The sequence below is a fragment of the Catharus ustulatus genome, chromosome 6 (genome assembly GCF_009819885.2).
Source record: "Catharus ustulatus isolate bCatUst1 chromosome 6, bCatUst1.pri.v2, whole genome shotgun sequence".
Classification (NCBI taxonomy): domain Eukaryota; kingdom Metazoa; phylum Chordata; class Aves; order Passeriformes; family Turdidae; genus Catharus; species Catharus ustulatus.
In genome coordinates, this window is record NC_046226.1 from 40,080,542 (window position 1) to 40,184,078 (window position 103,537).

Here is a 103,537-nt window from a genome sequence, read left to right on the forward strand (position 1 = left end):
CAGCTGCTGCAGCCTCTCACCTGGACAGGAGAGGTGAAGCTCGCTCTTCCCAGTACCAGACAGAAGGCTCCAGAACAAACAACCCCAGCCACTCTGTTAGCAAATAGTTTGTAACTAGCCCTTTCCCACCCTTCTTGTTACTACCTCCTCAACACCATAGTCTAAGGAAAAGTACTCTTACTAAAACCAGAGACCAAGCTGAACAGGACTAAAATGACCGTCCTCACTGCTACACCTCATAGTTACGTAAGAGGCTCAGTACTTTGATCTGATCCAAAGTTGGGCAACAAAATAAACCAGGGATCCAGTAAATTTCTTTACTTCTTTACCTGGGCCTTTTTGCTGATGATGTAGTTAGAAGCTAAAAAAATAATCTTTGATTTGATTTTTTTTTTCTCCCGCATTCATATTTGCTGGTTTAGAAGACAGTAAAAAGGACTAGATCATGGTAAAAGGCAAACCCTGCAAATACAGAGGACTCCACAGCACCATGGATTGGGAGCAGTGATCAGAACAAAAAACAGTCATGTCACATAATGTTCAGAAAAATAGCATTCCCCTTTTCTCTTTCACTTGGTGAGCTAAAGGTATGGGGCAAAGAAGGACAGGAGCACTGATGAGGGCAGCCCAGGAGTTCCTGTCATATCTTTTACAGCAGTGAGGTTAACCCTGTAAGAAGGCCTGTCTCCACTGGCTAGTAGATAGCAGTGGGTATGAGGGCACATTGAATTTTAATAGAGTGGAATCCAGAGATATTCAGAAAGCATCCTGGGCACAGCCATGTCCTGACCCCCTCCGCGTACCTCCTCCCCTCCCCACCAACCCAGACAAATAAGACAATCCTGCAGAGTTTACTCCAGGCAAAAGTGGCATCAGTGCCTCTTGCTGGCTTCTCTTTGCAGTCCCTGGGTCATCAATATGAACCATAACGATCCTAAGGAGGAAACAGAGACACCTTGCTACAACACCTTTGTGCAAAATCCAGAGACAGATAACAAGTAATTGGGGGGTTTGTATTTTAATGCAGTGTGCAGTTATTTAGAAAGGACACTGTACAAAGGCAGAAGGTAAAATGACCTTGACTTTAAAAATTCTGCCTGCAATTTGTGGGAAAAGGTGTATCTGACACAACAAGGTGTCCTGTGCAGCAAGAGGGAAAGGCTGGCCAAGTAGAGGTCCCTGGCCACCTGCAGTTGCTCACCTATTGTACTGCAGTCAACAGCAATAACAGACTGGTGTCTACCTGGAACTTTCCACATAATTTGAGAAGACAGTGATAATTGCAATGGAAGCCAGGTTGTGGTGAAAGCCCCTGAACATGACAACAGCCTTTCTGAAAGTGCCATAATGTAAACTCACCTGAAGGGAGTTCATCACCCCATTGGCCAGGACAGCCATCTTGCCGGCAACTGATTTCACTCCTTGTTTGAATTGAGCAATGTCAGCTGCAGGCAGGACATTTCCAATAGACACACCACCTACAAGAACCAGGAGGAGTTAGCCCAGAGTCTCTCAGCTCCAGAAAGCACCCTGATCCCCTCCAGTCTAGGTCTTCCAAAGCTGCCCCCTTCCTCAACCCAGAGTGCTAACAAACCTGAATGCACATTGTCAGCCTCTCCAAACAGGTCTGCAGAGCTGATGGCACTGCTTCCTGAGAGCTGCTGCAATCGGGATCTGGCTTCATACTGCACCAGAAAACAAAACAAAACGTTATACAGGAAGGGAACAAAGTAGGATCTGAGCAAAATGGAGGAGGTAAAGCCACAGCTGTACAAGTGTAAGCACTGCAGAATGCAACTACCTCAGCATCTGCCTCCCGCCCGAAAAACATATCTGAAGAGATAGCTTTAGCCCCTGCAAACTTCTGCCGAGCTTCATTGGATTCCACCATGGATGGCCTGTTCTCCATCTCTCGCCTACTGGTGGGTCTAAGGAAACAAGAGGAGACATCTCAGATTAAGCTCACCAACACAGCAAAGAATCAGACTTCTGTCTCAGACCTCATCTAATCAAAGAAAAGCAAGTCATCCTTAAGTATTACTTACATCGGGGCTCTCCTCTCCCCACCTCAGGACAGTCAGTACTCAATGACCACAGAGGCTGTATAAACTTATGGACATGACAGGCAAAGAAGTGTCCAAGGCCCCTTCACTAGAGGCCCTTTTTCTTGTCTGTGCCTATGCAAGTCATTTTTTGCAGCACAAGGCTCCTGCTGTAACACAGCAGCATTTATGCCACAGCTCCCTCACTTATCCTTTGTCCCCTACACAAGGGCACAAGGTACACTAGCAGTGGCAAACACTTTACCTCTCTGAAACTGGCCGAATGCTGGCAACGGTCACCTCTGGTTCCTCCTCTTTGTCCATACCCCATGAAGAGTCTGTTTCCCATCGTGAGCCAAATGCATCTTCGAATGAGAAGGGACTGTATTTGTACCTAGGTACCAAAAATAGGTAATTTACACCAGATAGAAAATTCAGGAATAAGCAAAGACTACACTGAAGGCAAGTCTTACTTGGGGGGCCCAGATGTGAAGCTTCCACCATCTTCAAACAAGTCCAATTGGGAGCGGGAAGATTTTGCTACCAGTGGCGTCTCCTGCTCAATTACTTGCATCTCAGACATCACCGAGTGTGAGACAGAACTGGCACAACAAAGAGGCAGAGTTAGGGCTGATGGGTCTGACAGCATCCAGTCCCTACAACCAGTCTACCTCAAAACTGAATGTAGCCTTCACAGGCAGGGCAGGTGACACAAGTTTTGAGGGCGAGTTCTGGGATGTCAGCCCCCTTCACCACTCATCTATGCTCCTTCAGAACTCCTGAGCTACCTTCTTAAAGGAAGGATTCTGCAGGGGGACACCTGTTAAGCAGCAGGGCTCTAGTGCTAGACACTGACAGACTGAAAGGCCACACAGATCTGTGGAAAAGCTCAAATGAGAACCAGAATCTTTGAACAGAGTGTCCCTATTCCTTCTGGGGCCCAAAGCATTTTCAGTCAGAGACCAGCATATGAGCACTTTAGCTCATCTCCTTATCTATTACAAGAGCAAACTACTGCCTTCAAGGAAGTTTTCCAGGGCAGGGTACTTCCAAGACACCTGTCCTATGCCATCCACAGCCAAGTACCTTCTGGACACCAATCCCATGCCCAGCCTCTCTGCCTGTTCACGTTTCTTCCCTTCAAGGTTCTGGAGTTTCTTCTCTTCCTTCTTCCGATCGAGCTGCAGCTCCTGATAAGCCAATCGCATTGAGGTGACTCTAAGGGAAAGAGCCATGGTGAGTGTCAGCTCCTTACCCTCTCTTGCTGCCCATATTGTAGAGGAACAAGTGGTTAAATAACCCTCACCACCCTTCAAATCAGCCACTTTCACAACAGCTCTGCCAAAAATGCTAGCACAGAAGTATTGCTTGTTTTGCCATCTCCTCCTCTGGGATTCAACTCTTCTTTGGCTAACCATGATTTCTTTACTGTAAGCATCACAGTGTCTATCTTCTCCCCACCCCTGCACCCAGAATGAACCATCCAGTTCAGCCTTTGGCTTTTTCAGTCCTGCCCAAAGGTGAACAGAAACACATGATACAGAAGTATCTGCTCCCCTACACTCTTCCAACATGCTAATTTGAGTAAAATACAGCAGTACAACTTATGCCTTGCTGCAAGGACCATATTGGCATATAGCTACTGCTCTTCCTCTCATGCAGTATGTTTTGTAGTCACATTTGGTGATCCTAGGGTGAACAGTATTAACCTCACACTACTTCTGCCTTAGGTATGCAAGGTAATCATCCCAAACAGCGCACTTACATGGACTCCTCAGCTTGTTTCCTAGACTCCACTGCCTGCTGCTCCCTCAGCTGTTCTGCCACCTGGGCTTGCCGCTCAATTTCAGTGAAGCTCTGGCTGCTCACTTTCTGGGCTCCAAGACCTTTTTTTGCACCCAGCTTGAAAAACAAAATCAAAATCCTGTGAATTCTTCATCCTAGACTGTTCATCATAGAAAAAAAACCTGAATCCTGCTTCTTGCTGCACCAATAAGGCCTTCAGTCTCCCCGTGTAGTCACAGACCCAAAAGAAAACCTTGCAAGACAGTATGGAAGAACACCCAAGAATTAACACACCAGTGGCCAAAACTTAGAGATCAACCACATATGCTTCAGACCACAACCAGTAATGATCCAGAACATAATTTTTTTGGCAGTAATATACAGGCTGCTTAAGGTCTCCTCTCCCCAAAACAGATCTCTATGGCTTTGTCACACAGCTTTGTCAAGCAGAAAGCAAGGATGAGGGAACGGACAGCAGAAACGCAAGACATGCTTTACCTCCCCTCCAAAAAGAGATCAGACATACCCCTTTCTTGGCAGCTCCTGGCTTCTTCTTTCCAATGAGGGAGGATTTAAGTTCTGCAAAAGGAGGGAAGCAGCAAATAAGCAGAAGGGAATTAATTTAAGAGGCCAAAATTAGACAGCAACCCACATGAACATCCACCACAGTCCAGCTGCAGTAGCGTCCAGAGCACACCATGCAGCTTCACATCAGAAGCCTGGGTGATTTCACTCAGGCAAGAAAGATGCACGTAGAAGCTCCACAACTGCAGGCTAGTGGCCTAAAGAAGCATGACCATTCTGGAGCAACTTATAATTGAATTAAGAACTGTGAATAACTCCTCTGAGTGTTATGCAGTAGGTGTCAGGGTAGTCAGAGAAAGACCAATAAAATGCAGCTTCAGAGGCATGTGAAGGTCAGAGCCTTATCAATGCCTTAGGGACAAAGCAGCAAGAACCCTAAAGTTGTGTTTACATGAATGTACAAAAATGAACCTAAAGTGCAGCAAGCTGTAAAAGCAACAGGTTCCCCAACACCTTGCACTTGTCACTCTTGAGGGCATGCCACACTTGTAAAACCAGACAATGGCCAGCCAAGCAGCAAATGTCTGGGGCAAAGTGTAAGAACAAAGCAGAGAGGGACTGCCCAAAACATTTTCCAGCTTCCCATAGGTAAGTCCAAAATCTTTTATTGCCCTTGTTGGGCTTCTCTTTTGTGTGTGTGTCTCCTGATTTTCTACAGCCATATGACTTTTGTTAGCCCATAAATTATTCTTGACTTGTTTTCTAATCTTTATGATAAGTCTTTTTAAATAAGGGGATTCAAAACATTCACACTATCTGAAACTGTTTTCCGCTCGTTGTTCCTAACACTTGATTTGAAGTTGTTTGGGTTTGTGTTTGGGGTTTTTTATGTTTCAGGACACATTTAACAGAAATGTTAATAAGGTCTCTTTACAGATATGCCATATCTGGTTTAGATCTCAATACAACAATATAAGCTTTGTCTTGTTCTCTCCCTCTAGGCACAGGAAGCTAAAGTTAGAAGTGAAGGCAGAATCTCAGGAGGGGCAAGCAGAGTTGTCTCAAGCAGCCAGCGCAGGCCAGCTGTTAGCCAGTTACCTCCAGCAGGAGCAGCCCCTTGTGTTGACAGATACATGGATATGTCTGAGGAAGAGACGTAAAACATGGGAAATGAACAGACACTTGAGGACACAGGCCTTCCACCCAGAATGAACCTACTGTGGGCTAGGAGCATGCTCTCAATAAGGAAAAAGCTCCAGTTAGATGTTCTGTGTACAGCCAGGACAGTAATGGCAGGGGAGAATCAGATACAAATCCCTATTAGTCTAAAAGCTAAAAATTCATTTGCCTCCAAAGGTTCTGTGGGGAAACAAACAAAAAAGCCAGCCATGTGGCCTTGATCATCCAAGTTCTAGATATGCAAGTGTCAAGTTTTGTCCAAAGCTCAAAACCAGGAAAACATGCTTTTGGGAAAGAAACAGCTTTGAACTCAATTATCAAAATGAGGAGGAAACCTCCAGAAAACTATGACTTGGTTTTGGGCTTCAGGAAGATCTTAAGTACTGGCTCAACATGGAGACAAGCTTATTTAGACATTCTGGAAACTGGCTCATTGCTTCCAGCTTCACTGACGTTACTACTAAGCAGTGGGTATAAGTCCAAGACTGATCTGAGAGTGGAGAGTGTTACCTAGAGGAGCTTTAGGAGATGTGCTCAACAAGTCAATTGATGGACCTTGGCTGGAATCTGTGGGCACAAAACCAGAAAAGAACATTCAGCAGATTGATTCTCAACCCTTTTCTTTCCAGTATGTTCACAGTTCCACTACATATCTCCTAGCTCCTTTGCCCCCACAAATAAATCCAGTTTCAGCTTGAAATATGCCAATTTCCCAAGGAAAAAAAACTTTGTCTTCATAGAGCAAATTATTCCATCTGCCGTGTTCTTAACACAGTAAAAGAAAGCAAACACTCTGCAGAGAAGTATACAAAGTTGTTTCAAATTACAGTTATGCACACAGGTTCTTGGTTTCCTTGTCCTTCACCCCTTCAGAAACAGAAAATTTTCTGTCCTATGCCATTTTCAGACCCATCAAATTCAAGGGGTAGAGAAGAGTGTTTTGACAAATAATTATGTCTGAAAGCAGGGAAATGGGTCAGCTAAGCCAAAACAGTTTTGTGTGCATTTCAGGAAAAGTGAAGAACTGAGCCCAAACGGAGCAGTGTTTTTAGAAGTCTCCACTAATTTAACTGAACTTCATAAGAGTGCACAGAACTTCCACTCTTTTGGGCCCAAACCAAAGGATAAGTTCAGCCCTTCCAACAGTGGTACAGAACTGTATTCTCCTGGAAATGAAGGCAAGTTCTTGGATATATTACTTAGTAAAGAACTCACTCAACACTTCGTTGCCTTCTGATGACTTTGCTGCTTTTTCTACCTCTGGAGAAGACTGTGCAGGATTCTGGCTGGCATCTGCTACATCCCAGGTACTGGAAGACTGCAAGGAGATACTCATTCCAGTTATTTGCAGAAGATGAATGAACCAAACAATCCTGAATTTACTAGAGGTTTAATGACCTGTATTCAATTTTAGGCCAAAGGAAACTTATTCCAAACTTTAGACTATGCCTTCCTTGAACATAACATGGACAAGTCTACATTCCCTTAGCAGGAACAAAAATTTAAAAACAAAACAAAAAAAAAAAAAAAGGAAGCTAAGCTGAATGTAAGCCCAGGAGGAATGACAGAATCATTTCACAAGCTGGCTAATGTGAAGACTTCCCAGATTAAAGGAAATGAGTTTAAATCTGGGAGAAAGTCTGAATGAGTTTTCCTGGAAACAATTATTCTCCACTTCCACTGTCTCTATTTGCCATACAGCCCATTCTTACATTACCTGAGAAAGTCTGCCTGGCATGGTGCAGTTGCCCAAATCCACTTTACCAGGGTCTATGCACTGAAAAGTTTGTTCTAAATCAGAAGTTCAAAGTAATAGCTAGTCCTTGCTTTAACTGAGCAAAGAAACTAAGCATTGACACAGCACACAAAACATCTTCCAGGGCATAGCTGGTAGCTTTGAGTACGTCTTGAATCTAAAGATGGTCTCAAAAACAAAGAACATGGATATTACAGGGACTGTTCAGATCTGTGACTGTGTCCCAGGCAGATGACTGAATCTGACTTCCTCCATGTTACTACTGATTAATTATACAATTTAGAGTCTTTCCAAGCTAAGTGGAACTGCTCCTGGCTGAAGAGCTGGCTATTGGAGAGCTATTAGGGCTGCCTGGTTTAGGCAGTTCTTCTCACCTGTGTGTGCTCCATGAAGAAATCAGCATCACTCTTGTCAGGGGAGTGCCCAGGGGCTCCACTCAGTCCATCTATAAGCAACTAAATAGAGGAGAGGCACAAAAGAAGGTATCCTACAAGACTCAGCATCCAGCAGTACCCATCTAGCACTCCAGAGCTCTCAGACTTACATCAGTGCCATACTTGGCCATGGCAGCGCTTGCCAGCTGCCGGATCTTCTCCCTGTACATCTGGGCAGCTCGACTGTTATATTTAGCATTGGCATCTGTGGTGGTACAGCCGTGCTGGCGGAAGAAAGCAGTCTGAAAAGAGAGGAATATTCAGTCTCCTGACTGCTAGATCATACTCAAGCAAGCACTAGACAAACTCAACAGAAAAACAAAACTTCCCAGAGACAGAGGATGACAAGCTGAGAACACAGCCTGAACCAACCATTCACTGATCAGCTTTCTACAAGAAGTCTCATTCCAGGGGCCCATGAAAATCATCTATCTTCTCTACAGAAGGATGATTCTGAGTCACAACACTGAGCACCACCTTTCAAACTGATCAGTGTTAGTAACTCCTTTAAGAAGTAAGAAGGCTTTGCTTCTCATTTAAATGAGGTGCAAAAAAATGAGAGATCTGCACATCAGAGAACAACACATGCAAAGATCACAGTCTGACTTCCAAGCACACTTGACAAATGCCCTGCTTCATTACATATTTCAAATGAGATTGGTACCAAGAAAGCCACATGAAGGAAAGGGACAAGAAACAGAGGATGTGGACTAGCAAGACGGAAAGCAAGCAAAATGCCTACAGAGGCTCCTCACCGCGTTGGCATTACTGCCCACTTGCATACACCTCAGCTGGAACCAGCTCCAGTTAGAATCCAACTCTGTGGACCTGTGTGAGAACCAATGATTTCTATTAATAAAGACCAGGCAAACCAAATGCAAAAACAAGCTCTGGCCTTGGTCAAATATTCCACTACTATTCCAAAGTGTAGGAGGCAAAGGTGGAAAGAACATCTTGGGAATTTCTTTGCTCCTGTAAAAAATTAAATTCAACTTTTAAAGTGAGGGAAAAGACCAGCTTTTATCCAAATTTTGAGGCTCTCTCCCTTGTACAGCTTGTTTGGAAGGCAGAGCTTGACCTAGGAAAGCACAGCCAAGAACTTTCTTTGTATATGTGATCTCCCCACAACATGAGAGACTCATATTCGGCCCATCCCACAGGTTAGGCCAAAACACGTGACAAAGCAACTGAGAATACATCCAAGTAAAGCTAAGGGATACAGAGTGTCTCATAGCAGTTACTCAATTTCTCTCCTAACAAGTAAAGGTCACAGTTCTGTTAACTTAAAATGCTAATTTTTACAAGTACTGAAAACAAGAACTAGGCTGAAAAGCCAACACCATCTTCCCCATTAGGTTGATACAAAAAGATTAAACAATATTCGTCTTTTTGCCTTGCTCAGCATTACGAAAATGTACATACAGCACACTGCTGCCTTACTGGCAAGATTCACACACCACACTCTCCTCTCTGCTCCTACAACGCCAAGTTCAAACAGCATTTCTGCAACGTTAGCGAAAGCTACATGTCATGACATTCCATTTGTAGTGCTTTGGAAACTCCATTTTGGAAGTGCTGAGTGACCCAGAACCTCCAGCGAGCACGCCACGTAAACACCGAGGTGATCGCTCCGTGATAAGGTTTCTCTCCCAGCCCCTGCGCGCTCCCACCCCAAGGGGGGATGGCTGCTCCAGGCCTGCCGGCGGCACCGCGGGCCGCGCTCCCCACGCACCTGATGAAGCTGAGGTGCACGCCCAGGGACCTGTGGACGCCGGAGCAGTCGATGCACAGGAAGACCCCGTAGGTGATACTGGCCCAGCTCGGGTTCTTGGCGCCGCAGTCGAAGCACGACTAAAGCGAAAGTAGAGGGACAGCCAGGTTGAAACGACGGCTCTGCCGCTCCGCCATCCCTTGCCACAGCTCGGCGGCCCCGGCCGCTCTGCCCAGGCTCTCCCCAAGGGCCCCTGCCCGGCTACCACAACAGCCGCCGCAGCGCGGCCCGGAGCCCACCGGGGCCCGGTCGGAGCGCAGGCTGCGGCCGCAGGGCAACAGCCCGGCACGGACAGTGCGGCGGACCCTGGCCACTCCCCGCTACCTTGTTGGCCGGCGCTGCCCGAAGCCGCTTGAACAGGGTCTGGATCTCCGTCTTGCTCGGCTCCGCCGCCATGATCTCTCCTTCCCAGACACCCCCGCAGGGACGGCAGCCGGCAGGGCCCAATCGGCGCCGCAGCCGCGGTAGAGCCGTGTTGGGCCGGCCCCCCCGCCGCGTCCCTGGGTCTGATCGGCGAGGAGGGAGCAAGGTGCCTCTTTCCCTGGGTCCCGGGATGTGGGGCAGCGTTAGCTCCGGGTCACCCCGGCCGCTGCGGGGTCACGGCATCGCCTTACACACACGGGGCGTTGCACGCCCCGAGACCCGTGAGCTCGGGGCACTGACGGCAGTCGCACAGCTCCCTGCTCGGCGCTGCTGGGGAGCCCTGTTAGCTGTGCCCCTCCTTTTGGGGCCGCTGCGAGCCCGGACCGAGAGAAGGGACCTTTAGAATAGCAGTGGGGCAGTGCCTGCTGTGGGTCATCTGCTACCGGGGAGAAAGCTCAGAGCAGGCATCCCCTGCTCCAGCAGCCGACCTCAGGGCACCGGGCCTGGTACACCGGCACAAACGAACGGTGATTGGGAAATGATTTACAGAACCACAGAATGTCCTCAGTTGAAAGGCACCCGCATAGATCATCGAGTCCAACTCCTTGCCCTGCACAGGATATCCCTAAGGGTCGCACCATGTGCCCGAGAGCATTGTCCTAACACTTCTTGAACTCTGTCAAGCTCTGTGCCCTGAGGAACCTGTTCCAGTGCCAAACACCCTCTGGTTGATGAACTCTTTTCTAATATCAAACCTAAATCTTCACTGACACAACTCTAGGCCATTCTCTCAGGTCCTGACACTGGTCATTAAAAAGAAGAGACCAGTATCTGCCTCTATGCTTCCCCTCATGAGGATATTGAAGACCAGGATGAGGGATGAAGTCCCCTCAGTTTCCTCCAGGCTAAAAGACCGAGTGACTTCATCCATGCCTGGTGGGCTTCCCCTTCAGACTTCTCTATCTTCAGAGCCCTGATTTAATCAGGGGAGACCTCTCAAGGAGCTATTCCTTGGCTATGCAGTAATCAAGGCATCATGAGGCAGTAATCAAGGTAGGGAAGTGGTTACTTCAGAGCAAAGATTATGTCAGCACCCTTAACTGCTGTATTACCTGCCTAGAAGCAGTAGGGTATTGGCTAGAAAGTCATTCAGTTATAGTGCAAGAAAAAGATGAAAAAATATGGTTGTGCTGTGAACTAAAAGTCAATTGCATGTAGTCCATTTCATGTTTTAATTAAAAAAAAAAAGTGAATGCAGAGCAATGAGAGGTTCAGGAGGATGAAAACAACAAAAGTTAATCAGTAGCATGGTATTACAGAGATGGAATGCACTGGAATTTCCTTACCTCTGAAAAGAGGTTGCTCTGTAGCACCAGTTTGTCACTAAAAGAAACTGTTAAATGTACTAATATCTGGACAAGACAACTTCAGTTTAAATTTAAAGGCTTTCTTCACTCATTTCCACATTATCCACAGATGTTAAGGTAGACAATAAAATTTCTTGCAATGGAAACCTAGGACTCATGGAAGGGTCATGTATCATCTTAGGAAGATACATAAAGTATTGGGACACAGACATGCAATCAGGAGCAATAGAGTTGTTGGAAACAAGGGGGGAAAAAGGAGGAAAAAAAAAAAAAGCCCTGCAGAAAAACCCTTGCAGGTTTAGCAGGGTCTTGTGTTCTGGAAATCAGCAAAGCTCTAACTGTATGATCACACTGAGATCTGATATGGTAGGCACATGCAGTAAGATGAGAGGCTTCTGGCTGTCACATCTCATTGAAGCTGCTCTGAGATGAGTTTCTCAGCTGGGTAGTGAAGCCTGATACAGCCTGACAGAGCTCATCCTTGGCAGCAGTCATGTCTTAAGTAGGCCCTGGTTTCTGTTGCTTTTATTCTACTACCTTAATGGTGCCTATATGCCATTTCTGGAATTACACATGCATGTGCTGGGGAAGCAATGCAGGTAAAAGTAACTGATAGCATTTTCCTCGCAGCTATTTTTAGACAAGTTGAGTTCCCTGATGCCATTCATGGTGCAGCTGTCCTGGCAGTCATACCAGGAGAGCTGATGTCAGGGTGCAGTAAGGGCTGGCTGCACACTAGGCCAAGGAGAGCTGTGAGGGGCTGTTCCTGAGGCCAGCAGCCAGGGCCCTCACTGGACATGGCTCATTCCCACAGCACCTGACCACAGAGAGCCTGGCAGGCCTGGCATAGTGTCTGGATTTGACCAAGAATTGAGATAGCTGGACAAGCTCATGGTGATGAGGTTGTTTGCAGTCAAACTGGGTCAGGATCAGGCCCAGTGATTGTCAGGTGTGTTTGTGGTGATAAGACAAGTCAGGCTGATAAACCAGCCTACAGGCTAAGATCAATAAACACAACCAGAGACTACTACTCCTATAATATAGCTCAGACATGGTCTGGAAACTCTGGGCTGAGCTCAAATGCAAACATACCCTCCTCAAACCCCATGGGCAGGGGCTTTGGGTAGAGCTGTAAGTGAGGCTGCTCTGGGCAATGAAGGCCTGTTAGTGAATTCAGGGCCCTGAGAGGTGAAGCTGCAGAAAGGCAGCAGCAGAGGGAGTCTCTGCTGCCGGGTTGTGTAAGCTGCATCCTGTGTAGAGGAGGAAGTTCAGATGATGAAGGTGCATTGAGAGTGTTTGTGTTCATGTTGGCTGGAGCTGCCTCAACCTGAGTTGCTTGCTCCTGCCCTGTCATCATCTGTTGTGTGGTGCTGCTTCCTTCCTCTGCTTGTTTCTTTCTTGTGTTTGGGAATGGGATGGGCAACAGTCAGCAGGTGGTGAGCAATTGTCTTGTGCATCAATTGTTTTTCTTGGGTTCAATTCATTTTTTCCAATTATTATTACTATTATATTTTACTTTATCTCAGTTATTAAGCTATTCTAATCTCCACCCACCAATTTTACCTTTTACCAATTCTCTTCCCCATCCCAGTGGGTGGGGTGGGCGGAGTGAGCTGTGTGATGCTTGGATGCAGGGTTAAATCATGACAGAGAGAAAAGGCATGTGCTCAGAAGGAGCTGAGGCAGCCTCAGAGGCCAGTTGGTCAGTGTCACACTTGTCTCTGCCAGTCTGTGCTAGGAGCCATGGGGAGATACAGTGCAAACTCCTCTCCTCCATGGAGGAGGCACAGTTTCTGTTCACTGCATTGTGTCCTCGAATGCTTGCTACAGCAGGGTTACTTCAGCTTCTCTACCTCAGCAGGGTCTCTTGCAGGCCTTCAAACCTATGCTGGTTGCTCCAGATCCTGGCAAGGCTGCTGATCCTGTCCATCAGTTTTGTATAAAAGCAGCAGGGAGAGCATGCTGCTGGTCTGAGAAATAATCAGTTTCTTTTTGTTGTCTTTGTCAGTACAGGAAAGACCTCCTGCTGCTGACTGTTCCCTGTGAATTAGTGCTGTCACTGCACTGTTCTTGCTATTTCCTGCATCTGTTTCTTTTGCATCTCATGTGCTTTAGTGCTGAATTTCTGAGCTCCAAATTGGCAGCCTCCTCTTTGGCTCTCAGCTTCCCTATCCATCTACATCTCATCTGACATCTACCTCTTTCCTCCTGACTGCTGTGACACCAGACCCTGAGCCTAATGTAGCCTTTTAATCAGAGGTCACCTTACTGTTATCCGCCTCTGCTGAAAAGAGATTGTTCCCAGCACTATCCAAAAGAACAAAGGAAAGCAAAGCATGATGACCAGGCATGATCTTGGAGTCTGCCATACCACCAGGGACAATTTTCAATATAGAAGTCTGGTTATCTGAGGCTCTGAGGTTACTGTGAAGGAGCTGGAGAGATTCAGGAGGGAAGTGCTGTGATGGGGATAAAACATGCTCTGCACTTTCAGGCTTGAGCCAAAGGTAAGAGAAAGTGCTTCTCTGTGAGTCTGTCCAAAAGCAGGATGGTAGAGGGAAAAAGGGACCTTGCTTTTTTCTCACTGCCCAGCAAACAACATGGGTGATAGGACTGTGTAGCGAGGGAGATGAGGTGGCTGAGTCCTCCTCTCCTATTCAGACCCATTGGCCTCTCAAACTTTTGCTGAATGAGAAGTTTTGGGAAAGGGGATGGCAAATTCAGTAAACTACCCAAAAAGTAACAGGAAGATATAGTTTCCCATGGATCACAATGTTGAGTGGTGGGGTACCAGAAATCTACAATGATGCCTTGGGCAAAGAAGCAATTCCTAACACAAATATTTTTAAAATTTTTTCCCCCTCCTTTCTTACTAAGCAGTTCACAGACACTAACTAATCCACATGATTTTCCTTGGGGATAGACAGTAACTCTGGGAGAAAGCCCTGCTCAGTATTTCAAGGCAGCCTGGCTATTTTCAGTAGTGGAAGGAGCAAACACAGCCATGAATAGAGAAGAGGAAAATTAAGTAGAAGGCATTCTCCTTCTCACCACAACAAGGGACAGGTTCTCAGCAGGTATGCTTCTTCCCAGCTGAAAGGGACAGTGTGTAAGAAGATGCTCCTAATTATCTGTGGTTTCAGGGATCATATGAAAAACTTTTCCTTAGGTTAGGTTATGTTTCTGTCAAGTCAGCAAACTGTCCTGCCATATATTCACTTGGATTGATGCAAGGAAAGCAGCTGGCTTAGGGTTGTGGCTGACCAGGCTGCCAGTGTGCTGAACTGAGTGTAATTAGTAGCTGCCTCCCTAGGAAAAAGTATAGCACCAAGGCAGGCAGTCATGTCACTCACTGGCTCCATGCAATGCTTCCAGCAAGATCTAAGATAAGGAGTTAATACAGTATGTGTAGAGTGAATAAAATTTGCAATTTTATTGCAGTCTTGCAAATGTTGTGGTTTGGAGAAAAGCCAGCAAAGGTTGAAGGAACACAAATTTAAGGTACACAACAGATGGGTAACTTGAGAGATATTGAGGAGTGTAGTCATGGATGGCTTGCTCTGATTCGGGGTTGTGTTGCAGCCAAAAGGCTGATCCTGCTGCACGAGCTGTCCCTTGCACCCACTCTGGGAAGTGGCAGCTGTGGGATGAGTTGTGTCCCAAGCTCTGCTCAAACAGCGATTGTCATTGCATTGCTGAGCTGATCTCCTGCTTGTGCAAGCGCTGAATAAGTAAGGCAAGGGCTAGGAAGTCTTGGAAGGGAGAAGAGAGGACTTTCCCTTTCAGCTGTGCCAGTGTTGCTGGGCTGCCAGGCAAAACTGCTGTGGTTTGATGGAAAGGGTGACAGGAGGGTAGGGCCAAGGCAGGAGTGATCTGCTACTGAGTCGTTGTTAAGTGAGTGTTTGTGTGTTTATACATGTGTATCTTCAGGGTTTTCTTTTGTTACTCCATTTCCAATATTACAATTAAATGTTGATTTGCAAATGTCTGGTACTATCACCTCTGGCCTGGCAGGTGCTTTGGACTTGGGAAGCTTTAGATATACCGCAAGTAGGGCTGTGCTGGCTGACGTGACCTGGGGTTTCCGGGGTCTGAGAACTAGTTTTAGATCTTGCTGTAACGGTCTGTTTGGAGATGTTACAGACATCCCTACTGGAAGGAAGCTGTTTGGCAGGGGACAATCATTCAAGTGATGGAAGACATACACATCACACCACATGGAAGCAAGGTGAAAAACTGGGAAATGAGCAGACCCTGAGCTCCGTTCTTTCAAAGGCGGTTGACAGCACAGGCACTAACTTGCCTGAGGTCAGAACCAGTAGGGCTGTCCACCCATCAGACATGACTCTTCCAGATTTTCCAGTAGGTGTGTAATCTCTCTTCCCTGCAGATCCACTCAGGAGTTTTCTAAATAAACTGAATCCCTCCAGTACAGGGACTAGTTGCCTGCAGCCCCTACAAGCATTGGGAGCATGCCTTAACCAGAAGACAGTGAGCCATGAAAGAAAGGCAGACAGAGCTGACCAGAAGGCAATAATAAGCAAGGCAAAATGAGAAAGCTCTTTTGAAAATAAAGGATTTTCAGAGTGGAATCACCACTGTCAAACAGGTCACTATGAAGGATTTGGGTGCAGGGGGAGTAGGTAGCAGAGCTTCCGCTCCATAGGTGGCTGCAATGTGTAGAGGGGATGCAGAGCCACTGGTGAAACAAACATCCATAGAATTATGGATGCAGCATTCCTTAGGAACTGTGTGGCACCTGTGGGGAAGCTCTGAAGAGAATTTGAGAAAGGGCTACTGTGGTTACAGCTGGGGGCAGTGACTGTTTTAGTGTCAGCCTCCTGCTGGAAGCAGGAACAATAGACTCAGGAAGGAGGTAGCAAAGTCAAAGGGGGAGAGTAGACGACCTGGAAGAAAACTTCCAGCTGCTTGGATAGAAAGGAAATGCAGGGAGGAAGGGACCACAGGACGTGTAACTAGAAGGACCCAGTAAAAGTGCTGAAACTGAAGAGGAGAGCTTTTGGACCCCCACACCAAGGGGGAAGAAGTGCTGAGCACCATTACACTGCCTTGAGATGTCTCAAGCTGCAGCTGTAATTGCCTTAAGCAGAGAGACAAACCAGAAACCTCTGCAAGCAGGGTTACTGAGTGATGAAAAACAGGAGGACATGGCCAGAAAATGGATATGCTGAAAGCAGCTGAGGTGATCCAGCCTGAAATTTAGTTTGGAAAAGTTCACTGGAGCCATGTTGCTTAGTAAAAATGTTCTAAAGTAACTAGCCAGTTTCTTCTAGTTACAGAAGCTACTCCACTGCCTCCTTCCCCTCCCTTTCAGCAAGGATTTGTTCATCATCCCATATTAATCCTCTTTGATCTGCTAAGAACCTAGGTAGCTTGGTAAAGTCTCACTCCCTTGCAGCCCAGTTTTCCAGCTCCTTGCAGCCTGGACCTGGGCAGTGGTTCAACATATGGTTGCAAGTTTTTTATGTTTATCCTTTTTCGGTTTTGGGTTGGTTTGGTGCAAGGTCCCTCTGAAGACACTTTGCCTTGTATCATGCTGCCTTACTTTTATTGTTTATTTTACACAACCTTCGCTGCCAGCCTGCAGTGGGTATTTTCCAACCACATTTCCATGGGTCAGGATGGGGTTTGTGGTACTGACTTTGTCTCACATTCAGCCCCATGATCTGTCAGCAGCTGGTCTCAGTGCATTTACCCTAGAAATGATCACCTACAGGTTTAAGTGGTGTTCAAATCCATTCTGGCTGCAACACCAGCTTTCTTCATAGAAGGGATTTTTGCAGCCTGCTGTCCCTAACCATAATGCTTGCAGCTCCATAAATGCAACCAAGGCAGCTCCAGTTCACACAGAGCCTGCTCTGCATTTGGGGGAACCTGTGGAAGACAACAGAGCTGAGCTACACAGGCTCACAGCTCTGGCCTTGGGCTGGACCTGCAAACAGAGCAGGAGCAGAGGCAGTGCAGGACAGTTTCTAACAACACTGACAGCTCTCTGTGCAGGATTGCCACATACTTGCACCTGCCTGGGTGCTTTGTGCCAAGCAAAACAGCCACAAGGACACAGGGGATGGGAAGTGGGATGGAAAGTAAACTGCAGCAGCAACGGCCCCAAGCTCCAGGCAGGGCTGTGGGAATGCCACCCAGAGCTGGAGGCTAACCACAACTCAGCTACCATCCCACAGCACAGCTGGCCTGTGGGCTTTGTGATCTTGATTTTGCCTACAGGGCAAAACCATTACTGGGTTGGGCAAGCTCAGCTGTGACTTTGGGGAAATAGCTGTGATCCGTCATAGAGAATCTTTAACTTCCTCTTCCTAGAAAATTCATCATCAACAGGAAATCCAAGCTTTGGATGTTAGTTCAAAATTCTTTTCCAGGAAGATGCCAGAACCAAATGAATTATCTGCTAACCAGAGGTGTATGAGCTTTCCACAAAGAATGGCTTTATTAAAAAATAAAATATGACTAGATAATTATTCACTGTGTTGCACATCAGGCACAGAGATGCATTTGTATTTTTTTTACAAAAACAGGCTTCACTGGCCTTCTGGAATTCAGGCTCAGCAATTAGTTTATGTGTACATGTCTCACACAAAACTTTTGGCGTGGCATGAAGTTTCAACTAGAACCTTTGTGGTTAACAAAACCTCATTTGCTTCTGTAGAAAACCAAGTATCCAGGCAAAGCTATTACTTTAATATAAGATCATTAGATGTGGGTTGGCTTGGGTTTTTCTTTTTTCTCCTTCCCTCCAGCCAGATATTTACTACACAGGTTCACTTTTACTAATCCAGATGGTTTTGGGTAGCCAGGACTAAGTGCCATGCCCATTTGTGAGGCATAGTCCAGCCAAGCAATTTTTCCTTCTCAATGTATTGTCTGCCGTCCATTACTTTAGCTCTTGGAAGGATTTTCTGATGTGCAAACATTCCTTAGGGAACTTATTCACGTAAGATGCAATATATCCCTATTTCTGGAAACCTTCAGGCAGCCCACTTTAATCAGGTGGTCATGTTTTCCTAGGACAAACAAGTCTGTTCAGACTTTGTCCTGTGGAATTTCAGGTTGTTTGTACTGTAATCAGAGGTCCTGTCCGCTGGACATTTCTGTCCTTTAGCATGTTATGGCCACACCTAGCTCCATCCCTAATTACAGAACTCAGAAGAGGAGTTAAAGTCAATTTTCCATGTCATCCTCTGTAGCTCCCTTCTATCATTTTTTAACCTTACATGAAAGTCTAGCGTTAGTGTTTGAAATATGCAGGTTAATCAGGGAAACTCCAGTATTGTTTATAGGACACCTCAGGTCATTTTAGCCCTGTTTTAGTCTCAGTTCTCTCAGAAGCCTGGCAGGCATGGCTCTCTTCACATTCATGTGTGCTAGGACAAAGGAGCAACAAATCATTCCACTGTGGGTTTGCAAGTGGAACACTTACAGCACAACAGTAATGATACAGTTACCTAGGACACAGAACTGAAAGCAGACTGGATCTTTAAATAAATCCAAGTGCTTATACACCAACACCTCTAATTACATGGCAGAAGTTTAGAGGCATCTTCAGATACTGAACCTAGAATACTAATTAAATTCATAGCTAAATCCAGGCATTTTTAATGTCTGTTGCTTAGATATTTAATTGCCTTTTGTAAATATTTTCTCTTTTATTGAGAGATTACTTAATAGACTCTGAGCAAAATGCTTTAGCCTTGTTCTTTTGGTTTGCACCTCTCTTCCCCAGTCATGGAGTACAGTGCTAGGGATATTTCAAGCAAAACCTTTCAACTGTAAGTTCCTGTGGCCTCACAAAAGCACTAGAAATAGCATTAGTCTCCCATCTCTTTATCCATGGCACTTTAAGACATCCATTATGCTGTAAAAGGTTAATTTCTGTTGTGAGCCAGGCAATGAGATGTTTGTGATACTTGAATCTTCATAAATTAAGTGTTTGAATATGTCCATCCCCTCCTCTGTTTCAGTCTACATTTTGGCTTATTAGCTGCTGTTAATTTAATCCTGACATTCACTCATGACTTCAGACTTACTTATGTGTAGCATTTCTTACAGCTTCTTTTTCTGAACAGCTCTGAAGCAGTTCACCCCAAGTGAGTATTGTGTGGCTCAACTGAGTATTGTGATTCTGTCTTAGCCAGGTCACTCACATTTGCTAGGCCAGAATAAGAATGTCACTACAGAAGGTTACTACAAACTCAAAATGCATTCCAGCAGCAGTTTCAAGCAGATGTACTAAGTAAGCCATTTTTAAGCAACTGCTTGTTTGCCTTTGTTTCTCCAACAATGGGAGCTTTTCCAGTTTCTTGTTCCCTCAAACTCATGGGCTTATCAGTCCCTATGCTGGAATATACAGTGCACTAGGATCAGGATGCCAGGTCTTCTCAGCAGCCTCACAAGATTTCAAAGGCAGAAGGACAGGTGAGATAAAGATGTTTGACACATCCTCCCTGTTGAATGGCACGTAATAACTGGGCATAAGTGCACTTGCAGCAATTCCGGACAAAAAGGGGAGTTACCCCTCTGTGGGTAATTAGTGTCAGCCAGCAGGCAGCTTCCACAGTGCAACCCTTATCACAGTGCAGGCAGGGGTCTTTGGCAAAGCAGGGAGTGCACTTTTAGCCCTTTGTAAGTCAAGAAGATATTGGAAAGGAAAAAGAGGGTCTCTGCTGTGCACTAAGTGCTCTTGAAGAGAGGTGCAGCCAAAATAATCTAGATGCATTAGAAACCCCAACATATACAATTGAATTTAGGAATCCTAAGCAGAACAGCCCTGGAACGTGGCTGTAATTTTATTAAAACCAGCCTTCAGCATGTGTCAAAGTCCATTTCAGCTCAAGAAGCATTCAGTCAATTCCAACTTGCTTCACAACAGGTCTATTCACAACTCATTAGCCTGAACAGCCACACCATGCAAGACAAGCTTCTTCCTCCTGTGCCACAGCTGTACTATCATTCATTCCTGGGGTTATCCCAATAAATAGGAGGGCAGTGAAAAGGGATGTTCAGGTCAAAGCTGTATCACTTATACCAGCTGCCTTACCAGGGAAGCCAACAAGCTTGCAGGTAAGGGATAGTGAAAACTTATAAAAGACATGGGAGAATAAAGAGCTTTCTGCCAGTCATCTTGATGGAGCTAAAAAGGGGAAGCAATGGTAGAAGTTCCCTATTACCCTGCATATCTGAAATTCCCTAAACAGGAAGCCTGGAGGAAGGGCAGACCTCAACACCCTATGGATGCATGTGTATTGAAATCAAGGAAGTATGCTTTCTCTCTTTTACAGAGCTCCATGAAAACACCTCCTTTCACTGAGTGTTAAGTCATAAGGATCAGTTTCTTTCTGCACTCCTACACTACTGTAGTGCTCAGAAAAGTCTTTATTCATCCTTGTTTATTTTTTAGAAAACCCCTACAGATCTAGATGTTTAAAATTAAGCATTAGTTACATGGAATATGTGCCTTTAAAGTCCAGAAGCTGCTGGATATACAGCAAAGGTGGGTTGGGGCCAGGAGTGACCCAGTGACCTCTGCAGGAGATGCTGGTATGGCTGTGAGGCACTGGCGGGGCAGCAGCAATCATGATCCAACCTTCTCAACGTAATTAGCAGGATAGAGTCCAACCTGACCAGTGAGAAGTCGGCCCTTGCACCAGCCCTGCTCATCTTCCTCACTAATCTTCATTAGTTCTTCACCTAGAAGTAAGAACAGTCATTAGGAAGCAGCTTTGAGAAAGGCAGCATGGCATTTTTATCCACCTGAAATGACTTGATAACAAACAAGACTATTGGTCTCCATCATCGCACTCTTCTCCCCTTATCAACACCCTTATCATAACTCAGTTTAATCAAAGCCAGAATCACTGATCTCTCCAGTATTTATACTCAGTACTATCACCTCAGCCAAGGAACTTAAACAGACCTTTGCTTCTTCTATTCAGCATCAGAAATCTTTTGTGCCCTATAGTTCTGCCTGCTTTTCTCTCTTCCGAGGAACATGCTTACTTACAAGCCAGAATGATCAGAGATCTGAGACAATTTTTTCTTGCTCTGACAGGCAAGTGGGAAGGAAATACAAGAAGCTGCTAAGCTCTGGCTGTTGGAACCCAAAATGCCTATTTTCCATGATGGAGTGTCCGGTTTGGCCAGAAAGGCATGAAATCAACTGATTTCTCAAACTGTCACCAGGAAACACTTTTAACACTCCTACATTTACAGTAGTTTCACGAATACAAGCCGCACGGATTATAAGCCGCACCCCCGGTGCCTCGACAATGTTGCTGTCTTTGTCAATAGATAAGCCGCACCCCGAATATTAGCCGCACTTTCGTTCGTAGCGAGAATCCGTGCGCAGCTTTCACAAATTGGCCAATTAGCAACAGGATCGCGGCATAGCGGGCTTTACTGGCTCGGGGCGGGGCCAGGCAGGCTCGGCCCGCTCATGGTTGCCGATAGGGGTGGATGGCCCGGCTCGGCGCTACGGCTTGGCTGGGCCGGCCGGGCGGTGTTGCTGCCGCCGCCGCCGCCAGGCTCCCTGCTCCCGTCTGCACTGCCACTGCTGCGTTTGCTTGCCCTGCGGGCGGTGCTGCCGCCGCCGCCGCCGCCAGGCTCCCTGGCTCCCCGCTCCCGTCTGCACCACCGCTGCCATGTTGGCTCGCCCTGGCCGGCACTGCTGGCCGCCGCACCGCCGGGCTCCCCCACGCTGCTAGCCCTGGTTCCCCTGGGCTCCCGTGCACTGCCAGCCCTGCTTCTAGGGGGCTTTTCCCCGCCGCCGGGCAGCCCTGCTCGCCGGGCTTCCTGCTTCAACTGTCCTCTCCTATGCAATGTGGCTCCCGTGCACTGCCAGCCCTGCTTCTAGGGGGCTTTTCCCTGCCGCCGGGCAGCCCCGCGCCGCCGGGCTTCCTGCTTCTACTATCCTATCCTATGCAATGTGGCTCCCGTGCACTGCCAGCCCTGCTTCTAGGGGGCTTTTCCCTGCCGCCGGGCAGCCCCGCACCGCCGGGCTTCCTGCTTCTACTATCCTATCCTATGCAACGTGGCTCCCGTGCACTGCCAGCCCTGCTTCTACGGGGCTTTTCCCTGCCGCCGGGCAGCCCCGCGCCGCCGGGCTTCCTGCTTCTACTATCCTATCCTATGCAATGTGGCTCCCGTGCACTGCCAGCCCTGCTTCTAGGGGGCTTTTCCCTGCCGCCGGGCAGCCCCGCGCCGCCGGGCTTCCTGCTTCTACTATCCTATCCTATGCAATGTGGCTCCTGTGCACTGCCAGTCCTGCTTCTAGGGGGCTTTTCCCCGCCGCCGGGCTTCCTGCTTCTGCTATCTTCCCCTATGCAGTCGGGCTCCCCTGCACTGCTAGCCCCAGTTCTCCCAGGCTCCCCCGCCCTGCTGGCCCGGGCTCTGCCGCCCTCCCTGCCCCGCCCTGCTGGCTCAGGCTCTGCCGCCCGCCCCCCACACTGCTGGCCCCGCCTCTGCCCAGCTTTCCCACCTCAGCCGGGGCCGGCCGGGCTCCAGCTTGGCTTGGGGCTGCCGCGGGCTCTCACTTCCGTGTTGGCAGCTTTTAGAATTTTGTTAATGTATTAGCCGCCCCGGAATATTGGCCGCACGTCCGGGTTTCCACCAAAATTTTGGTCAAATTGGTGCGGCTTGTATTCGTGAAATTACTGTACTTTGGGAAGGGGCAGAAAGATCCCCTCCTCCACCAGTAGAAGGTCATACTTTTGCCAGAGAGGGAGGTCTGACTGCATCAGTGGGCACATCCCACACTGGAAGAGTCCCAGAAAGTCACTTCTGTTAAGCTGAAGCCCTACTGGTATGTGTTGCTCAGAACAGATTCAAAAAGGAGATGACTACAGCTAACAAGTCATACCCCATTTCATCTGCTGAGTTGAAAGAAAGAACAAAGTCAAGTTCTTACAGCACTCATATTGCAGGATATTTTAAAGCAACAAGTTAGTGTTAGGAAGTTTACTAGTATGGTAACACTGCAGCACAGATACTGGCCTCAGGCACAAGGCCCTGCTACTGAAGGACTTCATTGACTTTAAATGGGTGTGTTTTGGAAAGGTACAGCACAGAGATACCATGTAAAACTCAAAACAAGCAATATCAGACACTCCCAAGGTCACCATGTCCACTTGAAAATGAGAGGAGGGCACATGCAAACTTAAATTTAACTAAAGGGAAGAAAAGGAGACAGGTCTGTTTGTTCCAGTGCTCAATCCTCTTCTGCAAGCCAGGATCTCCATTCTCGAGATACCCATTTTGAGCAACAGTTTGCACAGCTGTTTTGTGCCAGCTGACCTCTGCCTTCAATAGTACATGTCAGTAGGTGAGCTTCTCCCAAAATATCTATCTTCACATTATTTGAAAAGACAATCCAGAACACCCATGTAATTTTTATATCAATGGTGCAAGGGAGAAGCATTTAATAAAGGTTCAGGACATAATTCAGAATAAATGCTCTAAGAAGAGGCAGGGATCTGCTCTCCCTGCACTCTGACCAAGGCATAAACAGTTCCCCATGCAGCCCCACTACCTTCTGGTCTAGAAAAAACTGGATTTCCCACTGTGTCATCCTCCTCAAAGGAGCTGGCAGTGGTCAGATCAAGGGAAGAATAAATACCAGTTTTCAAGTGGACATCCAATTCTTACAGAGTGTTTCAATCATTCAGAGAGCCCAAGTGAGGACAGTAAGAGATTAGTGCTTCTGTACCTGCTTTAAAGCTCAGCTCATCAGCCTCCTGTCCTGTGTAATCATAGAGTGCTCGTACCCGTACACCTGGTACCTTTAGGTCTTCCTCGTGCCCATTGGCATCCAGGCACTTCTTGGGAGTGTCCTCATCTGACCACTCTGAAATGTCTTCCTTCCCTCCGCTGTGTGTGTGGAAGGCAAGAGGGGACAAGATGGTTGTTAGTAGATTGATCTTTCACCCACCTCCTCCTGAATCATGCACCACCCTGAGTCCCCCTGAGACTGCTCTGCTATAGGACAGGATGCAAAGAGGCCCAAAAGTCAAGCAAGGGCAAACAGGAAAAAGAGATCCCAGGAGATACTAGATTTTGTTGAAAGTACCCCAGCATTAGAACCCTGAGGGCCAGGAGGATAACTCACTCCCAAAGTATTTTCACACACACACTCTTCATGACCTCCTCCTAGTCTAGCAGACTCTCTCACACAAGGAAAGCCACTCCTAACTGGAGAGCCCAGCTGCATCCAGAGTTATTCCAGCCAAGAATAAGACAGAAAGGAAAAGCTGTGTTTTGCATCCCAAAGAGATGTCTGGAATTATGTTTTCCAAGTCAGGGACAAGAGCAGAGGGGAAGAGCAGCAGAGGACAGACACCTGAAAGCCAAAAAACCCTGCAGAGGCTATGTTCCATACTAACTTCACATGGGTTGATGCCTTCAGGGTGTCATAGAAGAGGCTGTTCTGCTCCTCTTGATAGGAAAACCTGTAGATTGGCAAATAGGGCCCCTGAATCCAATTAACTGTGAAATATAGTAGCGGCCTTGAAAAATCTCTATATCCCCATTCTTCTCTGCTCACTTTGGCCACAATCTCCCTTTCAAAGCAGGACAGCTAGTGGAACAGTAGGATGAGTTTGTTCTGCCTCTCCCTACTCTCCAGACTTGCTTGCTTCCTGGCAAGGGAAGCAAAGCAGCTATATCCAAACTTGTCAGGGAAACATACACAAACATACCAGGGAAAAACAGTAAGAATTTGTTGCCTTCATTTAGGAAACCACACAACTCTTCTCACCTTGTCTGGGTGGAAGAACTGGGGAAATGCCTGCCAGAATCAGACAGCACTAGTCAGACTGGGCTAAATCTTGTCACTAGAAGGATCTTTACCAGGAAGGCACTTTGTGGGACAGAATATGCTAGACAAAAAAGCAAAAAAACCCAACAAAACAAACCCAAAATCAAACAGCTACCCTAAACTGCATTTTCTACATGGCCTTTTCCAGAATGCCACAGGTAAGGGCATGGACAAGAAACAGGAAATTGAGGAAGAGATTACTCCCATAAATCCAGCTCATTCATGACCCTAGGCAGGACTGTACTTTTCCTAACCTGATGTAGCGCAGAATTCAGCCTTTACCTTGTCTGCAGAGGGGTCTGTGAGACAACACCATCTCGTGTAGGCAAAATGCTGGTCAGTGTGACATCATCAGCCATCTTGCCACTCTTCTCCTTCTTAGTGATTTGCCTCTGTGTTTCAAGGGACCATTCCTGTCCAAGGAAAACCAGTAAGACCATCAAGCCACTCAGGTACAAAAGCTCTGTATCTTTTCTGCCCAATACAGAACAACAGAAGACTAGGCTGTACTTCAGTAGCAGCTGAACTGGTCAGCTCAATAGCCTTGCTGGTATAGCAGGCTCATTTCTGTTGAATCCCAGGATGCAACAAGAGAGGCTTGAGAGAAAATCATGACAGAAAGCTGTCCCACAGCCCTGAGCACCACCTCCTGTTCTCTGACCTTGCAGATGGATGGCTGGAATATAGCTTGGCAGCCTACGTGTGCCCCTTTGGGCAGCAGACAGCTTGCAACACAACAATTTCAGAAGAGCCCAACATCCCGAGCCTGCTGAGCGAAGACATGGTCTTTCCAACACAAGACTAGTGATCGCCGATTTCAGATAAGCAGATAATTGTTTGGAAATAGCATTAACACACTCTAGAATGCTCCCCACCTCAAACTGAGGCCAATTCATCGCCATGCCCGGTCCGTGAGTGTTGCGCCACCACTTCAGGTCCTCCTGGTTGTCTGCAGCCATGATGACTTGGTGGAGATCCCGATACAACGCATGAAAGCTACAACCAGAACAGACAGAACCACCAGTAATCACATCCCTCAGCAGTTTCCCAAAAGCCAGCTAGGAAGGAAGAGATTAACCTCATGCACAATTATATAGTATCCTCAATCCCACAGGATTAAGGATGCTAGAGCAGCACCTATTCAGTCCCAGGAAAACACAGCCTCCCTTACTGGAGAGTCAGCCTGGCAAACAGGACAGTCTTGTTTGGTGTGGCAGTGCCTAACAAGTGCCAGCTCTCAGCACAGCTCATTAAGTGAGCACTGAAATAACTCAGTGCATTCTTGCACATGGACAGGGAGGTGGCTCAGATTTGTTGACTCTACCATAAAAGGGGCACAGAAGATTTTTGGCTGCGCCTGTTACCCCTGTGTAACCTCTACTTAGGGCAACTTTTGGGCTTACAGACATTACTTCACAAAAAGTCTTTCTAGTAAGGGCAAAATGGGTGGAATAACCATCAATAACAGGCAACAGAGCTACATTCCTTAGCCTGGGATTACATATAACATGGAGGCATTTCACAGGATAGAAGTACACACACAGGACAGTACTGGACAGCAGTGAAAAAGGAAGGGTTCGAAGGCAGAAAATCCTCTCTGGAGAGCCTGGCACTGTCAGCAGTCACAGACTCCAGCACTGGTCACTCTAAAGAGACCAAATGGCTGTTCTAAGATACACTTGGAAGGGGAAAGAATGAAATGTGGCTGATGCAAGCAAGCAGCTTCCAGAGACACCAGGATTGGCACCCCTCACCAGAGCCTAAGTACTCCAGGCTGGCAGAATTCCCCTCTGCATCAGGGCCAGTACCTTTCACTAGTGGAGAGGTTGAGATGCTGGTGCAGATTCAGAAGCATCTCCTTAAAGAAGCACAACCGCTTGCGCTCTGCCTCCTGACAGCCCTCAAACACTTGCTCCATGTCCTCCATGTAGCGGGGATTGTAACGATTCAATTCTTCCAGCATCTTCTCATACTGATCCTTGCACTGTAGCAGGAGCACAGCAAAGGTGAGCAAGATGTGTTGCCCTGCTGGCAAACAAGTAACAACCCTCCCTACTCAGGCTGGGGACTGGCATATTTTTTCCCCACTGCACTGTTGAACAAATATACCAAAAAATAAGAAGAAATCCCAGAGCTGAAATTCCAGTCCATTGCTCTCCCAATATTCTTGCAAGTTTCCTGTTCTTCCTAACTACTCTCTTCCATACAGGACCTTCCACACTTTCCCTCTTGTGGACAGACAACTCAGTTATTTTTGATAGCCAAGTCTTCAGCTCTACAGGTTCCGTCCCCTGAAACAAATCCCCTACACTTTTTTCCTTTTTTATTTTAAATGTGTTTATAAATTAGATCTTGCCTAACTTCAAAGACCGAGACCTTAGTTACTGAAGTCTGAGTCTAGCTCACTAAAACCTCAGATGATGGTATTTCACATCTTACAGGGTTCAGCTGAGTCATTTCACTGCGGGACATTATCACCAATGCTTTTTCCTTGAAAGGAGTATCCTTGTGACCCCTGTCTATACAACACAAACACACCTTCTCAGCCTCCTGAGTGCACTTCTCTACACGCTCTTGCAACTTGCGCATCTGCTCCTGTGAGACAGACGAATCTGCCTTGGCATGGTTCTCCCTTGTATGGGCTGTTTTCTCCTCCTTCCGGGCTGCATGATAGTTTTTCTTAGAAGTCTCCACCTGTAGGAAGAGGGATGGGATGCAGAAAAAGCCATGATCCTGCCCACAATCTTCCCATATAGGAAGGAAGTTATAAAACATATTAAAAAAACATATAAAATATAGACCCTTGAGACATCCATCCCTCTCTGGAATTCTCTGCTACTCTGGCTAACCCAGTTTGCTTGCCCAGTGGCTCTTGAAATCAGGCAGCCAGCTCAACTACCCTTATCTCTCTTTCCCCATTCGCACTTTACTTACATCTTTCATCTTCTTCACCCAGGGTTTCTGGGCCTTTCGGAAGCCATCCTCTGCATCCTTTGTTTCCTTGAAGCCTCCAATCATCTGCTTGTGGTAGGCCTCTTTCTGCCAGGCCTTGATCTTATCTGAATCTTCACCAGCCAGGTGGTTCCGTACAGCCAAGTGAATTTCACTCAGTTTGTCTGCAGCTGTCAGGAAGGCATGCCAGGCCTTTTCCAGAGTACCATACTGCGGACCTGCAGGAACAAGCACCAGAGGGGCTCTTATACCTACTGCCCACAGAAGGGAATGCAGATTCTTTCTCTCCTACATACATCTACCAGTATGGATTCACTTCCCTAACTCTGCCCCATCAAACAAGTCAGCACTGACTGGTCTCCACAGTCACACCAGGCAGCATCTAGACCGGCTGTTAGAGCTGAATGAAATGGGCATTTCTTTGGGCAGCCTCAACTGTCCCAGATGCTGCCTGCCAGGAGAAGGTTTCTGTAGAAAATTCTTTTCCCAAATCTGGCCGGAGCTTCAGGGCAGATAGCAACATTAGTTCATGACTGAGGCTAGGCTTCTGCTCCACAGACCAGCAGGTCCTTTGGGACATCTATCCCATTGTTTCCTGCTACTTTGTGAGACTCTGAGTTTGAGCACACTGCCACTAAATCACAGCATTAGTAGTTATTCTCAGACTGGAGAAAACAGCTAAGCCATCCTTAAAAGGGGGGTACATCCAACTTGATTTAAGACATGGACTGCCCAAGGACTTGCCAAACTAAGCATGCAGATTTATTTTTTTTAATAACCAAACACATGACAAGAGAACACCACTCCAAGTGGATCAGAGGATTGACTGAAAAAACAGGCAAACATACAAGAAAGTCACCCTCTTCCTGAGGAAGGGAAGCCTGTCTCTCAAGGAAACAGCATCACCTCAGTAAGAGACAGCACTCAAAGAGGGGAGTGCAATGACTGCTTCCTGTTTCCAGTCTAACATGCCAACTTTACCTCTCTCCACATTGGTCCTCCACTTACGGGACCACTCTGTTAGCTGCTGGGCATAGTTCTTCTCTATCTTGGCTCGCTCCTGGAAGCAGGAGATAAGGTCATTGCAGAGTCGGTACCCGTCATCCACACGTTTCACTGTCCGCTTGTAGTTTCCAGCCTGAAATGTCACAACATTGTCATTTAGACAAACTGACTCAATGTTCCTGCACTACACACAACCTCCATCATTGCATGGGGAGGGAACACAGGCCCTTCTAAAGCCATCATCTGGGCTCAGACCCTCTTTTGGTAGTCTCAGGCGGACACAGCACTGGAGGGAAGAAGCCGAGACGTTTTGCTTGCTTTTCTCACAGCTCAGATCAATGTCAGCTGAACAAGGAACTCTCATTCTACAGTATCTATGGAAGAGTCACTACTCCCTGCAGTAACACACAGCATGGTACTGAATCTTCCCACAGCTCCTCACTTCCACTCCTCAAGGGCAAGGTGTCACCCACAGACCTGGAACTCAACCCCCTAATTCCATCAGTGGGTGGTAAGATGACACTCCTACCTCCTTCACACTCCAATTATCCTTCCTTACCTCCCAGAAACTGCCCCCAGGAGCCTCCCCACCAGCATCATCTTCTGACGACATCACCCTCTTTTTCTTGCAGCAGGGAATGTTTGCAGATTTCAGTTAACCTGAGAAGAGAAAAGTGATTTCAAGCATAGCACTGGCTGGGCCTTTGCAGACAGCGTAGTTCTCCATGACTCTGGGAGCTGGAGGAGCCCAACTGGTTGCCCTGCTCCTGTCATCAGTGCCCTTCCAGCTGCACATGGCAAGGTCCAGCAGAGATGCCCAGGGCTGAAATGGCCTCCCTCCCTCCCTGCAGACAAGAGACCTCCTTGGCAGGCCTGTAACACATTGATGTTGTAGAAGTCAATCTTGCCAAACCTTGGCTGTGCAGATACCGGAGATGCTCATGAATCCAACCAAGGTCCTCAAGAGTGTAACAAACTGAGGTAGCTAAAGCCATTTAAAATCTGCCTTGAAAGATTTAAAATAAGTCTTGTGTCAATGGAGATGACTCCAGCTTCCCAGTATGACTCAGGATTACAGGATTACAACTGACTGGGAAAAACAAGGCTGAGCAGTCAGCAGGCAGGCATGTCTTGAATGGGGAGGAGCCCTGTAAGCTGCCCACCAGCTGAGCTGGGCTTGAGCAGAAGTACAGAAACATGCTGGGGCATACTCAGCCAAAGGGCAGCACAGCACACCTGCCTATGACCCAGCAGCACTGCTTCCCTAGGAACATCCCTGCACAGCTGCTCTTTTCACTACACTCACTGCATTAGGCTCAAAATCTAGGCTGGAATGTAAAAGGTTCATGTCATTGTCTGCCATCTTAGAACTTTTGCCCATTCCCCTGTGCTAGCCTGCACTGCCAGTTTGTTCCTGATGTGGTACAACACTATGAATTCCTTGGGGAGAGGTTCAGGATTTTTCTTGTGCAAGACTGAGAGAAGGAGAAACAGAACCCAAGCCCAGTCACTTGCTGACAACCCAGTTCTTTCCAGACAGGCCCAGGTTAATGCAGCATGCATGGCCTTTGCTGCCACTTCTCCTCTTGCACATTCCTAGTTATAAAAAGCTTCCCTCACACCCCAGAGAGGTATCTGCCAGCCCACAGAGCACACAGCAGAGATGAGGATCAGGTCAAGAGTCCACATCTCCCACCTCATGCAAATCCTTCTTGGTGGCATGAGCCACACGGTGAAGCGGCCCAACCCAGACTACAGGAATTTCCGACATTTGCCTATGTTTGCCCAATGTCATCCCATGGAGTCTGTCAGAAGCATATTAATGCTGTTCCTCTGACTTTCTTCAGCAAGCTGGAAATGCCGAATTACAGTCACTGAAGCAAGCTGTTAAATGGGATACGACATCAGGTACACGAACCCTGAAAAATTAATTCCTCCACCATGCCACCAGCTGTCCCTGTCCTCTCTCCCCACCAACTGCAAAGGCATCTTACAGCCTCCAGGGTATGCAACTCTACTCCTGGCCCCAGTAACTACATACCTGAAAGCCAAAGCAAGGTGCCGCGGGGGAGCAGCGGGAAGCCGGCAAGTGTGTCTCAAGCTCTTCAGACTCTGAAAAAAGACTGGAGGAGACAGAGATGGACACAGTCAGACACTCCTTTGCAGGGATGATGCCTGTTCTGATGCACTGCAGTCCTAGGGGTGTCCCTTTTCTACCAGCTACTTAGGAGTGGCACCCTCTGATATAGCAGCTGCAGCCACTGTGCCTCCCGAGATGCCATGTTCCAGCACGTAGGAGGGATGCCAAATCCTTGTGTCACAAGATCTAGCCCCAGAGAGAGTTAAAATAGAAACACTGGGGTGGCTGACAGCACTGTGCAGGAAAGGTAGCATCACAACAGCTGAGCACAGGGAACAGCTTGGGACAGAAAGGCCTAAAATAAACAGGCACCCCATGTGGAGTCTGGTCCCCCCTCACTGGCCAGTGTCCAGTTTAGCAAACCCCACCACTTCCATGGCCTGCTGCATATACTTTTACACACAGCTGCCTTTGGAAGAAAGAGGGAAGGACACACATATACCATCTCCAGTCTCTTTTAACTAAAGACGGAGAAGATTTATACACAAGTCAAAGAACTTGATAACTCTACATTAAAAATAAACCAAAAAACACCACCAAAACTCACCAGAACGCATATTCTGGTTTACAGTCGTGTCAATAACATAGCACCTAGCACTGCACTGGTACAACGTGGCCCTCTGGCAGGAGAGCTTTTTTGTCCCTTACTTCTTTCTGTAAGCTGTTCCCATCACATCCTCTGGTACAAGATAACTGTCATCAGCTTTCCACAGAGCAAAGAGAAGTAAAAGGTCTGCAGAAGCTAAGAGAAGCAAGGGCAAAATAAGGCATTTTTGTTTGTCTCACATTTACATCCCTCACATTTACCTCAATGTAAAAAGTTTATTTATTAAAAAAAACCCCAGACATAACCAGCAAAAAACTTCAACTAGAGACAAGCAAAAAATCCCTTCTCAGTCACCAATATGCACTCAACTGAGGCTGGAAGGTTAGGGCAGCTGAGAGTAGAACTACAAAACCTGGAAGTGGGATTTTTAGCCAGATGATAAGACCATTTTTTAGAAGAAATGAAAGAAGGTAGGGAAAGAGAAAGAAGGAAAGAAAAGCAGACTAGGTTATTACAAACTAATGACTTTTGGTGAGGACGGGGAAGGCAAGAGGTTGACGGGGAAGAGTTGTGACTCAGAGTGGTTCCAGTCATTGGATAAAAGGTTAAAGCTCATCAAAAACCTTATAAAGCTTCCCAGTAGTCCCCAATAAAACCAGACTAAACATTCTTGAAATTGCTATGATTTTAAAAAACTTCATGAAGTTATGTAAAAGTGTATTTAAAAACCATCCTTTCTTTCTCCTGATGAAGACATAGATCAATTATACATGACACACGAATGCTGTATCACTTTTTCCACGCTACTCCCTCATCCTCACTTTATCAGGAAGCAATGAATCACAAACATGCCTTCCAGCTCTGGTTTCCAATTCAGGCTGACTACACGGTACTAGAATTTGGGGGGTAAATGTGGAAAGCTGCTGTATGGCAGTGTATGTGTGTTCATTTGAGGGATAGTCAGGCTAAACAAACATCCCAAAACCCAAATCCATTCTTTCTGCAGTTTCCATGTTAGAATTTGAGTTGCATCTGCTTGCCTTCTCAGGAGTTACCAACTCCAATAGCCAGATTTACTACCCCTAAAAGGCTCTGAAATATAATAGTAGCTATGTTGGATCAGAATAAGGTTTATTATGGCCTCACAGCCTTTCTAGACAGCAGCCAAAAGGAGCTACCTTCCCTTGCTTTTGATAACACGGCAAGCATGCATGATGCCTCCCTGCATGCTCTCTGAGCCTCTAACCATTTGCTGACAGGCACTTCCCTGAGCTGGATGTGCCACCTATGAATGAGCACTCAACAGGTTTCTCCTCCATTAATTTCTTCAACCTGCTTTTGAACTCATATGATTTTTCAGCATCTATAATATCATGTGGCAAAGTATGCCACAGCTTAAGACTTTACTGTAGTCCTCAGCATCATAGCTGGGGGCAAAATGCAGTGCAGTGGTATAATATTTCTACAAGCTAATCTCCATGACCTGAGTAGCAGTCAGTTGAGTACATATTTCCATAGCAGTTGTATATAGCCTTTATAAAAAAAGAGAAAAATCCAGCTTGATAGAAGCAAAAAGGTCAAAGAACAAGGACCCTTTCCTGCTGGGTTTTTTCTGGACTTTACATACTTCGTGAGCCCATGTCAGTCAGCAGACCAAATTGGATCTGCATGCAGACATAGGGAAGGTACTTAGTACTGCACAGAGGGGCTGAAAAGAACAGCTGCTGCTGTCACCCTGAGTGAGCCCTAGAAGAGCAAGTAGATTGCCAGTCCACCCCTTCATGCATATCTATTCCTGAAATACCACATGATGTGAGCCACTAAGGGTTTGAGACCAGGGAAAGCCCAAGTTTGATGGGAAAAATAAATATGTGCCAAAGCCTGGAGGTTGTTTTACAGCAAAGTAAAGATGACAGGGATACCTCATGGACAGCCTGATTTAGCAAGAGCCACCAAATGATTCAGGAGGGCTGGCAGAGCCTGTACAGTATAAGCAACATAGCTGGAGTTATACTGGGTTTTACATGGGCCAGTACCACATACAAGACTCCTCCTGATGGCACTTCCCCCTCCTGATGGCACTTCCCCCTCTGCTAAGAGGAGGCTATCTAGCAAATCATATTTGCAGGGCAAAGGAATGTTTATCCCTACCTTCCCACCTTTATCAGCTCTCACAGTTAAGAGCTACTTAAGACCTCACAGCAGCTCCTGCAAGACGAGGTCTCTGAAGAAGAGGGAAAGAGTGACTACACTACTATTCATTTTACACCTCCAGAGGATTACAGATAAAGGCAGCACAGATACACTACAACCAGCAACATCAGGCAAAGTGACCCATGCAAATGATAGCTACAACTATTTCTGCTTGCTGTATTAGAAAAGATACCTTCTTCCCCCCCATACCTGCTCTCACTTAAGAGCCAACACAATTATTAGGCCACACCTGCTATCAACTCCCTATTAAGTTATCAACAAATGCTTCTTGTTCTTTAGTTGCAGAAAGGTGGAATGGCTCATGACTGTCTCACTGGTACTGAGCTCCACTCAGAAAAATACCAGAGGGCTCATTGTGATAGAGCTGTTTCTACCTTTAAGCCATGTTGTTATTCTCACTTGCGATACAGTCAGGGACATGTCTCAGACCACAGATGCTTGCCATCAGGCCAAGGTGTCAGGCTAAAACCTTCCCTTTCAAAAACATGTGAAATCCATTATGGATTGTAGGGTATGCCTTGTTTCTTCCTGCTTTCACAGCATCTGTACACAGGGTCCTGATCCACAAAGAAAATCTCCAGATCCAAAAATAATAATAGCTCTTCTCCATTGAAGGCTTTCCCTCAGGCAGGTAAACCACAGAAATTCCCTTCCATCTACACCACATTCCAATACTTCCAGCCTCGAAACGCCCAAGGCACCACTTCTATATGCATTGCTTGACTGCCTCCTAAGAATCCTTGTGAGCAACTGTTTTCCTGAGTTCCCTAACATCAAGCCTCTGAACTCTACAAAGGCTCAAAGGGCTGCAGACCTGCAGGAATTCATCCACAGAAACAAAGCTTGTACATTGAACCAGACAAGGCCTTCTGCCCAACTACAATAGCAAAAGCTAAATGCAGACACATGTAGGAACAAACTGAGTTACATTTATCTAGTAACTGAGGCTTTGGTGGAGACACATTTTTATTGTGGATCAATATCTATATAGGTGCTAAAGCCAAGCTAAGCAAAAGTTTTCATTGCTTGCTATTAACTAATTTCCACCTCATGACAATTAACACTAGAAGGCAGGAATTTGATACTTTCTGCAACCAATCTCTTTGATTCCCCAGTCATTTTTCTGTATAGCATACAATAGCAAAGGTATTCTTTTCCCTCCAAAAACACTGGCACTCTGGTATAGGTTGCAGATAAACATTTCAATCTGAACAATTCAAATACACAAAAAGATGGCAGCCTCCCTTCCCTTACAGGATGACAAGCATGACATCCCTTTTTTTTCCTTTTAACTTGTCAGAATGAAACTAGAGAGCTGAAGCCAAGAGGTTCCATGTCACTCCAGCAGCGTAAAAATTGCTGTTGGAACAGCAAAGCTAGTAAGGTCCCCAACAGAAAGAATGAAATGGGGCATGGGACAGGGTGTCCTTTTTTTCAGATTCACCATCTCTGGAATTGCACATCCAGTAACTCTGAACCAGTAACTGGGATGATGCCCAGTAATGTGCTCTCCACTGCCATTGTATAGGAGGTCTGGTATTTACAGGCATACTCACCTTTCTGAAGGGGGGACAGCTCTTGTCTGCTACAAAGGGGCCAAGTAACACAAAGATCCTCCAAAACTTCCTTTAGAGGTATTTATCTTATTGCAGTGTCACACCCTCAGCAGTCACCTGACTGGGAAAGGGACCAAACCACTGTTTCCCAGCCTCTCCCCAGAGACTGAAGCCTGCCAGGGCTGTCGAATACAGTTTCAAGCAAGATTTCAGCTCATCTCTCCAGCCAGGGAAAGGTCAGAGAGACACCAGGCAGAACAGCAACTACACACAGAGGTCACTTCAGCTCTGTGCAAGCCTGTAACAGAAACCCATCTCCCAGACCATGATTCTTTAGAGATTATGTGGCTGTCCATTAGAAAAGTCCTCCATGATTACACCAAAGTACTAAAACACAGACAAAATCCTGCTCCACTTGAAAGGCTGAGCCCCTGAGACCAGACCACAGCTTCTTTAGCATAGACCAAGCTAATGTACCAATGACAGACATTCCCCATGTGCCACCCCAAGCTCTTTTCAAAGTGTTCTTGCAGAACTCAATCTTTCTACATTTATTACATTTATCAGGAGCCAAGGCTACAGGACAGGCTTCTACTAATACATTGCTGCTGATCTAGGGGTTAAGATTCCTGGCTGACATAGCTTTACCAGGCAGAAACTGTTTTACCAAGAAAAGGAAAAAAATCTGCTTCCATTTTCCAACATGATATAGAGGATCTTTAATATTACAGAAACACAGATCCTTCTGGTTAACATGACAGTATGAGACTATGTTAATGAAGGAATGTAGTGGGCTGTCAAGGTACATGTTATGTTTTTTTCCCAGTTGTTCTTTGTATTAAAAATAAAATTATAATCTCAAATACAGCGCTGAAGGAGGGAAGAAGCCAGCACCAAACCATTGTGTACCATACTCAAACAGGGCAATAGGCTATGTTCATTTTTATTCAAAATGGTTGCTGGAATAATTTAAACGTGTATGTTGTGTCTATGTGTTTAGCAGCTGCAGCTGACAGCCTAGTAAGAAGCCACACATACAAGTTACTTGGAACAGCACTACCTTAGCTGCTTTCTTAGACCTGAGAACAGCATCATTCTTGGTCCCCTCTTTAGTCGCAGCATGCCCACTTTCCAGCTCTCACACTCCCTGTCCTACCACTCTCTCAGAGCAAGGTTTCAACCTAGGCAGATATTGAGAACCTGTAATCACTACTGTCCCACTCCCTGGCCTCTCCACTTCTTTGCTTTTATGCTGTATATTTCCCAGGGTACTTCCCACCCTGCTGCATCAGTCTCTTCCAGCAAACACCAAGCTTGACAGCAAATACATGCACTTGCTTTTTCATCAGATGGGACCCCAAACAACTGAAAGTTCTTTCTTCTTAAATCACTGATAAACAGGCATTTAAAGCTCTAGTCAAAGCTAGTGTATCCCTCCTCAACAGTCTCAATCCACACTGAATGCAAACATTTTCCAGGATTTAATCTACATCTGGTAACGTTTTTTTTTTTCTGCACTTATTGACTGGTAAGATCAATAGTTCATCCTGTAACACAGTTGTCTGGAACTTAGCAAAAGTAAGTTATTGTCGTAGCAGGTTGAACCAGTCTGTCCTCTCCAACAAGGCTTGAAGTAAGAAGTTTGGTTTGTTTGGATCTTTACATGAGCAACTGATCCAAACAGAATAAAATGCCTTGGACTCATCTAACCCTGAGTAAAGAAGGCAGCAATAATGGGAAGATAGATCAGGGGTGTTTCCTGTGGTTGTGGATGGGGAGCAGGTAGGGGGACAAACTCCTGTAAGTTCCTGCCAGTGGAATATTCTCCTGTGATTGAATCACCTTGCAATGCCAAGAGCAGGGATCAAGTTTACATGAATGCATTAGGAAGTCCTAAGGAAGACTGCAATCAATGCAATCAAACAACCTTTGTGGGAGCCACAAGCCAGTTAGCTCCATTGTAACGATGAGCTTCTGGTGGTTTCTTGCTTCACTAGACTGCACAGCAGTCAGAAGCCTCCAGCTTTCTCTGCTCCCTTCTCCCACTTGGAAGCCACAGTGAGTTTTTAACTCATCTGCAGTTCTGCAATTTCTGGGTTTCCTTTACCAATTGTTGACTTTTCCACTGGCTGCTTTTTGAGGAAGAGGAATGGGAGATAAGAGTTGGCAAGAAATTTGTCCTTTGGACCAAGTGTGTGACAATCATATAGCAAATTATTTCAAAGTACTGCATTTCTTTATCTGTGGTTGCATCAAATAGATTTCTGGGTTTACATGGTAAAAGCTGATTTACTAAAACTGCTTATTATGTGAATACTTTCTCTCCAAATATTCATGTAATGGAGACAAAAACATGAAAGATCAACCTCAAGGCATTTCTGAAGTTCACTCAGTTCCCTGCAGAGTCTCAAGTCCCAAACAGTCTGGAGAAGGGAGTATAACCAACTCCTTGACTTGAGAGTTGAATAAGATAAGATTGACTGCTAGGGCATCTCTTATGGTAAAGAAGAATGAGGTTAAAGCATCACACCCATAACTTCTGTTCCAGGTGTGACCAATTCCTCCACTTTGATAGCAAGGCTCTTTTTTCACCTTTTGTTACCAGAGCTAGGTTTACTCTGCAGGAAAATCTAAACAGTATAAAAACATCTGCAACTTAAGGCAAATTTCAATACCATATGAATTGGAAGTACTGTAGAGTAGCTCTTACACAGAGTCATTTTGCATAGCCTTTTATGGAACCAGACATATGAAAAGAAAGCATCATTTGCTCTGTGGACTGGAGAGAACTTACATTCCCTTTGTCGCATCTCCTGATTCAAGAAGAGTTTGGCAGATCAGCCAATTTGAAGGTACTCCACTCCTAAACATATTCATACATCTTTCTGACAGACTTCCCAGAGATACATCCAGGTAACAAGGTTGAGTAGGAAAGCCATTAGGAACTGGCCTGCACTGTGGAGATTCATACTTCATTGAATCATAGAATGGTTTGGGTTGGAAGGGACCACAAAGATCATCTAGTTCCATGCCCATTACCATGGGCTTGGATGCCACACACTAGACCGGGTTGTTCAAAACCCCATCCAACCAGGCCTTGAACACTACAGGGATGGGGGATCCACAATTTCTCTGGGCAACCTGTTCTAGCAACCCTTTGAGTAAAGAATTTCTTCATAACATCTAATCTAAATCTCTCCTCTAGTTTAGAAGCATTCTCCCTTGTCTGGTCACCATCTGCCCATGCAAAAAGTTCCTCTCCCTTTTTTTTATAAGCTCCTTTTAAGTACTGAAAGGCTGAAATTCTTCTACTGAAAGGCCATGAATACTTCACACATTCTTCTTGAAGTTCATTGCCCTGCATGTCATGGAGCAACTTTTATCTACTTCCATAGTATCTGCAAAGAATCTGCTCCTTAGTATCAGTAGTGCCTCTTAAATTTTTTGGATCTCAGGCTGAAAAACAGTACTATTAACACTTCATATTCCAAATGTTATTCAAAATACTTTAGGAGAGCACAGGCAAAGAGAGCAGTCAGCCCAAAGTGCACATGTGACAGGATAGACTTTAATATTCAGCATCACTGAAATGTCATTTGCTTTCTCAGTCCACTGCCCAAAAGAATTATTTCAGTTTCTGGTCCTCAGGATTCAACCTGACATGTAAGGGAAGAACACTGGAAGGCTTTTTAAAAAACCACAAGCACAACAAAGCAATGCAGTGGGCTTTATTTCTCTGCAGTGCTTCCTGAAGCAGCTCAAAACCCTAGCTGTTTGCTTCAAGAAGCAGAAGTAAATACCTGTAATCATTCAAGAAGTGAAATATGCTACATCTTCTCCCCATCCTCCATGAAAGCTTCTTGCCCTTGTCAGAAAAGGCAGCAAGACCACTTCAAGAACTCACCTCAAGTACCCTCACGGAGAGGTTGCTCAGCTGCCGAACTGGGAGAGGTTTAGCTTAGCAGCAGAGGTACTGTACTGAGGGATGGCAGGAAGTTACTAACAACAAAAATTCACCTGTAGGTGACTGAAATGACTATGTCCCTTCAGAGAGCTCAGAAGGCAAGTACCATATCTTCCTGCAAACAGGAGAAATGCAGCTTGGGCAAGCTCACAGTAGGGACAGGACTGAGGAGGCTGAAGACTTGCTAGCACTTAGGGCTTGCCTGCAGCAATTCTAATGCCTCTAGCTAGGAAAAACTTAGTTGCAATAAACAGAGTCCTACCACAGTCACCTATTAAGAGAGCATAAAATCCCACAGAAACGTAATGCCTCTGGATCCAGGCCTCCGGTACCATGGAGATCTCTCACATGCCTTTTCAACAAACTACAGTGCCCAGTGACAATCACTAGATTTAACACACAAATTCCAACTATCACAAGTCTGAAAGGTTCATTCCCATAATCCCATTCGCAGCAAGGAGAAACCAGTGAAGGCTCAAATGTGATTAGGATGCCAGTCACATTTACTGCCTTATAGCAGTGCCCCACTTCAGCCCACATTTCAGCATGAAGGAACTTGAGACTAATGTACCAGTCACTGAAACAAAGCTGGATGATTACAGCAGGGGATGCACCAGGTTCTTTGCACCGACATTTTCCTTTGTGCTGCTGAAAAACTTGTGCCCAAACAGTCAGTGTGCATTTTGATTTTAAATTACAGTGATCACCACGCTGCAAGGTAGTGGCAAAAAGCTACCACTTGAACAGCTTCTTAACTGCTTCAAGAATGCCAGGTCCTTTTGTAATTCTTCAAAGAGCAAAATCATAAGTTCTTCATGAAAACTTCCAGATACAGTAGTCACTGTTTTCTGACCCATCCACTAAGGTCTTCGACTAAAATATTAAGGCTTTTTTTTTAATCTATCTGTCACAGTTGCCTCTCACAGTGTACCCTCTACACCCATCACACTGAGTAACTAGTGATAAAACAGCATCACAAAGTCTGTTTTTAAAAGATAAGAGCTCCTTAAAGGGCTTAAACAGCTCTCCTATTGTTCAGGCATTTCCCCATGAACTCTCAAGAGCAGCCTAAATTCACAGATCACTGATCAGCTGGTGGCAAAAACAGAGGCAGTTTATTAATGCTCTCTGATCAAGAGTATAGCTTTTTCCACTCAGCAGATACTTTTAGCTTTTGAGGTTCCCAGTTCAATCCCTGGATGCCAGCCATGACACAGACCAAATGGTTCAAAACAACTGAATAATTTCCAGACCTGAGATGGCCAGAATAAAGAATATACAGTGTTTGCCATGCTTGCTGATAGCATGAGTTCTGACAGAAGCTCACATCACCCTGTTGTGTGGTGAAGGCATTCTTACAGATTGGCATCTCCTAAGAAGTCCCATTATTGTATTGCTGATCATGTACATATACATGCATGCATGTATGTAAATATATATCCATTCTCTGATATATATTTATATTTTCTTTTTGCTGGAAATTCATGATCATCCAGAGAAAGCCCAAAAGATTCAGGCTAGGTCTTGTATAATCCACAAAACCTAAAATGACTAAAAGCACCAGTCATTATCCTGTGAAGAAATTAATTTGGGTCCATAAAATTTTCAGCCTTTTATGACTTGGTTACACACACGGTCTGCCAGTGACATTTGATAATAAAGTTCCAGGTGGGCAGTTCTTCTCAGCCCTATACATAGGTGACACACTGAAGTTACTGCTTTTTACAGCCTGAGAAGACAGTCTTCACTTGAACAAGTGCAGGCAAGCCAGAGAAGTTCAAACACACAGGTCAGATGAAAAAAAAAAAAGCTAATAAAGCAATACAATAGACCAGGCACAGAATAGGGAAGGCAGCAGGCAGCTGATCAAGCTCACACATTCATTCTGTTCCAAGCTGCAAGTCAAAGGACAATCTAGTAAATATTTTAGGGAACTTCTAGAGAAATACCATTAATTACACAAAACACTATCAAAGCAGACTCCATCTCACACAAAGCACATTGCGGACTTCAGGGAAAGGTGAATCCTTGCATGAAAGAATGTGCTCAGTTATGCAACTCATGGGGAGAAGTTCCACTTTGACTCCACCCAGAGACCAGCTCACACCTGGAGCAAGGAGTATCTGGACCCTGTCATTCTAGCCCACACACTGCAGTTGTGCATTCTGCTCTCATTCCTTCCCGAGAATGACTTGAGTCACCCACTGTAAGGCTTAGTGACTTCTTAGTGACACTTCAATTCCAGGGTGGAGTGGGAGGCTCTGCTTGGGTTCTGTACTGCAATCAATTACCATCATATCAGAAACTCCTTTGTGCGAATTAGACCAGTAGTTGATTTGAAGGGGAGAGAAGTTGATTTCCAGTTTCAAGAAGTAGGGAGCATCAGTTCTATAAGGAAAGTCAAAGAGTGAACAAAAAGGCCAAACTACTTCCTAGGGCCAGAACAAGTGTCTGGCGGTGGTCAGCTAACCTCATCTGCCCCGCCAAGCCCTGAGCCTTCCTGCATGCCTGAAGAACTGAAGCAAGCAAAGAACACATAGTTGGCACAGAAAGTGGTGGAACAGGTTAATGCGTTTGGGCCACGCTAGCTTCACTTATCGATAGCTTTGCAGAGATCATGGAACCCTCCTCCCGTGCCCAGTGACAAATCAGACTGTCTTCTCAAGCACTGGATATTCAGGCCCGCTAATACCCTCCCTGTTTATCAGCTTTCTCCTGCCCTAGGCTGGAGAGGACACGGTAACCCCAGCAGCCTGCCAGGGGCCCGGTGACACGGCCGAAGGCAGCACCCCGCTGCCTGCCCCTCGCCTTCCCCTCCCTGCTGTCGGCAGCAAGAAGAGAGTAAGAGAACGAGCAAGGACAGAACTGTCCCCTCTGTCGAAATTCTCCATCCAGTTGCCCGGAGGTCAGCTCACAGACCGGCAACACGGACGCCCGAGACAAGGGACTGTAGCCCCACGAGCACGGGCCCCGGCGCGGCCCCTTTCCCCAGGGGGTCCTGGGAAGTCGCTTTATCCCCACTCCGCACAGCGCTGCCAGCGCCCGCGGCTCTGGTTTCAGAGTGGGAAGCCGCTCTGCGCGGATCCGGCACAAAGAGGCCCCTGTCCCCGAGGCAGAGCAGAGGCGCGGGCTCCAGAGGGAGGGAGGGGGAGCCTCGGCAGCCCCCAGTGACGGGGCGGCGGCAGCGGGCCGGCCCCGGGAGGCCGGCGGCGGGGCACCCGGCGAAGCTTAGGGACGCAAAGGGAGCGAAGCTCTGGCGAGAGCTTCTCCAGCCACCTCGCGAACAACCCGCCGGAACCGCAGCCCCGCCGCCCTTCCCAGCCCCGCGCGCCGCCGCTCCCGCACCTACCGGGGGTCTCCGCTGCGCCTCCAGACGAACCGCGCCGAGCCGCCTCCCAGTCCCCTCCTGTCCACAGCCAGCGCCCAGCCGGGTACCGCCTCCCCCACCCGCCCCCTTTCCATGAGGAAACTTTTCCCTCGCAGTTGCCAGCGCGTCCCGAGACATGCTGCCCGCCGCGGGAAGGTGGCGCCGGGAGCAGGACGGGCTCTGCCGCCAGGACCCTCAGCACCCCATGGGGCACAGGTCCGAAAAGCGGCGGGCCCGGGGGAGCGGAGCCCGCAGCGGTGACCCCGCCGCTTACCTCGCAGGCGGCGCGGCGGGACGCTCGGCGGACAGCGGCCACCTGGGGGAGGCGCGGCTTGAGCCCTCCCCCTATTTCAGCCGCGGGACTCGGGGGTCCCGCCCCGCCTCCAGCAGCGCCAGCGGGGCGGGCCCGGGGTGCTCCGCTGGCAGCGGCGGGGCAGCTTCGGCGCTGCTCCCGCCTCCCCGCCCCCGGCCCTTGATCCAATTAACGGGAGCGGGCTCTGCCCAGCCAGGTGGGGTCGGGGGAGGGTACCGGGAGGGCAGCGCCGGCTCCCGTCGTCGTTCCCCTCCACACGGGGGAGGGCCTGGAACCGTGGGGTGAAGAGGGGACTGAGGGAAGTCTGTCTGGCCGGGATCCCCCTCGTGGCGGGGGCGGGACGGAGGCAGCCGTGGGAAGAATTGCCCGCTCGGCCCAGCCCTGTGTTCGGCTCCTGTCCCGAGTTCGTTCATCTGTGTGCGGTACCGGCCAGCTGACCTGCAGGGCCCGCAGCCGCCCTGCTGTATTGGAGTAGGAGGCTCCCCAAGGCCGGCTCCCCTCAAGTGAAGGGCTGTGGGCTCGCTTGTGGCAGTGGCATGGGTCACTGTCCTGGGCTTAGAGAATGGCATCATCTCAGTTCACCTTAGCATCCGTCTTTCTCTTTCACCCGACCCTGCTAGCTCTTTTCAGTCATTCTTCCATTTCTCTGAAAACCTCTATCTGAATAATTCGGACCTCATCTTTAAGTCCTCGGAGCCTTTCAGATGACACTAGCTGCTTTCTAAATGCCAAGGAGTTTGCCTGCCAGCGTTTGCTTTTGTAATCCCAGGCCCCCGAGTGCAATTTCCCCTAGGGCAGGGCTTTTACTAGGAGACCTTGCTGGCCCGCCTTCTCTTGACTGCTTCCAAGTGACTTGGGACACAATTCCAAGGACCAGCTGTGGGTTTGCGGTTATGTTTGTTCAATTGGTGGAAAAAGTTAAGACTGAGAGCCTTGCAGAAGGAAGAGAGGAAAGAGCATGCCATGAATCTTCCACTTCTCTGGAGTAGTATGCACTTGGGTTTTTGCCTTTCTTTACAAGTGCCCTAGCTTTCATAAGAGCCAGAAAAATAACTGTGCTGATAGCCTTCACATACAGTCAAACGCTGTGTTAGAAAGTGGACATCAGAAACAATTTCACTTAATTTCCTCTAAGACCAATCCTCTGTTCACTTTTACCAGCACAGGGTCCCTGGAGGGTGGACACCCGTGACACGTCATTGCCCATGATGTCACCATGAGTATCCTTTTAAAAAGTGAGAAAAGATGCTTATCTTGTCCTCGAAGTTAATCACAGTTGAAAGCATAAGCAACAACTTTTAGTAAAACAAAACTGAAGCCAACTCTTTGGCATAGATACTCTCTAATTCAATTAATTTCTGAGTTTTTGATTTCCATTATCAAATTAATGTACATTAATGAAGGTCAGAAAAGGCAAACACCTGTCATCCGTTGATATCCAGTGTTTGCCCTGTGTTATGCTTTCATGCTGATTTCTATATCGATATCCCATGTGCATCTAAGATAGAGCGTTTAAGACAGATGTGGGACGTGTGGGACCTGGCCACCGCCAATAGCGATAGCAAAGTGAGAGTACTAAATAGCAGGGCTGTTGCAATCCTGTCCTCAAGGCTGGAATGGCTTGGGGAAGATAGGGTGCTCAGGTAAACGAGGTCATAACAATAGTGGTTTTTTTGTTCATTTTCCTGGTATGGGCAGCTTAGCAATGGTTATGGGACAGAAGGAGGTGATAATTACTCCTTCATCTCTATAGGGTTTTGTATTTTGTTTTACTTTTTCATGGAATATAGGCTTGATTTCATATGCATGGCAAAATCTAGTTGATCTGATGATATATACATCAGTAGTGAGACTAAAGTAGCCAAAAACATTCATGCTTTGAACAAAGATCCTGGCAGAACACCTAATGGTATTACTAATACCATAAAGCTGATCAATATAGCTTTACCTGACCCAGTGACAACTTTATTCTGTGTGAGAAAACCATGTTCCTTGACTGAGGCAGAGCCTCAACTTAATTGTACATCTGAGAAAATGCATCATAAAAATAAGCCTAATATCCTGCCCATGCGGAATTCTACTCCTCTGACTTTGTTGCATACTGCAGTTCTAAGAGTGTGGGACTGTAAATACATTAAAGAATATTTTCTCACATTAGTCTTTCTCTTGCTTGCTCAGAGTACCATCCAGACACTGAGCTATGGGACATCAGGCCAGTGGCATTTTGTCTTCTGTTCTTGCTCTTAGTGCATAATAATTATAAAAATATCTGGTGATTCTCTAGAGAGAAATCAAACTTGATGTTAAATCATTGACACAAACACTCTGTTTAGCATGTGGTCTCATCTTTAGTACTGTATGCAGTTCTGGGACTCAAAATTTAAGAATGATGTTGAAGTCCTCGACTATGTCCAGAGTTTGGCTTTTCTAGGTTGGAGAAAAGCAGGCTGAGGGATGACCTCATGGCTCCCTACAGCTTCCTGAGAAGGGGAAGTGGAGAGGGAGGTACTGATCTCTTCTGGGATCCAGTGATGAGATGCATGGGAGTGGTTTGAAGCTGCACCAGGGGAAGCTTAGACTGGGTATTAGGAAGCATTTCTTTACAAAGAGGGTGGTCAAACACTGGAACAATCTTCCTAGAGAGTGGTCAATGCCCCAAACTGTCAGTTTTTAAGAGGCATTTGGACAATGCCCTTAATACCTTTCACTAGGCTTTCACTAGGTCAGCCCTGAACTGGTCAGGCAGTTGGACTCATTGTAGGTTCCTTCCATAGGAAATCACCTTTCTCCTCTTTTCTATTCCATTCCATTTCTAAAAAAAGTTAACTGTGATAGCTCCAAGATGCAAATGTGTAGGTTACACTGTTTTTTGCTAATGGGTACAGCTCTAAGACAAATGTTGTGTATTACAAAAGTGCCTGATGAGACTTTAAGACTTGCTACTTGGGTTGATGTATGTCCAAAACCAGATTATCTTAGTGATTATCATTTTTGTGTATGGCATTCTGATACAGCAACTAATATAATTTTGTTACTGTTCAGATAAAAAGCATAGACACTTGAGTATTTGTTGTTTTTCTGGGGAGTTTTTCTGTGCATTTTCCTATGGGAGAAAATCCACAGGTAACTGTAGTTATAGCACAAAAAATAGTAGCACCCAAAACCAAACCCTACAGAAGTATATACCAAAATTATGTATTCTGTTACCATCTGTTGAAACCAGGTGGGGCAGTGATCCTTATCTCCATGGGAGATATTATCTGCTCATGGGCCATCTGCTAAAACCTGTGGGGCAGTCATCTTTATCTTTTCCACAACCCATCCTTCCTCCAGGGAGCTGTCTTCTGTTAATGGGCCATTGAGTCCCACTGTATGACTGATAAAATTACACCATCCCATTGGGAGATGCTCCAGCCAGGGGGAGGAACCAAGCCTTTCCCACCTAGATAAAAACTGAGATTTGGAACAGCAAGATGGCCCTTTTTACTACTGGATCTCAGAGGAAAACTGGACCTCACACCATCACTGGACCTTCTACAGGACCCCTGCTTCACCATTTAATGGAACTGCTACCAACACTCTGCCTGACGGGGTGTCAGGTTGTATTCTGACTCTGTCAGTGTTTCGGGTTTGTTCTTTGTACTACTGTATTTATATTTTAAGTTTTCTAGTAAAGAACCGTTATTCCTAGTCTCGTATCTTTGCCTGAAAGCCTCTTAATTTCAAAATTTGGAGGGAGGGGGTTTACATTCTCCATTTCAAAGAGAGGCTTCTGCCTTTTTTAGCAGACACTTGTGTCCACAGCCACCTGTGTGGATGACTGGACCTTAATTATTCAGCATAGTTACTGGTAGGCCTGAAGCAGGGACTTTATTGCTCCAGAGATGAGGGATAAGGTTCCCCACACAACATGGCCGCAGACAGCAGCCTCCTTTGCAGGTGCGGGGGGAAGTGCTGGTACAGCTCTTCCTTCCCCATTCTTGTCAGCTGTGTCGTGTAGCATCTGCTATTCTCTGAGGTGCTCTTGATGAGACTTTGTCTGCTTTTGAAGCGCCTTCTGTTGTTGATGGTGTTGATGCTGTTGTTTTCCAACACCAGGTGCAGTTTCTTGTGGAAATGGTGTTTTGAATTTTTTTTTTTTTTATTGCCGTGTTTGGTGCCTTACCAAACAGCTTTAATAGGACAATTTGATGCTCTAGAAACTAATGAGGGCCGTATGATTTTACGTGCTGCACCAAATAAACAACAGGCAGACAAATGGGGCGGAGGGGCATTTCAGGCCAAGGTTGCCCTCACAGCCGCCTGCCGCTCCCGGGGAACCGGAGGTGCTGCTCATGCTGATGGCCGGGGAGGCCGGCAGGGACTAGACAACCACGCCGAGCCCTCCCCGGCCTCCCCCAGTCGATGCCGCCGCCTCCCTGCGGCGAAGGGTGGCGGGAACCGCCACGGCCAGCGGACGCGGTGCCGCTCTGGAGGGCCGGGCCGAAGCCGCTGCCCCCGTTCCCGCCCCGGTTATGAAACCGCGGGGGAGGGGCCAGTGCCGGCCGCCGGCAGCGGCGGCGCCGGGGGAGCCGAGGCCGCGGGAGCGCAGGTGAGAGCGGGGTGGTCTTTCCGCCCGGGCCGCGGGGCGCCGGGCCGCGCCAGGGGCTGCTGGAACGGGGGCGCTGCCTGGGCAAGAGCCTGCGCGGTGCCTGCTGAGCTATATTTAACCCGGGCAGATATCCGTGTGGCCATTCAGGAGTTCTAAATAAGCTCAACCCGAGCACAGGCTCAGCGGGAAGGAACTGCGGCTGCGGACGGCGTTTGGCGCACAGCCCGCTGGCTGCAGAGAAGGCCGTGGGAGGCCCATGCGTGTCCTCAGGGGCCTGGTGGCGTTGTGGCCGGCATAACACGGGACACGAGTGGCTGAATCCCAGCGCCGTCAGAAGAGCAGTTCCGGTGTGGTTGCCAGGCGGTGCAGGAGGCCACTCCAAATACCAGGTGGTGGTTGTGAGGAAAAGTGGCCATTATGGAGGAAGTACCTTCTGAGCCCATTTGTTGTAAGGCCAGCCAGCCCAGGCCATCGTCATAAAAACTCTTACCTTTCACTTTACGCAGGTCTTTGGGTTTCAGGCTTAAAAGTGGTAGAGGCACATCTGTCAAAACATATTCTAGTGCTTTAGGATATATTAATTTTAATGTGTGAACAAAGATGATTTTATTGAACCTGTTCCTCTCTTCAGTAGAGAACAACGAAAAGCTTGTGCCATCCCAATGAAAGAGGGTACAAGTCTAATCACTACCTTCAGACTAACTGGGATATTTTCCATTCCAGTTTTCCTCTCTGTCTTCTGGTTAGAACTGTATGACAGTCTTACCTTCCATGTTTTGTTTGCTTTCAATGGTCAGACAGAATGGCCCCAGTGAACCAGCCAAAGGACAAGAAGCGTGAGAGGGCATGTCTGCAGTGGCCAGAAGAGGCAAAATCAACTGGGAAGAGGAAACGGGACTGTGGAGAAAGAGGGAATGAGAAACAAGAAAAGAAGTTGTTTGTGAAAAAAACATCTAAACCCTCAGGGAAAATTGGTAACAATTCCTCAGATTCTTACTCTTTCTCCTTACCAGGTTTACTGCAAATGACAGGCATTGACTAGTTGAAGAGGGAGAATGCCAAGGAGCATGTTCAGACATGAATGTTCAGATGGCGTTACATGTTGAAGTAATAGGCAGACTTGTGTTGGGGTAGTACACCCTCCAAGTTTTTGTCTAGTGAGTGTGCATGCATGCATGAATGTTTAATTTTTGAGATCCCATACCCCTTGGTAAAAGCCTGAAGCACTGAATATACTGTTAGAGCTCATTTGAGGGTGGTTAAGTTTTGTGTAATTCCTGTATTACCAGATCTCTGCTTTAGTGTAGGAGAGACCAATCTTGGTAATACATTCTTACTATCATGCAGTTCTGAATGCAGCTGTTAGTTTTAAAGTTGGTGTCCTACAGCATCCAGTCTGAACTGGTATTTGCACGCCATTCTTTCCCTCTTCTAACTTTTGCAGTAAGTAGGAATACTTTCTACCTCTGTTCAGATTAGAATGGACAGAATTTCCTCTAATTACTTCTCCTCATGGTCTTTTTTCCTTTAGTGTCTAACTTATGTTAAAAAAATCTTAAAAATTTTTTATGTAATGTGGAGTTGTGATTAATTTCTAATATAGTGGAAAGTTTAGTGTTTTGCATTATCAAGGGAGTTGTCTAGACTTCACCTGTAGCAACTTCATAGAATCATTTAGGTTCAAAAAGACCTTTAAGATGTAGAATCCAACTGTTAACCCAGAACTGCCAAATCCATCGCTAAAACATGTCCTTAAGTGCCACGTCTGCACATCTTTTAAACATCTTTAAGAATGGAGACTCATCTGTTTCCCTGGGCAGCCTGTTCCAGTGGTTGACAGCTCTTTCAGTAAAGAAATTTTTCATGATAGCCAACCTAAACCTCTCCTGGTATAACTAGAGACCCTTTCCTCCTTCTTATCACTTGTTACTTGGATGAAGAGTCTTACTCCTGTTTGCCTACAGCCTCCTTTCATGTGTTTGTAGAGAGCACTATGGTCTCCCCTCAGCCTCCTTTTCTCAGGTAAAACCTTTAATTCCACCAATGGTTTTGGAGATCACTAGGGTTACTGCATTGTGTGGAGATACTATGTGTTTTCTGTACAATGTTGGCTTAAGGATCCAGAAATTACTGAAATGCTTTTCAGAAGGCAGAGATACAGGGATTCTATGATTTTGCACATTTCCATTGTATGGTCTGTAAGTCCAAACTTGGAGGAGTTAGCAGGGTGAACAGTGACTGTGGAGGCAAAATGCTCTGTTTGAAAGGACTCCTGTCTATAATTGAAGATAGTTAAAACATCTTCTGTACTTAATGTAGCTACATGATTTTATTGTAACTTCATGACTTGGTTTTTGCAGCTGCCATTCCTGTAAGATACTTCAGAAAAATGAGGCTAATCATATTTTTCCCTTAACCATTTCTTAAAAAGATTAAGACCTTTGTATCTGAGGTTTTCCATTATGTGTTCCAGTCTGTATGTGTTTGGATTTTTTTTTCTCTTGATGCATATAGGGCAGTTTCCGTTTCTTACAATTAAATCATCTTTTTAGAGGGTTTCTTTCAGCTGATTCTAAAAAGGCCTGAAGTTTTGTTTCTTAATAAATTATCCCTCATTATAAAATGGAATCTGAAAAAAACCCTCAGTTTCTGTCACCTCTGAAGAGGCAACTGTGAATACCAATTCTTCAGTGAAAAAAAGGAATTAGAATAGAAATACTTTTGTGCCTGTTTCAACAGGTGTGACAAGTGTTCTCACTGTGTTGGCATGTGAACAAAGAAGTGTGCTTTTCTCCACCATTGCATTAAAGAAAGACTTAATTTCGGTTCTAAGCGTATAGCATGATCCATGTGTTTTCAGTCTTCTGTGGGATTTTTTTTAATAAGTGTCCTTAAATGAAAATAGCATTTGCGTTTGTTAAAAAAATACATTTGACATTTAGATCCCTTGGGGTTTTACAGACCATTGGTGTGGGGATCACAGACATGGGACTGAACAGATCTAGTTTTTACGTACAGGTCCCTGAAGACAAAAATGTGGAACATGAACATAATGTAGAAACAAGCTGTGCTCTCAGCAAAAATCACTCAGAACAGAAAGGTTTTCAGGCAGTGAGGCATCAGCAAGTCTATTATCAAAAACAAAACTCGCAGCGCTGTAAGCAGACTGTATGGGCTACAGCGTGAGCAGACAGAAAGTTCTGATTCACAGCAGACATTTCAGGAACTGTCTGGGAGCTTGTGTTGCCATACTTGGGAAATTTTCAAGTGTTCCTGCTGATCACACATGACTTTTCTTTTGCTGTATGCAGGGGCTTACCACCTCCCATGGGATATTTACAAGTTGCTGGGACTTTGGATAGCAGCATTGTGTTTTGGTTATGAAGCATTCAAATTGTATGCTGTCCAAAAGGTGCACCACCCATCTGTGGCATTGTTTTAGTCCTTTCCTATTGTCTTTGATAAACTTTTGGGAAAGAGAAGGAAGGTTTAATAAGAGGAAACATACACAAAGCTCTGGTGGCCTATGGGATGCATTGGTCTCCGTAATTACAGAAGCTGTTGCACCTTAAATGTGTAAGAATTATTTAGAGGCTTTTGTCTTGTGGCTGAAGCTTTCCATGGATGTAGCAGCAAATGTAGATGTCTTCCTATATTGTTTAGTGAATGAGCATGACAGGTGTTGCTAATCAGTAAGTTTTACTCTTTTCTTACTGGCAGGTTGCAATGGAGGTGGATTTGTGATGAGAAACAAGAGAGTCCTTCCCTCTCAGCTGGAGCGGCGATGCAGCATTGTTCATTATGTCTACCAGAAAATGCTGGGAGGCTCCATTCAAGAACAGCTCAGGCAGGTGAGGAGTGTCTCCTTCAGGACCTGTTGGACATCTCAGCTCCCTACATAAAAATATCTTCAACACAAGCAGAGAAACTTTAAGTGACCTAAAGTTCCCCACTCACACAGGTTATGGCTCCAAGTTGGTGCACCCTTAAGTTTCTTAGGCCTGTAAAATGCAAGAGCTGAGATGGCTTTCCCTTTTGGTTGACCCAGCCCTGCCAATTTTTATCCTCTGTTAATTCTGTACTTCCTTGAATTGTACTTAAACTTGCCCACTCTCCCAGTTGAGTTATTGCACAGGGATACTTTAGCATGCTGATCTGTTTCATAATAATATTCTTGTATCCACTTTACTTTGCAAATCTTGTCAGGTTAAGTGTTGATTTTTTTCCTCTTCACAGACATAGCCATCAGGTCCATAATGTTTTACTGTTTTGCAGAGCGAAATGCCTTTTCTTTTGAAAATTAATTCTTTCTGTAACCTCCATAGGTGGGAAGCACCTGGGAGAGCTTTGTTGTTAAGAATTCCGTGTGAACATATTAACATTAATGATAATTAGAAATTGTTAGCATTCCTCATTCAGAGAATCTCAGGGATGCTAGCAAAAGTCATAATTCTCTTTACCTTTTTAACAGAGATTGGAGCTGGCTTTTCTGCATTCTCTTTCCTCATACTGCCTCTTTCGAAGAGCAAGTCCCTTTGACAGGAGAGTGACATGTCTTGAGTGGCACCCAACGCATCCCAGTACGCTAGCTGCCGGTTCCAAAGGTGGAGACATCATCCTTTGGGACTGTGAAGTACTTGGTAAAACCTGCTTCATAAGGGGGGTAAGCATTTGTATGTGAGGAATGGGTGGGAGGGGAAAACTGGAGTACTATGAAATACTGCAGATAAAAGCTGAAGTTTGATGAAAAGCACGTAAAGGTCTTGGGGTTTCAGAGCAGCCAGTTATGGATAGGACTGAGATGCAACAGCATGTCTGTTCCTAAGTCCCAGACTGTTTTAGCACTGGAGAGAACTGAGGCATAGTGATTAAGTTCATAATGAAGCAGCACTTGTTGTGTGCTCAGTGGAAAAATAATATAGAAACTGGCAAAACAGTTATCTTCAAGGGATGCCAGAAACAAGTAGGCAGAGAGGATCCGTCTGGTTTAGGTCTTAATCTTTCTCTGCTCGCCTTTTATTGTGGCAAATGAAGAAACATCTTTGGGGAGAAACGAGGTGCCTTTATCTCAAGTAAAAAACTAAGGTAGAATGAATGGTTTGCACATCTGGCATACCCCCCTCATTGCTGTATTCAGCCATTTCCATTCCAACAGGGGCTAAAAGACTTTGTAATTTTTATCACCTTTCTAAGTTACGATAGATACACATTGAGAGGTCTATCTTCCAGAAATTCCAGAGTCACCTATTTTTGTAAATAGTGTGGTGCCAACAGCAAGGGAGTACCTTGCTTGGGGACTGAAAGAATTGCAGATTTGTGCTCCAGGAGTGCAGCTCATGGTTTAGACAGCTGTCATGTGGGAGACATGGTTGTCTTTCCTGCTTAGAGGACTGTGGTGTGTTTCACTGTTACTGTTAAAGACATAGCAGTGCCTGCAGACTTACAGAACACACTTTTCTCCTTCCCCATCACTCAGTGGATTTTTCTTTTGTTCATCCCCTTCCTTGTAGATGGGAGCTGGAGGGGCCATCACAGCAATGAAGTTTAACCCTTTTAACCCTAGTCAGCTGTACACTGCGTCAGTTGCCGGCACTACCACCCTGCAGGATTTTAATGGCCATACTGTCCGGGTCTTCACCAGCACCGAGGACTGGGAGTAAGAATACAGTAATGCTTTGGGCCTCTGTGTCCTGCTGGCAGAAGCACTACAGAGAGCAAGAGAAACAGAGATATGTTTGTCTCTGATATGTGAGAGCTGGGCTTCCTCTTCCCCATATACATGTCCTTTATCCTCTAAATTTCAGGGAATCCCATTCTTTTTGTTTTTCCTTGAAATGGGGTAGTGGGTAGGAAAGAGCTTTTCACTAATGGGGAGGGACTTTGATGCTGCTTACTTCCTGGTGTACATGAGTGAGTGGGGGTCCAGTGGATTTCCTTAGTTGTCTGTTCTTAACACACCACAAAGCTCTGTGCCCTGGGGACCTTCTAATCTCTTCACCTGCTAGCAGTGCTGCTTGTTGTCAGATGGTTTTTACAGGACACTTCATAGTTCTCTCCATGCTTCTCCACAAATGCCACTGACTTCAAGCAATGCCTGCCGTTAGGGTCATGTAAATTCATCCCACCGAGCTTCTGGTGCTTATATAAAATTAAGAGTCTGGGATCCTTCAGTAGTGAGTGAAAAGAGGAGATGAATTGCTAGAAGCAGCTCTCAGAATTACCTTCTCAAGACTGTTGTTTTTTCTGTGGACTCATGAGGAAGCCTGAGCTCTTCAATTAGTTACTTAAGTTCTGTGCTTGAAGGTAAGTGAGAGAATTTGAGTTAGCTTTCACTTTGTTTTCCCCCACCTAATTCTGAGTGCAGCTTTCGTGGTAACTTTTTAAAAATTTGGCTGTTAACCTGCAACCTTGTAATAGGGCAGAAGGTGAACCCCAGTCATGCTGGGATGACTGGTGGGGTGAGCAAGGAGAGATAAACTGGGTCCTGAGACATGAGGATCTTCTGTCCCAGTGCAATGCCTGTCACGACAGTGATGGCTGGATTTGAAAGGGAATGCCGTTCTCCTGCTGCTGTGAAGAGAGGCAGGCTCTATGAGCAGGCCTTTTTTTTATCTTCATTGGCATCTTGAAACCTAGTATTTACAGTGAGACTTTACTAACTAGTTGTTCTGTGAGCAGCAGATGGAGTGCACTTGAGTACCAAAGAGTTTGGGGACTCCCAGCTAGCTCTTTTTTTCTGTCTTTGTGTAGGGTTTCCACTTCTCTTCAGTAGACAGGCTGGGGGAAAACAACATAATAACATGACGTAGAACATAAGATTCCTGTGCCATGGGGTTAGCAGTAAGACTTGCACTTGGCTTTTGCTGCTTGTTGGTACCTTGAGAAAGACCAGATAACAGCATTGGAAGCAGCCTGTAGGGAGCTAGTCAATGTAGTCTCTGTAAGAGACTGTAAGAAAAGCTCGGTGCTGGGCTATCATGAGATTTTATGTAGTTTATGCATGGAATGGTGCTGGTGTTGCTTATGATCTCCTAAGCATGGTCTGAGCCAGGTGGTTCACTGCAAATTAGTCCTACCTCCATAACAGAAGCAGCAGTCCTTGCTGCTAATGAGGTTTGTAGCTCAAGTTTGAAGGTTCAGAATGTATGTGCTCAGATTTGAAACAGGTTAAGAAAAAAGAGTCCTTGTGTATGTGCTCTGCCAAAAAGCAGTGCTTGTACCTAGAGCAACTGACTCTGTGTACCAGAGGTGACTGTTGAATTAAGATTTTCACTTTCACTCTAACCTTGATGTCTCTTGGCTTTGCGTGTATTTCAGAAAGGGCCAGGAGATTCTCTCGGAGACATGAAGTTCAGTCCTTTTGAGGCAGAGAAGCTTTATGTGGCATCAGGTGATGGCACCCTCAGTCTGCAGGATCTTGAGGGCAGAGCGGTGCAGGTGATCTCTCGTGCCCTGGACTGTGGCCATGAGCATCATAATGTTTGGTGAGAAGAGGGCACTGCAAGGTTAATTCTCTGTTCCTTAGGGCTAATGCTGTGTTATCTTTATCTCTGCCAGTGTTAGGAGACTCTTGATATGAATTGGTCCCATGGGGAGCTTGGAGACAGGATCCTGTTTGTTAGGCAGCCATGGGGCACTTAGGCTTTTACATTAGCTGAGCATGCTGCCCACATTTTCCCATGTTACTTTCTGCTGATGCCATCTCCTATCTTGCAGATACTGACGGCTTTTCACTTTATGAAGTGTGAGGTGAGAAGGGCAGGGTAGCTTCCTTCTCTTCATTGTTGTCAGTAGACTGTTTTGTCAGTGGCAGCTCAGGTAGCATAAGGAAAGCCACACAGCATTCCTGCACAATCTGAGTATCAGTTTATTGAGTTTACCCTATGGCCCTTTTGCAGACTTCAGGCTCACCATCTTAATTTCTATGGCCTTGGATTCTTAGAATAGTTCATCTTGCAAGTGAAGCTTTTGCATCAAGTTCCCAAAGGACCCCAGCTTTATTCTCACTGCCCTTCTCCTGGGCGAGCTGGCATTAAGACATATGTCTTTATCAGATAAATTTCTATTCAGTTTTGTTTCCTGGAGCATGAAGTTGAGACAGTTTGATGTGCAACTTTTCAGTGCAAAACTTGTGTCTTTACTGCTGCTTCAGTGTTTTGTGGAAAATGTGATTTTAAAACTGTTTCTCCACATTTGTCAAAGTCCCAAGGATGTTCTGATCTTTCCCAAGGTATTTTCATGTGCAGGCACCAAGTGGTTCTTCAGCCTCATTATGTTCCACTGTTGTAATGTGTTACACTCCACCTAATAAACACTTCAAAATGACTTTGAAATTGTTTCACATTCAGTCACCAACAGAAAACATTGCTGATAAGGTGTCCTTCTTCCTGATACTCAGGCCCACACCACCAGGCAGGGGATTGCAGTTGCAATCTGTTGCACTCTCTGTTGTCAGGGACGAGATGCGAACTAGAATTCCACTGCCTTCACTTTTCTGTAGCAACAGCACTGATTTGTGTATTTCCCTCTAGTTGCTGGTACTGCAGTGTGGATGTTTCTGCAAGATGCCGTGTAGTGGTGACAGGTGATAATGTGGGCAACGTGGTCCTGCTCAGCACTTCTGGTGAAGAGGTTTGTATGGCTCCATGCAGCATCTCCTCTACAGGAATTTTCATGGCTCATGTGCTTTCCTACTCTAAAGGGACCCTGAAAAGCTTAGCAAGTCACTTGCAGCTCAGGAGATGAGTTCACATTGGGTGGTGAGAAATCCTCCAGTTCTGCCACCAGTAGAATATTTTTCATTGTTGAGTGTAATGGTAATAATTTCTAAACAAGGAATTATTACCTATGATGTGCTACCCCTTCCTTAAGAATATTTGCTACTAGTCAGAGTAATTGTAGGGTAACCTGAAGATGTGAGCACCCTCTACCAGCAACCATGACACTTCCAAAAACTTAGTGTCCTGATAGGAGTCATTTAGGAGATACTGCTTTGGTGTACAGCCTTTCATGGATCTGAGGGTAGGCACAGGGCAGTAATGCAGATAATATTGGGATGAAAACTGCACTCCTACCGTTGGACACGAGAGGGCAGGCAGAGGCAGACTGTGAATCTGGAGTAGTAGTGAAAGAGGAAAGAATAGTTGGAGTGGGCCCTGTTTCAAGAGCCTGTTGTACTGTCACACTGGCACTGCCCTCTCTCCTGCATGTAAGGGTAATATCTATAAAAGTTTGCCACCCAATGAGTTGTGGCCAGAGACAGCTGTGTAAAGTAGTGGGCAGACTTAGGAGTGCTCCAAGTTACTTGTCCTTATTCAGCATTAGTTGCTGACTTACTTTTTTTTCCCCCTGAAAGATTATGACAGTCTTTTCTGCAGTTTGGAGATATCCCTTATTCTAGGGAGGATGTGCCAGCTTCAGCCTTTAGATTAGAGATAAGCTTCTGGCTTTGTGTAGAAATTTATTCATGGCCACTTGTGTTTATTTGTTGTGGTTGTTGTCAATTGAAATATTTGTCCTACCCTCAAGTTTCTTTGCTTACATATTTCTAGAAGCCAATTATATCTCCTCTCACCTTTTTTACTTAAAGCAAGTTTTTTTGGTTTTCCACACAAAGCAGTTCCTTCCTTTTTGTTATCTTAGCAGCAGATTTTCTCTACGTGTTCCAGTTTGTTTAAGTCTTTCTTCAAGTGAAAGGCTGGCACTGCTTAAAGTCTTCCAGATGTGATCTTGCTTTGTACAGTGGCACTAATACTTCCCTCCATGAAGGCCCAGGGCTGTGTTTTCTTTTTTAATAGCTGTAATAAATTGACAGATCTGAGTTTTTCTAGAAGGAAATAGTTATTTCCCAAGGTCATTCTTTTCCTTCCTTGTTTCCAGTGAATACACTCTTGATGTATTTTGAAGTTTTGTTACTCTATAAATGTGAGACCTCTTTACTTGGCACTAGTCGATTATAATTTCATTTCTTTACTCTAGATCTTGATTATTTTTTTTACATGATTTTCTGTTTGCTACAGATCTGGAAGCTGAAATTGCACAAGAAGAAAGTGACTCATGTAGAGTTTAACTCCCAATGTGAGTGGATGTTTGCCACAGCATCTGTGGATCAGACAGTCAAAATCTGGGACCTCAGAAACATCAAAAACAAAACAAACTTTCTTCATGTGCTTCCACATGAGAAACCTGTCAATGCAGGTGAGTTAAGGATTTCATTGCATAGATGTCTGCAGAGAGTCTACTTGCCTCAGCTTTTATTGTGGTGGCAGTGTTAGGTTGTGCTCAGATTCCAAGTTGCATGGTAATTAAAGCAAGGAAGCTGTTGGGAATGTGTGGCCAGAGGCAGGAAGGTGGCTAGGGCAGCTCCAGCTTGTGATACAAACTGTGACACTGTACCTTAGAAGTGAGTTTGAAAGCAGCAGTGGCTGAGATTAGAAGACTGAATTTATTGGGGCAATCCCTTTGACAAGAGCAGAGAATGGAACTCAAACTTGTTTCTTGGGTGCAGCTTTACTAGTTGATGGAATTCCAAACTGCAGGTGTCCATCTCATTATTCCACTGTCTTTCTATTTGAATGAGCAAGTTCTTTTCTTTGCAATGTTTCCTCCAGTGATTCTGAAATGAGAAAAAAATTTCTTTTTAGATAACCCAGCATGGTAGGTCTCAGCTTACTTTTTGTAAGAGCTTTGAGTTTGTTTGAGATAGGTAGTCTGTCTTGTCAAAATCTTATCTGTTGGGATACACAGCCATATTTACACCCCAACTAAAGAAATAGTGATAGAATTTTCAATCAGCAAAATGTGACACTCATGTTTCTTGTCAGTCATGGCACTGTGATCTTTAGTTTGCCTGTTGTCCCACTTTCCTAGCTTACTTCAGCCCAACACATGGTGCCAAGCTTCTGAGCACAGACCAACACAATGAAATCAGGGTTTACTCATCTTCAGACTGGACCAAGCCACAGCATCTGATTCCACATCCACATAGGCAGTTTCAGCATCTCACACCTATTAAGGTGAGTTAAGTCTAAGAGGAGCATCATGCTTGGTGCTAGCAGCTGTCTGCAAATCAGAAATGGGCTGATTTCTGGTCAAGATACTACACTGGTGGGTGGATATTTACACTGCTGCAGCTCCCAGTGGAGCACTGTTCCTCAAGCAGTGGGTGGGATATAGTAAGAGTTGCTCCCAGTGTCCATGCTGAACTCTGTCCCTTTCTCTAAGCTCTCTGTGACTCTGTTTTCTGATCAGGCAACGTGGCATCCTCGCTATGACCTCATTGTCGTAGGTCGCTACCCAGACCCCAAGTTCCCTGGGTACACGTTGAACGAGCTGCGAACTGTGGATGTGTTTGATGGCAACACCGGTGAGATGGTTTGTCAGCTCTACGATCCAAATGCTTCTGGGATCATCTCGGTGAGTTGGGTGCTGCAGCTGAAAGGGCTGTGAATAACACTGCTCTGTCTCTGGGAAAGGGGCATGGCTTAGAGACTAAAACCATACCCAGTTTACTTGTGACAGACTCATGCTGTTGTGGGATATGGCTGCCAGCTAAAACTGCTGACTCGAGCAGGGCTAGTCCATGGTGCGTTGTGGGGTTTTTGTGACACTTTTAGGGAACACTGTTTTTTTCCAGATGGTTTGTTGCTGTTATATAAGCTGTGGTGCTCTTATGATTGTTATGTAAGTAGTGATGCTCTTACAGACTGTGTTTTCATTTTCAGCTCAATAAATTTAACCCTATGGGAGACACACTGGCTTCTGGCATGGGTAAGTAAAGAGAACCCGGGGCACTAAACGTGTGGGTTCTAGTCCCAGAAAAGGGCTGGCTTGTTGTTCCAGATTAAAGCGAGTTGTGAGAGGTTTGCCAAATCCCACTTGCTAGTAGCCCTTTACAACTTCCTATGTCTGTGAAAGAGATTAAGACCTTCTTTTCAGTTTTACACCTTTGCATTTGGGAAGCATTTTGGTAGTCATCTCCTGTGAAACATTCCTGAGAACATCAAGTCTGGAGCAGGAAGCCTCCCAGCAACCGGGAGCTGCTGCCACCTGCCGTCCATGAAGCAGTAGAAGAAAACAATGGAGGGAGGAAAGCCTTTTCCTGCTAGGCTGTACCATTTCCCTTTGTTTAATTTCTCATTTCCTAGGCTGTAGACCAAGTTTAGTCAGTTTTTTGCAGGCTGTGGGATTAAGTTAGCTAGCTATTGATTTAAGTCTTAGACTTGTGACAGATGAGACTAGGAATTACTTATATTTCTTAGTTAGATCAGATTTCCATGGCTATGTGGACACAGCATCTGCAGTAACTATTTTTGCATCCTCTATACTTTGGAAATACCTTAGAAAAAGTATTTTGAATTTCTGGCATTTAAGTGACATAGCCTAAGGTATTATAATTCATGTAGAGTTCCTGATACACAGCATTTAATTTTTCTTCTCAGGCTTTAATATTCTGATCTGGAACCAGGAGGAGATGGCAGCCAAGAAGCATGAACATCTTTTGAAAGCCATGACAGACACAGACATGGAACCATGAGAGAACAGGGGATTGGAAGCTGGAGTTCATCCAGACATGGAGGGCAGAGGCAGGCAAACCCTGGCACAAGCAAACTCAAAAGCTAAGTTAATGTCTGGGGAGCTGGAGTGACTCTAAACCCCAGGGAAGGAATTGAAAAAGATGGATCTAGAGAATTGATTTAGTATTTTGATCCTTTCTGAATCCCAGGGTACAAACTCAGTTGTTGGCAATAAGCAGTATAAGCCATGCAAGGAATTAGACTTTGTCCTTCCTCCCCAGATCTGATATTGCTTCCCTGATCCTCTTGGCCTCCCTTTCTAGAAAGTTGTGTCAATATTTGGTTCCTCCAGGTGGAGTTACTGCTCGTTTTCTGAGGCACTAGGAAAATGTCAAAGATGTTCCTAGATCTTGCTGAAGTTACTGCTTTCAGCCTACTGTACCTATTTGTCATCACTTGTCCAAGGTTTCCATTTCCTGTAGTCTGCAGTGGCACAACTCATGACAGGGTTCCCAGCCTGTTCTAGTCCAACCAAGCTGAGAAACCATTTGCTAACAGGATTGACATCTTGAAAACATAGAATGTTCACAGAGGTGAAGTCATGGATAGCTTGGATATCCTAGGAAACACCAAGCTCTCCCATATGCAAACTTGGAAAATGTGTTTTTTAAGACATCAGGCTTACCCTGTTCTTTCTGTTTGCAGCTGTTTAACTGGACCACAAAGAACAGGATGCCAGTGGTCTCTATCATTGATTGCAGGGACAGTATGGAGCTGGGCACCTACTGATTCTATAGTTTTTATTGTCAGAGTTCTGGGCTGTTTTTTGCCAATGATTAGGTGAAATTTTTCAACCATGCCTATGTGCTTCAGAATGTTTGGTAAGAGTGTTATAAAGCAGAAATGAGGGATTTCTTCCAAATACCCCTGCTCAGAGTGAAATCGCAAGACTGTTGTTAAACAGTTAAGTTTTGCTTTTCTAGTTTGTTTACAAGGCTGCCCGGGGTCTTGCTGCTGTCCCAGATGTTGATGGGAGATGGGATGAGCTCCAAGCCTGTGCAGATTCTCCACATTCATGTTTATAGTTTTGCAATATTAATATCAATAAAATTTTGTACTAAACTAAAAGTCTTCAATAGAATGACTGCTTTGAGGATACTGCTGAACTGCTTTTGTAGGGAAGAAGTTTGAGACCTTTCCACAGGAGGTCTATGATGTACAACCGTGGTAGGAGTACCAGTCATAGTACTGGGTCTGCAGAAGACCCCTCCAAGTTGGTCAGGATGCATCATCAGCTGTATCTATACATAGCTGCTGCAGTCAAAACCAGTTTATGTCAGATCTCCTGTGCTACATGTGGGATTGTGAAACAGGGAATTCCTTGGAGGGGGGTATGCTGCAGTGAATTCTGCCTGCTTTCCAACACTGAGCACACTGGTGCTAACCCTGTAAACTAGAGAAGAAGAGTAGAGTTCAGTGTGAAATTGATTTTAATAATGAAATGTATTGGAACAAGTACAGAAAATCATTCACAGTCAAAATGTCTAAATCATCATAGAAACCTTTTCTCTGTGTGTGCAAATTTTTTTTTTTAAAAAAAAGGTCTGATCCTCTTAAATGCACTTTCTATCACCTCTTTCTTGTGCCTGTTCTCACAGGCAGAAGCATTTTTTTTTATGACTGTCTTGCTGTGCAGGAGACCTAGTTTGTATCTTCAGAGGACATAAAGGTGAGGAAGATGCTGAGAACAGCAAGCTGCTTCTGCTGATTTAGGGTTCCCATGCTGCCAGATGATGATTACGGTGTGGAGAAAAGTCCCCACGGTACTCCTTAGGGGGAACAAAAGGAAATGTTTGTAACCTAAGAACTGGCTTCTGCATCCAAGAGGGGAAGGGAACTGCACCAGAAAGGGAAGTAAAAGTAGGAAGTGAATGTGCAGTATCACCATGTGAAGAGCCTGTGCTTCTGGTGCCTGCTGCACTCTCTCATTTTCTGCCAAAAACTACAAGGCAGGTGGTGAGCACTTGGTGTGAAGGTCTCTGCAGCAGCTGCAGTGCGCAGAGAGGCCAGGGTGGAGATAGAATCACACTTCAGACAAAATGCCCAAGTGTGACAAATAAAGGAATCCACAGTCACCTGCCAGCTCTGATCCTTCAGGAATTGCTCTCTCATGAAGCTCTTAGAGCTTCTTTGGGTTCTGCTCGGATTCTACTCTGAGCCAAATCCTAGAAGTGATTAAAAATGCTAGGTTTTCAGTCTTGTCCTGATTTCAATACAGTTCTCTCTTGACCCACAATGTGAAGAGGAGAAGAAAACCCAGTTGGCAGCAGTAATTACTTGACAGCAACCACAAGAAACACTTCACATGTCTCCCATTATCTGCAGCAGTTCCTTCTGCATGGACAGTAGATGAGTCTTGGTGCATTGTTGGTGAGCTGTGCCCTCAGCTCAAGCCCAGCATTTCCACCAGCAGCAGCCTTATGATGTGAGGGAAAAGCACTCAAAGTGGGTTGACCCTGAAGAGAAATGCAACTGGATGTGGCAGCTGCTGGAGCCCCAAGCTTCTCTGCCACAGTCAGAATGAGTGGTAATGTTAGAGTCACTTGAAAGGAGGAAAACTTGAAACTGGCCATGTTGGGAAGCCCAGATTGGGTAAGCTGTATGAGGATTGGGGCACCACACAGTATATTGGCTTCAAGGATAAGGTGTCATTTCCGTAGAGTAGCTCAGTTCTTTTTCTCAGTCCTTTCTAAAGGATGTCACCTTTAGAAAGCATCCAGAAATCAAGTCCAGCTTTGTTCTGGGAAGCAAAGGCCAAAAAAGAATGCTGAGTAACTGAAGGTACCCAATCATCCTTAGGGGCAACAGAGCTCCCTCCTACTGCCTGGGAAGGAGTTGAAGCAACTGTCAGGGCTGCTCTTCTCCTTCATTGGAAACGTGCCGGTAGCCAGGGGGCTGAGACTGTATGCGAAAGAGTACAGTCAAGAGGAGAATAATAAGGAGAAGGAGAATGGATCCACACACAGCCAAACCCACAAAGAGTTCTGTAAGGGAGAAAATAAGTGATCAGTATGGTATCATCCAGACTTTCCCCTTCTACCACACTCTGGTCAAGCCTGGGCTCACCTGTGTCGTGAATACTGCTTGACACTTTGCATTCTTGCTCCCAGTCCTGGGGAACAACAGGCTCTGTGAGTTCCAAGAATCTTTGCAAGGGGCATTTATGCTGACAGCCAGGGATTGTCAGTGGGAAGGGCTCCTTCCCACTCTCATTTCGGTAAAACATCTCCACAGAGAAGTTACTGAAAACGAAACACAGCAAGATGGTTTTTTTTTCCCCTCTAGTTGAAGTCATCCCTTCCCAAAAACTCAGTGTGCACACCCTTTCCTTTATTCTGGTGATAAGTTTTCCTCATGGGCGTCTGCCACTAGGAGTAAGGTTGCATGCCCCAAGAGTGGAGCCTAGCCTAACCCTCGAGGTGAAATCACAGCACATGTCTTTACTGCAGCCCTCACCCATCATCCTCTTGGTACAGTTCAAATAAATGACATGAGGCGTATGGTGCTTGGATCTTGTTGAAGACATCTAGAGCCATCTGCAGTGCCACAAGTGTGGTGTCATGCTGAGAAAGAGGGAAAAAAACCAAATCAGTCACCCTTAGGGATGTGGCAGGGCAGCTCAGACCGTTCCCAGTAACGGACAAGGCAGTGCTGAGGGGATGTCACCTTTTTAACTTCCATCTGGGAAATGGGAGAGGAACTGTACTGCTAGAATAGTGGTCTGTGATGGTGCCAGAGAAGGGAAGGAAGTGAAACAGCCGTATATATCCTGCACTGTTTTTTGAGAATTAATTTCTAGAGAGCAATTTGGAAGAGATGCTTGACTTTCTAGGCAGTAGGCTGCTAGAAAGGGGAGACAGATGTATCCACACTTCTGAAACATCACATTTGAGTAGCATCAACCCATCTAGCAAATAAATAGCACAGTGGCTCCCCAAAGTCTGCCAGTCTCATTCATGAGCCTGAGCTAACAGGAACAAGGACACATTAGGAATTTTCCTCAGGGATCCCAGAGGAACGATGCCAGATACTGCATCTCCCACCCAGTCAGAAGCAAAGATGCATGTACTATTCACTGCCTGGACTGTAGGGAAGCCAGAAAGGGTTAAAATTATCACCAAGCCCCAATCCCCTGTAAGCAGGAGACGGCTAAAAGCCAGCCCCAGTTCTAACTTACCGCTGAATAGACAAGTAGTTTTAGGTTCTGATGGGCAGAAACATTTGCTGCTTTGGTTAGATTTTTCCTTATGTGATCCAGCAGGACCCCTGGGGAAAGGGAACAGCTGGTAAGAGGCAAAAGCCAGACAGCAGCACAAGGCTCCCTCCCTGGTGCACTTACCGCCTTGCAGACGAGCTTTTTCTACCCGATTGTGGATCCCAAATAGAAATTCAAAACCAAAGTCTTTTAGTTCCCTCAAGTGAGTCATGACATCTGGAGTCGCCCATCCAGGCAAATCCATTTTGTGTGCTTGCTAGAAAGAGAAACAGAACATTAATGTGCAGGTAGCACAGGTTGCAAATTAAACAGAGAAGGGGAGGGTGTCTGGCGACCTGCCCATACTGCTGCTGCTTTCCTACACTATTTTAAATATGCAATATGCCCGTTTCCTATTTGTGCTTCTGAACTCACACTGCTGTGCTGCATACGAAGAATATATGTGGGTTTTGATGTTGTTTCAGAAAATAGTAATGAGAAGAATAAAGACTACAACCTAGGAGTTACATTTCTGTGAAAGCACAGCTGGAATGCAAGGTTATGTTGTAATTGATAAAATAATCTTAGGGCATTAACTTTACATATGGCTGATTCTGCCCTGCAGATGGCATATGGCCAAAAAAACCCCTAAACAGCTAAGTGAGTGAACATAAACTCAGAGTTTCTGGTGTACCTGCACCTGTTTCAGTGGAGGCTCTGAGGGGCACTGAAAGATACTGGACAAAGTTAGCAAGTGCTCTGTGGACGTAACAGTGGGATGCACCACTGACAAAGCCCTGTACTCAAACCCAGGAGGCCGAGAACTGGGAACCAAGAGAAGAATTTGCTTTGCAGCCAACTCATTACATGAAAGGATTAGTTATAATAGCAGACAAATAGAAGTTGTGGTTTCCCAGCATTATTCTCTTTACCACATCCCATTAGACTTCCAGAAGTTGAGGCTGAATGTCCTTAAGGGCCCATTCTGTCTGAGTGGTTCAGAGAAATTCCATCAGCAGATTAGGTATTTATTTAGTTCTTCATTAATTTAAAAAGAACATAGCTGGTAAATTCAGCTCTTTATTGTCTCCATCCAGATAGTAGAATGACTCTACTGGCTGAGGTGAGAAAAACAATCCTCTTCAGGGCACTTTTTGCATGACTTACTAAAAAGGAGGAAGACCAAAAGAGCTGAAGAGACCAATCAGTCTGAGGGTACAGTTCTGAGTGAGAACTACTCTTTCCCTAACAACATTCTGGTTTTGCTTTGGGACTGTGGGCTGTTCTCCAAGTTCTTGGGGATTATAGTGGTTGTCAGCTGGCCTTCCAGGCCCAATCTGCAAGCTCATTAAGTGACTCTTGAAAATGAAGATCTGAAATTATTGATCTCTCCGACCAAAGGATAGTTTGTTACCAACAGAAGTTGATTCACTGTGATTGTTACAAGATAGGAAATCAGGCTTGTGATACAAAGGGCAAATTCACATAGTACAATGCAGCTCTGGACTAGAATATTCTCAGCTTGCAGCAACCCAAGCTGCTACTTTACTTAGCAAAGTGCAATTCCCTGCTGATTTATCTTTTACACCCCCAAAATAGTGCACACCACTGTATGCTACTGCCAGTGAGCAAAGCAGTCTTGCACATCCATAGAATTAGTGTGACACAATGTAAAAATGCTTTAGTTTACTATGTCCATAATTCAATAATTCACAAGTTTGACATGAAAGATGTCCTTAATTTACTTCATCAGGCTGTACAGTTATACTCTGAGAAACTTTAAAATAGGTCAAAAACAGATGTGAGTAAACCCCACTTAACTCAGGATAGATGTATTTTCTTTTAGATCTGGATTAACAGGAGCACAGAAAGGTGATTGATTTAAAGTAACAGAAGGAGAGGTAACACCAGGAATAGTCCTAATTAAGGTCCCAACTGAAATCGTAAAGGTGATGTTTTTTCAGTTTGCAGAGATTTCATTTCTACCCTATTGGACTTAGGCTTGTCCACAGAGATCTAAAGATTTCAGATTGCAGTAATTTTCTAGTGACTTTCAAGAGATCATTATTATGGAGGTGGGACTTTCTCTGACTTTGACATATGTATCTGAGCTACAGAGTAGGAGGTTATAGGGTGCAAAACCAGGTAATTCTTGGCACATCTCTCTATTGAGTAGGAACTATTGTTCTGAAATTAGAACATTACTTCTAATTGTAGGGTGAAAAGTTGTTTCATGGGATTTTGTAAAATAATTTCCACCAAATCCAGTGAATCCTAAAGACCAGATTCCGGTGGGTGTAAGATAATGGCCAGACTTACTTCACAGAACAGTGTGTCATACACACTCCATATACTCTCGAGAGAGATATTCCGGATCCCGGTCTCCTTTGCCACCATCTGCAGGAATTGCTGTAGGTTGGAGAAGAGAGAAAGATCTTCATTTTTCTAATCTCATGATGTACCATATGCACTAGTATCCCTTCCCTTTTCTCAGAGCTCTGATTATATGGAGGTGATGACTACAAGCCTAGAACCACCTTACCTCATGCAAACAATCACTTACCCAATTCTCTTTGGTCTTATTTATGTATTCCGCTGAGTGCCGTGTTTCAGTCTGTAGCTGTTCATACCGTGGACAAGGTGTCAAAGGGAACTTCAGTAGCTGGGCAGAGACAAGAGCAGCCAGGTCACCAAGAATGCTGGAGTAAAGAATTTGCAGTAAACATGCACAACTATAATGAACTCCTGACTGCATCTATACACAGCCTCACAGAGTGCTTGCTGACATACTCCAGACCATGTGTGTCTGCTTGGGTGTTGCACCTGACATATTGAGTGAACCCAGCCCCTGAATTCTCTCATCTTCTTCTGAGAATAGGAAAACCTCTGCAAGGTAGGTCCCAGGAGAAGTTCAAGAGAATCTGAAGACTGTAGCAAATATTTTTGAACACTACACTACTTGAGTAGTCAATACATATCTTTCAGAGGAACTTACCCTTTCATCAGACTCAGGCACTGTGTGTACAGGGATAGGCTGCCAGGAGATGTTAGGGTTGAACATCTCTTGTCCTTCTGGGGGATAGAGGCCGGCCAGATTGGCCTCTGCACTCATCAGCGTCCGATCACAGTCCGTGCTGCGGATGAAGATCTGCCAGGACAGGGATAGTGCACCATTACTAACACCCCTGCAGGTGGTGGTGCTCATGCACAGGATGATGCGCTCGCCCAGGAACGCTGCTGAGCGCCCTGCAGCTGCTCTGGGACAGCAGGGGAGCAGGAGTCCAAGGGACCGAGCCTGCAGATGTTGGCCTGGTCAAACTGTCAGGACACACAAAGAAAATCTGCTCTCGAATACTAGAGCTGTCTGGTCTGGATACCCAGGTGTACTACGCAGAAGATAGAGACAGAAAGGAGTCTAAGTCTGAAGAAGAGTCAGAAAATAGGAAGACAAAGATGCAGAAAACTATGGGCACGGATAGGAAATGTGCTATATTTGCAGAGCAGTACTGAAGAAAACTGCATTCTGTTGTCGGCTCAAGGAATGACTGACTGTGCTCAGGAAAAGAAATGGCTTCTTCAAGCCTCAGCTTTTCCATCTGAGAAACAAAGACAAGTGTGATCTGACTAACAAGAGAATAAACTAAAACAAAGAGGGCTGGAATTTTATATGATCATTGTGGGTTCTTTGGATTAATGAGCCAAGACTTGACCATTCTAGAGCTCAGAAGAGACAGCTCTGAGCCAGAAAAAAAGGAGAAATTAGAAAAATACAGCAATGTTCAGAAGTTCACAATGGTAAAATTTTAGTATTCTGGCATCTGTGTACTCAAAACAGTTAAGGGGAAACTAGAGAGAAACCAGTGATAAAACAAGAACAGAAAAGCATAAAAGAATGTCCCAGGAAACAGCATGTTTGATCCAAAACAACAACAAAAAGCCTGAAGAATGAAATATAATGTAAAGATAGGAATTTTTTTTTAAATGTTAGGAGAGAAACATAATATATATATACTCTGTATAATCTCTCTCATATGAAATGTACCTCAGAAATTTTACGGTCATAAGGAAAAAAATCCAACTGTTCTTTTCTCTGACATCAGGGTCTGCCCACTTTTACCTCTTAGCTGTGGTTTGAATAAACTGACCCTGTACTCATTAGACAGGTTTACTTTTATCCTTGGTAAGCTCTGAAGAAATAAAAAGGAAATATTTTAAAAGATAAGGACCTAATTCTAGAAGTATCATAAAACCCCCAAGCAATTAAGCCCTGAGTGTACATGCTTTCTTCAGCACCTTTTGCCACAAGGCTCCAGCTTGTCGCTGAGTCAGGTGACAGACAGTCATATGGTGTCACCCAGAGGCAACACTTCTTACAAGGGAGGTTGCTCAACTTGAGCAAGGGTTCAGGCTTGGTTAGCAGAACAGCTTTTGTTTGCACATGTCTTGGTTTGTTTTTCTTTCTCAAGCAAGAGAAAGAAAACAGTTTCAACTTGCAGAAGCTGTGTAAGAGTGAAGTATGTTTGGAAAGGAACTACTGAGAATAGTTAAAGGATCTGTGTTTGAGCCAATGCTGGAAGTTTTGTTGATGAAGTAAATGTCAAAGAAAGAATGTAATCTGAACTGTGACAAGTTGGGTTCTCACTGGGAAGCCCTATAAGTGAAGAAACAAGGAAAGGTATATGGTTATTCTTAGTTTGCTCCATCTGTTCAATCACTTTAATTGAGCTCAGATAAAATCATTGAAGTGGGGCAGAGACTGAAGTGGGACAAGGTGCCTTGGCTGCCTGCTGTCCATCTAAACCAGCCTCTTGTCTGGACACCTGTTCAGATTTCAATTGAGTCAATACCAGTTGATTATTAGCAAGGGTACTTAGGAGGATTTTTTATTTCCTTACTTTTTAAAAATCTTTTATCATTTCCTCTGTGCTCAGTACATGGTTCCCCAAGGGCTCTGTGACTCTTCTCAAATTAAATCTATCAGTTTCTCAAGAACTATTATAAAGTGTGAGAACATCCTAATGAGAGAGAGGGGAATTAATTGCTTTGGGCAACTGAAGCTGTCAATACATTACAGGTGAAAGGAAATGAGAGGGTCATTGCTGGCCAGTAATTATTACTTATATTTACAGGCTCTGGTGAGATTATACCTCAGGTGCACTGGGGAGGGCAGGGCCAACACGGGCTGCATTCTTGTGAGCTATTGTAACAGGAAAAAAAAAATCTCACAAGCTCGAATAAGAAACAAATACCAGCCACAATACACACAGCTGTTTAGCTCCCTGGACTTTAGAGTGGGTGACTCGAAAAGTCTCACTACTCTGGCTGGAATTTGCCTTCGCAACTGCTGCGAGGGCAGCGCGGAGACGGGGCCGATCCGTGCCCTGCGGCCAGACTCAGCTCAGAGCCCGCGCTTGGCCTTTCTTACTCTTCTGCAATGGGCTAAGGAACGAAAATACTTGGAGACGAGTCCCGGCGCTGGCATTTCCCTTCCCAAAGGAGCCACCCGCAACCCTGGCCCCCGCGGCGGCTCGGGCCCACCGTGGGGCGGCCGAGAGCGGCGCTCCCCGAGCCGAGGGGCTGGCACTGACCTCCTGCCGCCGGTACGTGTCGCTGAGGAAGTTGCGGTAGCGCCGCCGCAGGGCCTGGCCCAGCTCCCACTGCTGCCGCATCCCCACCTGCAACGGCACCGGGCGTCACCGGCGGTCCGGACCCCTGCCGGCCCCCGCCCCGCCTCGCCTCGCTCCGCTCGCACCTGCGTGAGCTGCCCGAATCCCTGGGGCCAAGCGCTCTCCTGGTACGGGTCCCTCGGGAAGGCCTTGATGGGCGAGCGGTCTCCGTGCCGGTACACCTGCGGGCGGCATAGCGTCACCTCGGCCCGACCCAGCCATCTCGGCCCGGTCCGGCTCCCCCCGCGCTCCCCTGTCCCCCTCACCAATGTCACGAAGTGGAGGCTGCGAGCCCGGGCGGACGGCGGCTGCAGGCACAGCGCCAGGAGCAGCAGGACGGCACTGCCCCGCCCGCCCGCCATGGCGCTCGCACACCGCCCGGAACCGAGCGCCAGCGGCCGCGGGCCCGCGCGGACGCGGTTTCGCAGCGCACAGCCCCGGCCGCGCTCCCGGCGCTGTGCCCGCCCCCGAGGAGGAGGATCCCGGCGGCGGCACAACCCCGCTCATCGCCCTGAGCGGCCGCGTCGGGCCCGCCGGGCTGGCGGAGCTGACCTCGGCTGTCAGCCCTGCCAAGGCTTCGCTCCGGGCTGCAGCTGCGGAGGCGCTCGGTAGGAGCGGGGGGGAGTAAGGGCGCAGCGGTGTCACCCCCGCCGCAGCTTCGCTCCGGGACACGAGGTTTCACGGGGTTCTGGCGTTGTCCGTGTGCTCTTGGGTAAACTCGTGGGCAGAAGGAGGGAAGGCGGCCTGGCACGCACAGCCCGGCGGCCGTGGGTCGCTAATCGTCCCTGAGCATGCCCGTGTGGAATGGCAAGCTGCTGCTGGTCCTGGCTCTTGGCAAAGAGGCGGGTTTTGCCCAGTTTGGGTTGTTCTTTACGAGGCTTGGTCGACTTAGACGAGTGTTAGACGAAACCTGGCTTCTGCTGCCGCCTGTGCATCCGCTGGATCCTTGGCCGAGGATCTCGTGGGCACCGTGTAGAGGGAAAGGTCATAGGCAGTTAAATTAATTTAGTGCTGCTTAGTGTTTATCTCCGCAACGAAATGCGTAGAGGGAGATGAATGAGATTCTCAGCCTTCTCTTTTTTAAGGAAAGACGGAAACACTGCTCTCGCGTTGGAAAGAAGTCTGGGAGTCATGAAGCACAGCGGCTCATAACCTTTTGTACCTGTTTATTTGCTTAAAACTTTCTGTAGTTTGCAGCGTTAGGAAGTTGTGTGTAAGGTCTTAATAAGAGTGCCAAATTGTTTGTGAAGCAGAGGGGTTATTTCAGGGCAGGGTTGGTGCAATACACGAGGCTCGGCTGGACGGAATAACGTGTTTAATTTGCTCATGCTCGAATGCCTGGTGAATTTAAACTAAATTATGTTTCCTATTTCTAGGACAGCAAGAAGCCGTGGTTTTGTTGGGTTTTTTGGTTTTTTTTTTCCTCTTTGTTTACCGATACCGCATCACTGAGCAGGTTCTTGGCGAGTGCTGGAAGGACAAGGGTCTCTGCGGAGGGGGAACGCGCGCCGTTGCTGCGGCACCTGCTTTGGGATTGTTCTGTTGTTGCCGCTGGTTTTGCCGCGCTGAGGGCGGGCCGGCGGCGGAGGCTCGGTGGGGACGGGGCTGCGGGCGCGCGTGGCTCCCGGGCGGCGGGAGCGCTCGGGGGCGCGGAGCCTTCGCGTCCCGCAGGACCCGCGGGGGCGGAGCGGGGCGGGCGGCGCCTGCACGTGACCCGGGCCCGCGTGACATCACGGCAGCTCCGCCGCGGCGCCGGGAAGAGCGCCGGGAACAACGCCGGCAAGAGCGCCGGGAGCAGCGCCGGGCCGGGCCGCCCCTCCCGCCGCGGCTTGGGCACCTGCGCCACGGGGGGCGGCGGCCGCGCATCGCCGGTAACTTTTAGCGCTGGCTCTGGCTGTGGGGGCGGCGGTGCCTCCTTCTCGCCGCCCGCGGGGCCGTGACTCACGGCGGGGGACGGGGACGCGCTGTCCCGCCCCGCGGCCTGCGCCGGCCCGAGCGCCGCAGCGTTCCCTGCCACCGGGAGCCGGCGGCGCAGCGCCGGCCGCTCGCGTCGTGCTGCCGGCCGGGCCGGGCCGGGCTGCGCTGGAAGGTGCTGGAAGGAAGAGCACGGCGGCGGCCCGTCCCGCTGGAGCGTCCAGGGCCCGGCGGGGTGCGGGCCGGGCTGGCGGCGTCCCCCGAGTGGGGCCCGGCGGAGGGAGGGAAGGGGTCACTCTCGGCCTGGGTCCGGAGCCCAGCGCCGGCCGTGATGCGCGGTGTCTGCGGCGGGGACTGCGCGGTTGTCCCCTGGGAAAGAGTCCCTTTGCTGAGGGGGTCGCAGGCATCTGGTTAGCGGTGTCAGTTTCTCGTGGCTGTTGAGTATCTGAAGAGTCTGGGTTTCTGTCTGCTCTCTCCGGAGGTACTGTCCGGAGATGTTTACTTGCTTTGTGGTAACTTGTTAGCTTTCCTCTCTGCTCAACTTGAAGTTCTCTGTGTCATTCACCTGTTGCATCCTGTCAACTCAGGTCGCAAGTTTTCTAGGACAGAAACTTGTCTGTACGGCTGTCGGTTTGCATGGTGCTGTTAAAAGGTGACTTCGCTTACATTGGTGGTTACACTTCATCGTGCCATTTCACTGGCGCTTATGGTGCTAAGGTCCACAGATCTGGCAAAACAGGATTTCGTTATGGCCTGGAAGGAAACCTTGAAACACTGGTGAAAGAGAAATGCTCTGCCTCCTGAAACTTCCTTTCCTTCTTTTCTTTTTCCTGAAGGGACAGCTGGGCCCTTCCCTGAAAGGCTTTTTTGAGGGAGTCTCCAACACTGAGTCACATTTCTGACTAACAATTTGGATCACTGTGTGTCAGACGGTTTCTGGCTATGACTGCAGGTTATGTTTGTCTGTAGGGAAGACTCCTCTCAGATCTGTTTCTTGTTTCAAGGTACATGGAGTTGATCTGCTGTTCCTGGGTGTCAGAGAGAAGGCTATGTCTGAGATCAGACAAAAGAAAACAGAAAACCTGGTTTCTAGTTCCTTTACTGAGTGGTGGGCTTGATTTTTGTAATTGAGTCTGAATCAAGACATAACCCCCTTACTGAGGTAGAAGAACATTCCTTATATTTTAATTATGTTAACAAAAACTGTTTGAAGACTTCAGCCAGTTCTCGCTGAGCTCTACCCTTCTATCATTTGGACTGTGGAAGGAGGGCGTTGGATGGGGTACACATTGTACCAGGGCCAGATGGGGGTTGGCCTTGCTACGCTTTTTTGCCACTTGAATATGCACCTCTGGCATATTCAGCAGAAGATACCTCTGCTGCAAGGCTTGTGACACAGGCAGATTGACTGTGTGGTTTCCTGGTGTGACCCCTTTCTGAAATCTAGCACTTGCAGTGGTACTTCTTTCTCATACATGCATATCCCCATGCATCCTTTTTCATACAGGAAGGTCAGCTTTTGCAGGAGAAAAAACAGGGTGAAAATATTTTAAAACTTTCTCCCAGACTGTCAAAATGAAAGGTGGAGGAAACAAACCTAAACCAGCCTGAGAGAGGACAGAAAATGGGTCATTGTGCAGCTGCATGGGAGTTCTGTAGTTGCCAGAGGAAACTTAGAGTTATTCATGTTGTGAAGGGACGCAGGGAGAACTGCCACAGCAGGGACTATATATTTATATATAAATTGCCTAATCTAAAAAAATAGGGACAGGAAACTTTATCAGAGAATTAGTGTGTCCTGGCAGTGTGCCTGGGGTTGCCGTCGCTTGCTTTTTCCAGTTACTGCTGCTGCAGCTCCCTGTGCCTGGTCAGCATGTTTCCCTTACCAGCTGGCTGTGCAGGGAGGCAGGGGGAGGCTATGCAGCCGTATAAATACAGAACAGGAGTTTGCTGCCTTGTCCCTGTCTTACACCTGCAGGAAGAGTTGTGTTTCCAGTGTGTTAAAGGGCGTTTGGTTGCTATGACTTTCTTTTCCTTTCTCTGTGATTAGTCTTTGCAACTCTGCATGCTTGTTCTGAGGTAAACAGAAGGATTAATATTTTGCTGTTGTTGAATGTTGGATCAAGTGGCGGTGGTCTCACATCCCAGAAGTATGTCTCTTGTAATTACATCTGTTCTGTGAATGTATGGCTGTGAAGACTGTCAGTTTTACAAATTTCAAGTTTAGAATTTAAAAATCTTTAACTGTTGCTGTTTATCAGAAGTTGTGGTTGCCATCTGACTAAGAAAGAGTATAGAATATAATGTGCTTTGTCTTGAGTGCATTGAAGGATGATACTGCTTTCTGCTCTGGAAGCAACTGATGTGAAAGTGTCATTGTTGCAGATGTGTGGGTCTTTGCATGTTGAATAGGAAAGCTTATCAGATTGTTTGCCACTCTCCCTCTTTTCCCTCCCCACCTCCCTCCCTCCCCCACCGAGTAATGAGATTCACACACCTGATAGCCTTGGAGAAAAGTCAGTCTTCTAGAACTGTCATAGGTGTTCCTGCCCATGGTGGTGGGGGTTGAACCTACCTGATTTTTTAGGTCCATTTTATTATTCTATACAAAGATACCTTGTTTCTTTGGGGGAGAGTGTTCTGCTGATCTTCTGTAGAATGTGTTAACTTGTTTTCCTTACAGCGTAATAACTCGGGAAGGCAGAGTCACATTCTCTTGAGTGTGGAAACTGGCTTGGTGTGAAGGAACCTCATCTTAGGAGGAAAGTCAGGGGAGTGCTTCCTTCTGATAGGTACAGGTCTGCATTAAGGCTGTAAACAGGTTGAACTTGGTCATTAGATCATACTTCTGCTAGTATACAAGTATTGTGTTTGACTTAGTGTTTTTATTGTAGTTACTTCAGGTTTGAGAAAGGTGTATAATAATGTTAGAAGAGGCTGTCCATGTTCAGTCAGACCTTAAAAATATCAGTTAGGAAGAGTACAATGGCTTCCTTTAGCATTCCTGTGTCAATTTTGTTCTGTGACTTCCTGCTTGTGACCAAATACTTTTTTTTTCCATATTTGGATCATAGACAAATTCCTTTCTTGTGTTCCCACTGAAAGGGAGACACCCCTAAAGCTAGTGTAACTTGTACTTTTATATCTGGAGATCTCAAAACCAGATTTCCTTTAAATCAAAATTACTTGCTTTATAGAGTGTCAAAAAGAAAATACTAAGGTGATTTGCGTAATCTTGGTGTAATATTATAAATCACTTTGAAGTATACACTGTCAAACTCTTAACAATCTTATTTGGAGAGGACAAAGGTTAACTAAGGTAGTGCACAGAGGGGAGCAGAGCATTGCAGACCTTTCTAGTAGGTTTAAGGAGGGGAAAACAAAAAGTTTATTTAGTGGGAAGTCGGTGAAAATGTTAGAGAGTGAGAAATCTAATTCTTGTTTTGAACAGACCCAAACTAGTGCCTGTAAGGATTAAGTAGGGGAACCATCTTGTGGGATGTGAGAATTGAAGCAATTTAAAAGACATGTTGCAGAGTCGGGTTGTATTGTGTACTCACAGAAACCTCTCTGAGATGTAAATAAGATGTTAGGTGAGTATCAGATTGATTGCTAAAGCACATGACTGACAAGAGAGTAGGTGTCTCCTGGCATATAAGGCTTTCTAGTTTGTTTTAAGATTTAAAAAATATTGGCAAATATGCTCAAAAAATTTCTTGAAACCAATAGGGCATGGAAGTTGTATCCTCTCTCCCTGCAGGGTGCGGGGCAGTGTTGGCCCACTGGCCCTACTTGCAGCTAGGAGGCAAACAAGGTCGATTGGTTTAAATCAAGGCTTCCCACTTGCTGATAGAAATCCTGATTAAAGTTAGTGATTTAAATAATTCATTTAAAGTTTGTTTTGCATTTGATAATTTCTTTAAAGGCAGCTTTAGTGTAATCAGTCAGGCTCATCTATTGCTGCTCCTTGCCAAACAATACAGTGTATCTGTGTACTTATGTACTTATATATTTATGCTATTATATCATAGTTATATGTTTACATTACAAAATGGTCAGTTGTAATTACTAGGTGAATTTCTTTCCTCATTACTTGTACAAAACTGCATTTGAATAAAAAGGTCAAATCAAATATGCACTTTTTAATAATTGTACTATAATCACACAAATCATGCACTGGATACATATAGGAAAATACACTTGCTGGAGAGAACTATTAAATAACTGATTCTGTCAGGGTAGTGTTATCTGTATTTTGCAGAATGAATTGGTTGGTTTTGGTAATTGTCTCTTTCTAGGTCTTAAAATGACCATAACTCATTCCTTGTCTTGTTTTCATTTGGAGATTGTAGGAGAGAGGTACCTCCCACCCATTTTATGCTACCTCCACCAGCTTTGAGTGAACTGAACTAATTTAATAAGTGAATTGAAGAAACAAATCTTTCTGCCTTTTTAAGAAAGAATTGTTTTGTACTGAGTCTGCAGATTTAGTGACTTCCTTGAGTTTAGGAATTAGACTTTTAAAATGTTCTCAAGTAGCTATGTACTGCTTGAATAGGGCCTCTGTGTGTTTGTTTAAATGGTAGTTTTAGGCTTCATAATAAATTGCCATTAACTTAGAAAATAAATTAACAAGTGTAATTATGAAAACTGTGTGTTAAACCCATTTAAAAGCAAATGTTTGGAATTTAATTAGTCTTATCTAGAGACCTTATGAAATGAGGGTGAACAGGTAAGCTTCTGTAACAGCTCTTAGTATGTCTTGGTTGCCATGGACATACATGCAGAAATGTGCCAGCCCCCAAAGGACTCCACATGCCTTGCCAGAGATTTTGCTGGAAGAGTTCACAGTCAGAGATGCACACGTAGTGGCTTTTTGCACATCTGCTGGCAGAAGCTCACATGCAGCTTTGTGTGGGCACATGAACTTGCACTGAAGCAGCCTTTGGGACTTGCTGTGGTGGTGCATGCCTTGACACGCAGGCACACATGCACACTCGGAGTCCTGTGGGCAGCCCTCAGCAGCATGCATTGGCTTGCATGAGAAGTGCCACCGAGGCAGGGCAACTCAGCTCAGCCAGCTGCAAGCTCCAAGAGCAGGAGAAGCTGTCACCTGGCCCTCAAACAACAACTTTGTGATTCCAGTCTTCTGGTTGACTGCTTCTCACCTTTGGCCATTGTGTGCAGGAAAGGAATAATATGTTGATTTCTGTGAAAGGGCTAGGAAGAAGTTCAAAAGATGGCTTTTGTGTTTACAGCTGGTGAGATGGACATTCTCAGGCATCTGCATGTCTGGACAGGAAGCCAGGTAAGGATGTGATTAAAGATCCATATAGCATGAGCACAGGCAATGTTGCACTAATGCACCTTTAAGGAAGGTGTCAGAACCCCTTCCTTAGCAAAGGAAGAGGGAACGTCTTTTGTGAGGAGTGTTTTAAAGTGAAAAATAAAAATTTAAAATGTAAGATATGAAATAACTATTCAACTGTGGAGTTGTACAATGTTGCCTCTGTTATCGGTGTGTATGTGAAAAGTGGAGATGTAACTTTCTGGCTGGTATGGGACTGAAGAAAAATTTTTCCTTGGTCTGCAGAAAGCACCCAAGCTGCTGTTTGTTCTTGTAGAAATCAAACAAGAGTGGGGAAAGGAGAAACCTTTGCCTGAAGAAAACATGAATTTTCTCCCTGTCAGCTGTACTTAGAGGGCATTTTCTAAAGGTCTGCTTTTACGCAGCAGGCTGGGGGTGAAAGATGAAGAAAAAAACAAGAATAGACTGCAGACTTTGTTCTCCCTTGTTTCAGTATCATCTTCCACTGCTACTCCCTGATACTTGCTGTGGGTGGTGCCTTTAGCGGTGTCCCAGAATCAGTGGGCCATCCACACCCTTCTTCCTTGACACAAGGATCAAAATAAGAAATGGAGACACTTGTTGGCTTAGTCCCATTGCCTACTCCCACACACTTGTACATGTGATACATTTTGCAGCCTTGTTCTTGGATTTGCACTTATTTCTGAGAAGTCAAGTTTATAGAAGTGTTCTGATAGGATAATGTTTGCTTGCTGGCTTCATGCAGACCCTGCTGGGGTGTCAGTCTTTGCAGGATAGCTGGCTTCTCATTTGTCTATGGCTCATGTGTGATGGCTCCATTCTTGCAGCAGGGTTGTGCCAGAGTTGGGAACAGACTTTCAGTCTGTTCTGAGCTGTTATTGGGGCAATAGGAAAACATTGGTCTGTTAACACCTCTGGTCTCTTTGTACCTTGGTAATGCAGTTTCCACATGGATGCAGGTGAGGCCTCCTGGGTGCTCAGAGACAACCTGCGAGGAGAGTCGGTGGCTCTGTTTTCCCATCTGGTGGGTGTGCCGTGAGTGCAGCCATTTCACTGGCTGGGCTTTGAGCGGTGGATTCTGTCCGGCTCTGAACTGTTTTTGAGCTGAGTGTTTGTGGTGATGTAAGGCACTGTGAGAAGGGAACATGACTTGGCAGGACAAAGTCTGCAGAAAGTTCAGCTCCACGTTTGGCCAAGAGCCTCCAAGGGAATGAGATCGACACACACATTCTGCTACACAGCCTGTCACACGCCCTCTCACATGCTCCCTTCCTGTCACACAGATCCCTTTCTCTCATTTTCAGACCTTTAACCCTTCCATCCTAGCTTCTGCCTGGTGATTTATAGAGCTCAGAAGTCCTTATTTTGTTGATACTGTACCTTGTAAGAATTCAGTTGCAATGACCCCCAAAGCAGAAATAGCCCATACAGGCCAGAATCCGGAAGAGTAGTCAAAAGCAAGTCAGTTTACTTTGCAGCAAAGCTCTTAATAGTCCTTTATTCTGACCTGCACCCCTCTGCCAGTCTTCACTGTGTTTCTTGGCAGCTTTTCTGATCTCCTTTATTGCTCTGCTGCAGTCTTCTGGCTGATCTGTGTTTGGATATGTATATCTGCAACCCTGCCTCTCTCCTCCTGCTCTTCTAAGAGTAGTATTAGCAAAACCAGACAAAACAGGTCCCTGATGATGCTTGAGTGGGGAATGGAGTACTTGTTAAGCTTACTCTGAAACAGTTAAAAACTCTGTTACAGTATCCCTCTGATATGTTCTTTATATGGGTATTTCTGAAGTACCATAATTTCTTCTTGACCTCTGCGCTACATCTAGGGATGATCCTTCTATGAATGGGAATCAGTGCTTTTCCCCTACTGCCCTGAAGGGAATCTTAATGAGTTTCCTGCCTATTTTGCAATCCAGTACTGTATTTCTGGTTTGCCTGTGAGCGGTAGTATTTGTTTTGATTAATGCTTTTGGGTGGAATGGTGCTTGGATACAAAGTGTTATATAGAGGCATTATTAAGAGGCTGTTTCCCAGAAACAATCTTGTATCAGTTATGGTGATGTGCAGCATGCTAATGGAAGTACTCCTGGTGTGGGAGGAAAGGAGGAAGTCAAGAAAATGAACAAACAATTTTACTGTAAGCAGCCCTCCCCTTCTGTTCTTTCCTCTTTTGCCTTTCTTCTTCATGTCCTCTAATTTCATAGGTAGAGGATGGAGAAGACTTGAAAGAGAAGGTGGTCTGGACAAGGGATAGGAGTTGAGAGCTTTTAAGTTCTCTTTTTGTTTCTTTTTTTTGGCGTTATGTGTCTTTTGTCATCTTGTCTTCCTGATAAAATGGTGCAGCTGCTGCTGTTTTGCTTTTATCTGTTTTAGTATCTCAGTGCTGTGAGTGGACTTTGCCATATTCCTGCTCAGAGGACTCAACACCAATTTGAGGTTTTGTGTTGAAGGAATGCACTGGGGTAGCCTGGGGTGCTGAGGAGATTTCCCTTTTGTGATTCTGGCTAATAAAGGTGCTTGGCTAGAATAGGCATGGGTCATGAAATATTGTTCTCTTACTGCATAGTTGAGGTGAAATAAATTTTTAAGGAAACAATCAGGTTAAAAAAACAGTACATTGTGGGATTAGTTATCACTACCATTTTCTATCTCCAGAAAAAAGGCCTGCAGTGCTCTTTTCTAGACATAATCTTATTGGTCCTCTTATTCCTTATGGATTAGGTTTAGCCTTTTTCCCTGGCATCTTCACTACCAGGATGTTATTTTGGGTATTCATTCTTTCTTCTCTCTTTTGAAAGTTTTACTCTCTTGCTTCAGATTGGAAATAGCATTGGGGTGACTTCTCAAATCTCCTGTGAGTCAGACTCATGTTTTCTTGAAGCAGGGCTATAACATCTGTGGGGCTAAGGGTCATAAAGGAGTAATGTAGGCTCCATGGTGGAGTTTTTGTTCAGTTATGTGGTGCTCCCAAGGAAGTCCACAATTATTGAAGAGAGATGCTTCTCTAATTCCCCCTGTTCCCTTCTAACTTCTATGCAAACTCCATTTAAAAAAACCCAGCTTTTTGGATCTAGTTGGTTATTATCATTTCTTCTGATCTCAGTGAGGCTATTACTTCTTGTCTGTTTTAAACTCTGTTCTGTGGGAAGACAAAAGAAGCTCTGGGTTATAAAACTGTTGCTTCAAAGAATGCCTGACTGTTATGTTTTGCATAGCTATGTATTATTGTGCAGAACAAGATATTGATGGCTGGGTAAATATAGAGAAGGCATGCAGAAAGAAACTGAGTCTGTGGTCCTGTTTTCCATTATGTCATGCAGTGGCATTTATAACAAAACTGAGATGGTGGGGTCAGATTGCATTTTTGGCCTTCAAGTAGGATGTGATGAGCTGTTGCTGCATGAAGGGTGTGTAAGAGCTGGTCAGCAGGAGGATTAATGAGCTGCAGACACCTCAACTTTAGTTTTCCAAACAGAAGAGGGATTTTGTTGGCAGATTAATTTATCATAGGAAGTTTTGTTGGTTGCTTGAACACTTTTTACATGCAGGTTTTTTGGTTTTTTTTTGGTAGTATGTATATCTGGTGCTGTGGTTAGAAATGTGAAGGAATGACACTATCAACCAATACAGGGGCCCTAGAAAGAAAAACAGACATATAAACCAAAACTACCTTTGCATAGATACATTTAGATGTGCAAGGGAAAAAAAGACTTACTGCTAGGATGGATAAATTTGCTTGGAGAAATTGAGTTGCTACTGGCAAAATAATGTTGTTTCCAATTTAAAGTGAGTTTCCATAGGGAAAAATTGTTATTTTAGTTAATGGTGGCACATTCTGTGTACAAGGACCCAGGCTGGATTCCCTCCCTTGTGCTTTCCAAGAAGTGGCAAAGAGCTGCCCTTTGCTTTTCTGCTACAGCTGTTCTGAGTGTTTCATCCTTCTGGGAGGAGCACAGATGGGATTTTTCCTGTAGGAAGCCACTATCAAAGACTCAGTCATGCTTCCTGCCATCTGAAGGTCAGTGCTGATAGTGGTGTTGGGCTTTCAGTGAGCTGGAGTCGTGGCCAGAGACAGGGGATTTTTGCAGTTCAGCTATAAACAGCAAGTTCTGCTCGTGCTCATCCCTGTGAATGCCGCAGAAGTTGATGTCCCTCTAAAGTGACTCTGCTGTCTCCTCCCCCGTGTTGGGACACTGACTTCACAGCTCACCTGGCCAGACAGAACTGAGGAGAGATGACTTGTGATTTCCCAGCATGGCTTGGAGGAGAGGGGAAGATGGAGGGATGCTGGTACTGTCACATCTTCCTTGCTGTAAGCCTATGCATGCCCTGGTTTTGGCAGTTCCTGAGGTGGCTATACTCTAGGTTAGTCAGAAGCTTGAAAGCTGAGGTGACAGCAGAAAGCCTGGAAGGGGCTAGAGATCCTTTTTATCCAGCTCAGGGTTGTGTTGTTTTCCAGAGTTCAAAGGAACTTGTGTCAATGGCCTTTTAAAGGAATTTCATGGCAGCAAGGTGGCTGCATCGCTCCTGATATCACTTGTTATTCATCTCCACTTCCATTAACCAGGGAAAAGTCTGATCTTCTTACCATAATCCCTCCCTCTCCCTGTTTCCCTTCCCTCTCTCCCTTCTCTTCCCTCTTCCCCTATCCGCTTGTCTGCCTCTTTCTGTCTCCCGTTGTCAGAGGGACCAATACTTCCTTGCAAACAGGAAGAGAGGCGAGAGCAGCCCTGTGTGCAGTGTGAATGAACTCCAATAACCTCGACTCCTTTCTCCTCCGCTCAGTTGCAGAACCAAGGACATCCGGCAGTCGGGAGAGAGGGAGGGAGGAAAAATAAAGGCACAGCCCATTTCAGGATCTTACCCACCCTGAAAGTAGTTGCAGCATGCTCTCTTTTCCTCTTGCTTCTTGTGTTGATGTGGCTCTCTTTGATCAGGCAGAAACCAAGAGTTGAAGGGAAGGGCAAACCCAAAACCTCAGCAAGGTGTAATGACAGGCAGGTGAGAGAGCAGGGAGCACCTGCTGCTGGATGAGGCATGTGCAAAACAGTTTCCACTGGAGCTGAACTTTTCAGAGCCTGTAGTATCCTGGGTGGGACTGGAGTCAGTGCATTCTGTCATCATCTGATTTAAAATTCGGGAAGCCATATTTCCAAAATGAGAGAGTCCACAGGTTCTGCAGGAAAGAAACCTTGTACTCTGCAGATCATTGACAAGGAACAGGTTTGGTTGTTTGGACTTTTTATGTAGAGCAGAGCAGAAGTATTTCGGGCTTATTCTGCCCAGTTTTATTGCTTTGTGTTTGGTCGTACAGTTGTGCCTGAAGATTCTAATTCACTTTGCTAACCCATGTATTCACTTGTTTCAGTCCTACATTCTTTCTTGCCTGATCTAGGGTGAAACAGGCTTGGAACTCCTGTTGCTACTGTTGTTTGTTTATAGTAGACACTCTGCACCCACAGAATAGCTAAGTCATATTAAGTTCAGATTCATAAATGTCCATAAATGTCTGCATTTGGGTTGTACATAATTATAAGGTCTAATTCTAAAAGGAAAGTTATGGAGACTTCCATTCCCCAGAACTCAACTTTAGGGTGTTTTTTGCCAATAGCCAGACTTCTCCCTTCTCAGTGTTCTTTTAGACATACTGTCTTTCAGAGTAACACCTTCCAGGAAACAATTGTTACATCTTTTTTCTCTTCCCAGTACTCTTTCAACCAAGTGACATACATTTGTTTATTTTAATCTTTTGAGTTGTTAGTCACTTCTGCTGTTGCTCTCTGAACTTTGTGGTGGTTTCCATGCCTGACCTGGGTAGGAGACAGCGTGCCTTGTGTTGAGACCAAACAAAACCCAGTGAGAGCTGGATGCTGCAGTGAGCCCACTTCAAAGGGAGAGACAAATACCTGGGCAAAGGCCATGCCAGGAATCTGCAAAATTATGGGTAATAAAGGAGTTGATCAGCAGCAGGAGTAAAACCCAGAGTAAGAAAGGGAACAGGGGGAGGAAGGCAGGCTCTGGAGCTGAGCTGGGGAGGGAGAGATGGCAATTAAGACCCTCTTGCCTCTTGAGGACAAGAGACTGGAAGGCAGCTGCGCAGCTGGGAGTGACTTGTCAGACACTTCTGCATAATTGTCAATGGTGGCAACAACTAAAAAGGCTCACAAAGCAGTGCTATAATCTTGGACAGCTACTCATGGTCAGCTGAAGCTTAGCTGAACAGCAAATGAAAGCAATCAGGAGGCTGTAGCTTTTCTTTATCAGCTTGGGAGTGATGGTGACTCACAAACTCTTTCCAGTTTGTGGTTGCTTTTATGCGTCTGGGAGATCAAAATGGATAATGTGATTTCAAACTGTGCCCCTGCAGTTTTCTGAGAGAGGGGTTTACAGCAGGGGCACTGAGCTAGTCTGTTCCCTGAGAGTTACAGAACTTTTTTCCCATTCTTTGTAAGCATACTGCTCAAAATCATTGTTTACAGTATCCTGTTGCACTGCTTTTCACATTTTGCATTTTTATGATTTGTCTCTCCCATTGTCAATCGGAAGTTATTTTTCCACATGAATTTTGACAGTTTTCACATGAAATATGACTTAATTTTCAAAGTGACAGCTGCATTTTCTGTCTTGGAAGGTACAAGGTGTCTTTTTCAACCTTTTCCTAATAGAAACGTGTCATATGTATACTTCTGCCTCACTCATAGACCTGCTCTGTTTCAGCATTTCTTGAGAAATGTGATGATGTAGAGGGAAGGGAGAAGAATGAGCCAACATGAGCTGGGAATAATCTTTGTTCCTCTAAACACCTACAAGGTACTACCAAGATCCTAGGGAAGATTTATGAAAATACTCTGGCTGCTATACCAGACACAGCATAGGAAAAGCATTAGGTCACAAAATATGGTTATTCTGTATGAGAGTGTTGGAGTAATGGTGCCTCTCAAGAGGTTTAGTTCTCTGCTGCTGCTGTAGAGTCCTGTGAAATCTCAGCCTAACTGGTGAGGGGTTTTTTTTTTGTTTTTTTCTTGTCCATTTAGGTCTGCAGCCAGCATCTGACACCCAAGATTGCATTATCACTGTGTGAGTTGTGCATTTAGGTTTCAGTAGAGGTCATTATGCACTGCCGTGGACCTAGCTTTCAGAAACAAATGCTAGCAGCCAATGTCAATCTCTGCTGCATGTCAGAGCATGCTTAGAAGCCAAATTATATCCCTGTGTTAGTTACCTCTGAAAGATAGCCCTTCCTGTCAGATGTATTTGTTGATCAACAGCCTGTCAAGGCCCATGCAGAGAGGTGCTGTCCTGTTGACACACAGTGAGCGCAGTCATGTTAGCATATGCATACAAAGATGAGGTCTCTTTTGCTGATGCTGACACGCTGCAGAATGCCTGCTTGTGATTCATTACAGAGCTGAAACATAGCTATATATGTTTGTCTTGGCAGAAACTGTAGGATATTGTAATTTACAGGGCCAGGACTGTGATGAGTAAATCCTGTTTTGAAGGATCACAGAGACTTGAACAAACTTTCTAAAAAGTTATTCTTTCCTCTGGCCATCCTTTATTTGGAGGCAAAGGGCTTGTTGTACTGTTCCTCTGCTTATTCATGTGTTACACAGTACAATTCCTTCAGAGATGGGCTTGCATTTGGTCTGGTTCCTGATCCTTAAACCCTTCATGGAAGTTCCAAACTAAGAATACCAGGGAGAAGACAGCACTCTGTAGCAGAAGTGTAATAGTAACTGCATTTGGTTCACTTGGTTTCTATATATTCTGTGCTGCCCAATAGTATCTCCTTTACTTGTTCTCAGTGAAGGTGGGACAATAGTTTGGTATATTCTGTAGCTTAGTGTATTGATAAGGGGTCAGATCAAAGTCTTCCAGAAGAATGTGTATGTGCTTCAGCTGGCTTGTAAGAGGATTCAGCTGAGGGAATGGGATGAAATTGTTGCTGGAGGAAGTGATGAATGTTTCTGGCATTTAGCATGAGGTGCAAGAACCAGAGCTGCCATCTTTACTCTCTGAAAAAAACGTACTTTGTTGTAGGAGTGCTGACCTGGAGGCCAGCAGTATCCGAGTTGTTTTGTTTTCTCAGAAAAGAAGGGGAGATGGAAGAAATTGAGTTGGGGAAGCTGGTGGCAACACATTTCAGAAGTGTTTAGTGTCATATTTAGCACATGGGTGGCAAGGGCTGGCAGAAATTTGTTTCCCTCAGCCTTTCATCTCTACATGTTTCCTCACTGGAGTATGTCTGCTCATCAGGTTATTCTCTTCAAGATGCTGCATTTGAGAGAAGTGATTGCTTCATCTTTTGTCACATGGCCAGTCCTGGTTTCTAAAACTGAAGGAGTTGAGACAGCGGGAGGCAGCACAGCAGACTGTGTCAAGAAGACAGTGTTCTCTCTTGCAGTTACAGCTTGCATCAGCTTTCTGCATTTTCAGTTGAAGTGGCATGCAGATTGGAAGGTGTGAATCTCTAATAACATGATTATTAGTACAAAACTCGGCAAGATTTTTAGTCGTGTAAAAACAATCCTCATGCATTTCTGTGAAAACTAAGCCTCAAGCCTTGTAATACAACCTCTCACTTGTGTGCATGTGAGGAAAATGCTCAGTAGGCTTCTTTACATAGCACCAGAGTGCTGCTGTTTGTGGTTAGGTTAGTTTTCCGCAGCCTGCAACTGTTATTGCACCTACAGAAGTAAAAATGCTCTGTCTTAGGGGTGGAGAAGGCAAGTAATCTTTTCTCTCTGGCCCATTCTGTTTAGGGAAGGTTGGAGGCTGGTGCATGAAGCAGGAACACATTGAGTAGTTCTACAGCACAGATAGTGGCTTCTCTCTTGCTGTGTCCTGGATGTGCACATGGATTTATATTCCCCTCCCTCTTGGTAGCTTGCAGTCTCTCAGGCACTCCCCTCTGGGCTCCAGATGTCTTGCTGACAGCAAGTTTCACTCTTGCAGTGTCAGTTGTTGCGCAGATCAGACAGTTTTGAAATCTTATCAGACCTTACCTCCTCTTGTTTTCTGGAGTAAGTTTCAGTTGTAGCTTGGATACACTAAGAATGGGTCACTGAAATGAAGGCCTGGGCCTGAGCACTATCTCTCAGTCCCTCAGATGGGTGATCAAACCCTTCATTTGAAAAATTGCTGCAATAGCACTGCTGGTGACTCATTCTGCACAATAATTAATCTTTGAGTCTTTTGCATGGTTTAAAGGAATGTGGAGATGCAGAGGCTTACTCTTAGCTTTCTTGTTTCATGCCCAAACATGTCCAGACACATCTGTGTCAGCATCAGTGAGGAACTTGCATAGGACTAGGAATACAAGTTGGGTTTGGATTTATTAAAGTTCCCATCACCTTCTGATGCTCTATGCAGCTTCCACAAGGTTTTTAGATTCTGCAGGATTTCCTGGGGAGACTTTAAAAAAAAAAAAAAAAAAAAGTTGATTGTGGTAGCCACATTGTTTCTTTGAGGATCTTGAGTTTCTTCCAACTGGCTGCGAACCACATCGGTTAGGTTGCACTCTCCCATAGTAGGACTTCTTTCTGTCTGTAGGTTTAAGTTTCATATTTGCTGTCACTGCTTTTATCCTAGATAGTCTGTTTTTCCAGCTCCCTCAGGGAAGGGAGCTCTGAATTCTTAATGCAGTCTGAGGCTGTGTTTACAAATGTCACGTGAATTAATGTGCCCTGTGGGTTTTAACACCTGCATCCACAGTGTAATTGGAGATGACAGGAGCTCAGCAGGCTGACAGTGTGTCTTGCTTTTGTACTTAATGCCTGTTTCAGAGGTTTGGGAGGGGGTTCATTTGTGGAAGCATTGCTTTCATCTTTGTTTTTGACATTTTGAGAAAAGTTCTGTGGTCTGGTCCAAATATTAAGGAGGAAAGAAGGGACCTGGGACAGTGGTTCTCTGCCTCCTCATTGTCAGCACTGCAGTATGTGAAGAATGCCCCTGCTTGCCTGATGCTCTTGTCTGGGCTTGTCTGATGCTCAGTCTGGGCTGCTTCAGAGCTTTCTGTCACCTCCTGTCTTTCAGGGAATGACAGGCTTCCAGTCCTGAACTCAATCACTCAAACCTGGTACAGGCCTTTCACGTAGTTGCTTTTTAAATCAGTTAATCTCTTTAGCTTGCACTGGTAAATCACTGGGTTAAGATCAACTGACCTTCAATCAGCTTAGGGGTGTTTACATTAGCAATTTGCATCAGTTTCACTGAATCTGTGTGGTCAAAGAGTAGGGTCCTCTGCTGTGCTGGGGGTACTTTTTGGCAAAAGTGGTTGGATTTGCTTTCTAGTTTCAGATTCTGTAGTGGATCCAGGGCTGTATAATGAAATTTTTTTTCCAGTATGGTTTATAGGTTTATAGGTTCCAAAAAAGAATCTCAGAAGGTTGGTGGTGAATCCATTTCCTGAGAATGGCATCATGGCCGTTTCCCATAGGGAGGATGCTGGCTTTCAATTTCTTCCTGTAGGTGAGGGGAGGATTTGTCATCCTTATCTTTGATGCATCATCAGCCTTTGTCATGATCTTTGGCTGCTGATAGTAAGAGGGAAATTTGATCTTTTGTAGTGTGCTAAATAATTATGAAAACTCTCTTTTCCCATTTTCTATATGCTCTGCAATACATGCACCAAAATTTAGAGCAGCTGGCAGCACTGAGCTGTTTGTTACTGGAAGCTTTAACAAAGGCCACTGGTTATAATGCCAGGAATTTCCCTCTTACACACTTGGAGTAATCAGGGATGAAGTGCACTGGTAGTGTTAGCGGTGATGAAGACTTGTCTTGCTTTCATAAGTCTGTTGGCAATGAAAGAATAGTTTTGCACCTGGATATGCTAGTCTTGTACCTTTTACCACAGTTTGTTAAAATATTGTTTCAAGAGGATAAACATTGATTAAAAAAAAAGCTAATTACGGAAATGAAACCTCAAAGCTTGCTTGTTATACAGCTTGTAATAGATTTTGGAAGTCAATAGTTCTCGGTAGTTGAACTCTTGCCTCTTTTGCATGTTTGTTTTTTCCACAGGTACTTCCTGACTTTCAATAGACAGAGAAACTAAGGACTTTGAAGATAGATGCCCGTGGCCCCTTGTTTGGCAGAAACAATGCTGCAGCGATGAGATTATAGCGAGCCCTTCCTGTGTGGCCTCCATGGGTCCCACTCAACTCAGCACACAGGATCATGGGAAGAGGGTGGCAAGTGTATTTGAGATGGAGGAGGAAGGGCTTCCGCTCTTCCCTGGCTCAGAGAACCCCCCTGAGCATGCAGGTATGCAAAAATTCTCACTAAATCCATGTATGATAAAGGCTATCCATTCTTTCAGCACAAGTGGAATTGATACTGGGCAAAATTTTAGGACAAGTTCTACTGTGCTCGAGGCACTCAGAGTTGATGTCTAAGAATAGAGTCAGTTACTCATAACTGAAGATTCAGTTTATCTAAGTGATAAATGCATTGAATATTTTGCTTATTTGACCTTCTAGAGGCTAGGTCCATGGCAGTAATATAAATTAATTTTTTTTAGCCTTATCAAAAGCTGCTGAACAATAAAGCTCTACTGCAGGTGACAATCCAACGAGGGTAGGTGGTGCGAAGAGATGATAGGGTTTTGCAGATTCATACAATGGGAAGACTGTAGGAGTTTCTCCATGTATTTCTTACGTTATCTGAGGGTGGAGAGTGTCAGACATAGAGCTGAGATTCCGTAGTTAAAGCTGCTGCTTATGGCCACAGTCCTACACTACCAAACTGTAAGAAGACAGTATAACAGGAAAAAAAAGGAAAGCGTAAGTGCATAGAGTCATCATCTTAATGAAAATATGACAAATTCATGTATTTGCTCAGCAGTGAGGCAATGGGAAATCTTGATATAAAATGAAGAGATAATCTGAACATTGAATGAGGACTCAAAGAGAGTAGTTAAAAGGTGGTGTGGGACTACCCAATAAAAGCTCTTAAAAGGGGTGTGAGGACTTGAAAAGAAAGTGATTGATAGATTGTTTCCTTATGAAAATGTAAGGAAAAAAGACACAAAATGTGGAAAATATTTAATAGGGTATCTACCAAGGAAGGAGAGCCCTAATGAGAGTTAAAGGTTCAGAGGTGGCATTCATGCTTTCTTTATACATCTTATATTATTTCTGTGTTATCTTTGACTACAGAAAATAACAATAATCATCTATATAACTAAAATGCTTCATGCTCAGAGGTGGAAAATAATTTGCATAGATCAAAGAATAAGCCTATCTGTCTTGATAAAGCAGTCATAGAGGAGATATTAAGAGAATAAAAGAGAAGTTTATATAATGTCTGAAAGACAACTAAGATGTCCAAAAGGTGGACAGATTTGTCTGTGGAAGTCACTGGATTACTCTGCTGTTCCTCAGAAGCATATGAACATCACTCGAGGATTCAGCAAAGTTGTTATGCCAGTTAGTCTGTCATTACATGTGTTTATACTAAGTAATCTGGAATAACTGTAGGCATTGCATAATTTTTACATGGTAATATATTGTGTGAAGAGAAATGTAGTGGAACAAGAGAGGAGATTATCAGAAATTTAACCTTTCTGATGACGTTTTCTTGCTGTCCAGTCTGCAATGAGGAATGCAAGCCAAAATGAGTGACCTCCAGGCCTCTGTCAAGTCAGTGGGATTGAAAATTAACACCAAAATACTTATGGCTGAAAATTTGTGTTGAGTAGCAAAAATAGTATCTCAGACTGACCTAAAACTGGTTAGCAGTTTTGAGCAGAATAATAAATGTAAACATAAATAAGAATAGAAGTATTGGAACAGTAAGTACAGAAATGACGCACGCAACTGTAACCCTGATGTGGATCAAGAAATGCAGTAGCCTTGTTCTTCAAACTAAGCATTAACTCCAGTGTAAAGGCTTTCCAGGTATATCTAAACAAAATATAGAGATTTATCAAGACATGCTGGTTTTAATCTTTATAATGGCTGACATGCAGAAAAATACCTGCACTATGAGCTGTGTAGAATATCAGATGTCAACATAGCTAGAATTAAATGGAAAAGAGGATGGAAAAGAGGGCTAATAGGGAGGGGATGCACACATTGCACATGATATCAGCAAGAATTTGACTGGAGTGCATAAGGCAAGGTGTGTTGGAGAAGACCAGAGATGTTTTCAAAATGCAGAGCCATTGATAAGATTAAAATCTATCTGAATGATGTAGAAAGAACCGGGAGCTGCTGCACAAGACCATCTGATTTGTGAAGCAGTAGTGAAGGCCCTGTGTTTGAATAGAACAACAAGCTTTAGTTAAGAAACTGGCACTATGACAGTGTTTTGGGAGTGGGGAGTGCTCTTCTAGAAGAGGAAATTATAATTTTAGGATTCCAAAGGCTTGGAGAGCTTGTGAAGTGTACTGCTGAGTTAGCTCATTGCAGCTAACTCCACGAGCTGCTGTCTTCTGTCTCAGGTTTCCCCAAGTGTTTCAGTTACAAGGATTGTCTGCTCAGTCTGATTTTTGTAGGGTCACAATTTCAGCACTGGCTTTCTGTCACTATTGAATTGAGAAAACATTTTTCCTTATTTTTGTGCATATATGTGGCAGAGAACAGAAGTAAGAGAAATGGAGGTGAATTCTGAAGAAATTTACTTTCTGCACAATCTTAGATTTCAACTCAACTCTTTTGTAGGTCTTTCTCACATTGTTAACTTAACTGTAATGGGAAAGTACACAAGAGCACTTGGCCTGAGCATGTTTTACTTCTTTTACTCCATTTTGGAGGTGAACAAGTGTGAAGCTATACTTGTTTATATAGTTGAGGTGAAACCTTGTGGATTGTGTCAGTAAGTTTGTAACAGAAGACTTGCTTGCCCAGAAGGGGTGTGCGTGAAAAAGGAGACTTGCTGTCTTCATCCATGTGCTTGGGAAATTGTGGGTTTGGGTGAGGATGTTGGTCAGGAATGGGGAAGTCAGCTGCAAACACCACATTTCCTTCATGTCTGTGGGTTTTCTTTTCTTGTGTTTTGTTTTTTTTTTTTTTTCCCTTCGCTATCATTCGTTTTGGTAGAAAATCCCCCCTTGAAGCGGAAGAAGGGCCCAGCCCCTAAGATGCTGGGAAATGAAGTGTGCAGCGTGTGCGGGGACAAGGCCTCCGGCTTCCACTACAACGTGCTGAGCTGCGAGGGCTGCAAGGGCTTCTTCCGCCGCAGCGTCATCAAGGGCGCGCAGTACGTCTGCAAGAACGGTGGCAAGTGCGAGATGGACATGTACATGCGCCGCAAGTGCCAGGAGTGCCGGCTGCGCAAGTGCCAGGAGGCCGGCATGCGCGAGCAGTGTGAGTGCAGCCACCAGGGGCTGGCATGGGACACGAGGGCTCTGGGGATCATGGCTGTAAGGCAGGGTGCCGTGCGAGTGCTTGGGGAGGGGGGATGTGGAAGCCATACAGGCTGGATGTTGGAATGTGTGTGGAAAGTCACTGAGACACAGCAAGGATCTTGTGGGAAGGTGAGGCTGTTAGTGTGTGCTGAGAACCCCAGCCCTGCTTTATTCCTTGTAAGAACTCGTGGAATGTACCAGCAGAAGAAAGACTCACATGTTCATCAGGGTGCTGTAAAGTGTGTCACTAACGTCAGGCTTGTGACCAGGACTGTAAGGTTGGTCACCGTGCTCCCTGAACAGCAGGCACTTTCCTTCCTACTGTGAGCTTGCAAAAGAGGTCAAGGGCAGCACCACAGTACTGCAGCTGTGTTTGTGCATGAGCTGATCTCATTGCTCCTTTTAGCAATCTCTGCTATTTTTTTCACGCAAGCCATAAGGCTGCTGTTTTTGAATATTCACCAGTATTTCTGCTTGCATATTAGGAACAGCCCTCCTTGGCCAAGGTATCCAGGTTTCATCCCTTTGCTCGTCAAGATTGACCGAATGAATGTTCTATTAATGTTAGATCTGTGTGAAGTCTTCTTTTCTGACATCCAGCACCCAGAACAGCTAGGAGCAGCGGGTGTTTCATAAACATCTTACAGCATAATTTTGCAAACATTAAGTCCCACTGAGCTAGGAGACATGCTGTTCAGTTTTTCAGTGTGAAACAGCACATCAGTATCTTTGTCTCACTGGTTGGTATCAGCATTACGTGTGCTCTCTTTACCCCATTGCCCTGGTCCCAAGAGCTACAAAACAGATGTATTTGAAAAGCAATGCAGTAAGACACTGGTTCACTTTCCTTCTCTTTTGTTGCAGGTAGGTACAGAGAGACTCACTATATTTCTACATTTAGCTATTGTTTTGTGTTGAGGACAGCTCAGGAAAATTAGGTCAAAAGGAATCTTGGTGTTATTATCAAGAACTTGGCAATTCTTATTGACGCTGTAATCCCCACTGCAAATTTGCCTTGTTAGTTTTGACAGAAACTGAGGGCTTTTTCCTCCAGCTGTTTTACTTGGAAGGTCATTCCAGAACTTCCCCCCTAGTAATTGCTGGAAACATTCTTCTAATTCCCAGACTGAAGTTATTCATGGCCAGTTTATTGTTCTTAAGCCAGTGTGAACCATGAGGTTAAATAATTCCTTCCTGACAAACCAAGTGAGTTAGATTGCTTTGAATTTAGCATGGTGTAAGGGGTTGCACATAAGCAGTTTTCAAGATTCATTAATATCCTAGTAACATGTTACCAGATAAAAAAATTTTTAAGAATCAGAGTCCTAAGATGAGGGACTGTAATCACTTGGATCAGTTACTTCCCTCCTTAAACTGACACTGTAAGTAGCATTCTCTAATCTTATGGATCTCCCTTATTTTGGTAATTGTACTGAATGCCTTTACTGTTAGAATTGTAAATTTTGTGTGTGGTGCATGTATCTGTGCACACATCCTCCCTGTTGGATGTCAGGGATAAAGGTTACTCTCAGCTTGACTGTTACATTCTTTGTCTATCCTTGCAATCCCAAGAATGCTGTCTTGCAGTAGCTTTCCAGTTCTTTTCTTTGTTTAACATGATTCTGTTAAGAAGTGCAGTTATATATACTTGTTCAGTTTAAGGGCCTGCTTTTCTGTGTAGCAGCTATAGAATCATAGAATCATCAAGGCTGGAAGAGATCTTTTAAGGTCATCAAGTCCAAATGTCTACCCAGCAGTACTGCTGTAACCCTTAAACCACTAAACTATATCACCAAGCACAGATTCAGGTGCCCTTTAAACACCTCCAGGGATGGTGACTCCATCACCTCCCAGGGCAACTTGTTCCAGTGCATGCCCTAACAAGGAAAAAATTTTTAATACCTAATCTGAATCTCCCCTGTCTCAGTTTAAAACCATTTCTTCTTGTCCTCTTGCTGTGGGCATGGCAGGAGAGACTAAGCCCCACTTTATTACAGCCTCCTTTTTTCTTTTCTGTATTATCTGTGCATTTTTAAAAATGGCCAAAGAATCTTTCAGAACTTTTAAAGTCTTCTAAGGTCAAGCTTTGTTTAACTTTGTTCCTGAAGATACAGAGTTGTTGTCTTTTTTTTCCAATCAGTTCCTTTTCTGCTTCCCTTCCTTCCAGAGTGTCAATCACAGCACACAGCCTGGTGCTGTCAGCAGCCTTGCTGAGGGTGCCCTCTGTCCCACTGCCCATCACTGACAAAGGTGTTCAACAGTCCCAATGCCAACCCCTGGTCTCCACCTGGACATGCAGCTATGGGCCACAACTCTTGAGTGTGACCATCCAACCAATCTTTTATCTTCCAAGTGTTCTGTCTGTCAAATCCATGCTATTCCAATTTAAAGACAAGGATGCATAGCTCCTGAGTTTAGAGGAGGTGATCCTTGAGTATTAACCAGCTTTCTTGGCCCCCTCTTCCCTCCAGCACTTTATCTGCTAGTACTCTACTAAGCAGATCCCTGAAGAGGCCAGAGTCTGCTCTCCTGAAGTCCAGGCCTCTCTCTGTGATGCCAATATGATCACAGCCCTGCAGGTGTGTGCATGTCTCTAACTCCTCTTATTTATTCCCTATGCTATGTGCATTTGCATAGAGGCATTTAAGTTGGGTTCCTGATGAGCATGAGTTACTGGATGGAGTGGCAGAAATTCCATTGTGCTGCTCTTCAGGTGCTCTCCTGCTGACCTGCATATCCTCTCCAGGCTCTGGGCATCTCTTGCTGATCCTGGCATCAAACTGGACTGGGAGAGGAGAGGGATGGTTTGAGGTTCCTGTCCCTAGGCGGCTTTAGTTTAAATCCCTCTTCACTGCTTGGCAAGCCTATGAGAAAATATGTACTTCCCTTTCTCTGACAGAGGGACCCCATCAGCCCTCAGAAGAGCTGATCTGTTCCTTACAGTGTTACATGCAAATAACATCTCCCTTTTAACTTAACAACTGAAAGAGATTTGTAACCCTATTCCTGAAGGACCTGCAGCTGGTCCTCAGTACGCTCATGTGAAGTTACTGTTCCATTATTCATCTTGGGGTATGTTACTGCCCTGGAGTTTGCTGCAGATGGCCTGTATAGCAGAATATCCTTTCACTCTGAAACTCCACCCAGGACTGAGTCTGACCTTTTGAAGAGGGTGAAATGACACAAACTGTTAAATTAAAAATATTGAGAAAAGACATAACAATAGGATAATATAAAATATGGTGGATACACCATGACATGTTGTAATATGACATTTTAGGAAATTGCTTTATGGGGAAAGTCACTGTTGTTTTTCTCAGATCTGCAGGGCATCATGAGGGGAGCTTTTGCCTTTGTGAGCACTTTCTTCTAATCACATTGTCACATAAAGGCAATGGAGCCATGTGAAGTAGGGAATAGAGGGAGAAGGAGAAACAAGTACCATTGTCAGCTGTGTTGTGTACACTCTGCTGTGCCCGCTACAGGCAGCTGTGATCTCTGCCTCTCCATCCACAGCACATTACCCTGTGTTTAGTGTAGTTTACATTATCTTCCTATGATTGACCGTGAGCTATTCCTGCTTTAGATGTTCTGTCTGAAGAACAGATCCGACTGAAGAAACTGAAGAAGCAGGAAGACGATCAGGCTCGGACAGTTGTGGTGCGTCCAAACCCTCCGAATCCGCCAAGCCCTTCCCACAAGCTGACGCCGGAACAGCTGAGCATGATAAAGAAGCTTGTGGCCGCTCAGCAGCAGTGCAACCAGCGTTCCTTCACTGACAGGCTCAAAGTGACGGTAAAAACTCTACCAGAGTAATCAAAATTAAAAAAAGTGATGTTTGGGGAGTTGCATTTTAGGTGAAACATTTGGGAGAATGGAGTTACATTGCATCTGTGGGCTAAAGCTCTATAAAGAATAGCAAAGGATGATGTTCTGAAGTTGTTATTTTATTTCCTTGTTCTTTTCATCTTATTTCTCATCTTTGGCTCCATCTTTCACAAATATCTGCTGTCTCTTCTCATTCCTACAGCCATGGCCCCAGATTCCTGATCCGAATAACCGTGAAGCAAGGCAGCAGCGTTTTGCACACTTCACAGAACTTGCAATTATCTCAGTGCAAGAGATCGTGGACTTTGCCAAGCAATTACCTGGCTTCCTGGAGCTTACCAGGGAAGATCAGATCGCTTTACTGAAGACATCTACCATAGAGGTGAGAGTTTGACTCCACCCCAGTACATAGTAGCAGAGATGAAAGATTTTGGGTTTACCCACCTAGAGAACTAGTTCCATTCCTTTTTTGAGGATGTCAGACTGAAGGACTTCAGCTATGGGACCATTACTGCTTTGCAAGGTTATATTGGCAAGATGCCTGGTTATATACTGCTGTGCCTGGTTTTACAGGAAGGGAATGTGGCAAGTGCCTTGGTAATGGTAAGCAGGAATTTCCCATTTCCCAGAAGCAGACACCACAAAGGATGGCAGCAGACTTTATCTTGGCATTTTTAAGCAGTCTGAGAGAAACTGGAGTGATTTTGTTTGGTAGGGTTTCTTTTTTTCCCAAAGACGCTTCAACAGTCAGCAAATTATTGATGTTGTAACATTTTTTCCTCCTTTCAAATTGAATATGTCTTATTTCTGGCTTCAGGTGATGTTGCTGGAGACCTCGCGGCGCTACAATCCAGAGATTGAGAGCATCACCTTTCTTAAGGACCTGAGCTATAATCGGGATGACTTCGCCAAAGCAGGTGGTGAATTAGACAGGTGTTTCTTCCTTCCCAGTGTCTTGTGTTCTTATGTATTTTCCTTTTTAATGTGGGCAGCTGGAAGTAGTTTCTGGTGAGAGGTTTAAAACAAGACCAAACCAATAGCCCCACAAACCTTTTTTTTTTATGTGTGGTACCAGCTTGGTTAATGTATTTTTCTAGGTGTGAATTTGCTTGGGGAAAATCTGGACTCTTGAAGCATGAAAATATTGCTGTAAGTGTCCACCTAGGGCTAGCAGTTGGTGGGAAATTCCTTGCTTGTAGAGATGTGACGTGGTGATGGAGCTGTATCAGATCATACCAATCCAAACCACAGTCTTCTCTCCTTTGCAAGTGTATCACTTGCTAATCTAGATGGACACTTGGCATAATGACGTTACCATGATTACATTGCAGTTGATGTGAAGTCTGTACTGTGGACTGAGGATCCCCAGAGACTGCTTTAGACATTTTATCATCTTATATGGTAGCCTGTGGTGTTGTGATCTCTGAAATATATTTTTCTTGGAGCTATAAGTGTCTGTAATTTCAAATGCTGTGCTTTAGCTGATTTTTAAATTTTATTCCTTGAGTAACTGTTTAACCATTTATACTTGAGATGGCTTTTATATAAAACTTTTCTTTATGACACTTTACCTGGAAGCCTTTTTTTCAGGTTATTAGAAAGACAAAAAGGAGGGAGCCAGAAGATTCCCTCCATTTTGTTCCTCCTTCTCTCATGCAGTTGTAATGCAGGAAATTAGAAACTGGGATGCTATTTTGGAGGAAAGGACTGAAGTTTTCAGTGTGATTACATGGCACAAAGAGACCTGATTTGACAGTGGTCTCTATTATGGCAATAAATATCAGTGCATTTCTGTCTGACTGCATTTATCAAATGAGGTGATTGTAAGCCTAGGTCAGGCTCTGCCTCAGGTCTCCCAGTTCTTTGAACTGAAGGAAATGGCATAGTTCAGAGTTCTTGGAACTGCATATTTTCAGTTCATACACACTTCAGATGAACCTGATGTGTGGAATTAAAACTTTGAAAGTGTGAAGGCTACTGAGTGTGGAGGAGGTGATGCTGTGAGAGTGTAAATGGACAGTATAAATGTTGTGCTTGTGACCTTCTGTTGGTGTTTTAATGGACTTGTCTGTTAGCTGATGTGTTCCTTTAGCTGTTGCTCAGTAATGTGCTGTGGGGCATTTAAGGCTTTAGGAAAACCCAGAAATAGTGTCATTTTACAGTTAGAATCTGACTCCTCAGCCACTGTTGTTGGTGCTCACCAGTACTGGATGTAAAGTGGATGTATTTATTAGAGCAGAATGTAAGGGTTTTTCCATGCCTGTCTGTCCTCCCCACTCCCTGGTGTATAGCAGTGGATTTCTGGCAGCCTTTTCCATAGAAGGGAGGGGTAGAAAGGAGAGACAATTGTTACTGCCTCACCTTGTTCTCTTCTGTTTGTTGCAGGTCTGCAGTTTGAGTTCATTAACCCCATCTTTGAGTTCTCAAAGGGAATGAATGAGTTACAGCTTAATGATGCTGAATATGCACTTTTAATTGCCATCAACATTTTCTCTGCAGGTAAAAAGCCAGGAAGATCTGAAGAGCTGCAGCAGTGAGTCAGAGGGCAAAGGATGTAGAGTGAAGGGATGTTACAAGCAGAAAAGCTTGTATAGAGTCTAGTGATAAAGGGAGCATATTAGTCATTATATTTTGAATTTTCTGGTGCCACTTCCAGAGGAAATTGAATTCCTCATTGCTGGAAAAGTGTGCAGAAAAAACAGCCAGTATTTATCTTCCTCATTGAGAAATTGCTATTTTATTGCCCCCATAATGTCCTTGGCACCTCTGGTGTGATGCAGGTCCCACAGCATGAGTGACATCTAGTGGGCAAGCAAACAAAGCAACCATACTCTGGTCAAGAGGCAGTATCCTCCGGGCCAGGACAGGGCTTTGCCAAGAAGCCACCTCTACTCTTCTGTCTTGTGACCTGATTAATGACTGTTTTATTTTGTTCCTGTTTTCTCACTGCTGAACTACTGGAGAGACTTTCCCATTTGCTCTCGAACAGGTGGCTTTGCCTTTTTTCTGGGACAGCAACATGAGACCAAACAGCCCTGTGTAAATGTGCTTGGTCTCTCTAACCTCCCACCTCTGTAGGAGTTGGACTGGACTCCCTTTGTGCAGTAGACTTCACTGAGAAAGAACAGTTACAGGCGACTGACACAGCTTCCAAGTGTCATGGATATATCTCCTAGATGTGCTGGGTGAATGTGAGATGAAGTTTTGGGAAGACACCATAGGAGGAAGTGGGGTTAGACAGATGTTAAATCCAGTGAAGCTGCCCATGACAATCTGTTTATGTCTAACATGCTTACTTCTAACCTGCTTTTTGGCAGACCGACCGAATGTGCAGGACCAGTCCCTGGTGGAGAGGCTGCAGCACACCTATGTGGAAGCACTTCATTCTTACATTTGCATCAACAGACCAAATGTAAGTGCCTGACCAGAACATCTCCAGTGATGATGCAAGCGGATTTGGTGTTTATGCAGGCAGAGTTCCTGCAGTACTGTCTGTAAGAGGTCTCTTGCTGCCTGTACTGTCATGCTTGTCCCTTCTGGGCTCTTTGATAGCAGCTGTAAATGCAGGGTTTATGAGCTGTCACAATCTGCTGTCCTGTAGTTTTGCCAGCATGGGAAGTCTGGAGTTTTGGGACGTGCTGTACTACTTGCGTAGTAGTCATGCTGCATCCTCCTGCAGAATGCTGGGTCTAGAGGAAATAAGGATTGTGATTACAGTATATCATCAGTTATGGTAATTTTTTTTTTTTTTTTGAGACGAAGTTTTAGGTGACTTCACTAACAGCTGTCTGTTTACCCCTGCAGGACCGCTTGATGTTTCCACGGATGTTAATGAAGCTGGTCAGTCTTCGGACACTGAGCAGTGTCCACTCTGAACAGGTGTTTGCCCTTCGGCTGCAGGACAAGAAACTCCCACCCCTGCTCTCAGAAATCTGGGATGTGCATGAGTGACTGCATGCTCCCAGGGCGCTGACATGCTGACATAATGCCATCTCCCAGCCTTTGCTAACGAGAAGCCAGCCTCCCCTCTCCAAAGCACTAAACCCTGGGCTGGGCATGCAGGGAGTGATGAGCCTGGGGTTTCAGTGTTGTCATGAGACTATGCAGGAGGCAGCTGGGATAGATCAGGTGGAGGGGTTGGTTTCGATGTAGTGCCCATACCCCAAAGGAATAACGTGAAACATTTGAAAACGGTAGAAATGAAGACCTTTCCTCCTGCCCCTCAACTCCTTTTTCTTTCAGAGTCTTTCTCTTCTCTAAGCATATGCTGAGGGTTTGCCCATTGATCCTCTTCTTGATGATTATGAAAAGGAATTTGCAGAAACTTGCCAAAAGCTCTCTGTTGAGAGTAACCCAGCTCAAAAGGCTTCTGCAGGGTCCCCAGTTTACCTGGATCTGAGGAGCTCAGGGAAGTCAGTGTGGATGTTCTAGGGGTTTCACTGGGTTTCATATAAATAAAATCTCTTGAATGTGCTGCCCTTTACAATGATTCCAAGAGAAGTAGCTTTTATTTCTTTATTATGAGACTTCATCTCTAGAGCTGCCCTTTATTCTGGCCCTCCTTTGGAAAAAGGATTCCTGTAATGTGTAGTGCCCTTTGTCTAACAAGGAGGTCCTCTGGGTAGGGAACATCGTGTATCAAAAAGATGTCAGGCATAAAGTAGTGGATTTTTTAAAATGTAATGCATCACGGTTTTCTCATGGTGGTTCTCGGACAGCTCAATTTACCTTTGATTTGCTAACTGCTGGACTTTAGTTCAAAACAAATCAGGGTCATAGATTTAATCTTTAGGGGTGGAATAGAAGAAAGGTGGGTAGGCCTGGTACCTAGGTAAGGTGGGTGTGGTGGAAGGATCTCAAAAACTTCCAAGAATCTGGAGCATGTGGTATGTGTTCCAAGGTGGGTGTGAAGGCGTATTGACCAAGGAGAGAGGACATGCTGCATTTAGTGAAATATGTGGGCATTGTTAAGCTGTGGGCTGTACAACTGTCAGATGATGGGCTGCAGGAATATTGGGTGTAATCAGATCCACTTGCATCGTCTTCCTTTTGCCAAAGTCTTTCCAAGGTACTTGCTCAAGATTTCAGTGATCACGGGATATGGAAGTCCCTCCTGTGTGAGGAGTGCCAACTGCTTCAGAAGGACACTTGGGTCTGGTATCCTTTCTTCACTTTGGGCATTGTGAGATCCACACTGGATTTGTGGCCCAAGTTTCAAGTATCTGCATCCATAAGTATTCTAGGATTTACAGCAATATTTTGTCTGACGAAACAGAAATACACTGTTATAAAACATGTTCCTTATTTTCCAAGAAAAAAACATCTGGCTGATCTCAGAGATGTAACTTCAAGTATCCTGGTAGCTTGGTCTCATGAGTCTTCTCTGTCATAGGGGTCTATGTTTGCTTGCCCAGTGAGCATCCCAAGAGCATATGTTCACATGGCTCGGGTTTTTTTTGTCTGTCTGTTTTTTGGTTTGTTTGTTGTTTTTTTTGGCTGTGTATCTGAGCGCTATGCCCGTGGTGAGGGTATTGTGTCCATTTTGCACTTGAGGTTGGTCCCCTGCCACTGGCCTTCACTCTGCACCTTTGTAAAGCACTTGTAACAATCTGTAAAATAATCTGTTGTTTTTTATAACTCATTGCAATTGCAGAAATTCTTGTTTAAATCTGTATTTTTAACTAATCTGTTTGAAAAATGTTAATGTTTATATAAAAGAATAAAGCCTAATACAGGATTTTGACATTCTCTCATGTGCTGTCCTGAGACTGGAAGAGGGTGGAATAAGTTCATGCTGTAACGAGCTCAAAGCTGATAAGAAATGGGGAGAAACGAGAAGTGGTGAGAAAGAAATAGCAGTGCAACTCCAGGCTCTTTCTTTTGGTGAGATTTGTAGCTTGGTATGCACCTTGCTGTGTGCCAGAACTGGCAAATAGCCTCACCTTGATTTGTGCAGCTGGATTCAGAATTGGATTCAACCCTTTTGTTGCATGTACTCTACTCCATTTTCTGCATTTTGTGGCTCACCAAAATTGAAAGAGGAGTCCAGTGTGCCCCAGCTACCAAGTGGATTTCAGTAGGGCCTTAGCTGAACTGATATACTGCTCATTTCTGATGTATTCACAGGTGAAACACCAGGAGTAGTTGAACATGTGCGTTACCTCAAAGGCAGCAGCAGGATTGGGAAAGCAGAGAGCTGTCCAGCATTAGCTGCTTCCTAAATGCTTGATGATCCTCTGCCCCAATGGGTAAGGAAAGCAAGGTTCCACACCACAGGCTATTCTGCTGAAGCCTCTGTGTTACTGTGGTGTATAAAATTTAAATTGGAATCTACTGAACCAGAGGAAAAAGGAATAGGAGTAGGCTTATAGGAGACTGGAGCAGGGTATGAGAGAGAGTAATGAGAAGAGCTCATCAGTGCTGGGTGGATTAGAGTGGCTGCTGTCAACAGAAGGAGCTGCAGCTTAACTTCCAGCTTTATATTCTTTGGGCTGCATCTCCTTAATTTGAAGAGAAAAACTGCATGTGAATTTGAGGGATTCTCAAGGTACAACCTATAATATTGCTGTGGATGGCAGTGGTGAAAACAGTGCTTTTCCTTGCCTCTGTGTTGTGGTTTAACCCAGACAGCCACCAAGCCCAGCACAATCACTCACCACTCCCCAGCAGCAGGACTGGGGAGAGAATCAGAAGGTAAAAGCCAGTTATCAGTGAGTTGAGATAAAGACAGTTTAAGAGGGACAGCAAAAGCCACACACACAAGCAAAGCAAGGACTTAATTCACTGTTTCCTGTGGCCAAGCAGGACTGTTTTCCTGTGGGGAGTGGGGCCTTATCATGTGTAATTGTTATTGTGTTACACATAATACATGTGTTATTGCTCCAAAAGTCTCCCACTTCCTTCTTTTCCCTGGATTTTATATACTGAGCATGAATCCCATAGGGTCTGGAATATCCCTTTGGAATATCTACTGGCAGCATGGAAAGCAGAAACGGCCTTGGCTCTGTGTGAGCCCTGCTCAGCAGTAACAAAAACACCTCTATATTACCATCACAGCACAAATCCAGAACATAGCCCCATACCAGCCACTGTGAAGAAAATTAACTCTACCAGCCCAAATCAGCACACTCTGCATCCCTTTCCATGATCATGTAGTCATATACTATCTCCTTGTTTGCATCTTCACATTCTCACTTTTTTTTGAAAGTGCAAATCAGTACAGAACCATTTTTTGTCTTTTAGAAGCTTCCCAGATTAGCCCCTGGAGCTCCAGTAAGTATCCATGAGATTGGTGACCCTTTGTACTTTTATGTTTACAAACTGCTATCTCAGCTTAAGATTCAATTCTGCTCCAAGTCTCTATACCTGATCTATTTCAAATTAATTTTGCTGATTTGACTGCTGGAGAAATCTTGGGCTGCTTGAATTACAATCCTGGGAGGTGTTCCTGGTTGGCTGTATTTGCTCATGATGCATGCAGATCAATGGGGAGGGAGGAAAGGTGTTTCTGAAAACCCAATTCCTCTACAGTATAAGATGGGCAAAGTATAGATGAGGAACATCAAATAGTGTTTCTCCATTTTGCACTCCATGTGTATAAAATCGTGGGTTGGTTGTGGTGCTTTTGGTTGCTTTTTGGGTTTATTTTGGTAGTTTCGGTTTTGTTAATAAATGGACTTGTTTGTGCAGAGTACTGGTTTTTAGGAGCTTGGAAGGAATTAAAATAAGCTGTATCCAAAGCTTTTAATAACCAAATTCTGTTGTAATCTTATGAAGCTACTCACAAATCAGCTCAATATAGAGGGTGAAAGTACACGGCACTGTCTCTCCTTGCTGTGTGGAGCCGGGCTTTGGGGCGAGGCTTCAGCTGCTGCTTGTCAGGACCAGCTCTGAAAGCACCAATTCGACGCTTCGGGGGGCTCAAGTGTTCCCGGTTCCTTCGACGCAGCCTGGTCAAGAG

The 103,537-nt window shown here is 45.3% G+C and overlaps 5 protein-coding genes across 12 annotated transcripts; 2 read left to right on the forward strand and 3 right to left on the reverse strand.

Moving 5' to 3' along the window:
- Nucleotides 1–303: 303 nt before the first annotated feature.
- ARFGAP2 (ADP ribosylation factor GTPase activating protein 2) lies at nt 304–9,952 on the reverse strand. Of its 3 annotated transcripts, XM_033063800.2 has the most exons (17): nt 9,817–9,952; nt 9,454–9,572; nt 8,477–8,549; nt 7,832–7,963; nt 7,662–7,742; nt 6,747–6,849; nt 6,042–6,098; nt 5,451–5,495; nt 4,354–4,406; nt 3,808–3,944; nt 3,129–3,260; nt 2,516–2,644; nt 2,308–2,436; nt 1,802–1,928; nt 1,595–1,685; nt 1,360–1,478; nt 304–934 (listed from the first exon to the last, which is right to left on the reverse strand). In XM_033063800.2, exons 1-17 carry the CDS (start codon nt 9,886–9,888, stop codon nt 914–916), a joined length of 1,620 nt encoding a protein of 539 aa, XP_032919691.1. In that variant the 5' UTR covers nt 9,889–9,952; the 3' UTR covers nt 304–913. The 3 variants fall into 3 exon arrangements, with proteins under 3 accessions (XP_032919691.1, XP_032919692.1, XP_032919693.1); XM_033063801.2 differs by lacking the exon at nt 5,451–5,495 and having other exon boundaries at nt 9,817–9,945; XM_033063802.2 differs by lacking the exons at nt 5,451–5,495; nt 6,042–6,098 and having other exon boundaries at nt 9,817–9,947.
- Nucleotides 9,953–17,664: 7,712 nt separating this feature from the next.
- PACSIN3 (protein kinase C and casein kinase substrate in neurons 3) lies at nt 17,665–43,173 on the reverse strand. 3 transcript variants are annotated; one of them, XM_033063805.2, is made up of 12 exons: nt 43,085–43,173; nt 31,064–31,145; nt 29,582–29,682; nt 28,999–29,155; nt 28,000–28,235; nt 27,604–27,759; nt 26,874–27,049; nt 25,941–26,061; nt 25,348–25,478; nt 24,632–24,697; nt 23,959–24,119; nt 17,665–20,945 (listed from the first exon to the last, which is right to left on the reverse strand). In XM_033063805.2, the coding sequence occupies exons 3-12, from the start codon at nt 29,633–29,635 to the stop codon at nt 20,830–20,832; spliced, it is 1,374 nt and encodes a 457-aa protein (XP_032919696.1). In that variant the 5' UTR covers nt 29,636–29,682; nt 31,064–31,145; nt 43,085–43,173; the 3' UTR covers nt 17,665–20,829. The 3 variants fall into 3 exon arrangements, with proteins under 3 accessions (XP_032919696.1, XP_032919695.1, XP_032919697.1); XM_033063804.2 differs by lacking the exon at nt 43,085–43,173 and adding an exon at nt 42,793–42,811; XM_033063806.2 differs by lacking the exons at nt 24,632–24,697; nt 43,085–43,173 and adding an exon at nt 42,793–42,809.
- A 4,488-nt stretch (nt 43,174–47,661) lies between these two features.
- DDB2 (damage specific DNA binding protein 2) lies at nt 47,662–60,333 on the forward strand. The gene is made up of 11 exons (XM_033063803.1): nt 47,662–47,714; nt 48,512–48,688; nt 51,435–51,565; nt 52,186–52,377; nt 55,032–55,198; nt 56,246–56,345; nt 57,734–57,911; nt 58,584–58,729; nt 58,965–59,129; nt 59,438–59,483; nt 60,155–60,333. The coding sequence occupies exons 2-11, from the start codon at nt 48,517–48,519 to the stop codon at nt 60,247–60,249; spliced, it is 1,392 nt and encodes a 463-aa protein (XP_032919694.1). The 5' UTR covers nt 47,662–47,714; nt 48,512–48,516; the 3' UTR covers nt 60,250–60,333.
- A 1,368-nt stretch (nt 60,334–61,701) lies between these two features.
- ACP2 (acid phosphatase 2, lysosomal) lies at nt 61,702–70,538 on the reverse strand. Its single transcript, XM_033063807.1, has 11 exons — nt 70,417–70,538; nt 70,237–70,332; nt 70,073–70,159; nt 67,480–67,632; nt 67,048–67,146; nt 66,804–66,893; nt 64,629–64,761; nt 64,467–64,555; nt 63,746–63,852; nt 63,356–63,531; nt 61,702–63,273 (listed from the first exon to the last, which is right to left on the reverse strand). The coding sequence occupies exons 1-11, from the start codon at nt 70,510–70,512 to the stop codon at nt 63,137–63,139; spliced, it is 1,263 nt and encodes a 420-aa protein (XP_032919698.1). The 5' UTR covers nt 70,513–70,538; the 3' UTR covers nt 61,702–63,136.
- Nucleotides 70,539–70,637: 99 nt separating this feature from the next.
- Nucleotides 70,638–101,320, forward strand: NR1H3 (nuclear receptor subfamily 1 group H member 3). 4 transcript variants are annotated; one of them, XM_033063810.2, is made up of 9 exons: nt 70,638–70,758; nt 88,422–88,664; nt 91,442–91,708; nt 95,336–95,544; nt 95,780–95,959; nt 96,395–96,494; nt 97,963–98,076; nt 98,895–98,989; nt 99,382–101,320. In XM_033063810.2, the coding sequence occupies exons 2-9, from the start codon at nt 88,547–88,549 to the stop codon at nt 99,526–99,528; spliced, it is 1,230 nt and encodes a 409-aa protein (XP_032919701.1). In that variant the 5' UTR covers nt 70,638–70,758; nt 88,422–88,546; the 3' UTR covers nt 99,529–101,320. The 4 variants fall into 4 exon arrangements, with proteins under 4 accessions (XP_032919701.1, XP_032919703.1, XP_032919705.1 ...); XM_033063812.2 differs by lacking the exon at nt 70,638–70,758 and adding an exon at nt 71,952–72,021; XM_033063814.2 differs by lacking the exon at nt 70,638–70,758 and adding an exon at nt 76,753–77,372.
- The last annotated feature ends 2,217 nt before the right edge of the window (nt 101,321–103,537 follow it).

Coding starts and splice junctions, on each gene's coding strand:
- ARFGAP2 (XM_033063800.2), bottom strand. CDS start 9,888: ATGGCGGCGGAGCCGAGCAAGACGGAGATCCAGACCCTGTTCAAGCGG. Junction 5,496..6,041: donor ATCTCCTAAAGCTCCTCTAG/GTAACACTCTCC, acceptor TCTCTTCCTCAG/ACATATCCATGTATCTGTCA. Junction 2,437..2,515: donor TTCACATCTGGGCCCCCCAA/GTAAGACTTGCC, acceptor TTTGGTACCTAG/GTACAAATACAGTCCCTTCT.
- PACSIN3 (XM_033063805.2), bottom strand. CDS start 29,635: ATGTCGTCAGAAGATGATGCTGGTGGGGAGGCTCCTGGGGGCAGTTTC. Junction 29,156..29,581: donor CTGGGGGCAGTTTCTGGGAG/GTAAGGAAGGAT, acceptor GTGACATTTCAG/GCTGGAAACTACAAGCGGAC. Junction 25,479..25,940: donor TGAATTGGCCTCAGTTTGAG/GTGGGGAGCATT, acceptor TTCCTTGGACAG/GAATGGTCCCTTGAAACACA.
- DDB2 (XM_033063803.1), top strand. CDS start 48,517: ATGGCCCCAGTGAACCAGCCAAAGGACAAGAAGCGTGAGAGGGCATGT. Junction 56,346..57,733: donor TCAGCACTTCTGGTGAAGAG/GTTTGTATGGCT, acceptor TGTTTGCTACAG/ATCTGGAAGCTGAAATTGCA. Junction 57,912..58,583: donor TGAGAAACCTGTCAATGCAG/GTGAGTTAAGGA, acceptor CCACTTTCCTAG/CTTACTTCAGCCCAACACAT.
- ACP2 (XM_033063807.1), bottom strand. CDS start 70,512: ATGGCGGGCGGGCGGGGCAGTGCCGTCCTGCTGCTCCTGGCGCTGTGC. Junction 64,762..66,803: donor ATGACACACTGTTCTGTGAA/GTAAGTCTGGCC, acceptor TTCTCTTTCTAG/CAAGCACACAAAATGGATTT. Junction 64,556..64,628: donor AAAAGCTCGTCTGCAAGGCG/GTAAGTGCACCA, acceptor CCCTTTCCCCAG/GGGTCCTGCTGGATCACATA.
- NR1H3 (XM_033063810.2), top strand. CDS start 88,547: ATGGGTCCCACTCAACTCAGCACACAGGATCATGGGAAGAGGGTGGCA. Junction 95,545..95,779: donor CTGACAGGCTCAAAGTGACG/GTAAAAACTCTA, acceptor TCATTCCTACAG/CCATGGCCCCAGATTCCTGA. Junction 98,077..98,894: donor CATCAACATTTTCTCTGCAG/GTAAAAAGCCAG, acceptor GCTTTTTGGCAG/ACCGACCGAATGTGCAGGAC.